Consider the following 143002-nt stretch of genomic DNA (forward strand, 5'->3'; position numbering starts at 1 on the left):
ATGATCTGAGGGTTGTTCCAAATGTATCACATGCATGTGTAGCAATGCCTGTAAACGTTCCAGAATCCACTGAGAGGGTTGTGCAGCAAGGATCCAGTGATACTGCTCCCTCCTCAGTTGCAGAGGGTGTCCAGAGGCCGCAGAGGCATGTGAAGCCGCCTGATAGATTAAATCTGTGAGAACCCAGTTGTTATAACAATGTAATGTTGAAAAGACGTAAAAAAGAAATGTTATTGTACTGTAAATGTACTGGGTTCGGATGTCAGGGGAGGAGTGTAGTGTATGGAGATACACACGAAAATAAATGTTTTTATTTGCAGTAATATGTATTTTATGTTTGACCTCTGACCCTCGACGTCTATTGGCTGTGTATGTTGTATAAATGTACGCGGCCTTGGAAGAAGACAGAGCAAGAGGATCACTCATGTGTTTTCGTGCCTGCTTATACCGCAGTCGTTTCGTAATGTTACTACGGCCTAGCAAATAAAAGAGGAAGACCAAGATACACCTTGATCGTTGTATAATTCAGTTATCATTTAGATACAAGACAATTGTTATTCAGCGATTCTGGCGTGTATACCCAGTGCTACACCGAAATAAAAGCTAACTTTACGGAGGAATAAATACACGGCGGGGCGGCAGTTCTGCTCCTACCGGAATCAACATAGAAACAGAAACTTTATTGACAGATGCACACTTTTATATACGCACAGACCACGTGTCAATCTCAGCGCATTTCATTGGCTGTTATCAGTGTCCATCATACAGTACCCGCATGTACTAATTAAGTTTGCCTATGTGTTAATACAAAAATATAGATTTACTTCTACAACTGAGAGCACACTTATTTCATATATGTCAACAAACACTCCGTCTCCGTTATTCATTCACCTCTTCTTTACACTGTGGACTTGTTAGTGAAACGGCCATACATTTGTTTTGGAACTGTCCTTACACTGTGACTTTTTGGAAAGATTTTGCTCAATATATTCGTTGTAACATTTCTGTCCAATTTTCATTACTCTACATGGATGTGCTGTTTGGTCTCTATGATGTATGCAATTCTGAGCAAAAACAATATTATTTCATAAATCTTTTTCATTATTCTAGCAAAATTTCACATTCACAAAAGATTTCACATTCGCAACATGACCGTAGACTGTGTGTAATTTATATTCCTTGCCATTGAATAGGCCAGATTGATTCTCATAGCTGTTGTCATAGTTTAGGTCAGATTGTTATTTACTGATGTTTCAGGTCAGTTTATTATTTATATTTATTGTTGCTGAATAGATGAAATCCATATTCATCATGTTGTTGTCATATAGGCCAGATTGCTATTTATATTCACTGCTTTAAATAGACCAGATTGTACTTATAACTTTTGCGGTTGGTTTTCTGATGTATTGTCATGTTTTTATTTTGTCTTGATTGTTCTTTGTCTGCCTGTTCAATAGTTTTTTTTATGTATTGTTATGTTTTTACTTCTGTATTAATTGTTGTTTGTTTGCCTGCCCAGGGACTGCAGATGCAAATTAGCTGCCGGCTAACTCTGGTGCAATTGTGAAATTGTGCGTTGTCCCTGTCAAATAAACAATAAACTAAACTAAACTAAACAAAAGTACATTTTCCGACAGAAAACTTTTATTCAAATTTTTTATAAATAAAATGCAACAATACATACAAACTATTCGGTAGTCTACAAACCCCAAAGCATTAAAACTCTTGACGTGTGTAAACTTTATAATTGTCTGAACTGCTGAAACTCTATTTTATTTACTTTTTTCTTTTTTTAATTATTTTTTCTTTAATTTTATATTCTATTTACCTCATAACCCCTGGCATATATATCTGTATATATTGGTGTTGCTTGTTTGATTTGATTGATGTTCCTTATTCTTTCCATTTATAAATAAATTTTGTAAAAAAAAAAAAGGAAAATACATACAAAGCCCTCCTTGAGTCATAAGCATGTCGCGGCATTTAAACGTCACTGACTGTGGTCAAATAAGACGAAAGATGGCGACTACGTACGAAAGCTTTAGTTTGTAAGTATTGTTAAACATTATAATTAATGGACGGGACACTCGTCTATGCTGATAAGGAAATGACTAATGCATGAATCAATTTCACACCCAAATTTAAGTTGTCGGGTGGACTTTGATTTCTGTGGCCATTACCTCTTTACACTGCAAAGCCTGAACACAATATTATCAGATGAGCTAAAGTAACGTTAGCTTTCCTAGCTCGTATCAAATGATATCTGCCAGAACTTTCGCAGCAAACAATAAGTTTAAACGCGCAAGAGATGAAGCTTACTTTAGCAATGACGTTACCGTAACTAGAGAGAAAGGCTCGTGTTCCCTTGAAAAACTCTGGCCACGGTGGGGGTGGGCAAACGAAATCGGAAGTTTGAGGAAAAAATACGAAAAATCAACGGCGCTGTCTTTTAACATTGTTTTATCATATTTCATATTCAACAATGTTGAACAGAAAATACCCTCTTTTGTTGCCGTAACGTCCTATCATCACATCAAAAATATACTTAATCTATCTGAGAAACAAGCTATTTAAATAATCAGTAGTCGCTTGCATTTTCCATTTGTCAGTTTATAAATGATCGGATTACTGTTTGTGGAGACATTGTCATTATCTGAATGGGGGCTCTTTGTTATTGCTTAAATTATTACCACCTTTCAAAGTGATGTCCCATGAACACGCAGACGTCACTTTGACAGAGGGACCCAAGTTGTCCATCCCTGGAGAAACCAGGCAGAGACACCACTGCTCTAGTCTTGTTGATCTAGCAAAGAAAGGCACCAAGCTTGTAGGAAAGGGACGGATTAAATAAAGTGTTACTTGCAAGTAGTACAAGGGATGTTCCTTGAAATTAGGTAGCGGAATTACAGCACCGTATTGTGAAGTGCACTGTGCTACTGCTAAATGTGTGCCGAGCTGAGCCGTTATTGATCCCAGCAGTATTTTAAGAATGTTTGTATATTAATGAGCAATTATCACGCTTTTGACAGTAATCACAAAAGCCACAGGCGGCAATAAAAATAACTTGATCATTATAGCCATCCTAATTAACAAATCAGAGGTGATTTTCGACTGTAGGCTAAATATGGAACAAATGAAAAGAATAACACTTTAAAACCGAACATGACTGCACTAAAAAATGTCGACGTTTCAAATTAAGTGTAGGCTACAAATGTAATGTAATACCTACTGTTTACTGACATAATTTCGAGCGGTTAACAGAATAACCTTTGCCGATTGATGTAATAAGCTATTACATTAACCGGTTTTTATAAATTACAGCTTTTTGGATGAATTATTTATTACTTCAACTGCTAATGTAATTATATGCCAAATTACCGTCTAAATGGTTGATTTCCTTTCTGATTAAAACAAAGTATCATGCCTGTGGTGTCCAAGGGTGGTCCAATAATGAAGGCCTCCCCCTTGTGGTGTATTGGATCGAGCACTCGGTGCTCGATTGTGTTGGACTGTCACCACTACTGAGTTCTGTAATACACTGGTCGAGCCTAGTAGTGTGTGATGTCTCCGTCAGTAAAGATCAGACTTGTGCCGCATCCTCGTCTCCGTGTACTTATATATAATAGTGATTAAGTTAGTAACCCACGAATAGTAACACTACAATAGTGTACATAAGAGAAGTCACAACACCCCTCAAATGCTTTGATTCTGGTTTGCTACACATTGACAAATCCCATCCCAATCACCTCCTACAATGTAAAAAATAATCTGAGTTCTAGATGTTGCCGCAGCTTTAAATAAACATTTGATCCAGCATAATGTATTAGAAAATTGCCTCAGCTTGTTAAAAGTTACTTCTACCCTGCCATATGGAATAGAAGAATGGAAGCAAGAGTCAGAGCCAGTGGTGTTTTTTTTTTTAATTATCTAACTATTTAGGCGCGAACTACACCGCACAGTGGTGAAAAACATTCCATGAAAGTGCTGATTAGTTTGCATTGCTGGATGTCTTTCACATTTAAGTGTTATTTAAGTCTTAATATCAAGCAGGCAAATAGAATTAAAGTGGTTATGTTTAGGTCAAGGTTCGTTGCTCTCATCGTGTTGATCAACGCTGAGGACTATGGAACAATTGTGGGGCATGGGTTGCACTTTTTGCGGAAGAAATGCAGCAAGCCAGCAAACTATTCCAAAATGCTCCATTCCATCGGTGAAGGTAATTTATGCGGCATTCCAGAAACAACATAGGCTAACGGGAAGGTACACAAAATTTGTAGATACGCATACTGGAGGTAGAACAAAGCACAACAATGTTTTTCATATTCTCTAAGGTCTGTCACATATGAAATGTGTTCTTGTATAAAAATATTTTACTGCAAATGTGATTAAATTGACAGATATTGTGATACACCCCATAAATTAAAAAAGTGTAAAATAAAGCCAAGGTGAATTGGAGATGATACACTTGAGCTCATCCATCCATCCATCCATCCATTATCCAAACTGCTTATCCTGCTGTCAGGGTCGCGGGGATGCTGGAGCCTATCCCAGCAGTCATTGGGTGGCAGGCAGGGAGACACCCTGGCCAGGCCGCCAGACCAATTTTATAGTGCAAGCTCTTATATTGAGTCCAAATTTAGTATGGCAATGGGCAAGGGGTTACTTTATATGTCTCAAAAAACAAAAACAGAATATGAATATCTTGATGCATTGAGGAAATGAAGTCCTACAAACCCAGACCCACAGTAAGCTAAAATATCAAATATGAAGGTCTATGGTGAATGTATACATTTACTTTTAGGCAGCTCTGGCTGGGATTGTCCCAGAAACACCAATCAAGGTTTGTTGGAAAGGTAAGACTGTTTAATCCAGCAATATGTGATTTGTAACTGTAGCAGGTGTGATCATTGATCTACACCATAATATGTATGACCTGTCCCAAACAAAATAAAATGGGGCGTAACTGGCATGTCTGCAATCAAGATTAAACAAATACAGTTAAATCAGGCAAAAATGTAAACAGACCACCTATTGAAAGTTGTATATCAACTTTAATTTAAAGGTTAAATAACAGTTATGGATGAAAAAATAATAATTTCTGGCAAAATACACTAAACTAAAAGCTGAACTTATAGGTCTACACACATAAAAACCCAAAATATTCCCTGGTCTATTTTTTCTTACCTTTTTTATGCAGAATGTCACCCATACACATTATCCTCAGTGACAAAATGTGCTATGTTTGGGCACCCAGGAAAGGGGCCCTAGCAAAACTCAGTGCATGTCAAGCCCACTGAAAGGCCCTGGAATTTTTTGTTGTCATTGCAGGTCCCATCACTGCAGTGTGTGATGTTTCTGAGCTCTTGTGGCACAGCTGGTTTTTGGAACGTTGTGGCCTCAACGGATCCATCTTTTCTGACTTTGCAGCCTTTTCCTATGGGATTTCAGAGAAGTTCCTTTGAAAGCTGGCTTTGGCGCCACACTGTTGTCTGATATATTGCTCTCAAAACATGTTGCTTAAAAGCATTTATAGTCGGGGGGGGGGGGGTGCCACTGATACATCAGTTGTAGATGCCGAGATGTATCTCAGCTCATTAAGCTTAGTGCATAGACTTCCCGTTCTCTTTTCTCTTTTGTCCGAACAGATGGAGGGCATATTTTCGTGCCACAGGCAATGCTTCTCCCAAACTGTCAGATCCAAAGTTTGACATTTCTTGTAAATTAGCAAGGTGGGTCTTCAGCTTTGCAAAGGCTGTTAGCTTCCCTTTCCTACACAAACTACTAGTGGTGTCACAGGCTATGAAGGCATGGTATGCTGGTAGGCGCTAACAGAATTGAACTCCAAGTTTCTATGAAATAGCACATATTGGAACAAATCTTTCCTTTGGGCCATGTCCAGAGTGCATCCAGACAGTAGATGATTCCAACATCCCGTTGCTTGCATAGTAGACATGTAAGACATTGTGTCATTGCAGTTGATGAAACAAGGTGTATTGCATGTAACACCAATGTGGTATCAGCCTCTTCTTGGTTACTGTGGAAGACCTTTTCTAAGCTTTCGACCCCTGACTGGCTGACCAATTTTTTTTGGAATAAGTTTATTTCTAGTTTTTCCCCTTATCCCACCCGATTAACCCAATGCCATATGGCCAGAACTCTTGTCGAATAACTCCCTTGGCTCATGTTTCCACAGGAAGGAGATAGTCGTAACACCAGCTCCCTTCAAACTCGTGTTGGCTGCTCTCGCTATTTTACACGCTGAAGCCTCACATGGATTGCATTACCCTCAGGCCGCAAAGGAGATGTAGGGAGAATGCTTTCAGTTGCTTGGCTGCAGGCGCCCGGATGGGCCCGAGGGGTCGCTGGAGAACAACGATTCCCTGAACACTATACCAACGTACACCCACTATCCCTCGGGTAAGGGTGGCCTAATGAATGCCTTATCCCGTGGATGCTTTGGCTGTGACCGGTTATGGCGAGTTTGGGATACGAACCTCCCAGCCACATGACGAGCAGATTGCAACAACGGTGGTTTATAATAATTTTCTTGGCAAGATCAGCCTTTATTGTTTCCTTCATGCTTCCATCATAGTTAAAGATGGGGTAGGGCTGGGCACGAATATTCAACTGTTTTGATATTTGCTCGTGGGTAGGAATTCGGGTTTCAGTTTTGGGATTCTGATATTCTTTTTGTTTTTGTTTTCTTTTTGCTGCATGTAGGTTATCAGTAAAGGCGAACTGCAAAATCCATTTTGTCAGCATATTCTTGTAGCATGTTTATACTTTTTGATTGAATTGCACTATTGAAATGTAGAAATATACTATACTATCTCAGCTTGAGCGCCTGACAGCCCTCTCACTCACTCACAGCAGTGAATGCCACGCTTCAGTTTACATTGGCCGTTAAAGAGAAAACAAAATGCCAAAGACCTCAGCTGTGTGGGAACATTTTAAATTGAGCAATGACAAGGCATTTTGTCGTATGTGTGTTTTTATCTTTGTTTGACTCTTGTTAGGTTCAGGTTGTAAAACGTTATAGACAGCTGACGGAATTTGGAACAGGAGTTGTCCCCCGGCTGCTGCCCTGTGGCTGCCCACTGTTCCTAGTGTATAGAAAGGGTTAAATGTAGAGGAAAACATTCGTTTCAATGTATGCAAGTATTGAGAAATGACAATAAAGAAATTATAAATAAATATAATTCTTATAAATCTCAAATCTTAAATTTGTTGGAGCTAGTATTCTGTTTCTGAACTTCTGTTTCACAGCACTTGTCGGGCTTTGTCTCAGATTCAGAGCCTACTATTATGAGCGTTTATGTAGGTCTATAATTTATAATAATAATAATTTCATATAGTTATATAGTGCTTTTCTAGACACCCATAGCACTTTACATCGAAGGGGGTAACTCATTTCAACCATCATCAGTGTGTATTACACATGTGACTTATACATGATAAGAAAAATTGTCACAAGTTGTTGTGTCACAAAAAGTGCATAGATAGGACCTCATTCAGCAAAAAACCTCGGGATTACAAATGTGCATAAAACACATCAAACCTTTTGGAATATATTTTTATTAATAACAATACAAACAACAATACTGTAGAACAACAGAATCCTTAAAAATTAATGCCTTTAATTAAACCGAAAGACGTGTTGCAGCGCTATGCCGTTCGTAATATAAAGCCAACAACTCCACCCTGACCTTTCCCCCTCGATTACTGGTTTGCTCCAGTGCTTGATCAGTAGCTACACAATTGTAACTTTGCTCCTCAGACTGTTGGACAACAAATCCTCCTTGTCCCATGAATGTATATGCATCTAGTTGTTTTTGTTCAAGGGCTTTCATTTCTGCTTCACACACTGCCATGTACTTTGCATAGTTTGCCCTTCTAGCAGCTTAGAATGAAGGGATGACTTCACACATGTAATTCAGCCAGAGTTAAAAGTCAGCTTCATGTTCAGCACAGAGAATCCACAGAAACAGATCAGAGCCTTTCAGGAAATTTAACAACTATGCTAAGGTTGCTGGTTGTTTAACTCCCTCATCTGATAACATCTGGATACTGTTCTGGATCATAGTAAGGTCAGTCTCCAGTTCATGGATGAGCTGTTTTGCGGTGGGCTTGCCATTAGCATGGAATACTTGCTGCACATCTCTCAGGAGTTGTTCTTGTGTTCCATTCGTTGGATGTTGGGCTTCTTTTTTTAAGCCATGATTGCATTGCTTTCCAGAAGAGCATGAACTTCAGACATTAGCTTAATTCTCCTTACTCCTCTTACCAGTTGTTTGTCATGAAGCATTTGACTACCAGCCCCATAGAGCTTGCCGATGCTTGACAGGTAAGCCCCGTTAATATGCATGCCTCCTAGTCTCATTGTTATCGTTCCTTGTAAAGAGGGTGGTTTGCTCCGTAAGATCTGTTGTGCTTTACTATAGATAGCAAGGTCTGCAATAACAAGATTATGGTGTTGTCCTAGTTCTTCTACAAACTTTACAAGCTGTATCATCGCTGTGTGTATGGTTATCCAAAGGAGTTGAATCAAGTGCAACTGGACTTGGTATATATCCGTGAAGACATTTTGCCTCTCATCCAAGAGGCTTCCTCAGTTCGTGCTTTTCTGACTAGACCAAGCTAGTCTGACTGGCTGATGATGAGACTCAGAATTTATCCTCTAGGAGTCGTTGTCAGAGCAATTGATATGCGTGGCTCTTTGTGTCCCGATGTTTAACAACGCCTGTCGCTAACAGAGCCATAGATATGCGTGGCTCTTTTGTGTATAGATGTTATGGCCGCGCCCGTCGTTATCGGAGCTATTGATATGCGTGGCTCTCCTGTGGGAGGAACACCGGTGTTCCTCACCTCCGAGCCACTGGTTCAGATATGTGGACGACACATGGGTCAAAATCCAAACACAAGCGGTGCAAGCGTTTACCAAACACATCAACTCAGTGGACAAGAACATTAAGTTCATAAGGGAAGATGTAAAGAACAACAGTTTGCCCTTCTTGGACTGTGACGTCCACATTGGGGAAGACAGGAGCCTCCACATTGGGGTTTACAGGAAACCTACACACACAGACCAATATCTGCTTTTCTACTCACACCACCCGCTGGAACACAAACTGAGCATCATCAGAACTTTGCAACACAGAGCTGACAATGTGCCCAGCAGCACTCAGGCCTAACGAGAAGAACACAAACACCTGAGGGCAGGTTTAAAAACCTGCGGCTACCCCAATTGGACCTTTGTGAAAACTGCAACACGTTCCAAAAAGACCAACCAGCTGAGCGACGAGGAGAAAAGGAACAGAAGGAATAGCACAGTCATCCCGTATGTTTCTGGGGTCTCCGAGAAACTCAGGAGAATTTTCAACAAACACCGCATCCCGGTATACTCCAAACCCAGCAACACACTCCGACAAAGACTGGTTCATCCCAAAGACCATGTACCACACACCCGGCAAAGCAATCTGGTGTATGCCGTACAATGCAATGAGGATTGCACTGACCTATACATAGGAGAAACCAAGCAACCACTACACAAACGGATGGCCCAACACAGAAGGCCAAACTCCTCAGGACAAGACTCAGTAGTCTATCTACACCTAAAGGAGAAGACACGCTCCTTCGAGGACAGCAACGTACACATTTTGGACAGAGAAGATAGATGGTTTGAAAGAGGGGTGAAGGAAGCCATCTATGCGAAACTGGAAAAACCATCCCTCAACAGAGGAGGAGGTCTGCAACACCACCTATCTCCCACTTACAATGCCGTCCTTTCATCTCTACCCAGGAGACTCAAGAAGCCTAGCCTCTAAGAACAAGTCGGTCACTAACGGCTCCAACGACTCTCATGACCACTGACTAATGAAGTCAAAACTAACACCCCCAACGACCGTTGCTGCTAAACAAATGCAAATCAATAGCTCCGATGGCGATGGGCCCCGCTGGACATCGGAGCACAGGAGAGCCACGCATATCAATAGCTCCGATAATGACGGGCGTGACCATAACATTTTTACACAAAAGAGCCACGCATATCTATGGCTCTGTTAGCGACGGGCGTTGTTAATCATCGGGACACAAAGAGCCACGCATATCAATAGCTCTGACAACGACTCCTAGAGGATAAATTCTGAGTCTCATCACCAGCCAGTCAGACTAGCTTGGTCTAATCAGAAAGGCACGAACTGAGGAAGCCTCTTGGATGAGAGGTGAAACGTCTTCACGGATATACACTCACTGGCCACTTTATTAGGTACACCTTGCTAGTACCGGGTTGGACCCCCTTTTGCCTTCAGAACTGCCTTAATCCTTCGTGGCATAGATTCAACAAGGTACTGGAAACATTCCTCAGAGAGTTTGGTCCATATTGACATGATAGCATCACGCAGTTGCTGCAGATTTGTCGGCTGCACATCCATGATGCGAATCTCCCGGTCCACCACATCCCAAAGGTGCTCTATTGGATTGAGATATGGTGACTGTGGAGGCCATTTGAGTACAGTGAACTCATTGTCATGTTCAAGAAACCAGTCTGAGATGATTCGAGCTTTATGACATGGCGCGTTATCCTGCTGGAAGTAGCCATCAGAAGATGGGAACACTGTGGTCATAAAGGGATGGACATGGTCAGCAACAATACTCAGGTAGGCTGTGGCATTGACACGATGCTCAATTGGTACTAAGGGGCCCAAATTACACCACCACCACCAGCCTGAACCGTTGATACAAGGCAGGATGGATCCATGCTTTCATGTTGTTGACGCCAAATTCTGACCCTACCATCCGAATGTTGCAGCAGAAATCGAGACTCATCAGACCAGGCAACGTTTTTCCAATCTTCTATTGTCCAATTTTGGTGAGCCTGTGCGAATTGTAGCCTCAGTTTCCTGTTCTTAGCTGACAGGAGTGGCACCCGGTGTGGTCTTCCGCTGCTGTAGCCCATCTGCCTCAAGGTTCGATGTGTTGTGCGTTCAGAGATGCTCTTCTGCATACCTCGGTTGTAATGAGTGGTTATTTGAGTTACTGTTGCCTTTCTGTCAGCTCGAACCAGTCTGGCCATTCTCCTCTGACCTCTGGCATCAACAAGGCATTTTCACCCACAGAACTGCCGCTCACTGGATATTTTCTCTTTTTCGGACCATTCTCTGTAAACCCTAGAGATGGTTGTGCGTGAAAATCCCAGCAGATCAGCAGTTTCTGAAATACTCAGACCAGCCCGTCTGGCACCAACAACCATGCCACGTTCAAAGTCACTTAAATCACTTTTCTTCCCCATTCTGATGCTGGGTTTGAACTGTAGCAGATCGTCTTGACCATGTCTACATGCCTAAACGCATTGAGTTGCTGCCATGTGATTGGCTGTGATTAGAAATTTGCGTTAACGAGCAGTTGGACAGGTGTGCCTAATAAAGTGGCCGGTGAGTGTATATACCAAGTCCAGTTGCACTTGATTCAACTCCTTTGGATAACCATGACCTGGATGAATGAGAACATTCACAGACGTGTGTATGGTGGACTGAGCTGAAGTTGATTCTCTTGTGAATGGCATGTAGACAACACTGACAAGAAGTATCTGAGCACAAGAAGAGCACAAGAAGTATCTGATATGAAGGCATTGAAAGCAGACCATGCTGGGACATTCTGTTGATTCTCGCTTTCATTTCATATAAGTTTCCATACCAGATATCTTCTGTCTGCTGCTATTGAGACTGCAGTGTTTGGTTTCAGCATATCAGGTTTGAGAAGTTCAGGTGGTTTTGGTCGCTTTGGAAGTTTGATGTACCTATAATCAACATTGAAATGAAGGAGTTGCTTAAAATCATGCTCATCACTTACAAAACACTTTGTCACAACATTCATCAAAAATTTCCTTTCAATAAACCATTACTATTACTTGTGATTAGAAACGTAGACTCACAATTCTAACAAATACACACTATAATATCTATAACAACACTTAATCAAATACCAAGAGAAAACACATTTACCTATGTAGTTTTTCTCCATTCAAGTCACAGATGAACACAGCGAGAGATTTCTGTGAAAACCTATGGTTTTCTCTTCTGTGGAGACATGGTGTCTTCAGTACACAACAGTTGCCAAAGCATGAGTTGTGTGCTTTCCGTCTAGAGTGTCTTCATTTTGGTCGAAGTTTTCGATGGCTGTATCAACAATCCCATGTTCAGACACATCAGATAGACCATTAGAGATGTAGACACTGCTTTCTGCACTTGACATCTGGTCTGCTGCCACTGATGTGAGAAAGTGTCTAACCTCATTATAAGAAACACAGTGGCCCATTGCACTGATCTTATTGAGTAGCATCTTGCTTCCAAACTCATGATGAATCAGAATGGCAAGTCCCAGTGTGATTGGCGTTTGAATGTGGTGGCACTAGGCAATGAGACAGTGGGAAATTGTGATTACACAAAGGTTTTCTTTCAGAGATGGTTTCTCAACACATTTGGTGGTGTCTATGAGCTCTTGAGTCAACACACCACTACACAAAGTCACAAAGAGGGTTGGGTACATATTTGCTGCATTGGAGATGAGAGAGCTGGTTACTGTTAACGTTGAACTGACGTTAATTTTCAACATTCTCCATACTTCTCCTCAATATGTCTGCAGCATTGTGTAAGATCTGGGTATCAGAAGGACTTTGACGTGTCTGTGGAAGGGTTGTCTCATAGTCATCATCCGTTGTATTTTCTCTGAGTTGGGCAGCCTCTTTTAATGCATGACCAATTCCCAGAGCATACTTTGAGTTGAACGGATACGAATTGACTTATATGAACAGGAAAAACAAGAACGGAGACAGAGCGTGGCTTTGTACATGAATAAAAGCTTCAATTGACTGGACAACAATTTTTTTCAAACGTTTTGCTTCCTGAAAATAATTGGAGATTTTGATAGACAATGTCAAGATGAACACAAAAATAATTTCATATTTGCTGTATCACGTGGGAATTTGGAGAAACATTAAAATAACTTTTATTGAATTTTAACATGTTTAATCGCATAATGATGCTGACCCATTGCATTAGTTCAACTGAGCTTAAAATGTTTTGCGGCTGATTTTGGTTGTGGAAGGGTTGTCTCATAGTCATCATCCGTTGTATTTTCTCTGAGTTGGGCAGCCTCTTTTAATGCATGACCAATTCCCAGAGCATACTTTGAGTTGAACGGATACGAATTGACTTATATGAACAGGAAAAACAAGAACGGAGACAGAGCGTGGCTTTGTACATGAATAAAAGCTTCAATTGACTGGACAACAATTTTTTTCAAACGTTTTGCTTCCTGAAAATAATTGGAGATTTTGATAGACAATGTCAAGATGAACACAAAAATAATTTCATATTTGCTGTATCACGTGGGAATTTGGAGAAACATTAAAATAACTTTTATTGAATTTTAACATGTTTAATCGCATAATGATGCTGACCCATTGCATTAGTTCAACTGAGCTTAAAATGTTTTGCGGCTGATTTTGGTTCGTACTCAACATCTGGTGCCTCTCATGTCAGTGCCCAACAATAGTCGGCCAGCATTGATGGATCCCGGTTGCCCTGATACCTCTTTTCCATGGGCACAATGTTCTGGTGAAACCTTTCACCAACTGCACCAAGATCAGCAGGGAAGAAATCCAAGTGTGATGCAGAAAATGAATTTTCAATGACATGTTGCACTTCATGATTTGTATGCTTTAAGCATGTTGTCAAGCAGCTCAGTAGTTTGGTGTTCTGTAGTTGCCAAGAAAATTCTCAACAACATCCTTAAATGCCTTCCATGCTATTTTCTCTGGCCCCACTAGCAGATCTTCTAACTCCCTGTCATTGATGACCTGTCTGATTTGTGGACCTACAAAAATGTCTTCCTTAATCTTGGCATCAGTTATTCTTGTCCTGTCTGTCTCAAATACCAAAATCCATCACCGTCTTTGTTCATTGCTTTCACATTTTTCATCAAGGAGGCAGAAATATCTTTATTGGGTCGACAAGTGGTATATGTGCCACACATTTCTGCCCTGTAATGAAATGCTTATGGAGCGGCCAGTTCTTTTTAATGTAATGTGACTCTTTAGCATGGCTATCCCATTCGCAAAAGAAACAACTGTACTTTGTATATCTGAGCTGTATTCCTAGTAGCGGTGCCAATACTTTTAGATCACCACAGATGTTTCAGTCATAATTGTTGTACTATATGTGTTTCAACAACAGTTCCCTGTTATTGTTGGTTTCTTTTATGTGTACTGCATAGCCAAAGGGTACTGAAGGTTGGACATTACCATTGTGTAACAGGACATCTTTCCGGCTTAACTTTGACGAATCTATAAAAAGACACAATTGTTGTGGGTCACGCACACAACCCAAAGCCATGAACAATCCATCAATGTCAGTGCAGAAACAGAGGTTGTCAACCTGCATAAAGAAGTTTGTCAAATGTTCTTGATGGTTTTGAAAGATAGAAATGGTTGTACCTGGGGACAGCAAACCCCATCCTTGCAATCTTGAACCAAGTAGTTCTGCTTTAGTTTTTGGCAAAGCTAAGTCCCTGACCAGGTCATTTAATTCTGGCTGTGTTATCAGATGAGGATAACCAGGCTTAAAGGGTTCAACATCTGGATCAGTGTCATTTTCCACATCTGGTTCATGTGTTGTGGCATCTTATTCTGCCATATCTAGGCTCCATGTCTCTGGTGGCTTCAGTACTGGCAAACTGTCATCATGTGGCACTGGTCTCATGGCTGAAGGCAGATTACTGGTTTTTTTTGTTTTTTGTTTTTGGCCCCCCCCCCAATTGTACTTGGCCAATTACCCCACTCTTCCGAGCCTTCCTGGTCACTGTTTCACCACCTCTGCCAATCCAGGGAGGGCTGCAGATTACCACATGCTTCCTCCGATACACGTGGAGTCGCCAGCCGCTTCTTTTCACCTGACAGTGAGGAGTTTCACCAGGGGGACGTAGCGCATGGGATGATCACGCTATTCCCCCCAGTTGCCCCTCCTCCCTGAACAGGCGCTCCGACTGTCCAGAGGAAGCACTACTGCAGCGGCCAGAACACATACCCACATCCGGCTTCCCACCCGTGGATATAGCCAATTATGTCTGTTGGGACGCCCGACCAAGCCAGAGGTAACACGGGGATTTGAACTAGTGATCCCTGTGTTGGTAGGCAACGAAATGGACCGCTACACTACCCGGACGCCCCCATAGATTTCTTATTTTTAGTAGAGAAGCCAGATACATTGGTCAGACAAGTAACCGTCTGTCACGTGATCCTTCTGTTCTCGCCATATCATTGGGACTGCAAATAGAATTGACTTCTGAGTACCTCTGAGCCAAGCTTTAACAAGCATCTAACCAAGCATCTAACTTGACTAAGCATGCCCAGGCATGCCTAAGACAACATTTCTATAGCACCTACACTGAGTGCATACCCAGGCATGCTTGGACTAACCAAAACAGCTTGCGTTGTGGGCAATATACTAGTAGACTTAAAATATGATGGGAAATCACAAAAATAGGTTATATCTACAAAACAGTATGTGATAGGAAAATTTTAAGATGTTTTTTTTTTTTTTTTTTTTTTTTGTGTGATCAGAAATCCAAAATCCATAAAATACACCCAAAAGTGTTCAGGAAGCAAAATCTTCATTGCCCAGTGATAAGGTGGTGGAAAGCATGACAACAGTGGTTGATGACATGCTAGAATGCATCACAATAGAAATCTATATGGAAAAAAAATGTAATTGTGAGCTGTATATATAGAGCACCAGGATCTAATATTGAAATATTCAAGGACTGGATGGAAGAAATGTTTGCCAAAACAATTTAGTCAAGTCAAGTAGGTTTTTATTTGTCCCCAGAGGGGCAATTGTTGTGTAGCAGCAGCAACATTCAAACACACAAACACTCCACAGAACACGTAAGGCAAATAAATACAAATAAATACAGCATGTAGCGAGGAGAACAAAGCCAACAAAAACCAATGCAACAATAAACAGTGTTAACTGTGTTTATCAAGGTGGAGCTGGTATTACCTCTTACTGTTGGAGTTTAGCAGTGAAATGGCTGAGGGAATGAAGGAATGTTAGTCTCTACTGGTTTTGACCACTGGGTATTTGAAGCAGAAACCAGAAAGCAAGGTCTGAAACTCGAGGTGTTGGGGGTGGGTGCTGTCAGACAGGATGGATTCTGCTTTCTTTAACATCTGTTTGTTATATAAGTCAGATAGACTTTTCTGTTGATAAAGCTTTATTGACAGCTGATGATTGCTTATGGCATGAAACAGGCTTGTACTGTCTCATAAAGAATTTACTTGACTCACTGGATTATTTATATATATACACTACCGTTCAAAAGTTTGGGATCACCCAAACAATTTTGTGTTTTCCATGAAAAGTCACACTTATTCACCACCATATGTTGTGAAATGAATAGAAAATAGAGTCAAGACATTGACAAGGTTAGAAATAATGATTTGTATTTGAAATAAGATTTTTTTTACATCAAACTTTGCTTTCGTCAAAGAATCCTCCATTTGCAGCAATTACAGCATTGCAGACCTTTGGCATTCTAGCTGTTAATTTGTTGAGGTAATCTGGAGAAATTGCACCCCACGCTTCCAGAAGCAGCTCCCACAAGTTGGATTGGTTGGATGGGCACTTCTTGCGTACCATACGGTCAAGCTGCTCCCACAACAGCTCAATGGGGTTCAGATCTGGTGACTGCGCTGGCCACTCCATTACCGATAGAATACCAGCTGCCTGCTTCTGCTCTAAATAGTTCTTGCACAATTTGGAGGTGTGTTTAGGGTCATTGTCCTGTTGTAGGATGAAATTGGCTCCAATCAAGCGCTGTCCACTGGGTATGGCATGGCGTTGCAAAATGGAGTGATAGCCTTCCTTATTCAGAATCCCTTTTACCCTGTACAAATCTCCCACCTTACCAGCACCAAAGCAACCCCAGACCATCACATTACCTCCACCATGCTTAACAGATGGCGTCAGGCATTCTTCCAGCATCTTTTCATTTGTTCTGCGTCTCACAAACGTTCTTCTTTGTGATCCAAACACCTCAAACTTGGATTCATCCGTCCACAACACTTTTTTCCAGTCTTCCTCTGTCCAATGTCTGTGTTCTTTTGCCCATCTTAATCTTTTTCTTTTATTGGTCAGTCTCAGATATGGCTTTTTCTTTGCCACTCTGCCCTGAAGCCCAGAATCCCGCAGCCGCCTCTTCACTGTAGATGTTGACACTGGTGTTTTGCGGGTACTATTTAATGAAGATGCCAGTTGGGGACCTGTGAGGCGTCTGTTTCTCAAACTAGAGACTCTAATGTACTTATCTTCTTGCTCAGTTGTGCAACGCGGCCTCCCACTTCTTTTTCTACTCTGGTTAGAGCCTGTTTGTGCTGTCCTCTGAAGGGAGTAGTACACACCGGTGTAGGAAATCTTCAATTTTTTAGCAATTTCTCGCATGGAATAGCCTTCATTTCTAAGAACAAGAATAGACTGTCGAGTTTCAGATGAAAGTTCTCTTTTTCTGGCCATTTTGAGCGTTTAATTGACCCCACAAATGTGATGCTCAAGAAACTCAATCTGCTCAAAGGAAGGTCAGTTTTGTAGCTTCTGTAACGAGCTAAACTGTTTTCGGATGTGTGAACATGATTGCACAAGGGTTTTCTAATCATCAATTAGCCTTCTGAGCCAATGAGCAAACACATTGTACCATTAGAACACTGGAGTGATAGTTGCTTGAAATGGGCCTCTATACACCTATGTAGATATTGCACCAAAAACCAGACATTTTCAGCTAGAATAGTCATTTACCACATTAGCAATGTATAGAGTGTATTTCTTTAAAGTTAAGACTAGTTTAAAGTTATCTTCATTGAACAGTACAGTGCTTTTCCTTCAAAAATATGGACATTTCAATGTGATCCCAAACTTTTGAACGGTAGTGTATGTATATATATATATATATATATATATATATATATATATATATATATATATATATATATATATATATATATATATATACACACTAGAAGAACCCCGCTACAATGTAGCGGTTTGGTTATCCACCCGTCTAAATCTCCCTCCTCTTCATCCTGCCAGCTAACCGCCTTCCCCCTTCCCCCTGTCCCTAAACCTCCCCCACTCCAACTCCCTCCCCCCAAATGCTCAGAATCATCTGAAATGCCGAGAAAAGTGGTTTTTAGCCATTTTTAGAAAATGCATATTTTGCATCATTATGCATAATTATTATAATTATTATAATTTTCTGCTATTTTTCTGGTCCTCTCTGGAAAAATACCTACCACCTCCAAAAAAAATTAGGATCATAAGTGCATTTTTGCAAAAATGCATATTTTGCATAATGCCAAAACATTTCTGTCCCAGAATTTTTTTTTTATATAGGTGAAAAAAATCAAAGATGCTCAGAATCATCTGAAATGCAGAGAAAAGTGGTTTTTAGCCATTTTTAGAAAAATGCATATTTTGCATATGTATGCATAATTTTAATTTTTCCCGTACTCTGGAACAATACCTACCACCTCCAAAAAGCATTAGGATCATAAGTGCTTTATCTACAGTAACACCACACACACACACACATTACGAAAATATATGAGTAGATATATACACTACCGTTCAAAAGTTTGGGATCACCCAAACAATTTCGTGTTTTCCATGAAAAGTCACACTTATTCACCACCATATGTTGTGAAATGAATAGAAAATAGAGTCAAGACATTGACAAGGTTAGAAATAATGATTTGTATTTGAAATAAGATTTTTTTTACATCAAACTTTGCTTTCGTCAAAGAATCCTCCATTTGCAGCAATTACAGCATTGCAGACCTTTGGCATTCTAGCTGTTAATTTGTTGAGGTAATCTGGAGAAATTGCACCCCACGCTTCCAGAAGCAGCTCCCACAAGTTGGATTGGTTGGATGGGCACTTCTTTGAGCAGATTGAGTTTCTGGAGCATCACATTTGTGGGGTCAATTAAACGCTCAAAATGGCCAGAAAAAGAGAACTTTCATCTGAAACTCGACAGTCTATTCTTGTTCTTAGAAATGAAGGCTATTCCATGCGAGAAATTGCTAAGAAATTGAAGATTTCCTACACCGGTGTGTACTACTCCCTTCAGAGGACAGCACAAACAGGCTCTAACAGGTACTATTTAATGAAGATGCCAGTTGGGGACCTGTGAGGCGTCTGTTTCTCAAACTAGAGACTCTAATGTACTTATCTTCTTGCTCAGTTGTGCAACGCGGCCTCCCACTTCTTTTTCTACTCTGGTTAGAGCCTGTTTGTGCTGTCCTCTGAAGGGAGTAGTACACACCGGTGTAGGAAATCTTCAATTTCTTAGCAATTTCTCGCATGGAATAGCCTTCATTTCTAAGAACAAGAATAGACTGTCGAGTTTCAGATGAAAGTTCTCTTTTTCTGGCCATTTTGAGCGTTTAATTGACCCCACAAATGTGATGCTCCAGAAACTCAATCTGCTCAAAGAAGTGCCCATCCAACCAATCCAACTTGTGGGAGCTGCTTCTGGAAGCGTGGGGTGCAATTTCTCCAGATTACCTCAACAAATTAACAGCTAGAATGCCAAGGGTCTGCAATGCTGTAATTGCTGCAAATGGAGGATTCTTTGACGAAAGCAAAGTTTGATGTAAAAAAAATCTTATTTCAAATACAAATCATTATTTCTAACCTTGTCAATGTCTTGACTCTATTTTCTATTCATTTCACAACATATGGTGGTGAATAAGTGTGACTTTTCATGGAAAACACGAAATTGTTTGGGTGATCCCAAACTTTTGAACGGTAGTGTATATATATATATATATATACACACACACACACACACACACACACACACACACACACACACACACACACACACACACACAGTTAGGTCCATAAGTATTTGGACAGTTACACAATAATCGTAGTTTTGCCCCTGTACACCACCACAGTGGATTTGACATGAAGTATTTGAGATGTAATTGAAGGGTAGACTTTCAGCTTTAATGTAAGGGGTTGGATAAAAATATGGCATTAACTGTTCAGGAATTACAGCCATGGATATACAGGGTCACCCCATTTTCAGAGGCTTAAAATTAAGTAATTGGACAAACAAACATAACTATGATTATAACAATCTATTCAATATTTGGAGGAAAATCCTTTGCAGTCAATGACTGTCTGAAATCTGGAACCCATCGACATCTTCAAATTCTGAGTTTCCTCTTTTGAAATGCTCTGCCAAGACTTAACGACAGCTTCCGTCAGTTGCTGGTTGTTTGTGGGTCTTTTGGCCATTAGTTTGATCTTCAGCAAGTGAAAATTGGGTTGAGGTCCGGCGACTGACTTGGTCACTGATGAGTATTCCACTTTTCTGCCTTGAGAGACTCTTGGGTTGCTTTCTCAGCTTTTTTGTGTCATCATCCATCTGCAGTGTGAAGCGCCATCCTCTCAGTTTTGTGACATTTGGCTAAATCTGAGCAAATGGTATATCCTTATAAACATCACAATCCATCCTGCTACTTCTGTCAGTAGTCACAGCATCAATAAACACCAATGACCAAATTCCATTGGCAACTATACATGCCCATTTCATAATACTACCTCCACTATGTTTGACAGATGATATGGTATGCTGTGAATCGTGAGCTGTTCCTTTTGTTCTCCACATGTTTCCTCTTCCCATTATTCTGGTACAAGTTAATCATTGCTTCATCTGTCCAAAGAACCTTGTTCCAGAACTGGGTAGGTTTTTATTTGTTTTTAAACACAGTCTAATCTGGCCTTCCTGTTTTTAAGTGACACCGGTGGTTTTCACTCGTAAACCCTCTGTATTTATTTTCATGCAGGCGTCTCTTGATTGTAGACTTGGACAATGATACCCCTACCTTTCAAGAGTGTTTTTGACTTCACTAGATGTTGTGAATGTGTTTGTCGTCACTAGGGAAAGAATTCTGCGATCATCCACTGTAGTTGTGTTCCGTGGTCTTCCAAGCCTTTTGGTGTTGCTGAGCTTGCCAGCGCATTCTTTCTTTTTAAGAATGTACTAAAATGTTGATTTGGCCACTACTGAAGTGTTTACTATCCATCTGATAGATTTCCTTTGCTTTTTCAGCCTAATGATGGCCTCTACCCCTTGTATTGACACCTCTATGGACTTCCATGTTGAGAGTTCCGATGAACAGCTACCAAGTGCAAATGTAAATACTTGGAATGAACTCCAGACCTTTTAGCTGCTTAATTTGTCATGGAATAATGATGGAAAAGGTCTTATTTGCCCATAAAACCACTTGTTAGTCAAGTATCCAATTATTTTTGATCCTCTGAAAATGGGGTGACCGTAATTCCTGAACAGTTAATGCAATACTTTTGTCCAACCCCTTAAATTAAAGCTGAAAGTCCACACTTCAATCAGATATTGGTTACTTCATTTCAAATCCACTGTGATGGTGTACAGGGGCAAAATTACAAATATTGTGTCACTGCCCAAATACTTATGGACCTAACTGTATATATATATATATATGTGTGTGTGTGTGTGTGTGTGTGTAATATAATATAATATAATATACCCAGTATCTCTCCTCTGCACATGTCTAAATGAACTCAATCGTGCCTCTCTTGCTTTGTCTCCAAACTGTCCCACCTGAGCTGTCCCTCTAATATACTACTACTACTTTTGGCTGCTCCCGTTAGGGGTCGCCACAGCAGATCATCCGTTTCCATTTCTTCCTGTCTTCTGCGTCTTCCTCTGTCACACCAGCCACCTGCATGTCTTCCCTCACCACATCCATAAACCTCCTCTTTGGCCTTCCTCTTCTACTCTTCCCTGGCAGCTCCATATTTAGCATCCTTCTCCCAATATACTCAGCATCTCTCCTCCACACATGTCCAAGCCATCTCAATCTTGCCTCTCTTGCTTTGTCTCCAAACCGTCCAACCTGAGCTGTCCCTCTAATATACTCGTTCCTAACCTTGTCCTTCTTCATTACTCCCAATGAAAATGTTAACATCTTCAACTCTGCCACCTCCAGCTCCATCTCCCCTGTCTTTTTGTCAGTGCCACCGTCTCCAAACCATACAACATATAGCTGGTCTCACTACCATCTTGTAAATCTTCCCTTTAACTCTTGTTGGTACCGTTCTGTTGCAAATCACTCCTGACACCCTTCTCCACCCACTCCATCTTGCCTGAGTTCTCTTCTTCACCTCTCTTCTGCACTCCCCGTTACTTTGGACAGTTGACCCCAAGTATTTAAACTCATACACCTAGGCCGCTCTGATGGCCGAGCGGAATAAACCGCCGTTCTTGCAATCCACTCGTCATGTGGCTGGGAGGTTTGTATCCCAGACTCGCCGTAACCAGTCACGGCCAGAGCGTCCACGGGGTAAGGCATTCATTAGGCCACTCTTACCTGAGGGATAGTGGGTGTAGATTGGTGTAGTGTTCAGGGACTTGTCGTTCTCCAGCGACCCCTCTGGTCCATCCGGGCTCCTGCAGCTAAGCAACCGAAAGCATTCTCCCTACGTCTCCTTCACGGCCTAAAGGTAATGCAATCCATGCGAGGCTTCAGCATGTAAAATAGCGAGAGCAGCCGACACGAGTTTGAAGGAAGCTGGTGTTACGACTATCTCCTTCCTGTGGAAACGTGAGCCAGGGGAGTTATTCGACAAGAGTTCCGGCCATATTCCATTGAGTTAATCGGATGGGATAAGAGGAAAAACTAGAAATAATTATAAAAAGAAAAAAGAAAGAAACTCGTACACCTTTGTCACCTCTACTCCTTCTCAATGTCCTCACCATTCTGCTGTCCTCCTTCATTCATGCATATGTATTCCGTCTTGCTCCTATTGACCTCCACCTCCAGGCTCTCCTCAACCTGCAACCTACTCTCGCTACAGATCGCAATGTTATCCGCAAATATCATAGTCCACAGACTCCTGCCTGATCTCGTCCATCAATCTGTCCATCACCGTTGCAAACAAGAAAGGTCTCAGAGCCAGTCCTTGATGTAATCCCACCTCCACCTTGAACCCATCTGTCTTTCCAACCACACACCCCATCTTGCGTTAGTATCATATTGTAAAATAAAAAAATTGTTTAAGCAGAATATCAAAGCGATTTATATTCTGGTATAAAACCTGTCAGTTTCTGACCTATTTTTTTCCCTGCCTTGCCATCCACATATGCCACATACTGGCCTACAGTCTAACTTGATTAACGGGATGGTTCATATCAATTTACAGTCACAATATTAACCCAAGTAAAATGGCCCTGGTTGCTGATATTATTACCATAACTAGCTTGCTAAAATAAGTTACTTTGGCTGTCTGAGGATATGACGAGTCTGCCTTGATTTAAAGCTAAAAACCTTGATGATAATAAATGACCAGGCACTGCACAATGCTGTGCAGCGCCCAGGGAGTCTGGGCACTGCATGGCAGCTGCCCACTGCTCCTAGCTACACAGCTAGGATGGGTTAAATGCAGAGGAAGAATTTCCTCACAGGGATCAATAAGTAGTAAAATAAAGTAAATAAAATAAAATTTTCTCCAGGGGTGCGTCTTCGCCGGGTCCTACATGAGTCACGCACGGCAGCCAGTGGATACGATCATCAGTTTGCCGCTGACTGATAAAGTAATGATGCAATGTTATTTTGAACTTGAAAAAACATGAATTGTTATTTGAATGGTCAGCATATAATATATTTTGTTCTTATAACAATAAAGGCAAAGTAAAAATGCATAAATAAATTAATTGTTGATGGAGGATTTTTTTTTAATTTAATTTTTTTTGTTTTTTTTTGCTGATGCTCAACTCCTCATGTTGTTTGAGATGCTAGTTGCACAGGGCTTATGAATGTAAGGTAATTTGTAAGAATTTTAGGAATGTGGCCTTGCCCAGCCAGCCCACAAATTCTTTTGTCCATTTACTCATTGTGGTCTGGCAAAGCTCAAAACTCAATAGGAATGTATTCGGGTTAGCTTTAATCAGCAAACTATGAAGAGGGTCTAGATGATGATGACCTGTGAGCGATGCTGTATTTGGAAAATAACAACAATGGCTGAAATGCTGACTTGTTATCATCTAAACTCTTCCCATAGTTCACTAATTTAAGATAAGAGATAAGATGTACTTTATTAATTCCCATGGGGAAATTCATCCTCTGCATTTAACCCATCCCAACACACACTGTAGGTAGGAGCTACAGCTAATTTGCCCACCCTTCAGCTACTGAGCACAATCAATTCTCAATGGATCCTTTCCAAACTTATATCTGCTCACGAATTGAGCCGAGCTTGCAAGAATTAGGCAAGCTACACAAGATCAAAATCGATAAGGTTATCATGAAGTCCTTATTTTCATGACCTGACCTGCCAACACAAATTCAGTATTTTTTTTTTAATTTTAATTTTCTTTTTTTACTTTAGACCCTTTGGGTGCTAGTATCCATAACTTTTTTGGCAACATAACAATATGATGAAATCAGTTTTCCTCTCAAGCGTTCAACAGCAAATTTGGCTTTCATAAGATAGTGAATAATATATTGTGAGATGCTTTGTAATGATCCCATTAGATTCGGTACTTTGTACTGTTGCTGTATGTTTGACTTGTCAAAGTGGGCAAGTTTCTTCAGCTGCTAGTCAGCTACCTAAATGAGGTAAAAAGTTACTTAATAGCGCTTTACCTGCCATCAGGGATGACATTTCCCTTTGTCAATTTCTAGCTATGCTGTTCCTTGCTTGCATACCGATTACCAACTCTCCAGTAGTATTGCAAGTAAGTTTTGCAATTTCTGTTAAGTCCTAATAGCTAGTTTTGATGCCTTTTTGTAACACCTTTTTGCTCACAATAGGTGCACTACACCAGAGAAGTTTTACATTGAGGCTTGTGATGATGGATCCGATGATGTCCTTGCCATTGACAGGGTGTCAAATGAAATGACCCTGACAGGTAAACTGATTATTTTTAAGGCCCTTTGCATGCAAGTTTATATACTAGAAACAGAATATGCTAAATACTGGCCAAAGTTTTGAGTTGATACCATACATTTCCCAGAGCTCTTTGAATATAGCTTTCACGTGCAAGCCAAATTAAAGGATCTGGAACCACATTGGTATCCAATCCTAAAAATTATTGGATCTCTCGGCTTTATATTTCCTCTCAGCAACTATCCTGCTGACACAAATACAAACGCACGTACACACAGACACACAAACACACACATGCAAAAGCTCAGAGACAAGGAGAGACGGCTGTTGTGAGTTTAAAGTCTGCTGCAAGTCATGGTTGCTTACATGTTGACTGAGGTGACTGATAGATTTGATTGACAGTGACAGTGTTCATGGCATGCATGTTTGTCTCAGATGACATGAAAAGAGCTGATCAATATATGTTCTGTATCATATACGTACATTAATCCAACTTCCCAGAAATCTTCTGAATTAGATTTCCCACAAACAAGAAAATATCTTCATCCTGAGAATCTCCTCTCCAAGGTAGCAGGGGTGGTAATGCTGATTATACCCTCTCACTGCTTTGCTTCTTAGTGAGGAAGGACATCCCTTTGTCCACTGAGAGTAAACCAATATATGGAATTATGGGCACTATTCGGATGGTAGCAGGTAAGTTCACTTATCTGAAGGAAGTTAATTCACATACCAAGCAGCTTACATATAGATAATAAAGGTTTACTAACCATAAATGGTTGAGTATACAATACCCAACCAGAAAATCTAAATAAACCCTTTTAGTTTGCAGCATTCCTTGTGGAGTAGAATTATGCTTAACCTTCTTGCATTTACATTGTTTTTTCAGGCATGTACCTGATTGTTATCACAAAGAAGAAAAAAGTGGGTGATCTTCTCGGCCATGCTGTGTGGAAGGCTCTAGACTTTGATGTAATCTCTTATAAGAAGACTATGTTACACCTGACAGACAACCAGGTAGGCCCAGGAGAGCAGTGGGTGCCTGCTTTCCATTTGGAACCATTATTTGAGTTAAGAATGCTTTTAGTAAATAGAGCTGAAACTGAAATTCATCCTTTTAACAACAGAGGTATGTGCAGTAAAAATCTGTAAGTTGGTGCATCCGGGTGGAATGGCGGTCTATTCTGATGCCTACCGACACGGGGATCGCTGTTTCGAATCCCCGTGTTGCCTCCGGCTTGGTCGGGTGTCCCTACAGTTCCCACTTCTGACACTAATGTAGCGAATTGGTGTCAAAGTGGTAGTATTGGTGTCAGAAGTGGGATGCGCACGGACCCGTATGTCCCCCATGGACGTATCTCCTCGTATCTGGCCGGTACCCCCCCCCCCCCCATGGGAGATACAGGTCAGAATTCGCTACATTGGTGTCAGAAGTGGGATGCGCGCGGACACGCTTCCCAAAGGAGGCGGGTAGTGTAACGTGCATGGATAAGTAGACGGCTAATGTTTCGGACCCTTTAGTCGAGCGGTAAGCGATGTCTCCCGCGGTGTGGGAGATACGGGTTCGCGTCCTGGCTGCGGCAGTTCCTGTGGTCGCCCCCCGAATTCGCTACATTAGGGACGCCCGAATTCGCTACGTTGGTGTGTCTGTGAGTGGGAAGCCGGATGTGGGTGTGTGTCCTAGCCACTACACTAGCGCCTCCTCTGGTCGGTCGGGGCTGTTCGGGGGGAAGGGGGAACTGGGGGGAATAGCGTGATCCTCCCACGTGCTACGTCCCCCTGGTGAAACTCCTCACTGTCAGGTGAAAAGAAGCAGCTGGCGACTCCACGTGCATTGGAGGGGGCATGTGGAAGTGTACAGCCCTCCCTGGATCAGCAGAAGGGGTGGAGCAGCGACCGGGATGGCTCGGAAGAGTGGGGTAATTGGTCAAGTACAATTGGGGAGAAAAAGGGGGGGGTCTGTACATTAACATACATAATTTTCACCTTGAAGGAAATGTACATCTTACCAGTTATTGTAAATGTAAGCATTTGGGGTAGTATTGTTGAAATGTCGATCATTTGGATAATTACTCTTTGCTTGTTGGTGTGGGTTGTCTGGGGTGGATATCATGTGGAAGTTGTTTCTTGCTGGTCTGCACAAAGTGTCTGGAGAGCAGAGGACACTTGAAAATAGAACAGAAGTGTTCAGCTACTCTTATGTGGCTAAGTTGTTGCAGTAACCCCTTTGTCTGGACCCTAATTTACAACTTTGCAAATAGATTTCAAAGCGCAACACTTTAGCTCAATATCAGATATAATAATCTTGTACTGTAAAATATAACCTCAATAATTTACACTAAATCACAGCCAGTGTGCCATTAATAGCATACACAGCCTATTTCCAGCTCATTTCAATTTAGCCTTTTAACGATTTCCAGGCCTTGGAAAAGTTATTGAATATTGTAACTTTATACAATTTTTGGAAAAGTTGTAGAAATCTGACTTAAGCAGCATCAGCTCTATTAAAGATTGATTGACCAATTAAAAAAAAAAAGTAACAGCTTTTGGGGCTTTAGAATTTTCTTTTTCCGTGTACTTACCAGTTTAGTCATCTCAGTAAACCAAGATGTGTTTCCACTGTCTAGGTTTTGGATCAGTTAGTTAGCTAACTTGTCAATAGTATGCACACAGTATGTACTGCACACAATAATATTTAACCCATGCACACAATGTTCGATAATCCAGAACATTCAGAGCAGTGTCAACCAACCTCCACTAGCATTACCGCGCCTGCTGCTCCCTACAACTCACCTGAAGTGCGAGGGCCCATTCATCGCTGCTAGCAGCTTTAATTTCAAATGTTATCAGCTATTTCAGCTTGTTCTTTGCAAATTATTTCTTTTTAAACAATTAACTAATGGGAAACATAACGATTCTTGTAGCTCTAAAGTTGCAACTGAACATTGCAAATGAAGATTTTGAAACATTCAAACATTGTTCTGGTACACTTTTCTCAAATATCTGGTTACCCATGCTTTATTTGTTTGACTATTCAAATCCTGAAACACATTTGGAATTAACCTGAACCCATGTATCTCCCAGGCCATTGGTGTGGTTTGAAAATTAATTATTTCACTTCTGTTTTAACCTTCTCTTTTCAGATGCAGGAAAACAAGGCCTTCCTGTCAATGATCCACAGTGTGCTTCACACAGATGGCTTCTATTTTGCTACAGACTATGACCTGACCCACACTCTGCAGCGCCTGGCTAACACCAGCCCAGAGTTCCAGGAGATGAGCTTGCTGGAGCGGGTAAGGGATAGGAAGGAGAATCACAAAAAGAACAGAAAAGAAAAAAATGCGTAACACTTATAAGTAGTGTAATAATAATACTAATAATCATTACATTACATTACAAGCGGCACAGTGGCCCAGTGGTTAGCGCTGTTGCCTCACAGCAAGAAGGTCCTGAGTTCGAACCCTGGGGTAATCCAATCTTGGGTGTCATCCCGGGTCGTCCTCTGTGTGGTGTTTGCATGTTCTCCCTGTGTCTGCGGTGGGTTTTCTCCGGGTGCTCCGGTTTCCTCCACCATCAAAAAGACATGCATGTTAGGGTTACTACTCTTGTTTGTGTCCCTGACTGAGGCAACTGAGTTGGTCCCTGGGTGCTGCACGGTGGCTGCCCACTGCGCCTAGCTGCACAGCTAGGATGGGTTAAATGCAGAGAAGAATTTCCCCACACGGATGAATATAGTATACCAAATCAGTGGTTAGCACGGTCGCCTCACAGTAAGAAGGTCCTGGGTTCGAACCCCGGGGTAATCCAATCTTGGGTGTCATCCCGGGTCGTCCTCTGTGTGGTGTTTGCATGTTCTCCCCGTGTCTGCGTGGGTTTCCTCCCACAGTCCAAAGACATGTAGGTCAGGTGAATCAGCCATACTAAATTGTCCCTAGCTGTGAATGTGTGTGCGCGTGTGTGTTGTGACAACCACGGGGGAATCGTAGCACCTGACTCAACAACGACACAGAGACCGTCGGCAGGTTGAGCCCGCTGTGGGCATTTATTCACAAGACAAACGGAAAAACACTCAACACGAGTACTGCTCCTCGTCTGAGCCGGCTGGCTCCCGTCTTCGTTGGCTCCTATGCTGGGAAGCCAACACAACTATAGCTTTCTCTCTCCCCCCCGGGCGGCTGTCTCTGGCTCCCTTTTATCCTGGGGCTCCTTATCAGCCCCCGATTGGGGCCAGGTGTTGCTCAATTTCCCTCTTGCGATTGGGGCCAGGTGCGTTTCTGGGCTGCGCTGGGTCGCTGGCCATGGTGCTGAAGCCGGGCTGACCCCGGGGTTGTCACAACTCCCCCTCCCACGAAGGAAGCCCGGGTCAGGGATCTCAGGCGGGCGGCCCGAGGGCTGGTAATGGTCAGGCGCGCGACCAGGACGCCGGAGGCAGAACATCTCCGGCGGGGGACCCAAGGGCTGGAACCGATCGGGAGGGCTTCAGAGGCGGTGGGATGGCCGCGGGACCTGAAGGCGGCCTGGCAGCCGCGGGGCTTGAAGGCGGCGTGGCAGCCGCGGGACTCGACGACGGCCTGGCAGCCGCGGAACTTGAAGGCGGCCTCACAGGCGGCGTGGTAGCCGCGGGGCTTGCGGACCTCAAAGGCGGCGTGGCAGCCACGGGGCTAGCGGACCTCAATGGTGGCGTGGCAGCCGCGGAGCTAGCGGACCTCACAGGCGGCGTGGCAGCCGCGGGGCTAGCGGACCTCACAGGCGGCGTGGCAGCCGCGGGGCTAGCGGACCTCACAGGCGGCATGGCAGCCGCGGGGCTAGCGGACCTCACAGGCGGCGTGGCAGCCGCGGGTCTAGCGGACCTCACAGGCGCCGTGGCAGCCGGGGGGCTAGCGGACCTCACAGGCGCCGTGGCAGCCGCGGGGCTAGCAGACCTCACAGGCGGCGTGGCAGCCGCGGGGCTAGTGGACCTCACAGGCGGTGTCTCGGGGACGCTGGGCATCCAAGCCCAACTGGTCAGGGGGAGGCCAGTGACGACAGCCATTATCTGCTTGAGAGTGGCCCTGCCCTCAGCCTGCCTGGCTTGGGCCTGGATCAGCAACTGCATTGCTGCCTCCATGCTCACGGTCTGCTTCACTGAATCGGGTGCGCTGGTAGTGGTTTCACGTTGCCCGCATCCTCCACCAACCTTGACAACCACGGGAAAATCTTAGCACCCGACTCAACAACGAAACAGAGACCGTCGGCAGGTTTAGCCCGCTGTGGGCATTTATTCACAAGACAAACGGAAAAACACTCAACACGAGTACTGCTCCTCGTCTGAGCCGGCTGGCTCCCGTCTTCGTTGGCTCCTACGCTGGGCAGCCAACACAACTATAGCTTTCTCTCTCCCCCCCGGGCGGCTGTCTCTGGCTCCCTTTTATCTTGGGGTTCCTCATCAGCCCCCGATTGGGGCCAGGTGTTGCTCAATTTCCCTCTTGCGATTGGGGCCAGGTGCGTTTCTGGGCTGCGCTGGGTCGCTGGCCATGGTGCTGAAGCCGGGCTGACCCCAGGGTTGTCATAGTGTGTGTCGGCTCTGTGATGGCTTGGCAGCTTGTCCAGGGTGTCTCCCCGCCTGCCGCCTAATGATTGCTGGGATAGTCTCCAGCATCCCCACGACCCTGAGTAAGGATAAGCGCCTTGAATAATGGATGGATGGATGGATTGTATTCATATACATTTTTATATATAATGGATGGATGGATTATATTTATATAGCGCTTTTCTAGATACCCAAAGCGCTTCACATTGAAGGGGGTAACTCACTTCAACCACTACCAGTGTAGTCAAGCTTCTTTAAAGGTAGAATCTTTAGTGGTGTGAGACAGCAGCCTCAGAGGTGTTTAATGAAGATTGCTTAAACATTTTTTGTTGTATGGTTGAATGACTGGGTGGATCTCCCTCACCATAGCCCCCCTCCAAAGCAAAAACTGTTTAAGTGCACCTGTTTTTACACTTTGAAACTTCCAATTTCCAGAGACGGGGACAGATTTGGTCTAATAGTTAGTTTTATGAGGATTAGCCACCAGCCTCTATCATAATATCAAGACAGTGTGATTTCACACATGTATGCTCACACACAGCCAAAAGAAACTTGAGAAATGCATTTGCAGAGATGTACTTTCTTGTGACCATATATTAAGAATATCCATCCATCCATCCATTATCCAAACCGCCTATCCTGCTCTCAGGGTCGCGGGGACGCTGGAGCCTATCCCATCAATCATTGGGCAGCAGGCGGGGGGACACCCTGGACAGGCCGCCAGGCCAGAATCAGAATCATGTTTATTGGCCATTTAGGTTTACACAAACATGGAATTTGACTCCAGTTTCATTTATTATTTTTCACGACCAGTAAGTACAAGACTTACATTCATTTTCATTTATTTTTTGGAATCTGAAATATTTCTTTGTCAGCAGATTACTAAAGTTGCAGTCATAGTGTTTAATTGGACTTGCATTATTCTCATGTGTCTTTACACATGTTTTGGTTCCATCGGTCTTGAGTTGGACTCCTCACCTCATAGTCTCAGACTTGATTTGGACCTGATAAGCTTCAGTTTCGAACTGGACTTGGATTTGCCCCCCTAAAGTTGTTATTTATTGCTATTGTTGCTGCAGTGTTGAGGAGCCGAAACACAAGAATTTTACTCTCTTGTACTTGTATAATGAGACGTAGCATATAAAGACTCTTGAATCTTGGATCTTTACTCTAAAGACCTTGTCTAAACTTGGTTTTGCCTCCGGTGGTCTTGACTACAAGGCTAATTGCTACTTTGTAAGAAAAGTTTAATCAATCTTGCGATAACTACCGTGATTAGTATTTGTGATTGTAGGTACAGTAATTATCAACACAGACTGTACAACTGTAATAGCTACGTTATTTGTTTGGCTGTTCCTAGGTCAATTGATAAGGGCAATCACACTTTTACAGTCAGAGCCCTAAGGCTAGGGATGGGCAATCTTATTTAAAAAGGGCCAGTGTGGGTGCAGGCTTTATTTCCATCCAAGCAATAACACCTTAGTCCACTCACTAACCAGTACAGTCTTTCTAAGGACCTTGATTGGTAGATTTAGGTGTTACTGCTTGCCTGCACCCACACCAGCCCTTTCTGGATAAGATTGCCCACTCTTGCCCTAGGCTTTGAAACAGTGTACCTGAAGAGCTTAGGTCAGTCAGCTCTGCAAGCACTTTTGAATATCTTTTAAAAAACAGTTTTTACAAGGCCCCATTTTTTTTTTTTATTCCGCCCCCCCTCCCCATTTCCCCCTCAGTTGTATTCAGCCAACTACCCCACTCTTCCGAGCCATCCCGGTCTCTGCTCCACCCCCTCTGCCAATCCGGGGAGGGTTGCAGACTACCACATGCTTCCCCCGATACATGTGGAGTCGCCAGCCACTTCTTTCCACCTAATAGTGAGGTGTGTCACCAGGGGAATGTAGCGCATGGGAGGATCACGCTGTTCCCCCCAGTTCCCCAACCCCCCCGAACAGGCGCCCCGACCGGCCAGAGAAGGCAGTAGTGCAGCGACCAGGACACATACACACATCCGGCTTCCCACCCGCAGACACGGCCAATTTTGTCTGTAGGGACGCCCGACCCAGCCAGGGGTAACACAGGGATTCGAACCGGCGAGCCCCGTGTTGGTAGGCAACGGAATAGACCACTACGCTACCCGGACACCCCTCACAAGGCCTCTTTTAAATGTCCTTATGTAGTCTGTTTGTTCAAATTTTATATAGTTTTAATGATTTTTATACCTTGTTCTCTTTTTATTTTGTCATGGTATTTTTGCCATTGTATATAATATTGTATTAAAAAGTACAATGCAAAGTATCATTATCATCAACTAACAACTCCTTTGATGGAGCATTATACAATTCTGAAATAGAAACCACATGGAACACACAATTCTGACCCTCCAGCACAGAAAAAGTGAGGCATAAAGGTGATCGCAACTCAGGTTTATCTACTAGCTACCCACCTAGCTAACTAACTCAGCCCTGAGCTTCACACAGTTACTCGCAACAGGTATATATATGCGCTGAAGCCCTGTGGTGACCATTGAAACGTTAAGTCTCACAAGCACCAAGATGGGCCTTCAAGACAATTTGCTACCAACTACAGTCACCGCAACACTATGGTTGTTATCTGACATGTCCCAAGAGGAAACACTGCTAAATGAAAAAACTCCAAATAAAACTTAAAGTGCTTCTAAGTAGGTCGAGTTTCTCTGTCAACTCCTGTTAGAATCTTAGCACAAAGTAGGCAATGCTCTCTCCCCAAAATGTCAAAATGAATGAAAAATGAAACATCAAAAAGATTCAAGATTCAAAGATTTGTCACAAACTTCACCTACAAGTATAGTGAGCAGTGAAATGTTTTTTTTTTCTTTTTGCAAACTCAAATACTGCAATTAGAATCATCTTTATTGGCCATGTAGGTTTGCACATATACATGGAATGTGACTCTGGTTTCGTGGCTCTCTCAGTGTATTTAACATAGAATAACAACACAGCAATCTTCAGATATATACACAAGGATTGACTATATACAGGTGAAATAAGAGGTGATAAAGTGCAGTGGTGCAGTACAGTATATACAAAGTGGTTTATTTTATTTGACAGTGTTAAGTGTTCCTTTGAATGACAGCCCGCAGAAAGAAACTGGTTTTATATCTGGTTGTTTTGGGGTACAGTGCTCTGTAGCGCCTACCAGAGGGGAGGAGTTGGAACAGGTTGCGTCCAGGGTGTGATGGGTCTGCAGTGATGTTGCCTGCCTGTTTCCTGACTCTGGAGATGTATCAGTCCTGAATGGAGGTTAAGTTGGCACCAATGATTTTCTCTGCAGACTTAACTGTCCGTTCTAGTCTGTCCCTGTCCTGTTTCGTGGCCGAACCAAACCAGACAGTGATGGATGTTTACAACTGAATCAACAGTTCCTTAGGCAGGTTGAACTCCTTGAGCTGGTGGAGAAAGTACATATTGAGCTCTTGTCTTTGTCGGTAAGACCCTTTTATCTCCCGAGGGAATTCGCCCAGGTGTTTGTCTCCGTTGTGTACATTCATCCCAAGGCCAACGTGGAAGTTGCGGTAGAAACCATCTTCAAAGTGGTATAGTCAATTCTCTCTGGATGCCCCCAATATTGTACTGGGAGACTTTAACCACTGTAACTTGAAGAAAACATTCAACAGCTTTTGTCAATATGTCAGCTGTCCTACACATCATAATAAAACTCTGGACCTCTGTTATGGCTCCATAAAGGGAGCGTACAAGTTGAAGGTAGGCCGCGCCCTTGGATCTTGTTTATAAGACTGTGCCTGTCTATAAGACTGTGTTGAGGAGAGAGAAAGTGCACATAAGGCAGGTGAAGGTCAGGAATGCTGACTCCTCTCTCACCCTGCAGGAGTGCTTCGACTGTACAGACTGGTCGGTGTTTCCTGAATCCTCAAGACAATATTGATGAGCTAATGGACGTTTGTGTAGCTGTATTTCCTTTTTGTACAAGTCAATTCAATTTTATTTGTATTGCCTAATATCACAAATTACAAATTTGCCTCAGTGGGCTTAACAGACAATGTGATTCCGACCAAGGCTGTCAAGATTTTCCCTAACAACAAACCATGGGCTTCATCAGCCCTTAAGGGTCTGATTCATAAAAGGAAAATGCTTTTAAAGAGGGCAGTGGTGTTGTAGTTAAGGAAACTAAAAAGGAGATCAGGTCAGAAATCAAAAAGGCTAAACTCAGGTACAGAGATAAAATAGAAGCTGAGCTGAGCAGTAACAATTTAAGGGTAGCCTGGAACTGTCTGAAATCTATGACTGGGTGTAAAGACAAAGGCAACAGGAACATTGCTGTGGCTGCTTTTAATTCAGATAAACAGTTGGCTGATGAGTTAAACAAATTTTACTTAAGATTTGATAATCATGACTTCAAGATCAATTGAATGCATTAAAGAACAGCACTAGAGCTCCACCAGCTTTTACTGTTAATATAAAAAGTGTGGAAAAACGCTTCAAATCACCAAGGCTATCTAAAGCCCTGGATCTGATAAGATCTGTGGCCAGGTTCTTAAAACCTGTGCTGAACAGTTGTGTGGAATCTTTCACACCATTTTCACACGATCCCTTCGGCAACAGAGGGTCCCTAAATTATGGAAACATTCCACAGTTGTACCAGTTGCCAAGACTAAAACCCCTGTGACATTAAATGACTATAGGCCAGTAGCGCTGATGTCTCTAATCATGAAGATATTTGAGAAGCTCATTAAAAACGGGGTTTTATCGCAGGTGGAGAAATTCCTTGATCCACTGCAATTTGCATACAGCCCCGATAGGGGTGTACAAGATGCCATGATAACACTTATGAATTTTCTGTACCGCCATCTTGAGGGGACAAATGCTCATGCCAGGCTGTTGTTTCGATTTCTCCTCAGCCTTTAACACGATCCAGCCACATCTGTTAGCAGGAAAGCTAATTCATCTTTTCAAACTGGATCTTAATCTAGTTGGCTGGATATTGGACTTCTTGACTGATAGGTCTCAGTGTGTGAGGGTTAATGGCTCCTTTTCCAATCAGCTGTACTCTTCAACCGGTTCCCCTCAGGGCGTTGCCTCTCCCCGTTACGCTACATCTTGTACACTAATGACTGTCGCAATAGCAACCATACCAATAGACACATATTTACATTTGCTTATGATTCAGTGATTGTAAGTCTTCTTGAAGGGGAGGAGGAACAACATGGACCTGTGGTCGATGACTTTGTGTCTTGGTGTGATGAGTCCTCATCTCATCTCATCTTCAACCGCTTTTCTGGGGTTGGGTCGTGGTGGCAGCAAGCTAAGTAGGACACTCCAGACGTCCCTCTCCCCAGCAACGCCCTCCAGCTCCTCCTGGGGAATCCCAAGGCGTTCCCAGGCCAGATTGGACATGTAGTCCCTCCAGCGAGTTCTGGGTCTACCCCGGGGTCTCCTCCCAGTTGGCCATGCCCGGTAAACCTCCAAAGGAAGGCGCCCAGGAGGCATCCTAATCAGATGCCCGAACCATCTCAACTGGCTCCTTTCAATGCAAAGGAGCAGCGGCTCTACTCCAAGCTCCCTCCGGATGTCCAAGCTCCTCACCCTATCTCTAAGGCTCAGCCCAGACATCCTACGGAGGAAACTCATTTCAGCCGCTTGTATCTGCGATCTCACCCTTTCAGTCACTACCCAAAGCTCATGACCATGACCATAGGTGAGGATTGGAACAAAGATTGTCTGGTAAATTGAGAGCTTTCCCTTCCATCTCAGTTCCTCAGACTTGGAGGTGCTGGCTCTCATCCCAGCCATTTCACACTCAGCTGCAAACCGCCCCAGTGTGCGCCGGAGGTCGCGTTCTGATGAAGCCAACAAAACCACATCATCTGCGAAAAGCAGAGATGCAATTCTGAGGTTCCCAAAATGGACACACTCTTCACCTTGGTTGCACCTGGAGATCCTGTCCATGAATATCCTGGACAGGATCTCATGATGAGTCCTTTCTCCACTTAATGTGTCTAAAACTAAATGATGATGACATGATGATCAGCTTTAGAAAGACTCCTCCTAGTCCTTTACCAACCAGCATTAAAGGTGCTGACATTGAGCTTGTGGACAGCTACAAATATCTGGGGGTTGTTCTCCACATCAAATTGTGCTTTGAAACTCATGTTGCTTCCACATCAAAGAAGGTCCAACAAAGACTTTTTTCCCTGAGGAAAATGTGTACATTTAATGTCTCCTCCCAGATGATGACTGTCTTTTATAGAAGTTTTATTGAAACAGTTTAATGTATTTTATTGTTGCTTGGTTTGGTAATTTGACTCTGACCAATAAAAAAAGGCTTGATAGACTCATCAAATGGGCTAGTAAGATTTCACAGAGAAGTCAAGCCCAGCTTCCTGACCTTTATAATAAGAAGGTGTTCAGAAAGGCTACTTCCCTTCTGGAGTGCCAAGGTCACCCCCTTCGGCCAGAGTTTGAGCCGTTACCCTCAGGTCATTGGTTGAGGATGCCCTGTATTAGGACTAAGAGATACAAGGCTTCCTTTGTCCCCACTGCTATTCAATTGTTAAATGGTAGATAGTATTCATCGGTTGTCTGCAGATCGCTTGTTTCCATGGTCTGTATATTTGAACTCCTTTGGTTCACCTTGCCCACTGTGCCCTATTGTCCATCAGTGAGGTGTCAGTTCTGCCTGGGTGTTGCATGTTTTGTTTTGTGTGAGACTTTTATATATACTGGTTGCAAACTAATTTCCCTGTAAGGGACAATAAAGATGCTTTGACTCTGCTGGTTCTTTTTGATGATTGTGTCTATGTTGGATGCCCACCTTAGGTCCTGGGAGATTGTGGAACCCAGAAATCTGTAGGTTTTCACCGCAAACACCGTGCTGTTTAGTATGGTGTGGAGGGGGGCAGTGTTGGGGACTCCTCCTGAAGTCCACTGTCATCTCCACTGTTTTGAGCATGTTCAGCTCCAGGTTGTTACGGCCATAGCAGAAGGTCAGCTGTTCAGCCTCCCATCTATATGCAGACTCATCAACATCTCGGATAAGGCCAATGATGGTTGTGTCATCTACAAACGTCAGGGGTTTAACAGACGGGTCACCTGAGGTGCAGTCATTTGTGTAGAGGGAGAAGAGTAGAAGGAAGCGCACATATCCCTGGGGGGTGCCAGTGTTGATTATCTGTGTGCTGGATGTGATTTTCCCCAGCCACCTCCTGTCTGTCAGGAAGTTTTTAATCCACTGGCAGATGGGAACTGGTACAGTGAGCTGGGTGAGTTTGGAGTGGAGGATATCTGGGACGATGGTGTTGAACGCTGAACTGAGCAAGCAATTATCCGACTGCACTTTGAACAGAGAAACAGGATCTTTGCTTGTGTCCCTGGGGAGTCGAGTTGTTTGAAAATGTAGTGCAATCCCATGTTGACTGCAATGCAGTCAACATAGGATTGCACTGTCACTTCATCCTTCACTGACCTGTTTGCTCAGTAAGCAGACTGCTGGGGGTCGAGCAGGGGGCCTGTGATCTCCTTCAGGTGGGCCAACACCACTCTGAAGGATTTCATGACCACAGATGTTAGGGCAATGGGCCTGTAGTCATTAATGCTGTAATATGAGGCTTCTTGGGGACCAGGATGATAGTGGAGCTCTTGAACTAGGAGGGGACTTCACACAGCTCCGGTGATCTGTTGAAGATCAATGTGAAAATGGGGGCTAGCTGGTCAGCACAGACTTTAAGACAGGATGGTGACATGCAATCGTGGCCTGGTGCCTTCCTGGTCTTCTATCTCTGGAGGAGTTGGTGAACATCCTCAACAAAGATCCTGAGTGCGGGTGGGGTTTGGTGGGGAGGGCTGAGTGGCTGGCAGGGAGTGCAGTTGGTTGTGTGTTGTGGCCAGAGAGGGTGAGGGGTGTGAAAGTTTGCTTATCAAACATGCAGTAAAACCCATTTAGATCTCAACCAGTTGACTGTGCCCTGCATTGTGGGGGGTAGAGCGAGGAGCAGAGGAACACTAGGTCCATATTAAATATTAATTTCACTACATAGGCTACCTGGATACTCCTTGCCTCTCTGAAAGGACTCTGCCAGTGAACTCTATCTCTGGGCCTGGGGGTCTGTCTGTCTGTCTGTGAGATTTCCCCTCCTCCTCCCTTCATTTCTTTTGAAGCTCTGCGTTCTCTTTCTCGTGGTTTTTCACGTTTATATAAATTGGTGGTGTTGCCACAGTAGTGAACAGCCTTCCTACACACAATGCAAATCACAAGGTTTTCATTTACATGTGTAAAGTAACTCCATACAATGCTCCTTTTTTTCTCTGCCATCACTGCATGTGTCGGATTGGCACCAGTAGTCAGGGTGCGTGCCGCTCCGCGTGCGGTGCGCACGACGTGTATGTTTGTGTGATGACACAACAACAGCAGTGGAGGAGAAGCAAAGTGCGTGTATGTGTTCACGACAATAGAACGTTGTTTGCACAGACAGTTGAAATGAGTGACTTATAAGAGAGAAACTGAAACTGGCATCAATCCCATCGCGCTAGAATCGATCTGGTATCTGTACCCAGGTGGTATCGATAGTATCGATATTTGGATCGACCCACCCACCCCTAATGGAAACGCTTTTGTCGAATAAATAATGATGCAGCAAATATTACGTGACAGACTGGCTATTTGGTCCTATTGCATTGTACAACAATTTCAAATTGAGTTTAAACAAACTAATCAGCAAAGCACTGTCTTTAAATGATCTGCAGCATAACTTTCCCAAGAGCTGTCCAGCTCACTACTTTACCTGTATAGGAGAGACTCTCCACTGTAAATGAAAGGACCCATTGGTTCATGCCTCAGAATGCTTAATTTTCCTTCAAATTTTGATGCTAACAGTTGATTATGAACTCTGATTATGCTAAAATGAGTGTGGTCAGCTCAAATACTCGCAGTCAGTCAATTACATAATAACTGTGACAGGCCGTTTCCATTTCCATCTCTTCCTGTCTTCTGCGTCTTCCTCTGTCACACCAGCCACCTGCATGTCTTCCCTCACCACATCCATAAACCTCCTCTTTGGCCTTCCTCTTTTCCTCTTTACTGGCAGCTCCATATTCAGCATCCTTCTGCCAATATACCCAGCATCTCTCCTCCACACACCAACTTGAGCAGTCCCTCTAATATAATCATTCCTAGTCCTGTCCTTCTTCATCACTCCCAGTAAAAATCTTAGCATCTTCAACTCTGCCACCTCCAGCTCCGCCTCCTGTCTTTTCGTCAGTTCCACTGTCTCCAAACCATATAACATAGCTGGTCTCACAACCATCCTGTAAACCTTCCCTTTAACTCTTGCTGGTACCCTTCTGCCGCAAATCACTCCTGACACTCTTCTCCACCCACTCCACCCTGCCTGTACTCTCTTCTTCACCTCTGTACTGCACTCCCCGTTACTTTGGACAGTTGACCCCAAGTATTTAAACTCATATGCCTTCGTCACCTCCACTCCTTGCATCCTGACCATTCCACTGGCCTCCCTCTCATTCACGCATAGGTATTCCGTCTTGCTCCTATTGACCGTCATTCTTCTTCTCTCCAGTGCATACCTCCACCTCTCCAGGCTCTCCTCAACCTGCACCCTACTCTTGCTACAGATCACAATTTCATCCGCGAACGTCATCGTCCATGGAGACCCCTGCCTGATCTTGTCTGTCAACCTGTCCATCACCATTGCAAACAAGAAAAGGCTCAGAGCCGATCCTTGATGTAATCCCACCTCCACCTTGAACCCATATGTCATTCCAACCGCACACCGCACCATTGTCACACTTCCCTCATACATATCTTGCACCACTCCTACATACCTCTCTGCAACTCCCGACTTCCTCATACAATACCACACCTCCTCTCTCGGCACCCTGTCATATGCTTTCTCTAAATCCACAAAGACACAATGTAACTCCTGGCCATCTCTATACTTCTCAATCAACATTCTCAAAGCAAACATCGCATCTGTGGTGCTCTTTCGTGGCATGAAACCATACTGCTGCTTGCTAATCATCACCTCTCCTCTTAACCTAGCTTCTATTACTCTTTCCCAAATCTTCATTCTGTGGCTGATCAACTTTATACCTCTGTAGTTGCTACAGTTCTTTACATCGCCCTTGTTCTTGAAAATCAGTACCAGTATGCTTCTTCTCCACTTCTCAGGCATCCTCTCACTTTCCAAGATTGTGTTAAACAATCTAGTTAAAAACCTCACTGCCATCTCTCCTAAACATCTCCATGCCTCCACAGGTGTGTCATCAGGACCAACTGCCTTTCCCCTCTTCATCCTCTTCATAGCTGCCCTCACTTCCTCCTTGCTAATCCACTGAACTTGAACCAGTGACATGAAAATGAACCACTGAAAATGAACCAGTGACTGAAAATGAACTCACTGAAAATGAACCAGTGACATGATCCATTACAGCAACAAGACACATTTCTTCAAAAAAAAGCAATATGTTATCAGGTTCAGTCCTAGTTGCTTAAAAACTTGTAATTCCAGTATTGGAGTGCATTTGAACACATTGAGTTAAGGCCATCTCAGCAGCCTGTTACCCAATTTAAGAGATATGACTACCTGCAGGTGAAGAAAGATCTCTTGAACCTTATGCCATTAAAACATTCTGCAAAGTAAGATCCTCTGCTCCATAATCACACTTTGAAGGGGATGAGCATTACGGATGAAACCTTCCACTGTTTTCAATAGTTTCTTATGCACACCTCCCTTAAGAGTGTCCAGTGGTAAGCATAAAATGGGGGTGGGCTTTCTTAATGAGCTTATTCAACCTCCCTGCCTTCCTTTTCTGGAGAGTCCCCTTCAAACACAGGCATAAGAATGGTGCTAGCAGCAACACTGATAAAATACAAATCACAGTATTGCAAACATTAAAATAGCCCAGTTTCTTAAGAAATATCTTTCACTATCCCTTTTTATAGAATATGTCTGCGTTAGTGGTCCAGTCCAGCTAACCATCTAGCTGTACTCCTAGAAACTTGAAGGAGAGGACATGCTCCAAGTCTGTCTTTATCTACTCATAATAGTGAATGATATTATTTGATATATCAGTAAAACAGTTTTTGATTACCAAAGTTGTTCGTTCATCATTACAACTACCAGCCACAGCCAGAATTGGCATGTTCCTTGTGGCTGGTGGTGTAATTTTTTTACTGACCACTGCAAATATAATTCATTTGAATTCTGCACATTCTGTTATGAACTGACATAAGCTAATTCTACTGCTTCTTCTAGGCAGATCAGCGCTTTGTCTGGAATGGTCATCTCCTGCGAGAATTCATCGCACAACCAGAGGTAAACTAAAGTCAATACATTGTAGGTGTCCGAACAGATTCAGATTCATTGTGACATGATAAAACCATTTATTTTGCTAAGTAATGGTGTCTTCTTACAGCTACACAAGTTTGCCTATCCCGTTGTTCATGGCTGTATCCTTTCCTGCTGGTATTGCCACTGTCCACATCATTCATCTCAAATGAATGTCTAGAGGTGGCAGAGTAGTTTGATCCCTGCTTTCTGATGCGTATATATATGATCCTACTGATTTGAGGTCAGTTCATATTGAAAATGCATTCAAAGTATAATTAAGGTGCATAAAAACATAATCCCCCATTGACACTGAATTAGATTAAATTGGTACAGAGCAGAAATGTAGAAATGAAAAAAATATTGCTGTAAATAAATTTAGCTTGCATGCATGCTTGTGGGAAGTGAACTATAAAAGTTTCCCCCATCCCACAGGCAAATAAGAACATCAAACCAAAAACAACCTGTTTTAGGTCTAACTTAATTCACCCTTACATATGCAAGTAAACCAACACACAAGTTTGATTCCTTCGGCCGTGTCCCACACAGCGCTGCACAGTACAGCCAGGTTATCAAAAATGCATTTGCGCAAATTAATGGCAGCATAGAAATAGGCCTACATACATGTTTTCAGGGAGAATTATGTATTTTTCTAGAAAATAATGTTTGGCTGTTCTTTATTATTTTGTCCATGAAATGCGACTTTATATCAAAATAAATCCATTTAGGGAAATGGCATGCTGTTGTCACACTGCCTGCTATTGAGTGAAACTAAATCTAGTTTTTAGTGTTTTCTTTTGCTATAAGTTTATTTACATTGGTCATATTTGTAAATGTTGGAGTAAAACATACCCATAATTAGGGGACCAAGCACTGTAGGTGCAAAGACACCTTGTTGTTTACTTTATTATTGTTATTATTAAGAGATGGAAATGGATGATTCGCTGTGGCCACCCCTAACGGGAGCAGCCGAAAGATGAATAATAACGATAATAATAATATGTCACTTTGAGCTCATTTTCATCAGGTTTTCATGCATGAAAACTTGAGTTTTTTTCAGCGTTGCTAGGATGGTGGGCACTTGGAGATAGCCCAAGGCCCAGGTCAATGCCAGCCTAGGTGGCGCTGGTAGTGGCATATCAGAATAATCAGAATCAGAATCATCAGAATCAGAATACTTTATTAATCTCCGAGGGGAAATTGGGTTCTATTACAGACACTCACGCTCTAGTTAAGAAAAAAATAAAAACTAACAAGTTTCAGACTGACGCAGTTGTCACTTCCCCATCCAGTGACCACGTTGTTTGAATATCAAATGTATTTGTGCCCATCTGAGCACCCATGGGCGTGTTGGTCTTAAAATGAGGTGTGGTCAGGCGCATTGAATGAATGAATGAATGCCTTTATTTGTCATTGCACAGCTGTACAACGAAATTAAGTGCAACTCCCTGGTGGTACAAAGAAGAAGAAGAAAAAAATATATATACACACACACACACACACACACACACACACAAATAGTCAAAATACAAATAGACACACATTTGCAGCACAATCAACATTTAATGTATGCGTAAGTGTAAAAATAAGTGTAATTTATCTAGTGTAATTACACTAGATAAATAGTCTGTGTATGGCACTAACCCAAGTCAGCATATTTTTTTGCACATGCCAAATGTACAGGTGTTATTGCACAGTTTCACGATATTAATGCAACCATAGAGTTTAACAGAATTCAGTTCTTTCATGGCACTTGGGTAGAAACTGTTCAAAAGCCTAGAAGTACGGGTCTTGAAAGACCTATAGCGCCTCCCAGAGGGCAGCAGAGTGAAATGGTGGTTGCCTGGTTGAGATGAGTCCTTGATTATGTTTGTGGTCCGACGTAGGCAGCGAGATCTGTATATGTCCTCAAGTGAAGGTAGCTGTGTGCCAGTGGTTTTCTGTGCTGATTTCATCACTCTCTGCAGAGCTTTCTTATGTGCCAACCGTGCAGCTGGCATACCACACTAAGATGCCATAAGTGAGGATGCTTTCTATGGAGCAGTGATAGAAGGACACCAGCAGTGGCTGGGACAAATGAGCTGTCCTCAGTGTCCTTAGAAAGTAAAGCCACTGCTGTGCCTTCTTAACTAGGGAAGTTGTATTGACAGTCCATGTGAGGTCCTGGGAGATGTGTGGGCCAAGGAATTTGAAGCTTGTCACCCTCTCCACCATGTCTCCGCTGATGTGTAAGGGAGCAGGTTCCTCTTCCTGTTTCCTAAATTGCTGTCTTAATGCAGCAGAAAGCGATTGCGCAATTGACCAACAAAAAACTGGTCTTAAGTCAGTGGCGCAGTAATTTACTGTTATTTTAAGGGCACATTGTTAAGGTAGTAATATGCACGCACCTACAGGCAGGTGCACAACATGTTATATTTTTGAAAAAATACTACATGGCAAATCCGCCATTATAATAGCAATCCACCTAGGTGCAAACACACCTGAATTTTAAAGGGAATGGGAGATGACACTGACTGGTTTATTTCATGTTACACCCGCCATGCGCCTTACTTTGCGGTCAGATTATCGGCCGCTACACTAGCAAAAGTGGTTTTAGACATGCCGTAAATGCACTTGCACTATGCCCTTTAGACCATGCACTTAGATCGCTAAAATACAGCCCTTTAGCTTATATCTGAGCCTGTTTCAAAAATTCAATTTTGTAGCATTCAATCACATTATGGACAGATGGTATACATGTTAGTTAAATCAACACAGATATCAATTGATTTTGTAATCCAGCCGCTGAAAAATGCAAGAACTCCATTCAACTTTCATGTCATAATTTAAGGTGTTATTGTTTACGAGCTATAGACTGTATTGTTGATGCAAGCATTTCCCCATAGACAGTCTGGGTGACCATGTTTTCAGGTTGGATCAACAGAACTTGGCAGCCAACTCATTTCAATGGGAGCTATTCAAGTCAAGTCACTCAAGACAGCTTTCTAATAGAGACATGTTGGAAAAGAACAGCACAGTAAACCATTAAAAACCAAAAACAATGATTTGATTGACCAAGTTGTTAATCATCAGTTCATATGTTCATAGTGCCACTATAAAACATGAACATGAGTGTAGTGCACATCAATCGGCAGTCTTGCACAAACTCGCAAGGGAGATTTAAGTTCCATATCACAGAATGTTGAATCAGTTCATCTGGACACAACGTTTATTGGAAGAGAAACGTTTCATCAACTCATCTAAGTGACCTCTTCAGTCTCAACTGACTGCAGGTATCCCCACCCTTATAAACAATACAGTGGCATAACGATCTGTTTCATATGCAAATATGGCAATAGTACACGTGGCTACTGTAACTCTAGTTAATGGTCACACATATTTGCATATGAAAATGGTCGTTGGTTTAGGTTGTTATGCCACTGTATTGTTTATAAGGGTGGGGATACCTGCATTCAGTTGCGATTGAAGATGTCACTTAGAAGATTGATGAAACGTATCTGTCAATAAACGTTGTATCCATATGAACTTTCACCTTTCTGTGATTTTCTTACCTGGATTATTGAGCATGCATCAAGACGTTTAAGTTCCACAGTTGTCAAGGCAGCTTGTGAGAGCGCGGCTTTTACCTTTTATTTTTTTAGAGTTACTTTAAGCAACAGTTTTTTTTTGTTTTTGTTGCTGTACTTACTTATTTCTAACGGGCTTGCATACATCATATTTTATTGACGCTAGATGGAACCACCTCGATCCACCACAGTTACTCAGGTAAAATCTGTTTTATATTGGATGTTTTCACGTAGACTTCCAGGTTAGAATATTCCAGCGTTGTTTAACTCTCATCATGAAATCAGTGGTTTTGAGCAAGCTGTTAGTCGTGACACATCATGATGAATACAAACTTGTCTTTCTCTGAGTCCGGTTCTTTGACTTCATCATAATTAACTCAGTTTCAAACGGATTTTCTCAGTATGAAATTCACCTGAGCTGCATCAAAACAAAGATCGTGTTGGTTGTTTTGGTAAGAGCATTTCCCAGGACAACGCCGGCTACCTCTGCTAGTATTGTAGCGAATTCAGGGGGCAGTCGGGGAACCGTCGCCACAGCCGGGACGCAAACCCGTATCTCTCGCACCGCGGCAACGTTAACCAGTCGTTCTAAAGGGTTTGACCCGTTTAACGTGTCTACTTATCCATGCTCTTTACACTACCCCCCTCTTTCGGGAAGCGCGTCCCCACGCTTCAGCATATCAGCTCCCTCACGCGTCTGGGCACACGCGCTTCCGATGACCTCACGGTCTCACCATCCCACTTCTGATGCCAATATAGCGAATTCAGGGGGCAGTTCGGGGAGCGATATTATGAACCCTACATAGCCCTCGCCAAAATCCCGTACCCTGTCCCAAATCTCGCGAACGGACGCCGGATTTCCGCTGCGTTGCTAAGGAAACAATCAACTATCAACTCGGTGCGAAGCAAAGCTAACGTTAGCTACCTTCAATTTTGTAATTTTGTATTTTTCGCAATTTTGGACAGCTGGCTGCTTTTGTAATTTTGGACTGCTGGCTGTCAACAACAGAACGGAGGTAAGTAACGTTAGTTGTCTGAACATGAACATATATCTAATAAATAGACTTTCTCACATTTAAGAAAGCTGATCAGTAAGTTGTTACCTGTGTATAAATGTAAAAGTCATATTACTACAATATAGGAGCTCGTTTTGTTTGTAGTCATGATAAGGGGTGAAGTATCCTATGCTCAAACGTGGAGCAAGCAAAGATTGAGTTAAAAACGTTAATGTTGATTGTGGATAACTTAGACAGGTTAAATTGTGGGTGTACAGCGTTTCCTTGATGAGCGCTAACCCCATAACAACATATTTTCGCGTTGCTACGGTGGCGCACACGTGACAAAGCCAGAAACGGGATTTTGGCGAGGCCTATGTAGGGTTCATAATATCGCGTTCGGGGAACCGTCGCCATACCCGGGACGCGAACCAGTCGTTCTAAAGGGTCCGACCTGTAAGCCAAGGGCTAACACGTCTACTTATCCATGCACGTTATATATATATATATATATATATATATATATATATATATATATATATATATAATTTAGTTTATTTTGCTTGCGCTGCTTGTTCTTTTGCTCCCTTACAGCAGTCCCTCTCCGCCATCCATCGCGGCACAGTGCCCCCGAGTGGCGATGGAGTGTAGTGTCCACAAACAAAACATCCCCTCCATTACTCATGGAAATACTACTATGTCATTATGACTGAACTTAGCCTAAGCGGCTTTAAACATTTCCATCTGGAGAAGCGAGCAAAAGGAAGAAAAAAAAGTGACCTCCAGATGGACCACATACAACTTAAAAAAAAAAAACCAAACAAACAAAAAAATGAAATTGAAATACTGGAGCACAATTTGGTGGGTTTGTAAAATAACAGGTTAGGCTTCTTAGACTGAAATTGCAATTGGTCATGGGGGACAATTGATTGTTGATGTTTACCATAAACCAACACAGACTTTTAAAACAATTGGAGTAAATATTTCTGCTCCATGTTTCTCACACGGCCAGTTGTATGTACAAATCCCAATTCCAATGAAGTTGGGACGTTGTGTAAAATGTAAATAAAAACAGAATACAATCCTTTTCGACCTATATTCAATTGAATACACTACAAAGACAAGATATTTAATGTTCAAACTGATAAACTTTATTGTTTTTTTGAGAATATTCACTCATTTTGAATTTGATGCCTGCAAACACGTTCCAAAGAAGCTGGGACAGGGGCATGTTCACCACTGTGTTACATCACCTTTCCTTTTAACAACACTCAATAAGCGTTTGGGAACTGAGGACACTAATTGTTGAAGCTTTGTAGGTGGAATTCTTTCCCATTCTTGCTTGATGTACGACTTCAGTTGCTCAACAGTCCGTGGTCTCCGTTGTCGTATTTTGTGCTTCATAATGCGCCACACATTTTCAATGGGAGACAGGTCTGGACTGCAGGCAGGCCAGTCCAGTACCCACACTCTTTTACTACGAAGCCACGCTGTTGTAACACGTGCAGAATGTGGCTTGGCATTGTCTTTCTGAAATAAGCAGGGACGTCCCTGAAAAAGACGTCGCTTGGATGGCAGCATATGTTGCTCCAAAACCTGTATGTACCTTTCAGCATTAATGGTGCCTTCACAGATGTGCAAGCTACCCATGATACCATGGGCACTAACACACCCCCATACCATCACAGACGGTGGCTTTTGAACTTTGCGCTGATAACAATCTGGATGGTCCTTTTCATCTTTAGCCCGGAGGACACGACGCCCATGATTTCCAAAAACAATTTGAAATGTGGACTCATCAGATCACAGCACACTTTTCCACTTTACGTCAGTCCATCTCAGATGAGCTCGGGCCCAGAGAAGCTGGCGGTGTTTCTGGGTGGTGTTGATATATGGCTTTCGCTTTGCCTGGTAGTTTTAACTTGCACTTGTAGATGTAGCGATGAACTGTGTTAACTGACAATTGTTTTCCGAAGTGTTCCTGAGCCCACGTGGTAATATCCTTTACAGAATGATGTCAGTTTTTAATGCAGTACCGCCTGAGGGATCGAAGGTCATGGGCATTCAGTGTTGGTTTTCGGCCTTGCCGCTTACATGCAAAGATTTCTCCGGATTCTCTGAATCTTTTGATGATATTATGGACTGTCGATGACGAAATCCCTAAATTTCCTTGCAATTGTACGTTGAGAAACGTTGTTCTTAAACGGTCGGACTATTTGCTCACGCAGTTGTTCACAAAGTGGTGAACCTCGCCCCATCCTTGCTTGTGAATGACTGAGCCTTTCGGGGATGCTCCTTTTATACACTCATGACACTCACCTGTTTCCAATTAACCTGTTCACCTGTGGAATGTTCCAAACAGGTGTTTTTTGAGCATTCCTCAACTTTCCCAGTCTTATGTTGCCCCTGTCCCAGCTTCTTTGGAACGTGTTGCAGGCATCAAATTCAAAATGAGTGAATATTTTCAAAAAACAATAAAGTTTATCAGTTTGAACATTAAATATCTTGTCTTTGTAATGTATTCAATTGAATGTAAGTCGAAAAGGATTTGCAAATCATTGTATTCTGTTTTTCTTATTGTTTTACACAACGTCCCAACTTCACTGGATTTGCGGTTTGTAGCTGCCTCCGGAACTGGAAGTGCAGAAAAGCTTTTTATCCTAGCGCCAAATAGTAACACATGCAACGTGGTTTACCCTGAGGTGCTTGAGCTCTGAGCAACACATTGCAAAGAAGCTTGATGAATGGATTGAAAATTATGACATTTGATAATTTTCATTAATAACATTCGTTTATTCGACATTCGTTTATCACATTTATCATATCATAAATTATCCTATATTTCATCATCATTATATTGTAAAGATCAGATCGTGTTGGTTGTTTTGGTGAGAACATTTTCCCCAGGCAACGCCGGGTACCTCTGCTATCTCTCTCTCTCTCTCTCTCTCTCTCTCTCTCTCTCTCTCTCTCTCTCTCTCTCTCTCTCTCTCTCTCTCTCTATATATATATATAAAGCAAGAGTGTATGATTGTATGTTCGCTTAAAATTCCAGAAATACTCACTGTAGAACAAAAAGCAAGGTATCTTTAGAATCAGCATTTTCCCAGTATTGCACTGTTTGAAAAATATTTCAAAAACCAAGTAAAAATTTTGATTTATTTGTGAAATTGATTTTATTTTGTGGCAAGCGCTAGCTCTTTCTTTCCAGTCATCTAAGACTCTCTGTTCTTCTCTCTCGATTACCCCGGTGTACTATAACTCATGAACCACAGCCACACATACAGGTCGATGATATATATGTATATATCAGAATCAGATCTTTCATATTTATATTACCTTTCTACATACACTACCGTTCAAAAGTTTGGGATCACCCAAACAATTTCGTGTTTTCCATGAAAAGTCACACTTATTCACCACCATATGTTGTGAAATGAATAGAAAATAGAGTCAAGACATTGACAAGGTTAGAAATAATGATTTGTATTTGAAATAAGATTTTTTTTACATCAAACTTTGCTTTCGTCAAAGAATCCTCCATTTGCAGCAATTACAGCATTGCAGACCTTTGGCATTCTAGCTGTTAATTTGTTGAGGTAATCTGGAGAAATTGCACCCCACACTTCCAGAAGCAGCTCCCACAAGTTGGATTGGTTGGATGGGCACTTCTTTGAGCAGATTGAGTTTCTGGAGCATCACATTTGTGGGGTCAATTAAACGCTCAAAATGGCCAGAAAAAGAGAACTTTCATCTGAAACTCGACAGTCTATTCTTGTTCTTAGAAATGAAGGCTATTCCATGCGAGAAATTGCTAAGAAATTGAAGATTTCCTACACCGGTGTGTACTACTCCCTTCAGAGGACAGCACAAACAGGCTCTGTGCCACTCTGCCCTGAAGCCCAGAATCCCGCAGCCGCCTCTTCACTGTAGATGTTGACACTGGTGTTTTGCGGGTACTATTTAATGAAGATGCCAGTTGGGGACCTGTGAGGCGTCTGTTTCTCAAACTAGAGACTCTAATGTACTTATCTTCTTGCTCAGTTGTGCAACGCGGCCTCCCACTTCTTTTTCTACTCTGGTTAGAGCCTGTTTGTGCTGTCCTCTGAAGGGAGTAGTACACACCGGTGTAGGAAATCTTCAATTTCTTAGCAATTTCTCGCATGGAATAGCCTTCATTTCTAAGAACAAGAATAGACTGTCGAGTTTCAGATGAAAGTTCTCTTTTTCTGGCCATTTTGAGCGTTTAATTGACCCCACAAATGTGATGCTCCAGAAACTCAATCTGCTCAAAGAAGTGCCCATCCAACCAATCCAACTTGTGGGAGCTGCTTCTGGAAGCGTGGGGTGCAATTTCTCCAGATTACCTCAACAAATTAACAGCTAGAATGCCAAAGGTCTGCAATGCTGTAATTGCTGCAAATGGAGGATTCTTTGACGAAAGCAAAGTTTGATGTAAAAAAAATCTTATTTCAAATACAAATCATTATTTCTAACCTTGTCAATGTCTTGACTCTATTTTCTATTCATTTCACAACATATGGTGGTGAATAAGTGTGACTTTTCATGGAAAACACAAAATTGTTTGGGTGATCCCAAACTTTTGAACGGTAGTGTATATAAAGCTAGAGTTTATGTTTGTATGTTCGCTTAAAACTCCAGAAATACTCATTGTAGAACAAAAAGAAAGGTAGTTTTATATATATATATATATATATATAAAGCAAGAGTGTATGTTTGTATGTTTGCTCAAAACTCCAGAAATACTAATTGTAGAACAAAAAGAAAGGTATCTTTAGAATCAGCACTTTCCAAGGATTGTACAGTTCGAAAAGAATTTAAAAAACAAGATAAAAATTTGATTTATTTGCGAAATTTAGTTTATTTTGTGGCAAAATGTGGCATCTTTTTTATATTTGATGCCATACATTGTTACGTCATCTAAATCAAAGGAATTTTCAGCCTCGATGCCAGGGTTATTAGTGCAGATCATCACCCTGGATTCGAGGCTGCAAGAGTGAGAGTGGCGAGCTTACTTATCACAAAGCACGTGACAATTTTTTGTTGCCACAAGACACGCAATGTGGTTTACCCTGAAGTACTTGAGCACTGAGCGATTAATACACACATTGGCAAAGAAGCTTGATGAATGGATTGAAAATTATGACATTTGATAATTTTCATTAATAAGATTTGTTTATTCGACATTCGTTTATCACATATATCATAAATTATCCTATATTTCATCATCGATTATATCGTAACGATCAGATCGTGTTGGTTGTTTTGGTGAAAACATTTTCCCTGGGCAACGCCGGGTACCTCTTCTAGTAATCATATTTAATGGATAGAAACTGCACCAAGGAATCCCTCTCTGTAGAAACCCCAACCAATTATACATTTTACTTAGAATAGTGTTTGTTTGTTTGTTTGCGACATCGCGACAGTCATGGGTGCAAGTCCATGAATACTGGGATGGCATCCAACGCTTTACCTGTGTCCCCGTCCATAGGGTTAGTGGTTGTGTCTGGAAGGGCATCCGACGTAAAATTTTGTCAGAAAAGTATGCCGATTGACTCCACTATACTGGATAAGTCGAGGCCCCAGGTTAACAACGGCCGCCATTGGTGCTGTGCCCTCACATTGTACCAATGGAAACTATATAATCTACTGTGGTAACCCCTGAGAAACAGGGAACAAGCTGAAAGAAGAAGTGTTTGGTAGAATGATAACATGATATGAGGAGGCCCCACAGGCAAAGGACCACATACGTATATCTACCGGTTATTGTTGACAGTATGTCTATTTGCACCGTTATATCATTTGTGTATTGATTAAGACTGTGTGCACAGTTAAATCCGAAACATCACATGGAATGTAGCCAGCAAAAAATGAATGATAAACAACTAAAATATGCCACTAAATTTCTCTGCAATTAAACAATCCATTTACTTGTACTGAGCAGTTAAAACTAAGGGACCACTGTGCATTCTGTAAGATTTGTACTTCCTGTATAAGGATGGCAGTGTCAAAGGTTTAACTGTGTCCCAACACACACACAAAATTCCACCGAACTATATCAATTTATATATATATATGTAAAATCACATCTTTCTCATGTAAGCTCTTTACTACTTTCTAATTGTACAACAACTACTTTACTAGTGAATTTACTGATTGAAGATTTCTCATTTCATTATCACAATTTGAAACCTTGACTTGGATGTAAACCAGTCATCATGATGAAGTCATGTTGCATTAATGGAAAAGTCTTTGAATGGAATATTATCTCTAGGAGGAGTTGTTTCAGAGCTGGTGTCCGCTACTACGTCCGAGGTAATTCTGCTGTCTAGCCTACAAGCAGTGTTTTCGCTACTGGACAACTTGTTGCTTTTCATTTCAGAGACTAACGGTGTATTTTTTAGGCTGAAATCTGATGTAGTGATACGTGTTTGTGTCTTAAGGCATTGATTCAGAGGGCCACGCTGCAAATTTTGTGGAAACAGAGCAGATTGTGCAGTATAATGGGGGCAAGGCTTCATTTGTACAGGTGAGCGTGTGTGGTTATGAGAGCAGAACTTGGATCTTCTGGTGTCATATCACATTTCCCTCTTAAGACAGTAGTCATCTCATCCCATGTCCTGAGCATTCTGTCAACATTTAATGCCCTTCTTTTAGTGTGGGTGTTGTTTCAAACACCTTTACTGCTGGTAGATTTCCATAACACTCCCAAAGTCCTCTTCTGAAAATCTGCTAGTGTTTCTGGTAGGTGTGTTGGGAAATTTAGGCAATATAATATAGTTAATGGATGAATACGTGCATGAAGGACAGATTTATGCATGTTGTCAGAACCAATTCATTGGGTTGACACTTTCTTTGTTCACAGACCCGAGGTTCTATCCCCTTCTACTGGTCCCAAAGACCTAATCTCAAGTACAAACCAAAGCCTCAGATAAGCAAAACAGTCAACCATGTAAGCTGTTTGTGTACTTATTTAAGGAAAATCAAGTCCTTTATTCATTCATTTTTAACTTCTGCACACAATTTTCCTCTTCTTGATTTGTATAGATCGATGGATTCCAGAGACATTTTGAATCCCAGATTATTCTTTATGGAAGACAAGTGATTTTGAATTTGGTAAGACTAAAAGCAGTCTTTAACATTCAATGGAAGAGAATTTGTGGAGTTCATTACTTCTGTGTAAGGGGGCCATGTAAATACTGATATGTACTATTACATGTACAGTGCATCCGGAAAGTATTCACACCCCTTCACTTTCCCCACATTTTTTTATGTTACAGCCTTATTCCAAAATGGATTAAATTCCTTTTTTTCCCTCATCAATCTACATACAATACCCCATAATGACAAAGTGAAAAAGGTTTTGTAGAAATTTTTGGAAATTTATTAAAAATAAAAAACTGAAATATTGCATGTACATAAGTATTCACACCCTTTGCTATGACACTCAAAATTGAGCTCAGGTTCATCCTGTTTCCACTGATCATCCTTGAGATGTTTCTACATCTTGATTGGAGTACACCTGTAGTAAATTAAATTGATCGAACATGATTTGGAAAGGCACACACCTGTCTATATAAGGTCCCACTGTTGACAGTGCATGTCAGAGCAGAAACCAAGCCATAAAGTCAAAGGAATTGTCTGTGGACCTCTGAGACAGGATTGTATCGAGGCACAGATCTGGGGAAGGGTACAAAAACATTTCTACAGCTTTGAAGGTCCCGAAGAGCACAGTGGTCTCCATCATTCGTAAATGGAAGAAGTTTGGATCCACCAGGGCTCTTCCTAGACCTGGCCGCCCAGCCAGACGGAGAAGGGCCTTGGTCAGGGAGGTGACCAAGAACCCGATGGTCACTCTGACAGAGCTCCAGCGTTCCTCTGTGGAGATGGGAGAACCTTCCAGAAGGACAACCATCTCTGCAGCACTCCACCAGTCACGCCTTTATGGTAGAATGGCCAGACGGAAGCCTCTGCTCAGTAAAAGGCACATGACAGCCCGCTTGGAGTTTGCCAGAAGGCACCTAAAGGACTCTCAGACCATGAGAAACAAGATTCTCTGGTCTGATGAAACCAAGATTGAACTCCTTGGCCTGAATGCCAAACGTCATGTCTGGAGGAAACCAGGCACCTCTCATCACCTTGCTAATACCATCCCTACAGTGAAGCACGATGGTGGCAGCATCATGCTGTGGGGATGTTTTTCAGCGGCAGGAACTGGGAGACTAGTCAGGATCGAGGGAAAGAAGAATGGAGCAAAGTACAGAGAGATCCTTGATGAAAACCTGCTCCAGAGCGCTCAGGACCTCAGACTGGGGTGAAGGTTTACCTTTCAATACGACAACGACCCTAAGCACACAGCCAATACAACGAAGGAGTGGCTTCAGGACAAGTCTGTGAATGTCCTTGAGTGGCCCAGCCAGAGCCCAGACTTGAACCCCATTGAACATCTCTGGAAAGACCTAAAAATAGCTGTGCAGTGACGCTCCCCATCTAACCTTACAGAGCTCGAGAGGATCTGCAGAGAAGAATGGGAGAAATACCCCAAATATAGGTGTGCCAAGCTTGTAGCTTCATACCCAAGAAGACTTGAGGCTGTAATCGCTGCCAAGGGTGCCTCAACCAAGTACTGAGTAAAGGGTGTGAATACTTACGTACATGCAATATTTAAGTTTTTTATTTTTAATAAATTTGCAAAAATTTCTACAAAACCTTTTTCACTTTGTCATTATGGGGTATTATATGTAGATTGATGAGAAAAAAAGGAATTTAATCCATTTTGGAATAAGGCTGTAACATAACAAAATGTGGGGAAAGTGAAGGGGTGTGAATACTTTCCGGATGCACTGTAAATACTGACACGTACTAGTACATGCAAATACTGATATGTACTAGTACAGTTTGCTGGGCATGCTAGAATTTTGGTTTTACTCGGTGAAGTTGGCTCTCTATTTATAAATATAACTTGCCAGATAGCTTATTTTCTGGCACCACAGTATTGAAAAGATTTGTCACCATCAATCCCAACCAATGAAAAATATAAACCATTATCTCTTGACTTTAGAAAGCAATTTCAGAAATAGATTTAAAGCCAGCAAAAGAATCTGTGTTTCTTGCTTTTATGATGCTGTGGAGTGGACTGTTACATGGTCAATTCAGGTGTGAAATATTCTTAAACGTCATGGTTGTTAAGTTGTTGTGTGTATGCAGATGTGTGAGACTATTTTTTTTATTCAAGTTTATTCTTTTCACCCTTTATCACAGATAAATCAAAAAGGCTCAGAGAAGCCACTGGAGCTGGTGTTTGACAAGATGGTGACCAGTTTAGCAAACAGCATGATCAAGTAAGGCCAACAGCTGCTCTCTTAACCCTGGCTGAGTATATCTCACACTTAACTAACTTCATTGGCGTTTTGACAACATTTCTCACTTTCTTCCCAGGTACATAGCATTTGACTTTCATAAGGAATGTAGTCGAATGAGGTGGCACCGCTTGCAGATCTTGGTGGATATGGTCGCTGAAATACAGGATGAATTTGGGTAATGTGCATTTATCAGGATTTTCCACTGCCTCTCAATATTTTGCAATTTTTGATTGATGGTGTGCTCAAGCCTGTGTATTGCATGTGTACTGTTATTCAGATACTTCCTGGTGGATGCAGATGGTAAAGTGCTGATGCAGCAAGAGGGGACATTCCGTAGCAACTGCATGGACTGTCTAGATCGAACAAATGTCGTCCAAAGTCTGTTGGCCCGACGTTCACTGCAGTCGCAATTGCAGGTGGGAGGCTACTGATATACATATTCAAATTATTTATGCTGCACACTTCTTGTACTATATTTGTTTAACAGTGTATAGACAAAATCAATTTCGATGTGCATCTCATGCAGCTATCACATACTTTAGGCTATCAGAGATGCCCCTAATGTATTTCAATGCAAGACTGAGTCAAGTCTTCGAGCTGGAGCCCAAAGTCAAGTCTGAAGTGCTTGAGCTAGATTCCAAGACAAGCATCAAATTTATCGAAGTGTATTCTTAAATATGTTCACTTGTAATGCAATCCCAAATTGCATCTACATTTTTCACATTAGTGTGCAATTTTTTAAACAAATATAAATGATATATTTCTATTAGCATTTGCACTTTTAAGTAAAGGATTTCGATATTTAATTTTCAAAGATGTGCCACATGTAATCGTGAGCAAAATTGAAATGCAGTTTACTATTGCATTAACATCCCAGTTTCAAGATTCAAGATTTTTTATTTGTTACGTCTCATTATACAAGAGAGTAAAATTCTCGTGTTTTGGCTCTTCAACACTGCAGCAACAATAGTAATAAAATAACAAAACAGAACAGAACCAAAAAAGCAGTAATAATAATAAATAGTGTGCAATGTATGTAAGGTGCTGTGTGTGTGTGTGTGTGTGTGTGCAGTTGTTTACATATTTGTGTGTGTTTGTGTATGACAAGCTACATCTCTGTGTGTGTGTGTGTGTGTGTGTGTGTGTGTGTGTGTGTGTGTGTGTGTGTGTGTGTGTGTGTGTGTGTGTGTGTGTGTGTGTGTGTAAGCTGATGATCCGCTGAAGACCATAGGTCAGTACCAGTCAGTACAGCACCGGTCTTAGTGTCTTTAATGTTCTTTGTTCAAAAGCCTGGTTGCTTGGTGGAAAAAGCTGTTCTGGAGCCTACTGGTCCGGGCTTTGAGGCTGCGGTACTGCTTGCCTGATGGTAGCGGCTGGAACAGTCCATAGCTGGGGTGGCTGGGGTCTTTGATAATGCTATGGGCTTTGCTGACACAACGTCCATTGTATATTGTGGAAGCAAGATGTTCTGGTCTTGATACTGTGGAGTCTTTTACCCAAAGGGAGATGACTGAAGAGAGGGTTGGCCAGGTTTGAGGAGTCCTTTAAAATTTCAAAACCTTTCTGCTGAATGTGAATGTTGTATGTTTCAGAACTGGTAGGGAGTTCGCAGCTGTGCACATGACTCTATCTAACAGTTTTTTCTCATGGGCTGTAGAATTGCCATACCATACAGTTATTGAGAAAGTGAGCACACCTTCTATTACATCTCTGTAGAACTGTAACATTGCAACCCTTGACGCTCCAAATTTCCCAAGCTGCCTTCAAACGAATGGTCTTTGTTGAGCGTTCCGCTGGGTGGTCCTGAAGTTGTCTTCCCATTTTAGGCAGGAGAAGATTCTAGCCGCAAGGAATTTGAAATGATCCACTCTGTCTATCACCTGGTTGTTAATGGCCAGCGGTAGTACCGCTCCCTGATTTTTATGGAAGTCAACCACAACTTCTTTAGTTTTGTTGATGTTCAGTTCCAGATTGTTATTGCTACACCAGTCAATAAGAGAAGAGACCTCCTTAGCACATGCAAGGAACAGGTAATATGACCAGAACTTCCCATTAGTCCAACATGTCATGAAATCTCCCAGGACATGTTGGGCAGCACCAAATTTTCCTAGCTAATTTTCAAAAGTTAAAACTGTGACAATTTGCCATTGACAAAATACAGTAATGGCTAAATCTCAGTCACTCACAATCACTTTATCACTTGTTCCTCTGGAAATTGATCATGGGATAAGAGGCTAGCATCATAGTCTACCAATACGACAAGGAGCTTCTCGCTGATGTGACAGCACTGATTGTGAAATGGATCACATGTTTTGATTCTGAAGCATCTCAAAAGTCACCTGGTATAAGTGTTAACATTAAATTGCAGAAAAAGCTTTTTGAATGAGCAGCATAATACAACTTAAACAGTAAAAATGCAAACCCAACGTATGCAAAAGAGCTTTCATTACATTAGCAGAGGTGCTAAATTTGACATGCTAACATCAACGGCAACTGCTGACCTAAACTTTTGGTGAAGCAACTCTCCACCTCTCACCGGAAAACCCACACAGGAATGTTTTTTGGGGTGGCATACATTTTTGGTTGAAATATATCACCCATTGAGTCTTTATATTTGTGTACACAGCCATTTCAGACATCATTTAGCATGTAAATGCCACATATATGGATGAAACAACATGACATTGACATGACAATATTGTTTGTTGTACACATTTGTATTTGACAAAATTGAAAAAAGAACAAAATTTCAAGTATTTCTTGGTCAAATGGAGAATGGTCTTGCTAGATTTCTTGACTGCAGGGAATTGACGCGATCACTGGCCAGAGGATCAGCAGCCAACAGGTGACATTTCCCTATCGGCCTGTAATCAGCCAGTATGAGTGGCACCTGCGTACTGGTTGGCCTGTGATTAGGTGCACCTGTCATGGTCTGTGATCTGGGCTCTCCCATCTCTTGATTGGTGCTTTGGTGCACCTGCGCCCAGTCTCCTTGATTGGCCTGTGATTAGGTGCACCTGTGCTGGGGACTATTTGACTGGGTGCTTTGCAGACATACGTGGTCGAGTCTTTGGAGAGGCTTCGCGTTGGTCTGTGGAAGCCCGTGTCTCCTGAACCCTCATCTGCCTCCGCTGTGTGAGAGTGTTCCCTTTGTTTAGTATTTTATGTTCATTCTGTTTTGCATTTTTGCCTGCCCTGTTTGGCAGTGTTTTTGTTTTTGTTTTTTGTTATTGTGTTTTTGCTTAAGTCCAGTAAAACGACTTAGTACTTACCAACTGCCTCTGCCTCTTCTCTGCAATTGGGTCCAAACAAACTGCATTACAGGAATTATCTGACAGGAAGGAGGAGAGAGGAGGGCTCAGGTGGTCTTTTGGGACTGTTAAGAGTGAGGAAGCTGGAATATGCTGAAAATGACTATTTACCACTCACAACTACAGTACTGTGAAAAAGTATTTGTCCCCCTTTCTAATTTCCTCTAGTTTTTGAATATTTGTCACATTGAAGGGTTTCTGATCTTCATATAAAATGTAATATAAGACAAGGAGAACGTGAGTTAACACAAAACACAGTTTGAACGTTGATCATTTCATTGTTGAAGGAAAAAAGTTATCCATTACCCATGTGAAAAAGTAATCGACTCCTGAACTCATTAACTGGTTGTGCCACCTTTAGCAGCACCAACTGCAACCAAATGCTTACTACGCTTGGGAGGAATTTTTGCCCACTCTTTTTCGCATAATTGCTGTAATTCAGCGACATTGGAGGGTTTTGAACATGAACTGCTCATTTAAGGTCCTGCTACAGCATTGAGGTTCAAGTCAGGACTTTGACTAGTGCCCTAGCAAATACCACAATTTGCCTCACTGACATTAAATCCAGGATGTCCGAAAATTTTCTCAAATTTAATGATAAGTCTGAGGTCATTCTGTTCGGTCCTGAAAAGTCCATTAGCTTTTTCATCGTTTTTGTTTTGTTTTGTTTTGTTTGTGGTCTGTCAGGCAGTCTTAAGCAGGCTGCTATGAATCTTGGGGTAATATTTGATACTAACCTCAGTTTTAATAATCAAATCAAACATGTTCAGTCATGCTTTCTCCAGCTCAAGCTAATCTCCAAAATTGGCTTGACTATTGTAATGCACTTTATTCTGGTATCAGCAAGGGCTCCCTCCACCATCTGCGGTACAAAATGCCGCTGCTCAGCTCATCACTCATCGCTCCTGTGCTTGCCTCCCTACACTGCCTCCCTGTTATATCTCAAACTGATTTTAAAATTATATTGCTCACTTTTAAGGCTTTAAATGGTCTTGCTCCTTCATACAAAGAAGTGGGATGGTCAGAGAGATGACAAAAGTAGACAGGAGTACAAGGAGATGCAGCATAAAGTGAAGAGAGAGGTGGCAAAGGAAAAAGCGTATGGTGAGTTGTATGACAGGTTAGACACTAAAAGGAAGAAGAAAAGGACTTTTACCGATTGGCTAAACAGAGGGACCGAGCTGCGATGGATGTGCAGCAAGTTAGGGCGATCAAGGATAGAGATGGAAATGTGATGACAAGCGAGGAGAGTGTGCTGAGAAGGTGAAAGGAGTACTTTGAGGGGCTGATGAATGAGGAAAATGAGAGAGCGAGAAGGTTGGATGATGTAGGGATAGTGAATCAGGAAGTGCAGTGGATTAGCAAGGAGGAAGTGAGGGCAGCTATGAAGAGGATGAAGAGTGGAAAGGCATTTGGTCCTGATGACATACCCGTGGAGGCATGGAGATGTTTAGGAGAGATGGCAGTGGGGTTTTTAACTATACTTGGCACAAATAGTAAGGAAATTGGTGTTTGGTAGATTATTTCTTTGTTGTAACAATACTTCTTGGCAATAAATCTTATACCGTTGGAAGGCCTGTTTATTTCCCTTTTAAATGGTGCCACATTTGTAAGGAACATGCATTTGTTGGATGAGCAGCAGAGCTGAGTATGTGGGTTGCGCCCATGAAAAATTTGCCAAATCTTCTCTGCCAATGCCAAACAGTTTATTTTTCTGTTGCTATTGACTCTTGTTTTGAGCTTCAGGTACCCCAGGTGTTGACAATCAGGTGCCTGATATAAGGTTTATTGCCAAGAAGCATTGTTACAACAAAGAAATAATTTACCAAACACAAATTTCCTTACTTTTTGTGCTAAGTTTGATTGTTTAACACAATCTTGGAAAGTGAGAGGAGGCCTGAGGAGTGGAGAAGAAGCATACTGGTACTGATTTTCAAGAACAAGGGCCATGTGCGGAACTGTAGCAACTACAGAGGTATAAAGTTGATCAGCCACAGCATGAAGATTTGGGAAAGAGTAATAGAAGCTAGGTTAAGAGGAGAGGCGATGATTAGTGAGCAGTAGTATGGTTTCATGCCACAAAAGAGCACCACAGATGCAATGTTTGCTTTGAGAATGTTGATTGAGAAGTATAAGAAGGCCAGAAGGAGTTGCATTGTGTCTTTGTAGATTTAGAGAAAGCATATGACAGGGTGCCGAGAGAGGAGGTGTGGTATTGTATGAGGAAGACGGGAGTTGCAGAGAGGTATGTAGGAGTGGTGCAAGATATGTATGAGGGAAGTGTGACAATGGTGCGGTGTGCGGTTGGAATGACATATGGGTTCAGTGTGGAGGTGGGATTACATCAAGGATCGGCTCTGAGCCCTTTCTTGTTTGCAATGGTAATGGACAAGATCAGGCAGGGGTCTCCATGGACGATGATGTTCGCGGATGACATTGTGATCTGTAGCGAGAATAGGGTGCAGGTTGAGGAGAGCCTGGAGAGATGGAGGTATGCACTGGAGAGAAAAAAGAATGAAAGTCAGTAGGAGCGAGACGGAATACCTATGTGTGAATGAGAGGGAGGACAGTGGAATGGTCCCCTATCTCTAAGGCTGAGCCCAGACACCCTACGGAGGAAACTCATTTCAGGTGCTTGTGTCCACGATCTCACCCTTTCAGTCACTACCCAAAGCTCATGACCATAGGTGAGGGTTGGAACGAAGATTGACTGGTAAATTGAAAGCTTTGCCTTCCGGTTCAGCTCCTTCTTCACCACAACGGTCTGGTACAACGTCCGCATCACTGCTGATGCTGCACCAATCTGCCTGTCAATCTCCCGCTCCATCCTACCTTCACTCGTGAACAAGACCCCGAGATACTTGAACTCCTTCACTTGAGGCAAGAATTCATCCCCAACCCGGAGGGAGCAATCCACCGTTTTTCGGTGGAGAACCATGGCCTCAGACTTGGGGGTGCTGACTCTCATCCCAGCTATTTCACACTCAACTGCAAACCGCCCCAGTGCGCGCTGGAGGTCACGTTCTGATGAAGCCAACAAAACCACATCATCTGAGAAGAGCAGAGATGCAATTCTGAGGTTAGGCATAAGTTAACATTTGGAATTGGGCCATTGAAGAAAATAAGATTAAAAATAGTGGTGGCTGATATGGAAAATATCAATATAATCATCAAGAATTTTACACAGTGTTGATCTTCATTACAGTATCTGCTTACATGTGGGAAAATACCATGGGAAAATAGAACCAAACTGAGTTTCATCATATTAGTATGCAAGAATGAATGATCAAATACTGATCAGGAGTATTAGCCCCTCCCACTTGGTATGAATTCAAAGTGTAACATGATATTTTCCAATTTATATACTTTATAAGCGAGAACTGTTGTGTCTCTGAACTTCCATTTTTAACTAATGTATTTCATGCAATTGGTCAATACAACCTTTGAATTACCAACTTTGAGTGGAACAAACCATGATGTTCTGAGTGAATCAGTTTTCAAGAACTGACTACGACAACTAAGTATGCCAATGACTTTCCCTTTGTTTGCAACTGTGGAGTTTTAATTTGGGTGCTTTTGTTGAGTCATATGACTTGGGTCATAAAATGTCACGTTTTTATGGTCTTGCCAAGGGTACCATACATTTTCCCAGGTAAATATGCACGTCTTCTGCCAGTCCTTTTGTTTCAGAACAATAAATGAATAAATAACTATAAATATTTGTGTAGGGAATTAAAAGTCTTGCTAGATTTATACTTACAAACCCCAATTCCAATGAAGTTAGGACATTGTGTAAAACGTAAATAAAAACAGAATACAATGATTTGCATGAGTGAGTGAATATTTGCAAAAAACTAAAGTTTATCAGTTTGAACATTAAATATCTTGTCTTTGTAGTGTATTCAATTGAATATAGGTCGAAAAGGATTTGCAAATCATTGTATTCTGTTTTTCTTAATGTTTTACACAACGTCCCAACTTCATTGGAATTGGGGTTTGTAATATTCTAACAGAAATGAAGCAGTAAGACTTTATATGACATGCAGTGTCAATAGTTGGTTGAAATTTCCTCTGCATGGTCATGGTGAAAACTACTTTTAATAGTGAACCAGTAAGTGTTGGTTTGGTGACACAGCTTCTCAGTAGATCTCTCATGTCTGCCTGCAGAGGTTGGGAGTCCTTCACGTTGGCCAGCAGATTGAAGACCAGGCAGACTTTGAGAAGATATACAAGAATGGTAGGGTCTTCCTCACACAGCAGTGGCCTTTGTAATTTTCACTTGATTTTTTTTCCACTTTTTTTTCTTTGTAATTTTCACTTGATTTTTTTTCCACTTTTTTTTCTTTGTAATTTTCACTTGATTATTTACACAAATCTGCTATTTGCATCACTGAGGTTTATATTGTTGTTGCCTTTATCACTTTTCATATTTTATTTTCTGTCTCAACTTCTTTCTGACTTTATATCTTATATAACAAACCCTTTCTGCCTTTCATATATACATATAGCATGGGCAGACAATGCAAATGCATGTGCCAAGCAGTATGCTGGAACAGGAGCGTTGAAGACAGACTTTACAAGGTACGTGTTGACTACAGCCAACACACCAAACCAATGCTTCTTAAGCTCATGTGTCATGACAACCTATTAAAGAAAGTGATTGTATATTCTTTATTGAAAACAATGAAAAAAGATACATAAAACACAAAAACTGCCAAAGTGTCTTGTACATATCACCTTTTGTTGATGATAGAGAGATGTATGAAATGCATGTTCAGATGAAGAGGCATGTGTTTAAAGTGATGATGGTCATGAATCAGAAGGCTGTATGACTGATAGTAAACATCTCTCAGAATGGGAAAGAGGACTCAGTGGGGCATCCTGATGGACGGCTGGAACTCTGCCATCAGATACTATAAGAACAACTTCTCTGACGGCTTCAGACAGGTGTGTATTTGTACTTCTGCATACATTTACACTTGAATGTATATTACCATGAAAAAGTATTTGACCTCTTCTTGGTGTCCTCATTTATTCCATAGTTTTATTGCTGAATAGTTTCAGATCTTTAGACAAAATGCTCGAAAACATACCAGCGTGTCTGAATTAAAGCAGTTCTGCCAACAACAGTAGGCTGAAATTCCTCCACAGCGATGTGAAAGGCTGAGATCACATTATAGGAAGTGTTTGCTTGCAGTTACTAATGCTAATAAAACTGCTGCAGCCACATGAAGTTTAAGAGGGCAATTACTTGTTCACATGGGTAATATGAATGCTGATTACCTTTTTCAGTGAATAAATGAGGTAATTCAAAAAACGCCTTTTGTGTTTACTCACTTTCACTTTGTCTATATTACATTTGGTCTAAACGCCTGAAAACATTCAATATGACAAATATCCAATAATCAAGGAAGGAGGCAAATGTTTTTTCACAGCACTGAAGTGTTTGCTCATCTCTATTAAGTCATAATGGCTAGATGTCAGCATGCTACACTGATACAAACTTATCTCCTTTGGTGCAGGACTCCATTGATCTGTTCCTAGGAAACTATGCTATTGATGAGGCTGATATGACCATGCCTCTCCATGAACCCAAAGACTGGAAGTTCCTCACGGTAAAGAGTGACAAGGAAAATTCATCATATCATTTAAATTCTCATTATGTACATTCCTATGATGATGTATGTAATGTGATCCTTGTGCTCTTCCTTCCAGTTGCCTATCATCATGGTGGTTGCATTCTCTATGTGTATCATTTGCCTGCTAATGGCTGGTAGGAGACCCCTGACTGCTGCACATGATAAAGCATACATGCGGTATAAACTCCCTACAACTTGCCATGACACTATAACAATTTCCCTCTTAGGTGACACATGGACAGAGACCCTGGCCTATGTCCTGTTCTGGGGCACAGCCAGTGTGGTGACCGCCGGCCTCATCCTGTTCAATGGTCAGGACTTCGTAGATGCACCCAAGCTGGTGCAGAAAGAAAAGATGGACTGAATGTGCGCGTGTGGAAAGCAGCTGGGCCCCGCAGACCTTTCTTTCTCCATCTTATCCTCCACTACATCATCACTTTACCGCCAGCATCAGAAGGCCTGGAACCTGTACTGAGCAGAGGAGGGACTATGGAACATATTGTGTGCGGGGCAGGAGGAAGGTCCAGTTTAAAACACTATTCTAAAGCAACTGTAAGGTTCAAAGACTGCTTATACACTGGGCTGCTGCTGTCCACACTGTTGGCTCATGTTTTCGATTGGACGGCCCTGTCCTTATGTTTTACTGTATATACTAAACCTCTTGGGGTCCTGTGATAGCTTATTATGTCCCCATTTCAAGGAAAATCTATTAGATAGGACAAGGGCATTGCAGAACTTCTGCTGTGTTGCCATGCCACAGGCAAACTTTAACAATGCAATGGGTTTTTAAAATGTCGTCTTTTTGTTTACTGTTATGTGCGCTGTTCACTTCTCTCTCTCTCTCTCTCTCTGCTGTGTCTTACAGGGCAGCTGTTTCATGTGATGCTAGCGTAAGTTAGCCATGATATGAAAAGAATCAGCTATCCAGTGTTTGAAAACAATAGAAAAAAATTACCTGTTTGATTTGTCACTCAAATTGTGTACCACCTCCACAAGCCCTCGCTATATAGTGCCATGTTGTTTTCAACACTCACTATGTGCATAGATCAAGATTTAGGTTGCCACAAAGATGTCTTTAGTTCATTTCAGTAAGTCATGGATAGATTTTAAAATAACCATGGAGAAATAAATGTGTAGATCAGAGTTTTTGATGTCCTTCCAGAGGATTGCTCTTGAAATGTTCATTGTGTGACGCTATCTTTGGTGCTTGATTGTATCTAAAACGCTTCATCCTTTGGCTGCCAATAGAGTTTTGTGTCTGTGCTGTAGTCTTCCAAACTACCATATGAAAGGCTCAAAATTTGCAAAAAGGAAAGTCAGAACAATCGTTAGAACAACAATGAATACAATCTGGACTAATTTTAGCCTCTAATCAGTTTAAATCTGAAGAGGGCAAAACTGTGCAATTCTTAATCATTAGATGAAGGGTCCATGTTGACTTACACTGAGCAGGACCAAAGTCCCGTTGTTAAATAAAGATGACCTTTCAAGGAGAGAGGCGCTGCTGAGTTATTTCAGTGTTCACCAGATGGACCACCATGTAATCAGGGTTTTTTTTTTAATCATAGCGTGGGGTCTCAGGGATGGTTTTCACCCATCTACTCTTTCATTCCACCCCAGCCCATGTTTTCTGTCATTGCCCCGCTCTAACATCTGGTCTCTCTAGCGTTTATTTGGCTTTACTGAGGTCAGCTGCTGCTGTGAGCTGGTTGAGGGAAAGGCAGGCCGTTTGTACATAGAAAACATCAACTACTATCACAGGACATCTCTATGGCACCTCTTAACTGTCAGACTAGCATTTGCCATTCTTGTAAACAAAATAATGTTTTATTGATATTATTTCTCTAGCTGATGTTTATTTCCACTCTGATTTTCCATATTGGGAGTGACATTTCTTTCACTTCAATTGTAGTGGTCCAATAATAAACAAGGCAGATTATCATTACACCAGTGTGCTAGCATTATTTTTATTTAAAGTTACTCATTTAGCAGAGCCATTTATCCAAAGCAACTTGCAGGAGTTATCAAATCATCTCATAAAATCAGTCTCAAAAATGTATTAACCATTAATTTTGGTGTTGTGGAAATTGCAGGAAAGTAGAGACAGACAATTTCTCATTGACTACACGAACGTGTGTCATTTATTCTTCCATACAAAAAAACACAATCCAGCTACAAGGCGGCGCTCCCACAATCCTCTTCCTAGCTCCACCCTGTCAATCCAGAAACCCTTTCTTAAAGGGCCCGTGTCTACCTAACCCAGCACGTCAACCGATTATGGTGAATTCTACCTATATAGTCCACTACATACATCCCCCCAGAATTCAACATAAAAAAAAGTCAACATAGAGGGGGGCGGATGGCCTGGCCACAACGGCTTCGCTGAACATGTGCAGAGGCCAGATTGCCTACAGGAGCAACCTTAAGGACTCTGCGGCGACATGGGGATAGGGCAGGGGGTGGAGGAACCTTAGGGGCCTTGTTGGGGGTTGGTCCAAGTCCAGGTGAGCCGGTTTGAGGCGATCTACCGAAATGCGCTCTGGCTTGTTGCCGACCTGCTAGTCTTCCCCACTCCCCACCGCGAGGTCACCCTCCTACCCTGCCCCCACCCCCCAACAAGGCCCCTAAGTTTCCCCCACCCCCTGACCTACCCCCACGCCGCCACAGGGTCCTTAAGGCCCCTGCTGTAGGCACCCTGGCCTCCGTACCTTTTCGGCGAAGCTGTTGCAGCCGGGCCATCCGCCCCCCTCCACGTTGACTTTTTTTTTTATTATGGTGAATCCTTGGGTACGTACGTAGCGGGATATATGGGCAGAATTCACAATAATTGGCTGACATTCTGTGTTAGGTAGACAGCTAAGAGGAGGATTGTGGGAGCAGCGTCTTGTGGCTCGGATTGTGTTTTTTGTACAGACAGTGTTGCAGCTGCCATCAGGACTGTGTAGGTAACATATAGCTAGCAGAAAGCACTATTAACGGGGACAAACTGATACACGGTAGCCATCGGATCTCTGGTCTCACCGGAATGCCAAACAAGGGCAACCGGCCGTTTATTGAAAAGCATAATTGGCAGCACCTGTAGAGTAATCACCCGCCCCCCCTCTGCACAGTGACGTCAGCATAAGGGCATTCAAGACAGACAGTGTTCATCGGTGTTCAACACCCCCACTTGCTCTTAGGCTGATTACAGTATGCAGTTGTCAGGTACATCTAGCAAAGAAAATAAAAACATCTTACATACCAAAAACAAAAGAAACAAACTTGTCAAGCAGAGCTTTAGTTACAGGTTTAGTCAAAATACCTGCAATCATGTCTGATGTGGGGCAATACTCAATAGTTATCCTTCCATCACTAAGTGCAGACCGAACAAAATGATATTTGATGTCAACAGGTTTACACCTTTGACGACATACAGGATTCTTGGACAGAGCAATGGCACCCTGGTTATCCTCATGGATAGTCACTGGTGTATAATCACACCCCATATCCATCCCATTCAACAGTTGAACAAGATACATACTCTCCTGTGTAGTAGCCGCCAAAGCCATGTACTCGGCTTCACATGTGGATAAAGCAACAGTGGGTTGTTTCTTAGACTTCCAAGAGATAACAGGACCCGTTTCAGAGAGGCAAAAACAATAACCAGTAATACTTCTTCTGTCATTCTGGTCTGCGGCCCAGTCAGCATCACTGAATGCAATAAGGTTAAGGTTCACATCACTTCTTTTGTAACACAATTCATGGTTAACAGTTCCCTTCAAATATCTGAGCACATGCTTTGCAGCTACCCAATGCTGCTCTCTTGGGTCAGACAGGTGTTGTGACAGTTTACTTACAATGAAGCTAAGGTCTGGTCTAGTACTTGTCATTACATAGATCAAACTGCCAACCATTTCTCGGTACCTCCTCGAATCAACAGGGTTACCTTCATCATCAAATTTCAGTTTGTTCTCACATGGGGTCGATCTTGGTCTACAGTGAGTCATGTCAAACCTCTCTAGGATTTTTGTGATGTACCTCTTTTGGTTCATCTTTATTTCACCATCTCCCTGTGTAAAGTCAATACCAAGGAAATGTTTTAGTTTACCAAGATCTTTCATCTTGAATTGGTCTCCCAATAGCTCTTTCACATTCCTGAGGGTTTGACTGTCACTTGCTGCAATAAGAAGATCATCGACCCAGATAATCAAAATGATTCTCTCACTCCCAGTTTGTTTGCTGTAAACACAGTGGTCAGCTGGGTTCTGAACAAAACCATTTTGGCAAAGGAAATCATGCAGCATTTTATTCCAGTTTCGTCGTGACTGTTTCAGGCCATAGAGTGACTTGTTGAGCCTACAGACTAGTCTCTCACCAGTTTGAGACTTAACCTCAAAACCTTCTGGCTGTTCCATGTATAGCTCACAGTCAATGGGAGCATGTAAATATGCAGTTTTTACATCCATTTGGTGCAGCTCCAAACCATATTGTGCAGCAACCTGCATTAAACTGCGTACAAAGGTCATATCAGCGGTTGGGGAAAAGGTCTCACTATAGTCTATCCCTTCAATTTGACTATAGCCTTTAGCTACATATCTTGCTTTATATGTGGTTTCAATTGGGTTTTCCTTAACGCTGTAAACCCATCTGCCCCCCACTGCATGTTTACCTTCTGGCAATGTTGTTAGGGTAAAAGTGTCATTTTCCCTCAGGGAACTCATCTCATCCTGCATAGCTTTAGCCCATAGTGAGGACTCTGGTGAGCCTAGGGCTTGTTTCAGGGTTTGGGGTACATCACAAATAACCCTGTAACAGTAGTCAATGCTGGTTAAAACCTGGTCATCACACCATAATCATCTAGATACGGGGGAGGTCTCCGGTCTGTCCTTGGAGAACTACCTTCCACCCTCATGTTGGTGTCTGACTCACATTGCTCTACATCTTGTGTACTCTGACTCGTCATCTCGATTTGTGGTTGGGTCTTAGCGCCCTCTCTAGGCAGAACACATTCACTGGCTTCCTGGTCTGACATTCAGTAGCGCTCTTTGTAATGAACTTCACCAACCTGTTCTTAAACACTTTCCCTGTGTCTGGATAGTATACCAAGTATGCAGGACTGTTCTTGTCATAACCAACAAAAATACCCTTTTCACATCGGGGATCAAGCTTTTTCTTATTTTGTTTGTATGCATAGCACGCAGAGCCAAAAATATAAATTTTGGAAAGATCAGGCTTCTTCCCGGTCAACATGTAGTATGGAGTCTGCCCTACACGCCCATTATAACATCTGTTACGGATAACCGCAGCAGTCTGAACTGCATATGTCCACAGTTCTTTCGGTAGGCCACTCTCAAGCAACATACATCTAGACATTTCAAGCAATGTTCTCCAGCTTCTCTCGGATGTCCCATTTTGATGAGGCGAGTAAGGGGCCGAGGTCTCGTGTCTAATGACATTTTTGCTAAGCAGTGACTGAAAATCTCTCGACATAAATTCTGTACCATTATCCGATCTGATACATTTGACTTTGCCATAAGGTGCAACGTCAGCAAAGAACTCTTCTGTGCCCTTCACTGTGTCGCTCTTGGATTTCAAAAAATAAGTAAACATTGCTCCTGAATAATCATCAGTGAATCCCAAAATGTACTTGAATCCATCTTTGGCTGTTTGCTCTATAGGGCCAGCTAAATCTGTGTGCACCAGTTCAAGTGCGACTTCAGCTTTTACATCTGCCTCTCTATTTCTGCTTTGGGCAAATTTACCTTGAATGCATATTTCACATGGCACCAAGTTACATTCAGTTTTGCCTTTAACACTCGTTCCCTTAGTGACACTTTCCAATTTTAACACATCATCATAATTGCAGTGACCAAGGATTTCGTGCCAAGTCTGTACATAATAGCATGCATGACATTCATCATTCTCGAGTTCATGCTCACCATTGTCGTAGGTGTTCAGGTAGTAGAGCCTGTTGCGCTCGCTGATGTCGAACCTGGTACCGTCCTTACGGACGAGCTGGTCTCTGCCTTGTTGAAAGGTCACTGAGGCACCGTTTGCAGTCGCTGTCTTCACGGAGAAGATGTCCTGTGGGTAGGAGGGAATGTGCAGCGCTCCCCTCAACGTCGCTTTCACCCGTCGGCCGTTGGTGTCCTCCAGAATCACCTCCGCGTCTCCTCTTTTGGTGGCAACACCCGTTGTCCTGGTCCCGTCAGCCAGCTCCAGGGTGTGTTTCGCTGGCTGGAACGTTGAGTCGAAGCTCTTAAACTTGCGTTGGTCGGTGATGATGTGGGATGTCGCTCCTGTGTCCACCATCAGGCCACCTTCGGAGCCCTCCCGCTGTCCGTCGCTGACCCGGAATGCGAAATCGTGCTCCTCTTCGTCGGCGGCAAGTATGGTGGCGCGCTTCACGTCATCCCTCCTCCTCCGTCTGCATGCGGCGTCGCTGTGTGTTGTGCTCCTGCAGAGAGTGCACCACTGCCTGGGCCACTGCCCCCCCTGGTCGTTTTGCTGACAGGCCCGGGCAATGTGACCCCTCTCCCCGCAGGAAAAACAGGTAACGTTCGCTCTCCCGCCCGCCCCGGGAATAGCAGTCACCTTCATCACTCCGTCATCAGGTTGCGTGTTCAGCTTCTCAGTGTTCTCAATGCTTCTCAACTTAGCTCGGAACTCGGAAAAAGTCATGTTGTCATCAGCTTGGGTGGTGATATGAACAGCAAATGGCTTAAACGACTCGGGAAGTCCTTTCAATAGCATAGCGATTAGCAGCCCGTCGCTCGGAATCTCGCCTGCGTTTCTAAATGCTGTTATCGCCGTTTCGGCTCTGATGACATAGTAACAGTCTCGTTTGCTGTCTTCTGCAGCGTGGTTAATTCGACGTACAAGCTTATCACACGAGGCTTTCCTTTACCTGCGTAGTGTTCTCGGAGCAATTTTAATGCCTTTCGGCCATCATCTGCCGCTTCCCTCATAATCAGAGAGAGACTAGTGTCATCCAAAAATTGGATCAATTCAGCGAACGCTTCCTCATTTCTGCTCTGCTCGCTCTCGTCATAATCCGCGTGAGTTGTGTCGGGCTCGTAAAGGATGCAGTCCTTCAAGCCTTGAAGGCGCAAATGTCCCAGAAACCTCGTTTCCCACAACTCATATTTCTTTTCGTCCCCGTCAAAAAACAATCTGCTCCAACGCGTTCCCACGTCCCTCCTGGGCCCATAACCTGTTGCAACTAACACCAGGACTGTGTAGGTAACATATAGCTAGCAGAAAGCACTATTAACGGGGACAAACTGATACACGGTAGCCATCGGATCTCTGGTCTCATGGGAATGCCAAACAAGGGCAACCGGCCGTGTATTTATTGAAAAGCATAATTAGCACCGCCCCCCCTCTGCACAGTGACGTCAGCATAAGGGCATTCAAGACAGACAGTGTTCATCGGTGTTCAACAGACAGTTTCTCATTGACTACACGAATGCGTGTCATTTATTCTTCCGTACAAAGAACACAATTCAAGCTACAAGGCGCTGCTCCCACAGTCCTCCTCCTAGCTCCACCCTGTGTCAACCCGGAAACCTTTTCTTAACGGACCCGTGTCTATTCTACGTAACCCAGAACGTCAACCGATTATGGAGAATTCTGCCCATATATTCTGCTACATACGTCCCCCCAAAATTCCCATCATCATCATAATAATAATAATAATAAAGGGTCCGCGGTGGTGTAGCGGTCTAAGCGTCGGCTTTGTGTCGATGCAGTTGCCCACTGGGGGCTGGGGTTCGCGCCCCGGTCTCGTCAGATCCGACTATGGCCGGACTTGATGAGCCAGCAATAATTGGCAACGCTGTCTTCGGGAGGGGGGCGGAGTCGGCTTGTGTTCGTCATATGAATGCGTCTCTGTGTGTGTCGGAAAAAGCAGTGGTTCGGCCTGGAGTCGCCTTGTCACGGAAGTGGGGAGGCATCTCCTTCGAGACTGCCGGCCGGAGAGATGCAGTTGGCGAACGTATGCAGTACGAGGGTGGGTGTTTGAACTAAAATGGGGATCGATTGGCCACTAAATTGGGAGAAAAAGGGATAAATCAGAAATAAATAAATAAATAAATAAATAAACAACGTGGAGGGAGGCGGATGGCCCGGCTGCAACGGCTCGCCGAGCAGGTACAGAGGCCAGGGTGCCTACCGGAGGGGCCTTAAAGGCCCTGTGGCGGCGTGGGGGTAGGGCAGGGGGTGGAGGAACCTTAGGGGCCTTGTTGGGGGGTGGGGGCAGGGTAGGAGGGCGCCCCCGCCGTGGGGGCTGGGCAAGTCCGCGCCGAGGAGGGGGACGCCCAATTTTGCCGTGACAAGTCCCAACCGAACCGCTGTCCTCAGAAACACAGCTCCACATACCTAGTGCCACAAGTGCGGATGGGGCTGCCGTTGGCGGCTTCCATGGGGGGGCCATATCCGCAGGACAGGATGTCTACTCTCGCAGCGGGCAGGATGCTCCTCTGCGCGCCCGTGTCGCACAGGAACTGCCGTCCAGAAATGGTATCGTGGATGAAGAGCAGCCTGCCAGTTCGGCCGACGCACATTGCCACCACTGAGCGCTGGCCCCGGCGTTTCCCGCCGCGTTGAAACTGCGTGGAGATCGTCACCGCTTGGCCTTGGGTCCTTAAAGTCATCTAGATACGTCCCCCCATGGAAGCCGCTAACGGCAGCCCCATCCGCACTTATGGCACTAGGTACGTAACGTGGAGCTGTGTTTCGGAGGACAGCGGTTCGGTTGGGACTTTGTCACGGCGAAAGTGGCCGTCCCCCTCCTCGGCGCGAATTTCCTATGCGCCTATGGGCGCTGGTGGATGTGGAAAAACCACCGCTTGATCGACGCTGTCACTGTCTGCCCATATAGACGGGTTTCCTGTTTAAAAACATTACTGGGTGCATGCGCAGCCAGAGGGCAAAACCGCTTTGGTAGCTACCAAAGCAGTTCAAAAATGAAAATGTTCAACATTTTCCACCCATCCTTTTGGCTATTTGTGCAGTTGCACAACAACTGCGCGTCATCTCTGCTGTATTTGAGCTCCATCTTGGTTAAAATCTCTGCGCTGTAGCTGCGTTCTGCCCCCTAGTTGCGCACGCATCTCTGTGATGACGTTGCACGGAAACCCTCCTATAGTCCGTTAAAGTGTTAATTTTATAATTAATCTACTAAAATTGATGGAATAATCAAATCAGTCTCAAAAAATTATTAACCATTAATTTTGGTGTTCTATACTTCATTATTCAACCATTCAAGTAGATGGAATAATAATGTTGCACCACCTGCAGTACTGTACGTGGCAGAAGCTGCTCCAGTAAATACTATCACCAAGTAGGCAGGACGTCTTACTTAAAAGAAAACAATTTATTAGAACAATCAATTAAAAAAATTACTAAAACTAATCAGTTACTACCAATTGAGCAGCAATTGTAACGCTGTGTGTTTGGACCCAATTGCAGAGAAGAGGCAGTTTGTAAAGTAACAAGTCTTTTACTGGACTTCAAAAACAACACAAAATAACAAAAGACCACTGCACAGCAAGGCAGGCAATAACGCGAACTAGAATAAACATAGAAAACTAAACGACGCAAAAACACTCTCTCGCACAGAGGAGGCAAAGGAAACACTCTCACACAGAGGAGGCAGACGAGGGTTCAGGAGACACGGGCTTCCGCAAACCAACGTGAAGCTTTTCCAAGACTCGACCCCGTATGTCTGCAAAGCACCCAGTCAAATAGTCCCCAGCACAGGTGCACCTAATCACAGGCCAGCCAGTACGCAGGTGCCACTCATACTGGCTGATTACAGGCTGATAGGGAAATGTCACCTGTTGGCTGCTGATCCTCTGGCCAGTGATCGTGTCAGTACCCGCCTCCCAGGGACGGATTCCAAATGTCCCCAAACCAAAGGACCCAGCAGAACGGGCAGAGGTGCCCAGGGGGAGGACGAATGGGGCCAGGGATCCCAGGCGGGCGGCCCGAGGGCTGGGACCGATCGGGAGGGCGACCAGAATGCAGGAGGCAGAGCATCTCCGGCGGGCGACCCGAGGGCTGGGACCGATCGGGAGGGCGACCAGGGCGCAGGAGGCAGAGCCTCTCCGGCGGGCGGGCAGATGGACGACGCCGATAGCACGATCATGGCTGGAGGGCAGCTGGACGACCGGACGTTTGAGGCGGCGGGACGGCCGCTGGGCAACCGGACTTCGAAGGCGACGGGACGGCCGCGGGGCAAACTGAACTAGCAGGCGGCGGAACGGCCGCGGGGCAGACGGACCTCGGAGGAGGCGTGGCAGCCGCGGGGGAGACGGACGCCGCAGGCTGCGAGGCAGCCGCGGGGGAAACGGACCCCGGAGGCGCCGTGGCAGCCACGGGGCAGACGGACCTCGGAGGCGGTGTGGCAGCCACGGGGCAAGCGGAACTCGGAGGCGGCCCGGCAGCCACTCGTGGAGCGGGTTTTGGAGGCACCCCAGGAACGCTGGGCAGCTGAGGCTCAGGGACGCTGGGCATCCAAGCCCAACTGGTCAGCGGGAGTGGCCAGCTGAACAGGAACCTGTAGACGGAGACAGCTGGTGTGGCCGGCGACTGGTAGTCGGACAGGACGTCGGCCGGCTGCCAAGGAACATGGGACTGGCGGTGACTCCAGGGACCTCCCCTGCAGGCGGGTTTCCCAGAATGGTTCCTGGGCTGGAGCCGGCTCGACACCACCCCTCCATCAGCGGTTTACTGGGCGGTAGGCAGGACGGCGGCTAGCAGGTTCAAGGCCAGCAGACCGGGAGGCAGGCTGCTGGTTATCCAACCGAACAACCCCTCACTGGAGGCTATTCACCTCAGACACTGGGCTCGGCCTACATTGTCTCTGGTACGCTGACCCCTCTACTGGGTCCATACTGGTCGAGGTGGGCGTTTTTGACACAGGTGGCACTGTCTGTGGAGGTTGTAGCTGCTGGAGAGTGGTGGAGAGGCTGGTGATGGCGGCCATCATCTGTTACTGCTGAGACTGGACCTGCTGCAGCTGGGAGCGATTCGCTGTCAGCTGCTGAAGCATGGGGTGGATCACTCCAACAGACCTAGAGATGGAGCGGACGCTCGCCTCCAGCGACTGCAGCTTGGTGTGCTCTTTGCCCAGAGCTGCATCTTGGGTGGTAACGGCGATGCGCAACTGCTCTAACTCTGCTCGGTCCACTCATACTGCCACTCATACTGGCTGATTGCAGGCCGATAGGGAAATGTCACCTGTTGGCTGCTGATCTTCTGGCCAGTGATTGTGTCAGCAATATGTGTTACACTTCTCGAATGAAGACCAGAGACCAGTGTAGCGAAACCCAAAGGCAGATGGACACAGAGTACAAAGAAACCAGAAGGCAATTTTAATGTAGGAAAAAAAAAACCAAACAAACTGCCACAAAATAATAACAGGGGAATCTAAGGTGGGGGTGTTGTGATGATGTGCGTGCACCTGGCTATCAAAGTCCAAATCCGTTGAGCGAGGGGTTGTCCGAGGCGGTCCGAGTCCATGATCCAGGAAGTCAAGTCCGAAGCGAGGGGTCTAGGGAGAGAGACGTGGAGGGAGATCGCTGGAGGGGGTCCAGGGAAACGTGATGGTCGCTGAGGACGTGGAGCAAGGGAGACGCGGGGAGCCGTGGAAGTCGCGGAGGGAGGGTCGCAGGTTTCAGTACGTCGAAGCACAGGAAGGCGTTCTGGGAGACTTCTTGTCGAGGGCTGCCTCATTGCCACAGGTGTGCCTGATGGATGATGGCAAACACCTGGTGCAGCGCAGCGCTCGTCTCCTCAGAGCCCGAACCGAGTGCTCGGATGTTCCTGGCGCGTCTGAGCTGGAGGAGTGGCTTGAACGTGCCAGTGAGGCAGCTTGGGGCGGTGAAACCACAACAGGACTCCCCCTCCTATGAGAGACAACGGGCAACTGTCCGATGGCGTCGGGGTGGGCCCGATAGAACTCCTCCAGGAGTGCGGGATTGGCCAGGTAGGATTGGGGCACCCAGCTGCGGTCCTCGGGCCCGTAACCAACCCAATCCACCAGGTATTGGTAACCCCGGCCCTGGCGGCAAATGGCAAGCAGTTGGTTGATGTCCCAGACCAAATCGCCACTGTCAAGGAACCTGGGAGGCGGAGGAGCTTGGACAGGGGGAGACAGGGGGTTGGAGGCTACTGGTTTGAGGTGAGAGACATAAAACACAGGATGGATCTTGAGTGAGGCAGGGAGGAGGAGACGTACTGCGGAGGGGTTGATGATGCGGTCAATGGTGTAGGGACCGACGTAGCGAGGTGACCGACGTAGTCGGGATGCGCAGGTCCCGGGCCAGTAACCACACCCTCTGGCCAGGACGATAGGCTGGGGCTGGCACTCTCCGCCGGTTGATGCCGCGCTGGGACCACTCTGTGGCACGCAATAGAGCGGCCCGGGCGGTCCTCCAGATGTGACGGCACCAGCGGAGATGGGCCCTGGTAGACGGGACCGCCACCTCTAACTCTTGATGGGAAACAGAGAGGGTTGGTAACCGAGGGAACACTCAAAGGGGGACAAACCGGTAGCAGACCTCTCCATGTTGTTCAGGGAATACTCCACCCAGGGTAAGTGCTGGATCCAGGAGGCGGGGTTGCTGGTGGTGATGCAATGCAAGGCCGCCTCCAGGGCCGGTTGGCCCGCTCCGCCTGCCCATTGGTCTGGGAGTGGTAGCCGGAAGAGAGACTGACCGTGGCCCCAATCCCCTTACAGAAGGCCTGCCACATCTTAGAAGTGAACTGGGGACCACGGTCAGAGACAATGTCCTGAGGGATCCCATGGAGACGGATAAAATGGAAGACGAGGAGGTCCGCCATCTCAGCCGCAGAGGGGAGCTTGGGAAGGGCGACAAAATGGACGGCCTTAGAGAACCGGTCAACAATGGTCAAGATAGTATCATTACCTTGGGACACGGGGAGGCCAGTCACGAAGTCCAAGGCAATGTATGACCAAGGGCGACTGGGGACAGGAAGGGGGTGCAGGAGACCCGCCAGCGGGCGATGGGTAGCCTTATTGCGGGCACAGGTGGCGCAGGCAGCCACGAACTCTTTCGTGTCTGCCTCCATAGTGTGCCACCACAAGCGCCTGCGGATGAAGGCCACCATCCGGTGGACACCGGGATGACAGGTTGCAACCGAGTCTCACCCGTTTTCGTTAAATACATACGAATTTAATCAAATACATTTCGTGACTATATACGAAAAGAACGTATAAATATATAACGGGCGTCGACTTCCTGGTTCCCGGTTTACGTTGTCCGGCTATAGTTTTCCGGTGGAAACAAACACATGTTTTATTTGGAGGAAATAAAATAAAATAGAGCAAAACTTACATTTATTTGGTCCAACCGAGTAACGTTACGGAGAAACGGTGGTTAATGGTAGCCGTCAGTACGTGAATGACTTTATTTCGCGAATAGTGGGGACGAGCGGGCAGTCTGTGTATTATTGATATAATGGGAATTCTTACTTAATGTCGTAAACTGTTTATTTATTTAATTTGCCTCGGCGAACTTAACATAGCAGTGATGTATGTGGCAACACATGTTGAATTGCTGGTAGCCCACATTTTACATAGTAGTTAAAAGGTACCGTATAAACTTGTGTGCGCGCATCTACTGCATTCTAGAACGGCAACACAAAACTTGCACTTTAATAATGATAATAATAATAATAATAATAATAATAATAATAAGCAGTATCTTTAGGAAGGGATCGAGCGACCAAGGGAACAACGAAGGAAGGACACGTTGTTATTGGAACTACACTTTCGCGCGCCAACCACAATGTCCCACGCGCACAACGGCGCTACGCTCATTGCGACGTTGACTTTTTCTCTGGTAAGTTGAGGACATATCCATCAGGCTTTATCTTACGCATATAGTAGCATGTGCAGTTCTGTTTGAGGGCGTTTTGGCTACAATACACACGTTTCTGCCATGTTACTCATTTGTTTGTCAAAGTATGGCCTAAACGTTTGGTCCAAATAGTTAATGAGAGTGGAATTAGATCGCTAATAATGTCAGCTAGCTAGCATGCTAGCAAGCATGTTAGCTAGCTAGCATAGTCCGCAGAGCTAATACGTTGCAAAGTGGGGAAGGGGGTTGCTATTTTTTGGAGAATGGAGAGCCTCACAAATGACTTTTTCTGGCTAACACAACAATTTCGTGTAACTGACTTGCTAACCTAGTTGACTAACAGTCCTTATAGCTTGTACATAGCAATAGCATGACATGAGCCCATGTTTCGCCACGAGTTGCTAGCTCAAAGCTGCATTAGCCAACTCGGATCACCGCTATACTGTAGCTCAACCGGTCGGAGAAGATGAGGGTTTCTCTAACCTCCAAAAAAAGACAACATTGGATGAGTATTACTGTATGTGGGAATATAGTATTCAGCCCTCTTTTCCTTGTCATTGCAGCTCCAGTCATTGTTTTTGCCCCACCCTTGGATCACTCAATATTATTAAACCCAAAGGCTCTTTTAATAGCCAACCTCTGTCTGTCATTCTGTCTGTCCGTCCACCCGCCCACCCATCCATCCATCCGTCTCTCTCTCACTCTTTTGTCTATCCGTCCCTCTCTCACACTCTTGTATTTCCAACATCTGTCCATCTGTTCGTCTCTACCCTGTCTGTCTGTCTGTGTCTGTCTATCCATCTGTCTGTTTGTCTGTCTGCCTCCCTCTCTCGTTCTCTCACTCTTTGTTGGTCTGTCAAAAATGAGTGTTCCCACAAAAAAAGGTTCCAACAAAAAGACTTGCACTTTCTGCAAGGGTGTCTTGTTTTGTGCAGCAAAAGTGTGTTGCCACTGCAAGAGGGACCAGCCTAAAAAGCAGCGGCTGCAGAAAAAGCTACAGAATTTTGATGCCAAGCGGGAGGACTGGCTAAGTCGCCTACAGAAAAATCACAATACCGCATCCTTAAAGGATGAAGCCATGTTGTTGGTATGTAGGTTATTTGGATAAATATTTCATTGAGTTGAACTTAATCTGACAAAGGATGGACACTGCATCATTCTCATAATTTTCCAAATCTGCACAGCCCTTTAGAACCTTTGTATGAGCTATTGCAGTATAAATGACTTGCAACCTAAACATACACAGCCTCAGCGTTGTGGCTGTCAATGAGAGAGACAAATATTATTGAAAGAAGGGCTGATAGTCAGTGATTATTTTGGATGATCATATTTTAGATGTAGTTCTGCTACTACATGTCCTGCAACCTTGACAGTAGAAGTAGCCTAAAAGGCCTTCTGGTATTCAATTAATTCAATCATACAATTTACATTTCCCTCTGTCCAGCTACATTTTTGTTTTGTTTTGACTATTGTGCCTATGATCGCGGCACAGCCATTCTGATATTCATCTTATTATAGAATGGCTTCGAGTGTGCTATTGCATATTGTATTGACTATATTAACCGTCATACTGGATCCTTAATGTCATTCCAGCTTGAGAAACTCCAGGCTGTGGGGTACAGACCCACTCTTCTCCTCGGCAAGCCAAGCAAAAAGAAGCTTTTTGACTGTGATATCCTACTTCCCCGTTCCAGGCTCACAATTAATGCTCAAGCAATGGTCAAAAAATTTGAGGGGATGTATGACATGGTCTGTGAAGGTAAGATCAATTTATTTTGAAGTCATAATTCAAAAATAATGTATCATTTTTCTGTGACTAATACGAATACTTGTTCACCTTCTTTTTGCACAGGCTGGGTCCCTGGTTGCAGTGATGAACATAGCTTAATTGAGGAGGTCTGTTTGGATATTCTCTGTTTGCATTGTACATATAGCCTTGGGGGTGGCTGTGGCTCAGGAGGTAGAGCAGGTTGTCCAATGATTGGAGGGTTGGGTTTGGATAAAAGTGCTATATAAGCGCTATTTATCATATATATAAAATTCCAAACATCACTGTACATACATTTGCACTGTATCGCTGTAATTTGCACTGTTATGACATGTCAATGTATTGTTTTCTGAATGCACTAATTGACCAAGTAAATTCCTCTTAGGTGAAAGCCTACGTGGCAACAATAAAACTCATTCTGATTTTCACAGACATCAGAACTTGTGACCCTGAATCTGACAGCTGTAGACCCAGAGGAACCCATGGTCCACGCCACACCCATGGAGGCACTTGAGGATCCCATGGTCCACGCCACACCCACGGAGGCACTTGAGGATCCCATGGTCCACGCCACACCCACGGAGGCACTTGAGGATCCCATGGTCCACGCCACACCAACGGATACACTAAAACCTGTTGAATCGGGAGAAGAAGGTACCAGAGAGTGTTGACATTTCTATAATGCCTATGAATACCTACAGGATGTTTTTGTTTACAACCTCATCATCTCTTTTTTTTATTCAGTCGTCACAAACTCACTGGGAGACCTCACTGATCACTACAGTAATTATTTGTCTCACTTTGCCTTCATTTTATCTGGAATCTAGAGAGGCCAGGCTGAGGCCAGGCTGATTAGGAGTGAAGCATGTGAGTTTCCAAGAGTATGCTGGTTTAATGGGGTACACAGCTAAACTTCACAGGAACCGTCCAGCTGTGATGACCAGTTTAATATGATAAATGAAATATTAAGAGCACTTTATCTTTCTCAAACCCACAGCTATCTCCACCAGATGCTCCTCAGCCTCAAGGAGGGGGGAGAAGAGGACAGGTATGTACAGAATGTTAAGACTGTGAGTAGATATTTCTCTGAGAAATCTGAGAAAATGTATACATTCTCTAGTCAAGGCCAATCCCCAGGGCACCTGGAGTGACATAAGAACTGATCTCAGTGTACCATAGAAGAATTATGAGTTTCCTGGGACACCGAAGTGAGAAATAAAGTCTTGGAAATCTGTGTCCGTATGCCTTATAGAGCCTGTAGTTTCAGAGTGAAGAGGTTGCCATCTGATAATTGCAAATCTGATTTAAATTTGAATGCTTGTGCCATTTTAAAAATATTGAAGCATCTCCTGTAAATACAAAATCTCACCCACAGTTGTCTGTAGGCCAAGGGAGGCTAAAAAGCCAACAAATGTTAGGTTTTCACTATGTCTACTGCATAATCATCGCTCAAGGTATTACCAGATTTTTCAGCCTTTGATCATAACTCTTACGTGTTTCGTTGACCTCTCACCTACTGTATAGTCTGTTTGCCTAGTTGCAATCAACGTGAGTTGATTCTGCTGATTCCTATAGACCCTTTTCCTAGTATCCATTTAAACATGTCATACCAAGGTAAACACGAATGGCCCTGTTCTATTTAGGGTAATTCATACAATCATTCTGAATCCTAAGACTTGAGTGTCACCTTTCAAATGAGCCCAACATCATGACTGTAGCCTAAAAGTATGAGGTATTATGGGTATGTCGTTTCAGGAAAAAACATTAGAAAGGGGTGATTGTTAATCAGTTACACCTACCCTACTATCACACGTCAAAATGGCTGCTGGGGAAAGGGTCCATTGTCGTTCAATAGGGTTGGTTGTCTTAATAAGCATCCACAATAATCTGAGTAAAAATAAACATTCAGAACTATTAGAAAACCCAGTTCAAAAACGTCTCATTTTGCTGTTCAGACAATTTCTCAAGACTAGGTGGGCGTGGGCGTGGCCGATTACATTTTGATTGACAGCTCCCTGTTCCAATGGTTACGTACAACAATGGCAGCAGCTACTTTTCATGTTGGCCAGCCCTATAGAGACAGAGCGCATTGAAGTCCTGCTCCCACCGTAGGGTAAAACAGTATTATCGTTCCATTGATTCTGTATTGCGTGAGGTGCCTCCCTTCGCTTCCATCTGCTAGAAAGCAACATCACATTGTCTAAAAGTTTAAGTGTATATAAACTAGCCTATACCAAGAGGGTAACGAACCCGCCACTAAGTTTGTATAATCCGCCAAACCGAAAAACTGCCTTTCAAAAAGACAAAAGTGGATCCACCACCAGGCACAGTGCAACGCTGAGGAACAACGGCTTTGCCAATCTTGTAGCCTAGATGTGTTGTCAAAACGCGTAGCCTAAATGTGTTGTCAAAACGTGTAGCCTAAATGTGTTGTCAAAACGCTTAGCCTAAATGTGTTGTTGAAACGCAGCCATTTGGCAAACCCCATGTGTTTTTGGCTGAAGTGTTGGAAGTGGTCTTGAGGGAAATGTGCGCTGCATATGCGGCTGCTGTTCCTGACAACACCACCGCGGCTCACCAGACACGTGGTCCACTGTTTCTCCACCAGTTGGGGAATAAAAGAATGACACGTTGTCACCGATAGATGTGCACCCGGGGACAGCACAGAGAGGCATGACGGGGAGCGGGAGATAGATAGAAAAGGTTAGAAAGACTCAGACTCATCACTGTTTTTCAAGCAACAAGCCAGACAGTGTTGGGGGTGGGACAACTGTCGTGAATTTGTTCATGATTGGTAGGATTTATGACGCCATAAACTGTGACCATAACCCCGCCCATTTCAACCCTACTGAAACAAACATTACAAAATCAAAAATGACAATATTACGGATTCGGATTTAAACGAATTTCTAATACTTCGAGATGCTTATTTTTATGTACATAGGACCCTCAATTACGTAATTAGAAGGACATTGTGGATCTGGGTTGCCAGGGGCTTTAAATTCTAGGATACCACATTCTGTTAACAAAACCATTTGGCATCTCTTTCACCCATTGGCCGAGCTACCGCTTCATTTTTCAATGAAATCTTTCTTAATTAATCACTAAACGCTTCAGCACTTCACTTCGAAGTGGCCAGAGACCACACAGGAGTATAAGCAGACCAGTGTGTGGTTGTTTGTTGCATAGTCTGGTATGATTGAGGTGTTCTCATCTCTCAAAACATACCATGGTGATGTTGAATGCCATCCAGTGTTCAAACAGACTATATGTGAAAGCTGTTGAACATTTGTAATTTCACCTCTCCATTTAGTCATCACAACTCCACGCTTTACTAATGTATGCTTTTGCTATTTTCAGAGTGCTCCTATCACAGTGGGCTGGAGGTTTTCCCTATCAGGAGTGTGAGCACTACCAGAGTGAGAAAGGTTAGAAAGACATAAGATAAGATGCAAGACCTTTAAATTATATTATCCTCGCTGTGACACTACGTAGCATTGTTAATGCGAACTATTAGGCTTTTTAAGCATAGACATAGCATGTTTTGTATCAATTCTGGAAATAATTAATCATACACCAACATTGCACCAATGTTCCTTACTCAATTGGTAACTCATTCTTTATTTTTCTCTCTCCCCTCAATAGGGCAAAGCAGAGATTTTTGTGGACTGGCAGCCCTGCCCAGTATGGTATGTACCCCTGTATTTTTTTGAAACCGTTATCACCTGGACTTGTCAGAGTAGGAGGAAGGAATGCAGCACTCAACTTAAACATCACACTCAGACTCAGGGCTGTACAAAGATGTTCCACCAAGTCTGTGGTGGTGCCAACAAGAGCGGGAATTAGCCTGTTAAGTTACAAAACAAGCAGGACAGTACTGAATTTGGCACAACACACAGATGATACCACATTGATATTATCTGTTGTTATTATTATTATTGATATTATTTTGTTTGTTTTCAGTGGAGAGGAATGGCCCCCTTCCTGGCAGCCGAAAGAGAACATCGAGATGACTCGAATAAATGAATGAAAATGAGACATTGGACTTTGAGTTCCTCCTTGCTTTTGCTATTATGAATAGTGTGTTTGTTGTGGATAGGTGGTATTTTTTCAACATGGTAACTGGTGCCATCAAGAGAAGGCGGACAAAATGCAACAATTGAGTCCGAAAAGCTATATATTTATTCTGTCAGTGTACATTGCACATAAACAGATCTCGAAGGGATAGATAGGTAGAATGACCCAAAAAACATCATTTAGTAAAGCCGATATGTCAGTACAGGGATTGTGTTCTACACAATACCTGCACTCTTCATATGTCAACAAAGGTAAGGAAACTATTTGTAACCGGTAGTAGATCTGATCAAATAAAACAAATAGTGTTGCCTGAGCCAATATGACCAAGCAAAGAATGTACATTTTGTTGGTCAATTTCAAATTTCGCAGTAACTATAATGGTTTCAAGAGACACTATTTGGAAGTGGAAACAATGAACCCTAACCCAAGAAGACGGATTGGATGACACGACTACAATGCATGAACAGCGTTGACGAGTTCAGAGAAGGCGGAAGTATTATCTGACAACTGGACGAAACATCACATTTGCAGAGGCCTGTCATTTCCAAATCATTGACCACTTGACTTTTTCAATAATTGTAATACACAATTTCAAGCGACAACATTAGATTTTAAATTATAACAATAATTAATATTTAGAAAGAACTTACAGGACCATGGAGAGACTAACAAGGTACAGCCCCGACACATATGGAGGTAAATGTGCCATCACATGCAGTTGTGAAGTGATCTGCCCTTGAAAGGGATGAGTTGCTTAGCCGAAGGTTTACCTGCGTTCTACCAAAGCCACGTGACCGGAAGTTGCTTTCAACTTCGCTAACTCTCAGTTAAACTGCCCAAATCCCACTCCCCGCCAGAATCTCGCTCCCCCTCACGGAAGTGGTTGTAGCTACGGCTGTGGGGGTGCTGGAGACATGAGCCAATATACTTCTATATACGCCAGAGTCTCCTGAACACGGAGAGACCAACCCCAAGTCGATCGGCGCTTTCTCGGCCGAGCTATAGCTTCTTTTCCGCACCTACTTCCACACCGGCAAATGCCTCCATTTTGCGTCTTGCCTACCCAGGCTAGGTGGTTAGGGGTCGGTGCAGAAAAGTGACCATAACTCGGTCGATAAAGCTCCGATCGACTTAGGGTTGGTTTCTATGTGTTCATGGGACTCATGCGTATAAAAACGTGTCGGGCTCATGTCTCTATCACCCCCACAACCGGAGCTACAACCGCTTATGTGAAGGGGAGTGCGATTCTGTCGGGGAGTGGGATTTGGGCACAACACCGGCGCTCAGGGCGTACCCTTCTCCGGTTACAGAGGGCGCCGATGATCGGTACCTCTCGCGGCACCCTACCGCCGTGGGCTGCATAGCTACATGTCAAATTGTTGCTGGTGACACACATTACATAGATAAATTGACAGACAGCTGTATTGTGTTGAGAATCACCTTCGTGGTCCTCGTCCCCGGGTCCGTTGATGTGAAGAAAACAGCCACCACGTTTTAGGAGATTAAAATAATTTTATTGAGCACAGATCTGGAGACACTGCCAATCCGTCGTGTGTGTCTGACTTCTTTGTGTGTCCTGGTGGGTTATATAGACCCCCCTGCTTCTCCTTTACGACACCTCTGGTCTTGATTATCCTATCAATAGAACCTTTTGGTGGTTGAGCTTTAAGAAGTGCTCATCCTGTTCTACCCTACTGAGTTTAGCAGGGGGTCCTCCTCGTACCAGACACGGTGTCTCTCCCAAGGCCCCAGGGGAGGGCAACCCCCTCCCCTACCTTCATTCTTGTGGGAGACCTGCAATATATTTGTCTACATGAATGTGCCTTCTTCACCCTCTGTTCTGGTTACATACATTGGTTATGTAAGGTAGTAATGTAAATCCGCCACAGGGTGGCACTGTTACGCTGTATGTTCCCCTGGGAATGCCGCAAATGGCGATGTTTGTCCCTCTTGCAACACCGTACCCCTAATTCTTGTCCCGGGCAAAAGGCTACGTTGATCAAATGTTTTTGGTTTGTCTGCCGGAAGCTGTGAGTATGATGAGGCCAGCGGCCAGCTGATTGATGAGAGGTGAAGTGTAAGCGAGTGCCATTTAAGGGAGACGACCGTCGTCTCCCTACACGCCCTGGGACTCTGCGTTGTGTTTGTTGTAGTATGATGTTTGCGTGGAAAAGGAAGGAGGCGGAGGCTTGGGATCGTGGCTGAGACCTGGACACTTTACTGGCACTCGCTTACACTTCACCTCTCATCAATCAGCTGGCCGCTGGCCTCATCATACTCACAGCTTCCGGCAGACAAACCAAAAACATTTGATCAACGTAGCCTTTTGCCCGGGACAAGAACTAGGGGTAGGGTGTTGCAAGAGGGACAAACATCGCCATTTGCGGCATTCCCAGGGGAACATACAGCGTAACAGTGCCAGCGGCCAGCTGATTGATGAGAGGTGAAGTGTAAGCGAGTGCCATTTAAGGGAGACGACCGTCGTCTCCCTACACGCCCTGGGACTCTGCGTTGTGTTTGTTGTAGTATGATGTTTGCGTGGAAAAAGAAAGGAGGCGGAGGCTTGGGATCGTGGCTGAGACCTGGACACTTTACTGGCACTCGCTTACACTTCACCTCTCATCAATCAGCTGGCCGCTGGCCTCATCATACTCACAGCTTCCGGCAGACAAACCAAAAACATTTGATCAACGTAGCCTTTTGCCCGGGACAAGAACTAGGGGTAGGGTGTTGCAAGAGGGACAAACATCGCCATTTGCGGCATTCCCAGGGGAACATACAGCGTAACAGTGCCACCCTGTGGCGGATTTACATTACTACCTTACAGTTACATACATTGATTACATACATTGGTTACATACAGAGTAATACAAAATACACTCGGATTATATTTAATATCAATCAACAATTGATAGACAGCTAAATAGATATTTTAATGACCCCCGCTATAGCAAAGAACAGTGAAGATCCGCAGCAGCCTGCTAGCCCGTTGAAGCTCGATGTAGCCTATCTTGTAAGGCATGCTTCGTCAAGAGACTTCAGTGTGTTTCTGTCATTAGGATACTGTATGTCACAATGACATGCATATAATCTAAATATTGAGTAAGCAACCTCAAAGAGGTTCTTTCATTAGAGACCAAACATATGTTTGTAGGTGAAGAGGTTATAAATTATAAGCCTTCTATCTTCAATATGCTGGTGTCCAAGTGTTCCTCCATCCATCCATCCATCCATCCATCCATCCATCCATCCATCCATCCATCCATCCATCCATCCATCCTTCCACTCATCCATCCATCCTTCCACCCATCCATCCATCCATCCATCCATCCATCCATCCATCCATCCATCCATCCATCCATCCACCCATCCATCCATCCTCTATGGGGTTTTCATTGTTTACTTCACCTTTTGACCTCAGCAAGATAAGGGTTGTGGCTATGGCTTAGTTGTGTCTGTGTGGGTGACAGGACAGTGGAGGGTCTGGGTGGAAGTTTTGCTATCAATCAATAGACAAGAACTGACGAGACTTCCACTGAGAGCAAATGTTTATCATCGATAGATTAGTGACAATGTGTTCCCTGGGAAGGAGACTCTGAGGCCATATCTCTGGAAGGCAGCGTGTTAGACACATAAGCCCAGACTCAAGATAAGCAGAATCGCTGGCTCCATTGAATATGTTATCTGTAGTATTTCATGCAAGATTACATACACTGTACTCCAATAACACCATGTGAGAGGCAAATTAACATTGAAGTCTATGGGGGGGGGGTATAACGTCAAAACACTATTTCTCTGAAATACAGCACACTAACTAAGTCTAACATATATGTTTAGATATATGTTAGATCTTTCCAAAAATGTGTTTGGTTGTGTTCTACAACAAAAAATTCCAACCCTGTGACTTGACAGTTCAACTTGCCATGGAACTTATGGCCTTATAGACCATGCATGGTTTTTGGCTAGGGTTTGGAAATTGAGCTTCCTTTATGCTAGAGCCAAACCAAAGATATTTTCAGAAAGGCCTTTGCTTCCAGAAGAAAGCCTGCAAATATGAAAGATTTGAGTTGACCCTAGGCTCAGATATTGACCTTTGAACACTGACCAGAGGTCACATTTGAAAACGCATATCTCTGTAATTAAAATAGCCATCAAAATAAAGTAAACTCTTTTGGACAGCTCCGGATATGTACTTTCACAGGGGTGGAAGTGGGGAACTGCAAAAATAATTTTAGCTACTTAAAATGGCCTAAAATCAAATTCTGGGCTTTGCAAGTGATGTAAACTCACACAGCGCAATTATGTTGTATATATTGGTAGAAAGAACATATCTTGAGATTCCCACCTAAAATAGATTTATAACTTAGAAGATAATGCTATGTTTTATTAATAAACTACATCACCCATAAGAATTTCAATACAAACATGCAACATGGCGCCCATATTTGTAGTTCAGTGAGATGCTGAGCAGGGTTACGGTATATTAGGGTTACAATCTGAATGAATTATCGTTTCACTCTATACGTTTCTAAGATCAGAAGGTGCATTACTGTCCACAGAATGTGGGACGGGCGCCGTTTCAACAGTAGAAGCCCTCTGAGTGACGTTAAAAGCATAAAACATGCAGAACTATGTGAACAATTCTGGCCAATTGGCTTTCCTCCACGTGGGGTGCCAGAACGCCGCGAACAATCTCAGCCAATCAGTAGTGTTGACCTTCCAAGCCTCGCGCGTGTTGCTAAGCAACATCGTTCTGCGTAATGCGGGATTGTCCATTGATTCATATCTTCTCCGTAGGCCCACTCAACATTCTTTGTGACCTACGTCATTTCATGTTTTTAAGTAGCCTACACAGGAATGGAAACGCTCATTCACGTCGTCAAAGGCAACGTCTTCATAATAACATCTAAGTAAACATTATGCACTGAACAGCGTGTTATAATTATAATATCTTCATTTCGTTAACTACATTTCCAAATGAGTGGGAGGTGTCGCTTCTACATCCTCCAGCTCATAGCTTATATCACAGCCTTAACTTTAATCAATGTTATCCCCTAATAAATCGTAAAAACTGTTCCACTACTGCTAAAATCATATTTATATGTATATGGGATATATAGCCTATATCCCATCCCTTGGTCCTTTCTGTGTGGAGTTTGCAGGTTTTCCCCGTGCTTGTGTGGGTTTCCGCCGGGTTCTCCGGTTTTCTCCTGCCATTAAAGACATGCATGCTAGGGTGCAATTCAGCATGCAACACATCACAGAATTTCTCCAAGAGGATTAATAAAGGGTTCTTCTTCTTCTTCTTCTTCTATTTTCAAACTTAATGTTGCCAATTACATATGTAACCCATGGAATTAGATACCACACAGGACACAATTACTTCCGGGGTTCTTGTAGCTTTAATTTTATTGTTTGAACCTTTGAATGCAGATCGTTTTACTGAGTGCATAAATTCCTGTGTCTTTCGAGCAAACAGCTCATAAATGTTCACAGATGTGGCAAGTTTAACAGAAAAGATTTTAAAAGGAAAATAAATACAACATACAACATACGGTGCAAAATACGGCAGTGGACTATGTATGTTAAACAGGGTTTAACAAAGACATGTGGAACTTCCTGAAGATCGCGCAACTTCTCACTCTGTCAGTTACCTTGTCATGCCTACAATGGCGAACAGTGGTCGACGGCTCGCGCCCAAAATCACCGAACATCAACTCCAGTAGCGTCCTTACTTACTGCGGAGTCAGAGCACCGTCACACCGCAATCTTCAGGTGCTCCACACAAGAAAAAAAGAAAGAATACCCAAGATGCACTTGGATAACTTGCACGGAGTTACAATAAAAGTCCGCAACACTGCCACTTACTGGTCAAAACATGCAATGACAACCAAAACTATAAAAATACACTCACAATCTGCTTCACAATTTAACTACATCAAATGACATTTTACATGGCTTGACAGTGTAACAATTACATATATTAACAGTTAAACTATACTAAATTTAAGTGGAAAATCATTTAACATATTTAACAGATTTACCACCCGGCTACATACTCCCCTGCAAATATAGTCAACGTCCTCGGTGACTACGAAACATGAACTGACTCAAATACTCCCTGCAAGGCCTTTTCAAAGAGAGCAGCACCCAGGCTTGTCAAAACCTTAGAGACCATGTCTGTGCTGACTGAGACTGCATTACAGGCTGACTTTGGCAGATGAAATGGGTTTGAATGAGATCCAGCCATTTCCCGCTTGCTTTTCCTAATGGCAGGTTTAGGTGCATAGGTTCTACGTCCTGCTCCACCAGCATCATCTGTTAGCGCGGGCCTGTCCCTGTTTTCAATAATGGGCAAGTCACTGTCGCTAACGTCTGGATGCACATCATTAACACATTCTGTTTCTGTGCCACAATTTCTCATATCTGAATAACCTTCCTCAGGTCCTTCACCGTCACTCTCATCTGTGGGTGCTGTCACATGTAAACTAACACTTTCTGCTGCAAGAGGCAGGTTAGGTACTTGCACAAGCCGGCGAGGGATGACTTCCTCAACAATAACAAAATCAGCCTCAGGTGACTCAGGCTCATCCTCAGCTACAGGCTGTGTAGTGGTCTGTAACCTAGTTCTAGTTCTTGGTTTGGGAACTGGTTTTGCACAAGGTCGCAACTCTGACCTATGAACTCTTTTAATGGGACCTCCCTCAAAAGGTTCAACAGTGTGTGTGGTACCCTGGATGTCAACTACCTTGTAGACTGTTGAGGTCCATGTGTCCTGAATCTTATGTCTACCTGGGGGTCTGTGACGTAGGAAAACCAACTGACCAATGTCCACAGGAGGACAATACACCTTCTCATTTTGCAGTGAGATCCTCTCAGCTGCCTTCTGCTCTGAGTACTCTCTGGCTCTCTCATGTGCCTGTCGGAGTCTCTCCTGATGAACAGACAACCAATCCTGTTTCCTGTCTGACACACACTCACGCCCTAATAAAGCATCTACTGGGAGATGTGGCTGTACCCCGAAAAGCAAATAATAAGGCGAGTACCCTGTGGTGGAATGAGGAGTGACATTATAGGCATATACTACTTCAGACAGATGCTCTGGCCAACGCTTTTTTTTCTCTGGTGGGAGTGTCCTTAACAAGTCATGGAGTGTGCGATTGTATCTTTCACACTGACCGTTTCCCTGTGGCCTGTAGGGAGTTGTCCGTGTCTTTTTAACCCCATAGAGTTTGCACAGCTCTGCTATAATTTCACTCTCGAAATTTCGACCTTGGTCTGAGTGCAGTCTCTCTGGGACCCCCTATTTCATGAACCACTCCCTGAGCAAAACTTTAGCTGTAGTGTCAGCCTTCTGGTCTTTGGTAGCATACGCTTGTGTGAACTTTGTAAACACATCGGTCACAACAAGGACATTTTCACGGCCATCTGAAGCTGCCTCCAACACTGTAAAATCAACAGCCACCACTTCTAGAGGTCGGGAGGCCAGGAATGCCTGAACTGGAGCATGGATTTTTGGCTGAGGCATCTTGGTCAAAATGCACCGCTCGCAGTTTTTAACCCAGCTTTCAACATCCTCGCATAGCCCTACCCAAAAACACCTCCCTCTTAGCAAGTTTACAGTGCGCTCTATGCCCTGATGTCCCATGTTGTTATGTACATTTTCTAGAACTTGGTCCCTCAAACAACTAGGCACGAGTAACTGCCACACTTCTCCATGACGTGGGTCTGTGATAACCCTGTACAACAACCCTTCTCGTTGTTGTATGCATCTCCATTGTTTCAACAATCTTTTCACTTGACTAGACAGGGCTGCTCTCTCTCTGGGACATGGCCTCCTCCCCCGATCCCAAAATGCCCTAAACTCTTTTAGGGTGGGGTCACCGGCCTGAAAACCTACCAGCTCCTCTCTGGTATAACCTGGCAGTGTGGGGGTGTTGCCCTGTTTAGTACCTGTCTCACCAGACCTCGACTCCCCAGCACGGATCTGTCTCAATTTGTAACACTCCAGACCTCTAGAGACAAGACCAGGATCCAGGACTGTTCCTCGCTCAATCAGGTTACACACAGTGATACAGTCGTCAAAATCCGAGTCAGGGTCTGTTTCAGGCTCCCCTGCAAACTCCTGCCTAGAGAGAGCATCTGCGGCGGCATTACTGCAACCAGGACGGTACTTAACCTCGAAATAAAAAACAGACAGTTGCGCTACCCACCTCTGCTCTATAGCACCTAACTTGCCTGTCTTGAGGTGGCAGAGGGGATTGTTATCAGTCAGGACAACAAACTTTGAACCAAGCAAATAACCCCTGAATTTTTCAGCAACTGCCCATTTTAAGGCAAGCAACTCCAACTTCATGCTACTATAATTTCGGTCATTCTTCTCAGCCTGGCGTAGTCTGCGGCTAGCATATGCTAGGACACGTCTGGTGTCACCTTGCTGCTGACACAATACAGCGCCTAATCCATGCTGACTAGCATCTGTCTCAACTACAAATGGTTGTGTGAAATCGGCAAAACCCAAAATGGGAGCAGAGGTAAGTTTTTCCTTTAACTGCTCAAAGGAAGAGTCACACTCTGGTGTCCACATATTACAAAACTGGTGACCTACTTTCCCTGTTTTTTTCACACCTGAACATTTGTTGACTAGGTCATGCAGTGGCCCGGCAATCTGTGAGAAGCCTCGAATGAATCTCCTGTAGTAACTACAGAAACCCAAGAACGACTGCAGCTCTTTGGCAGTGGTTGGGACCTTCCAGTTCTTAACAGCAGAGACCTTGGAGGGGTCAGTTCCTATACCTTCTGCTGACACCTGATGACCCAAAAACTTTACTGACTGTTGTAGAAAAGCACACTTCTGCAACTTCACCTTAAGGCCCGTCTCTGCCAGTCTCTTAAACACAGTCTCAAGTCTCTCCAAATGCTGCTCAAATGTCTCTGAAAAAACCAAGATGTCATCTAGGTAGACCAGGAGTATCTGAAAAATGAGATCATTCATAGTAACTTGCATAAGTCTCTGAAATGTAGCTGGACCGTTATAAACACCAAAAGGCATTCTCACGTACTCATACAGACCAAACGGTGTAGTAAATGCAGTCTTAGTCCGATCTCTCTCATGCATAGCTACCTGGTGGTATCCGCTCGCCAGATCTATGGTCGAAAAGAACTTTGCCCCTCTCAGCGCATCAAAACTCTCATCAATTCTCGGGAGCGGGAATGCATCACGTCTTGTCTTTGAGTTGAGTTTCCTGTAATCGACACATAGCCTCAGACTACCATCTGCCTTTCTCACTAGTACTATGGGCGAAGCATAAGCACTAGAGCTTTCTTGAATGACCCATTTTTTAAGCAGCTTGCCAATATGTTCCCTGACTTCACTGTACTGTGTGGGTGGGATTCGTCTGTATGGCTGTGTTACAGGTATGTCATCTGTCAGATGGATCTCATGTTGTACTTTGTCAGTGTGGCCTAGATCTTCATCTTCTGTTGCAAACACAAAAGAGTACTTCTCCAGTAACAAAGTCAGCTGTGCTTGCTGTTCTGGGCTACCACAAAAATTGAGCTTGCCGAGAATTTCCTGCACATCTGTCGGTGTTTCGGGGTGTTCACTGATACTCACTTGTTCAGTGTCTGCTGAGATTCTCTGGAACTGTACCTCACAAAGCTCATCACTTTTCACACAGTCTACCTGAGTCAAAACCCCTAGCCTAGTCCGTGGCCCTAGCCAGATATCTTCATCAGACATGTTCATGACTCGGACTGGAAAAATGTGATTGCCCGATGAAACCAAAGTAGGCACAACAACCAAACCTCCAGGAACGGGGACACCCACAGACTCCAGCAACAAAAAAGAACCATCCTCACTCACGGTCCTGAGTCCCCTAGCCATAACTGTAGCAGCAGATGAAGCAGGTATATGGACTACATCCTTACCAGCTACCCTAGCGAAAGAGAGTCTGTCTGTTGCATGTACTGCATGAAGATGATTAAAAGCCTCTCTCCAGTTTGAGTCAAACCTCTCCTGCAGTGTGGTGTCAAACTCAGTGTGTACTAGCTCTCTGCATTTTTTGACAATGTTCATCCCTATTAGACCTGGAACAGAGGAAGAGTGTTCAGAATCTTTAACTATCAGAAAACCTCGCTCTGGGATAGTCAGACCCATGGCTTCTACATCAAGCTCCACATAGCCCATATAGGGTATGTCTAATCCATTAGCTGCAGTGATCTTTAACCACTCAAATGCCGGGTGAATGTCTTCGCCTTTCACTGACAGGTGTTCCCTGAAAAAACTCTCAGAAATTGTACTGACCTGGCTACCAATGTCAAGTAAGCAGGACACTGTAACACCTCGTAGTTTCACCTCAACAGTTTTACATTCTCCGACTGCACGCTCTAAGATCCTGCTTCTGTCTGGAGTCTCTTTTGGTGAGCCAGCTTCCTCCCCTCGAGTTGTGTGGCTCATGACAACTGAGGGTGCGAGTTTTCCTGCACTACATAAGAACTAGGTGTTGCGTCCCCTTGACCCCCTCTGGCCTGTGAGCATTTTCTTGCAATGTGACCTATGCCTCTACACATGAAACAGATAGGCTGACCATCTGGTGTGAACTTTGGCTGGGGTCTAGGTCGTGGCTTGGGCTCTAGGAATGTCTGTTGAGTGCTGCGCTTACTCAGTTCACCTACAGCAAAGGCTAGATCAGCAAGTGTTTTGCCTAACTCTGCTAGCTGTTTTTCCTGATGGGCTACTGCTCTCCGAACATCATTTAATGCAATACCTTGGTCATTGTTTGTTTTAATAATAGAGCACTGGGTTTCCGGAACCTCTGATGTAACTTGGTTGCTCTTTATGACCCTGGGACGATGAGACCTGCTGTCCTCCATCTCCCACAGGAGGGCCTCGTTCCTCACATCTAGAAGACTGCTCTCTGGTTTGTCCCTAACCATTTTCCTGAGTTCACGCCTGAGTGCTGCTTCTCTTAAACCCTCAATAAACCGGTCTCTGATCACAGTTTTCTCATTAGGTATTCCATCTGTGGACTGTTTCACTACAGAGCTCAAAATCTGGGATAGTGCATGGGAGTAGTCACGGAGGTCTTCTCCATCAGTTTGGTTACGGTTGTAAAAGGTCTGCAAAAGCTGTGTGGAACTGCGCTTTCCCCCAAATGCATTGCTCAGGTAAGAGTATAAATCACTGGGCCCCACTGACTGACCCCTAATGCATAGTCGCACCTCTTCCAATGCAGGGCCACGCAATAGAGATAGTATATAGTCACATTGTTCTTCTGTTGTTTGCTCTCTGTATCTTAAAACCCTTTCAACCTCTTCAATAAACTCTTCGACAGATCTCCTGTCTGTACCACACTCCCCACTAAATGCTTGGATCTGGCGTTGTCTTGGAACGTAGATGTATGAACGTGTGGGTGCACTGTTATCACTTGCTCTCTGAGCCCTTGCTTCACCATTTAACCTGGTGAGCTCATCTCGCAGTCTGGCGAGCTCTTGCATGGTGGTCTGCATTTCTTTTGTAGCACCTTCACCTATACCCGTTATGCCACCTGAGGTGTGGCCATTATCATTACGTGAACTCCCTTCATCACCAGAATCACTAGACATAATGATATATTAATCTTTACTCAGTCCAGTATAAATGAGGATATTTAGTTCAAAACCTGGTTCAAGGATACTACAAGGACAGTCTTTAACTTGGAGCCTTGCTGAATCTTGGTCTTTGTAGCTGAAGTTAGCGCTGGAGTCCTCTGCGCTGGTACGGCTGAGTCGTGTGACACAGGAAGCACCAGAACCTCGTAGAGCCCCTCACGTCGTCTCTCGCTGGTCACCACCTCCACAGCAGGATGGCTTCAGACTCAACACCAACGGACGTCACCAGCAATCTTCACCACTGCCGTATTTTTTTTAAGTATAAATAAGCCACTCTGTTGCCAATTTGAAAAAAATGTTTTAGCTACGCCCCACTCCTGGTACCAAAATTATGTAGCCCGTGGAATTAGATACCACACAGGACACACTTACTTCCGGGGTTCTTGTAGCTTTAATTTTATTGTTTGAACCTTTGAATGCAGATCGTTTTACTGAGTGCATAAATTCCTGTGTCTTTCGAGCAAACAGCTCATAAATGTTCACAGATGTGGCAAGTTTAACAGAAAAGATTTTAAAAGGAAAATAAATACAACATACAACATACGGTGCAAAATACGGCAGTGGACTATGTATGTTAAACAGGGTTTAACAAAGACATGTGGAACTTCCTGAAGATCGCGCAACTTCTCACTCTGTCAGTTACCTTGTCATGCCTGCAATGGCGAACAGTGGTCGACGGCTCGCGCCCAAAATCACCGAACATCAACTCCAGTAGCGTCCTTACTTACTGCGGAGTCAGAGCACCGTCACACCGCAATCTTCAGGTGCTCCACACAAGAAAAAAAGAAAGAATACCCAAGATGCACTTGGATAACTTGCACGGAGTTACAATAAAAGTCCGCAACACTGCCACTTACTGGTCAAAACATGCAATGACAACCAAAACTATAAAAATACACTCACAATCTGCTTCACAATTTAACTACATCAAATGACATTTTACATGGCTTGACAGTGTAACAATTACATATATTAACAGTTAAACTATACTAAATTTAAGTGGAAAATCATTTAACATATTTAACAGATTTACCACCCGGCTACACATATATCACATATATCAGTGACAATCAAACAAGGAAATGATAACAATCGGTAGGACCTGAGTGAGAAACAAGTAAGGTAAGCATGGTAAGCTCTACACCCTTTAAATAGATTTTCTCTGTTTATAACCACAGGGCACAATATTGTAAGAAAAAAATCAAATAAAAAAGTGATCACAGTATTTTCAATATCTTTATTTCACAATTAACAGGCACATACAGGTGTTACCAGCTCACTCTGCGTGGTGTTATGGTCATTGAGCAGTCTGGAGACCGATGTACTGCATCCACCATTTATTGAGCCCATCTGCGTAGAGTAATCACAGAGCAAAAAGATTTGATAGCAGGGCTCTTTCCCAGCTTAGCATTATTGGCCAGCTAGCTTCAGCTTCAACAACATAAATCGTCGTCGTCGTCACTCTCATTGCTTAAACTATTCGTAAAAAAATGACATTTTCACTACACAATCATACCTATAATACACATGCCAATTTAGAGATATTTAAATCAAACATTATGGACATTCAAACATTCTAGCTTCTCATAAAAAGGATGTACATAGAGCTCCTGGCATTACTAACCTCTGCCCACAACAGCCAGACCCGGGAAAGAGACAGAGACCTAAGAGTTCACGACCCCGCCAATGTCCCAGCTCATAGCCCATCAGTAATCAGGATATTAAATGTAGCCAATCAATAATCACGATATTAAAATAAAGTAAATAAATCAATAAAATGAAAAATTAAACAAGACAGGCGATCACAGAAACAGAAAAACAAATAAACAATAGCAAATTAGACATAAAAATCTAGTGAAACATACAAACAAAATGAATCCTGTTACACAGGCAAACAACCATGCATACCCCAGGAGGATACCTAATAATAATATTAATAACTCAAGATTTCTATAGCGCCTTTCAAAAAACCGAAGGTCAGGTAAGGGGTCGGGAGGGGCAGCAGCAAAAAAGGGGAAAATTAACCTAACTAAACTAAACTAACTAATGGGGAAAAGCCTTGGTAAAAAGGTGTGTTTTGAGGGCTGTTTTAAAAGTGTCCAGGGTTGGGGCACCCTGGATGTCAGGAGGGAGAGAGTTCCAGAGGGTAGGGGCCGCCACACTGAAGGCTCTGTCACCAAAAGTCTGCAGCTTAGTATGGGTGTGGAGAACAGACCCAGGTCAGAGGACCGTAGGTTCCGGGATGGAGTGTACTGGTGGAGGAGGTCAGACAAGTATTGGGGGGCGAGGGCATGGAGGGATTTGTAGGTGAGGAGGAGTTTGTAGGAGATACGGCTCTTGACTGGGAGCCAGTGGAGATGGATGAGGGTGGGGGATGATGTGCTGCCAGGGCTACCTAGGTTGCCTCCTCTTCAGCCTCCTCCTCACTCTCTTCCCGAACTGCTAGGTTCACTTTCCTCTTCATCATCCAAGCCTCCAAGGAGAGATGCATGTGGCCCCAAAGCAGCCTGGTAGTGGTGTAGGACCAACCGCAAACAACCTTCCACTTCAGAAAGTCTTCGAATAAGAAGACATCGTAGTCCTTCACTTCCCTCTGCTGACATTCAAAACAAGACAATACACAAACCTATAGTAAGGATTCTGATAGCATGTAACATCTAATCAAATGCCTGCTGATTTTGTGTTGCAAAACATTTTTTTTGGTGGGATGGCAGTAACATGAATGGAAAACAAAGTTTTTTTTTTTCAACATACCCTCACTTATAATCTTGGTCCTGAGAGCCAAGGCCAGGTTTCGCAACGAAGTGCAGTGTTGGGCCATCTCCAAAACCAGGATGCTCCTCTCCTCTTGCAGGCGTGTGGTCAGCATCTGCTGGTCATGCACTCGTCTCTTGGTGCTGATGTTCACTGATGATCCTGTAAGTTATACAAAAGATCCCCTATTGACTTGCTAAATGTCACTTTATGATGCATGATCAGGGCATAGTTCCGTAACTTATATTCTATATAATTATACCCTGGGTCTCAAAACACACACATTTGAGCATCTCAAAAGGCACGTACCACTGCTGTGCACCTCCCATGGCCATATGTGTGACACAGTGTGTCAAGCCAGCGACCTCTCGACCACTGCCACATTGATTTGCATCTCTGACACCAGCCTGTTGTATTCGGCAATCTGTTCGAAGAGACGCCGCTTGTCTTTCGCCAAATTTTTGCGCAGGCGGTGACGAAGCTTGTTGCTGTCTAACAAGACAAAAGTAGCACAAAAACAACTGACAATGTAGTGAATGGGTAAGTGATCATGTACATGTATTGTCCATTACATATGATACAAATAAATACTTAAAATTTTACCATACCATTTTGATGGTAGAGGCTCTGTTTTCTGGGGTGAAGGCTCAGATGAAGCCCCTCAATGGACTGTTGTTGCAGGGATCGTTGATCACTGGCGGCATCTGTTGTCTCTAAAGAATTGGGAAATAGTAAAGGAATACCAGATATAGATATTTAATCTAACAAAATCATTTAATCGCACACCTACTTCACAGTTTGTATATGTATTGCACTACTTTTTCAGCATTCAATAACAGCTACTTCTGAAAGTACAGATATAAATGCAAAAAAAGGACAAAAAGAGATGGGAGAGATATGATTTCCTGTCATCCTTACCCCCAGCCCATTCCTGAACATCCATAACCCACTGCAGTGCCATCTCCTCTGAGCAATGGACCTCTTCTCTGAGCTCTAGAAGTCTTGCTGTCTCCTCCACAGCTCTTTGACAAGTCTGAAAGACAGAAATATTTTCAGCATCAATTTCAAGTCAGGTACAGTCACCCAAATCTGCTTCACGCATGTGGGTTTAACCAGATACACAAACACATAATGATACAACAAACATGAATACAGGACATACCTTCACATATCTTGTGGAGAGGGCCTTGTGGAGATTGTCTCCCTTGTGCCTGTTCCATTCCATTGCATGGACAGTCAGCATGTCCACACGGGCTGTTGGAAGTAGAGGATGTCATTATGGACCTCAAATTATAGAACAATGTGAGAAGATGACACACTGCAGGATAGATACAATGCCACTTTTTTAACAGAAAATTAGAAAACGAAGTGAGAGTGAGTACAGTAAGGTACAGTTGAAGAGAGTAGAGTTGAGATGAGTAGGGATTGGGTGCTGGAAAAGTGCTGAAAGTGACCAACCTGCTTTAGACATATATTTTGTTGTCAGAGCACAACGGGAGAGGTAGCTGTTCACCTGCTCAACCTCTTCACCAGCCGTTGTGCCCGCTCCCTCCTGATTCCTGCCACTCCATTTAAGCTGTTAAAGGAGACAATGAATGTAGTCAGGAAGCTGGATTGATCAAAAGTACCAGTGGCCCTGCCTTTGATCACGAAACACCCGGAGAACCCTGCCCTTGCCACTGACAATGGACTGAACACTGATATTAGCAGCAGTGCATGAAAATTGACATGGAATCTTGAGCTGAATCTCAATATTGTTTCTTTATAAAACAATACATAATAAATTGAAAAAATGAAAATATACCTCACACTTTGTGGCATGAGCCCTGGCATGCATGATGCTGAGGAATGGCCTGGTGGAAGGGCAGCCACTACCTTTTGGAGGTATGGCCAGTACTTGCAGGTGACATCCATGGCAAAGAATTTGACATTTGCTGTGGCCTGAATTTCTCTCTGGAGATACAGAGGGTAGGCAAAAATTTCACCCCGGTACATATTTAGGCCTTTCAAGAGGTAGCCATGGCGACACACGGCTACCTCAACGCCCTCCTCATCGAGTTTACTGGCCGTGAGGTTTCCCTGGCTGCTGCCCACTGCGAAGCACCTCATGTTGCTTTGCCTTGCGTCTGTGAGAACAGTGCATTAACAGAAACATTTGAAACACAGGTACTACAGCATCATTAACATTCCTTTCACTTAATACCCATTGGTATCGGGAGTAGCTGAATAGCCCACTAGTATGTGGTGAGTACATACAGTAACAACATGATTAATGTATACTTGGCTGGTGTAAGACTTACGCTTTTCCCTGCAGTCCTAATGGTGTCAACAAAAGCTGACACCTTACTGTCCTTGGCAAGAAACAGCCCTTCAAAAAATGCAGTGTTTTCGAAGCTAATGAAAAAAAAAACCATAACATCAGTAAACCATTCCCGTTGTCCTAAAGACCAAATTCAACAAAAAGACCACAACCAAAAGACACACCCGCTGGATCGTTTAAAGCGGTAAAGCTTCCGGTTTCCATCAGCTGCTACAGCCACCATTTCTGGGGTACAGGCGGGGCAGGTGAACGGGGTCGCACAGCAGAGCTGGTCCTCCTCAAACGAGCAATAGCTGAACTCCAGGAAGCTCCACTTAAGTGCATCCCCATTGATTTGCCCTGACTGAAGTGTACATAATTATGAACATATGGGTATTGTCTATTTAACAATATAATAATAATTATGAAGACATTTGTTCTATTACACTTACTCTTCCAGCACGCCGAGTGCGATGTTCCAGCAACTTTGCAAAAGCTTGCCTGGAAAAGCCAGGTGAAATGACCTTCAGGTCTTGGAATGAGTGGAAGAGGTCAATAGTGTACAGGGTCTGGGAATGTGAAGAGGCTGGCCAGTAACCACTCTTGATTAGATCTTTAAGACCCGGGGTCCAGTGTTGCAGGCAGATATTGCACACATGAACAGGCATGTGCAAGTCGAACCGTCCTGGTGATATATTTAAACAATTTAGACAATGACATGTCACTATGCTAACAGATATGAAGTATAAAAGGACAACTCTTTACCGTTTATGGTGATAAGGATGACTTCTCTGCCTGGAGACATAGTGACGTCAGCAACTTCACATGAGCATAGCTGTGGTGCGCGCACTGTGGGTAAAATGGAAGCTGACAGAAAATAAAATAGAAACATGTTATTTGCATAACAGACAGAATAGAAACATGTATATTTTAATGTCATACACTCTCACAGAAATAACTACCAATCAAAAATTTGAGAACATAAAATAATGCCTTAATAGTGAGTGAGTAAAAACACATAGAATATGTACCTTGCTTGTGTGAGATGTAGTGTCCAGTTTCCCCTTTAGTATAGCATGTGGATGGTGGGATGGCCTTGAGGAAGCCATCCACCACGCTGTTTCTGTTGTGGAGTGGCCATCTTTTATGGTGCAACACATCACAGGCCTCACACAACCACTCCTCGGGAAGGCAGTCTCTGCACCTATGCAAAGAAAAACAGATAATTATTTCATAAGCAAATAAGACGTGCCATATATTTTCAACTTTGCATTTGGTTGGAATAATTGGAGTAAGATTGAGCCATGTCCTTTTGTTAGGACATGTCCTTCCGTATTTATTCAGCCTATGATAACAGTGTGTAAACTAAACTATTTACAAAAACTGAAGAGTGCTGCAGACATCTGACTCCAACCTTATAACAGCAGCCTGATGGCAGATAGAGCACAACTCCTGGCCAACAGCCTCAGTTGCCAGTAGATATTGCAGGTGGTCTGGCCGAGCTTCCTTCCACTGTTCTTGGGTTGTCAGCTGACGCAAGGACCAAGACGAGGAGCTTTGCAGAGGCACAGCAGGCACATCAGTATGGAATGACCCAGAAGTCATTGACAGCCTCTCCATGTTTCGGTCTATGAAGGAAATGCAAAAGCATGTTGAATATGTTAAAGGTGCAATAGAGAACTTGTAATCTCTACTTCCATTTGAGTGCTCAAAAGCCATAAAGGGTCGTTGAAAATCTAACAGTACCATGCCTGTATATGAATAATCACGTCTGATCAGTTGCAAATTACTAAACATCTAAACTAAGGATTACTTGGATCAACAGGGTGAATGACAAAAATTTTATCTGTAGATGCAGTATTACAGACCAAGTGAAACATGTCTATGGTGCAATGAATGAATGGTGGCAGGGTGCTTTAATGAGATATAACCCCAAATAGTATAGCGTCCTATACCATGGCCAACTGATACCCTGTGTGGCATCTTTAAGATTTCAGGATGATGCGATCTATGTGTACAATCTTACCAAATTCTTCTTGAGCAAACACTCTTGGCTGGGAATTCCCTGCAGTAGTCGTGGCCTGGGAGTCCTCCGTACCAGGGCATGTGACTGTAAAACAAGACATGCAAGAATAGAAAGAGATTAGGAGAACCCTAACATGTTTTGAAGGTTAAGGCAAAATAGCAACAATCTATTCACATGTTCATTACACTACAAATGACGACGCTCAACAACAGCTTGACAACACTGTTAGTCCCATCCTTGGCGTTGATTGGCTAATCATTAGAACCCGCAGGGTTTCCCACACATAGTAAATACTTTGCAGGCCGCCCAAGTATATTCATGGCTGCCAACGTATCGAAAAGTATCAAATCTAGCAATAGCAGAGTCTGATCATACCCCACCCCTGCTACCACCACAAGTATATTTCAATCATGAGGGAAACGCTGATCCTGTGATCACTTTGTAGTCAGAGAAGCAGTGACATGAATGATTAGTTACATAGTAAATCAATGAGACTTAATGAATTTCAAATTTGTTTAGGAGTTACCAGCAGTTGAGGCTCGACGCCGTCCTCCACATCTCCCTCTTGGCTTGCCTCGTCCTGCATGGTTCCTTTTTATCGGTTGAGGGACCTTTCTTTGCGCATTCTGTGTGTGACAATTCTTGTAAGACTGAAATTTAAAAATAATGATGAAGGCACTGTTTTGAAACTGAAAATGTAAATCCACACAAATTGCTATTAAAACACTAACCCTGGCTTCAGTTGGGACAGCATCGTGCTTCACATGGAGTGCTATGACCCTCCCCTCCTGGTAGGCCTCGTCCAGTAAGTGCTCATCCACGTCTTCAGCATAATCAATTTCATGCCGCAGAGCAAGTGCAATGCGCCTCCCCTCCTGATAGGCCTGGTCCAACATGTCTCCAGTCAAGACAGCTTCATTGTTGAAAGCATGTCCAATGCGCATTCCATAAGTGTGGTCGCGGATGTGGTCCATGTTGGAAGCCATGGATGAAATAGACAAGAGCGTGAGAGATGGATAGCAAGAGTGTGAGAGACTGACAGACAGACAAGAGAGTGAGAGACTGACAGAAAACGAGAGTGAGAGACTGACAGATAGGCAGGAGTATGAAAGAGAAGGATGGATGGGTGGGCGGAAGGATGGACAGACAGAATGACAGACAGAGGTTGGCTCTTAAAAGAGCCTTTGGGTTTAATAATATTGAGTGATCCAAGGGTGGGGCAAAAACAATGACTGGAGCTGCAATGACAAGGAAAAGAGGGCTGAATACTATATTGCCACATACAGTAATACTCATCCAATGTTGTCTTTTTTTGGAGGTTAGAGAAACCCTAATCTTCTCCGACCGGTTGAGCTCCAGTATAGCGGTGATCCGAGTTGGCTAATGCAGCTATGAGCTAGCAACTCGTGGCGAAACATGGGCTCATGTCATGCTATTGCTATGTACAAGCTATAAGGACTGTTAGTCAACTAGGTTAGCAAGTCAGTTACACGAAATTGTTGTGTTAGCCAGAAAAAGTCATTTGTGAGGCTCTCCATTCTCCAAAAAATAGCAACCCCCTTCCCCACTTTGCAACGCATTAGCTCTGCGGACTATGCTAGCTAGCTAACATGCTTGCTAGCATGCTAGCTAGCTGACATTATTAGCGATCTAATTCCACTCTCATTAACTATTTGGACCAAACGTTTAGGCCATACTTTGACAAACAAATGAGTAACATGGCAGAAACGTGTGTATTGTAGCCAAAACGCTCTCAAACAGAACTGCACATGCTACTATATGCGTAAGATAAAGCCTGATGGATATGTCTTCAACTTACCAGAGAAAAAGTCGACGTCGCAATGAGCGTAGCGCCGTTGTGCGCGTGGGACATTGTGGTTGGCGCGCGAAGGTGTAGTTCCAATAACAACGTGTCCTTCCTTCGTTGTTCCCTTGGTCGCTCGATCCCTTCCTAAAGATACTGCTTATTATTATTATTATTATTATTATTATTATTATTATTATTATTATTATTATTATTAAAGTGCACGTTTTGTGTTGCCGTTCTAGAATGCAGTAGATGCGCGCACACAAGTCTATACGGTACCTTTTAACTACTATGTAAAATGTGGGCTACCAGCAATTCAACCTGTGTTGCCACATACATGGCTGCTATGTTAAGTTCGCAGAGGCAAATTAAATAAATAAACAGTTTACGACATTAAGTAAGAATTCACATTATATCAATAATACACAGACCGCCCGCTCGTCCCCACTATTCGCGAAATAACGTCATTCACGTACTAACGGCTACCATTAACCACCGTTTCTCCGTAACGTTACTCGGTTGGACTAAATAAATGTAAGTTTTGCTCTATTTTATTTTATTTCCTCCAAATAAAACATGTGTTTGTTTCCACCGGAAAACTATAGCCGGACAACGTAAACCGGGAACCAGGAAGTCGACGCCCGTTATATTTATACGTTCTTTTCGTATATAGTCACGAAATGTATTTGATTAGATTCGTATGTATTAACGAAAACTGGTGAGACTCGGTTGGTAACGTAGTCGCTTGCGGTGTGGGAGCCACAGGTTGGCGTCCCGGCTGTGGCGGTTCCCGACTGCCCCCTGAATTCGCTGCATTGGTGTCAGAAGTGGGATACTGAGACCGCGAGGTCATCGGAAGCGCGTGCGCCCAGAGGCGTGAGGGAGCTGATATGCTGAAGCGCGCGCTTCCCGAAAGGGGGGTAATGTAACGATCACGGATGAATAGGCTCGGTAGCCCTTGGCTAACGAGTCGGACCCTTTAGTTGAAGGATTAGTGACGTCGCCCGTGATGCGAAATACACGAGTTCGCGCCCCGGCTGTGACGGTCCGGTCGGGGACGCCCTTCCGGAATGAAGGGGGCGATGTAACGATCACGGAAGAATAGGGTCGGTAGCCTTTGGCTAACGGGTCGGACCCTTTAGTCGATTGGTTAACGTTGTCGCTCGTGATGCGGAAGCCCCAGGTTCGCGTCCTGGCTGTGGCAGTTCGCGGGGACGCGAATCTTGAAGGAAGGGAGCAATGTAACGATCACGGATGAATGGCTCGGTAGCCCTTATCTAACGGGTTGGACCCTTTAGTCGACTGGTTAACATAGTCGCCCGTGGTGCGGGAAAGCGGTGTTCGCGTCCCGGCTGTGGCGGTTCCCTCCATCGGATGCGCTTCCCGAAGGAGGGGGGTAGTATACGAATAAGTAGACACGTTAGCTAATGGGTCGGACCCTTTAGTCGACTGGTTAACGTAGTTGCGTCCCGGCTGTGGCGGTTCCCGACTGCCCCCTGAATTTGCTGCAACTACTGTCATAATCCTGGTCTCGCTTTATACAAATTCTTTCCCACTCTATTCTATTACATTTAGAATTATATATATATTATATGGGGAAATTATCTAAATATATATATATTAGATAATTTTCCCATCTCAAAAGCACTCGTATACTTGGGATGCACAAAGGCATTGGTTATGCAACTATTGACTGGAGTCACATTATTCTTTATTTGCATTTTCTTTTTTGGGGTATTTGACATGATTGATAGTTGTGCACCTTTTTTGCATTGCTGCTGTCACAACTTTATTCACATTCCTAAATTCAATACATTACCGGTTTATATAAAGAGGTTGTCTGGTCCAGTTATTTCATTCTGAATAATAAGTTGAGTTCATTAAGCATAATTTTGCTTGGTATAGTTAACTCTTATTCAGAATAGTATTTGTATACGAACCCATAGCCCCATCTTCCTAGTTTATTCCCTTTCACGGCGTCTATAGACACAGAGTAGGGGGTGGGCGCTACATAACAATAGTAGCATAACTCATTTCTCCTCTCACCAGAATGTTGTGCTTAGATGTGTTATTTAGCCCCGTTAAACACATTTTTTCCAAACATATATATTTTAATATACTGTAATTTGTAATACAAAAACCCGCCCAACTCATGGAAAACCAGCCCAAATTATATCCACCAGCCCAAGCTGTTGCATTGTTCATATTTATGTCACGGATGTCTAGCTACATACTTGTTTGGTATGTTAATATACTTTTGTAGAGTTAGACTGCAGGAGCAAACATTAGACGTCCAGTCGTACTTGGTGGGGCAGGAAGAGAACTTTATTGCACATGCGCAGAAGTCATACACACACACACACACACACACACACACACACACACACACACACACACACACACACACACACACACACACACACACACACACACACACACACATATGGATACCCGCAAGGACCAAAATAGCTGCTTATAGCGCAGTAAATAATACAGTGGCTGACTGGCTGTATATGTGAGACTGCACATTATGTTCAACACCCTCACTCAGGCTCACCTTTACAGACTTACATGAAAAGAAAAACAGGTCTTCCTTAAAACATAAATTACCTATGCCGGTAATTAACATAACATAACATAACATAACATAACATAACATAACGGTAACATTATTCCTTGAATAACAACTCAGGAAAGCCCCAACTTTATTGTTGTTTGATACTTCTGGGTTATCTATGTTTCCCCAAACAAATAACATCTTAACTTCTCAAACTTTGCTTTTGTCAGTGGTTTGGTCAACACGTCGGCCATCATGTTTTCTGTGGGACAGTATTCAATGGATATTTTACCATCAATATGTGCGGCTCGCACAAAATGATATTTAATATCAACATGTTTGCTCCGTTGCCTACATACTGGATTTTTGGACAGAGCAATCGTCCCCTGATTGTCTTCGAATATTCTCACTGGTGTGTGCTGCCTATCCTTATTCATCCCTTGAAGTAATTGAACAAGATATAGGCTCTCTTGGGCAGTGGCTGCTAGAGCCATGTACTCCGCCTCGCATGTTGACAAAGCCACTGTTGGTTGTTTCCTAGTCTTCCAGGATACAACTGGACCCTCTTTGACCAAGCTAAAACAGTACCCAGTAGTACTCCTCCTGTCATTTTGGTCTGACGCCCAGTCGACATCACTATAACCCTCTAGTTTAAGGTCTTTGTCACTGCTTTTGTAACATAGCTCATATTCAATTGTGCCCTTCAAGTAACGTAGCACCTGTTTAGCTGTTACCCAGTGTTGTTGTTTTGGCTGTGCTAAGTGTTGTGACAACTTGCTGACCACCCAGCTTAGGTCTGGTCTAGTAGAGGTCATTATGTAGATCAGACTGCCAACTATCTCTCTGTAACCTGTGGCATCTACAACCTCACCCTCCTCATCAAAATTTAGCTTTTGCTCACAGGGTGTTGACCTCGGTTTACAGTCGGACATGCCAAACCTCTGTAGCACCTTTGCAATGTGTCTTGCCTGACTCATCTTGATTTCTCCCTTTTTCTGTGTGAAATCAATACCCAAGAAATGTTTAAGCTCCCCTAGATCCTTCATTTTGAACTTCATTTTCAACATTTCCTTTACCTCACTGATCAAGTCGTTGTTGTTGGCTGCAATTATTAAATCGTCCACCCAAATAATCAGGATCACCTTCTCATTTTCAGATTGTTTATCATATACACAATTGTCGGCCGCATTCTGGATAAATCCGTTTTCTACTAGGTGATCATGTAGGAGTTTGTTTCAGTTGCGCCCTGATTGTTTCAGGCCATACAACGACTTGTTCAGCTTACAAACCAAACGATCATCAGTGTTGGACTCAACTATGAATCCCTCGGGCTGTTCTATATACACCTCACAGTCCATCGGGGCATGTAGGTACGCCGTTTTCACGTCCATCTGATGGAGCACTAGGTCGTCTTGTGCCGCCATCTGCATCAGAATTCTCACTGACGTCATGTTAGCAGTTTGGGAGAATGTCTCTTTATAATCTATCCCCTCTATCTGGCTATAGCCCTTAGCTTCATATCTAGCTTTGTATGTTTCAGATTCATCATGGTTCTCTTTAATCGTAAAGACCCAGCGACCTCCCACAACAGTTTTCCCTTTAGGAAGTGTGGTCAATGTGAACGTTTCGTTCTCTTTTAAAGAGTTAATCTCTTCTTCCATTGCGTTAGCCCACTTCTGAGACTTATTAGAGCTCATGGCCTCCTTGAATGTGTTTGGTACCCCAAATACAGCTCTATAAAAATAATCCACATCTTGCTCGTCAGTATATTCTGCTTTACACTGGTATTCTTCAAGATATTTTGGGGTCTTCCTCTCTCTAGTTGGGTAGCGGTTTCTGCCCTCACTATCCCCCTGGTTATTAGAAAGTGTACCACTTTCACCTCCTGTACCTGTAATCTGGGGCTGCTCATCAGTCCTAACTGGTACTACATCAGGCTCGTATGAGTCTATATCCTCATAGCTGTCTCCATCGTTGTGTGGACCTGTTTGTGTCTGGCAGTCTCTGTTGCTCTTCTGTATGAACTTAACTAATCTATGCTTTGACACTTTTCCTGTTTTTGGATAATATACATTGTATGCAGGGCTGTATTTATCATATCCTATGAAAATGCCCTTCTCGCACCTTGGATCCAGTTTCTTTTTGTCTTGTCTATAGGCATAGCACTCAGTGCCAAAAACCATCATATGGGAAATATTTGGTGTTTTCCCTGTGAAAGCACTGTATGGGGTTTGCTTTAATCGCTTACAATAGCACCTGTTGCGTATCTGTGCAGCTGTCTGCACCGCAAACCTCCATAGCTGTTTTGGCATCTTACTTTCTAGCAGCATACATCGTGCCATGTCAAATAATGTTCTCCAGTTTCGTTCTGCCGTGCCGTTCTGATGTGGCGAGTAGGGGGCACTAGTTTGGTGACTAATTTTATTTTCTCTCAGCAGATCTTGGAAACATCCTCCAGTGAACTCGGTACCATTGTCAGACCTAATGGTTTTCACCTGCCCAAAGGAGGCAGTGTCAGCTAAGAATTTTTCGGTAGCCTTAGCTGTATCACTCTTTGACATCATGAAATATGTCCATGTCATACTGCTATAGTCATCTGTGAAAGCTATGGTGTATTTATACCCATCTTTATCAGTAGGCTCGATCGGGCCGCACAGATCTGTATGGACTAGTTCAAGTATTCCTTTAGCTTTGCTATCAGCCTGTCTATTTCTAGACTCCACAAATTTTCCTTGTGTACATGTTTCACAGTTGAAGTTAGATTTGTCATTTTCCCCCTTAATCATCATTCCTTCAACTACACCTTCTAGTCTTGAAACATCATCTAAGTTACAATGACCAAGGATTCTGTGCCACGTTTCAATATCATGACATCCTTTGTATCCGTCAACATTATCATCAGTATTATTAGCTGTAGACAAATAATACAGTTTCCCAAATACTTCAATGTTAAACTTGGTACCCTCGTTTTTATACCCCATCCAATTTTCACCTTCCTTGAAGTGGATTTCTGCTCCGTTACTTGAGGCTGCTTTAACGGAAAAAATGTCCTGAGGAAACGTCGGGATATACAGGGCCCTCTTCAGTCGTGCTGTCACCTTTCTTCCTTCGCTGTCAATTAAGGTGACTTCAGCTTCTCCTCTGGCCTTGGCAACTCCGGTAGCCTTTGTCCCGTCTGCAAGTTCAATCACGTGACTCTTGGGCTTAAAGCCTTTATCGACTGTTTTGAACTTTGTAAAGTCATTTATCATGTGTGACGTCGCGCCACAGTCGACCATCAAACCTCTGTTGTTGACAGTCCGCCTCACCGGCCTGGTGTCCTCTTTCATCTTGAAGCAATATGACCTACCTTCCCGGTCATCGGCGTCCGCCTCTATTTCTCGGTGGGTGCCGTCTGTCTCTCGGTGCGCTCCCCAGCGTCCGTCCTGGTCCCCCGCTGCACCCTGCTCTGCTCCGGTCACTCCCGCGATGGCGTCTCGCTGCTTCCCCCGGCCTCGCGCGTCTCTCCTTTGTTCCGCTCTTCTTGGTTCAGGCATGCTCGTACATGTTCGAGACATATGCCCTTTTTTGTGGCAGCTGAAGCACTCAATTTCGGCCATGCTCTTTCTCTCTCTACCTCTTCCACGAGAGGTGGTGGCTGCTGTGGCAGCTCTTATCACACTGTCCCCGTCATCACCATTACTCGGCTTGTACCTTTCTGTGTCTTCAAAGCTCCTTAGTTTTGCCTTAAATTCACTGAATGTCAGGCTGTCACTACTCTGAGTAATATGAACCACGAACGGTTTGAAAGAGTCCGGCAGTCCTTTCACTACCATTCCCACTTGCAACCCGTCACTTATGTTCTCGTCGGCTCCTTTCAACGACGAGAATATTGTTTCTGCACGAACAATATACTCCGTGACGGTCTCGTTGCTTTCCATGCGAAGAGCTGAGAGTTCACAATATAAACTCACCACGCGCGGTTTCCCTTTGCCCGCGTAATGTTGCCGAAGTATCTTCAATGCCGCCCTACCGTCGGCTGCTGCATCCCGCATAATTAGTGACAAGCTCTTGTTGTCTAAAACTTGCACCAGCTCCGCGTACGCTTCTCTGTTTTTCTTGACGTCTGCTTCTCTCAACTGGACAGCATTTTCGCCCGCAGCGATAACTGGCACGTTCAGTAGAGTCTCGCTGAGTCCTCTCAACTCCATGTGGGCTAGGAAGCGAGTTTCCCATAACTCGTATCCTCTCTCGTCGCCGTCGAACAAAAGTCTATTAAATCGCTGAATAGACATGGCACTGGGCCCATAACCTGTTGCATTGTTCATAATTATGTAGCCCGTGGAATTAGATACCACACAGGACACAATTACTTCCGGGGTTCTTGTAGCTTTAATTTTATTGTTTGAACCTTCGAATGCAGATCGTTTTACTGAGTGCATACATTCCTGTGTCTTTCGAGCAAACAGCTCATAAATGTTCACAGATGTGGCAAGTTTAACAGAAAAGATTTTAAAAAGGGAAATAATAAATACAAAATACGGTGCAAAATACGGCAGTGGACTATGTACGTTAAACAGGGTTTAACAAAGACATGTGGAACTTCCTGAAGATCGCGCAACTTCTCACTCTGTCAGTTACCTTTAAACAGAATTAAAATGCATATAAAACCTTTACATCCCAAATACAATGGCATGGTGTGGCTTTATTCACGCCAACATTACCTTGTCATGCCTGCAATGGCGAACAGCGGTCGACGGCTCGCGCCCAAAATCACCGAACATCAACTCCAGTAGCGTCTAAATCAAACCATCTTGTCAAATTACCGACATACAATATTGTTTGGAATAATGTTACAGGTATATTTCACAAGATATTTACCCTTACTTACTACGGAGTCAGAGCCTCGTCACACCGCAATCTTCAGGCGCTCCACACAAGAAAAAAAGAAAGAATACCCAAGATGCACTTGGATAACTTGCACGGAGTTACAATAAAAGTCCGCCACTGCCACTTACTGGTCAAAACATGCAATGACAACCAAAACTATAAAAATACACTCACAATCTGCCTCACAATTTAAATACATCAAATGACATTTTACATGGCTTGACAGTGTAACAATTACATATATTAACAGTTAAACTATACTAAATTTAAGTGGAAAATCATTTAACATATTTAACAGATTTACCACCCGGCTACATACTCCCCTGCAAATATAGTCAACGTCCTCGGTGACTACGAAACATGAACTGACTCAAATACTCCCTGCAAGGCCTTTTCAAAGAGAGCAGCACCCAAGCTTGTCAAAACCGTAGAGACCATGTCTGTGCTGACTGAGACTGCATTACAGGCTGACTTTGGCAGATGAAATGGGTTTGAATGAGATCCAGCCATTTCCCGCTTGCTTTTCCTAATGGCAGGTTTAGGTGCATAGGTTCTACGTCCTGCTCCACCAGCATCCTCTGTTAGTGCGGGCCTGTCCCTGTTTTCAATATTGGGCAAGTCACTGTCGCTAACGTTTGGATGCACATCATTAACACATTCTGTTTCTGTGCCACAATTTCTCATATCTGAATAACCTTCCTCAGGTCCTTCACCGTCACTCTCATCTGTGGGTGCTGTCACAGGTAAACTAACACTTTCTGCTGCAAGAGGCAGGTTAGGTACTTGCACAAGCCGGCGAGGGATGACTTCCTCAACAATAACAAAATCAGCCTCAGGTGACTCAGGCTCATCCTCAGCTACAGGCTGTGTAGTGGTCTGTAACCTAGTTCTAGTTCTTGGTTTGGGAACTGGTTTCGCACAAGGTCGCAACTCTGACCTATGAACTCTTTTAATGGGACCTCCCTCAAAAGGTTCAACAGTGTGTGTGGTACCCTGGATGTCAACTACCTTGTAGACTGTTGAGGTCCATGTGTCCTGAATCTTATGTCTACCTGGGGGTCTGTGACGTAGGAAAACCAACTGACCAATGTCCACAGGAGGACAATACACCTTCTCATTTTGCAGTGAGATCCTCTCAGCTGCCTTCTGCTCTGAGTACTCTCTGGCTCTCTCATGTGCCTGTCGGAGTCTCTCCTGATGAACAGACAACCAATCCTGTTTCCTGTCTGACACACACTCACGCCCTAATAAAGCATCTACTGGGAGATGTGGCTGTACCCCGAAAAGCAAATAATAAGGCGAGTACCCTGTGGTGGAATGAGGAGTGACATTATAGGCATATACTACTTCAGACAGATGCTCTGGCCAACGCTTTTTTTTCTCTGGTGGGAGTGTCCTTAACAAGTCATGGAGTGTGCGATTGTATCTTTCACACTGACCGTTTCCCTGTGGCCTGTAGGGAGTTGTCCGTGTCTTTTTAACCCCATAGAGTTTGCACAGCTCTGCTATAATTTCACTCTCGAAATTTCGACCTTGGTCTGAGTGCAGTCTCTCTGGGACCCCATATTTCATGAACCACTCCCTGAGCAAAACTTTAGCTGTAGTGTCAGCCTTCTGGTCTTTGGTAGCATACGCTTGTGTGAACTTTGTAAACACATCGGTCACAACAAGGACATTTTCACGGCCATCTGAAGCTGCCTCCAACACTGTAAAATCAACAGCCACCACTTCTAGAGGTCGGGAGGCCAGGAATGCCTGAACTGGAGCATGGATTTTTGGCTGAGGCATCTTGGTCAAAATGCACCGCTCGCAGTTTTTAACCCAGCTTTCAACATCCTCGCATAGCCCTACCCAAAAACACCTCCCTCTTAGCAAGTTTACAGTGCGCTCTATGCCCTGATGTCCCATGTTGTTATGTACATTTTCTAGAACTTGGTCCCTCAAACAACTAGGCACAAGTAACTGCCACACTTCTCCATGACGTGGGTCTGTGATAACCCTGTACAACAACCCTTCTCGTTGTTGTATGCATCTCCATTGTTTCAACAATCTTTTCACTTGACTAGACAGGGCTGCTCTCTCTCTGGGACATGGCCTCCTCCCCCGATCCCAAAATGCCCTAAACTCTTTTAGGGTGGGGTCACCGGCCTGAAAACCTACCAGCTCCTCTCTGGTATAACCTGGCAGTGTGGGGGTGTTGCCCTGTTTAGTACCTGTCTCACCAGACCTCGACTCCCCAGCACGGATCTGTCTCACTTTGTAACACTCCAGACCTCTAGAGACAAGACCAGGATCCAGAACTGTTCCTCGCTCAATCAGGTTACACACAGTGATACAGTCGTCAAAATCCGAGTCAGGGTCTGTTTCAGGCTCCCCTGCAAACTCCTGCCTAGAGAGAGCATCTGCGGCGGCATTACTGCAACCAGGACGGTACTTAACCTCGAAATCAAAAACAGACAGTTGCGCTACCCACCTCTGCTCTATAGCACCTAACTTGGCTGTCTTGAGGTGGCAGAGGGGATTGTTATCAGTCAGGACAACAAACTTTGAACCAAGCAAGTAACCCCTGAATTTTTCAGCAACTGCCCATTTTAAGGCAAGCAACTCCAACTTCATGCTACTATAATTTCGGTCATTCTTCTCAGCCTGGCGTAGTCTGCGGCTAGCATATGCTAGGACACGTCTGGTGTCACCTTGCTGCTGACACAATACAGCGCCTAATCCATGCTGACTAGCATCTGTCTCAACTACAAATGGTTGTGTGAAATCGGCAAAACCCAAAATGGGAGCAGAGGTAAGTTTTTCCTTTAACTGCTCAAAGGAAGAGTCACACTCTGGTGTCCACATATTACAAAACTGGTGACCTACTTTCCCTGTTTTTTTCACACCTGAACATTTGTTGACTAGGTCATGCAGTGGCCCGGCAATCTGTGAGAAGCCTCGAATGAATCTCCTGTAGTAACTACAGAAACCCAAGAACGACTGCAGCTCTTTGGCAGTGGTTGGGACCTTCCAGTTCTTAACAGCAGAGACCTTGGAGGGGTCAGTTCCTATACCTTCTGCTGACACCTGATGACCCAAAAACTTTACTGACTGTTGTAGAAAAGCACACTTCTGCAACTTCACCTTAAGGCCCGTCTCTGCCAGTCTCTTAAACACAGTCTCAAGTCTCTCCAAATGCTGCTCAAATGTCTCTGAAAAAACCAAGATGTCATCTAGGTAGACCAGGAGTATCTGAAAAATGAGATCATTCATAGTAACTTGCATAAGTCTCTGAAATGTAGCTGGACCGTTACAAACACCAAAAGGCATTCTCACGTACTCATACAGACCAAACGGTGTAGTAAATGCAGTCTTAGTCCGATCCCTCTCATGCATAGCTACCTGGTGGTATCCGCTCGCCAGATCTATGGTCGAAAAGAACTTTGCCCCTCTCAGCGCATCAAAACTCTCATCAATTCTCGGGAGCGGGAATGCATCACGTCTTGTCTTTGAGTTGAGTTTCCTGTAATCAACACATAGCCTCAGACTACCATCTGCCTTTCTCACTAGTACTATGGGCGAAGCATAAGCACTAGAGCTTTCTTGAATGACCCCTTTTTTAAGCAGCTTGCCAATATGTTCCCTGACTTCACTGTACTGTGTGGGTGGGATTCGTCTGTATGGCTGTGTTACAGGTATGTCATCTGTCAGATGGATCTCATGTTGTACTTTGTCAGTGTGGCCTAGATCTTCATCTTCTGTTGCAAACACAAAAGAGTACTTCTCCAGTAACAAAGTCAGCTGTGCTTGCTGTTCTGGGCTACCACAAAAATTGAGCTTGCCGAGAATTTCCTGCACATCTGTCGGTGTTTCGGGGTGTTCACTGATACTCACTTGTTCAGTGTCCGCTGAGATTCTCTGGAACTGTACCTCACAAAGCTCATCACTTTTCACACAGTCTACCTGAGTCAAAACCCCTAGCCTAGTCCGTGGCCCTAGCCAGATATCTTCATCAGACATGTTCATGACTCGGACTGGAAAAATGTGATTGCCCGATGAAACCAAAGTAGGCACAACAACCAAACCTCCAGGAACGGGGACACCCACAGACTCCAGCAACAAAAAAGAACCATCCTCACTCACGGTCCTGAGTCCCCTGGCCATAACTGTAGCAGCAGATGAAGCAGGTACATGGACTACATCCTTACCAGCTACCCTAGCGAAAGAGAGTCTGTCTGTTGCATGTACTGCATGAAGATGATTAAAAGCCTCTCTCCAGTTTGAGTCAAACCTCTCCTGCAGTGTGGTGTCAAACTCAGTGTGTACTAGCTCTCTGCATTTTTTGACAATGTTCATCCCTATTAGACCTGGAACAGAGGAAGAGTGTTCAGAATCTTTAACTATCAGAAAACCTCGCTCTGGGATAGTCAGACCCATGGCTTCTACATCAAGCTCCACATAGCCCATATAGGGTATGTCTAATCCATTAGCTGCAGTGATCTTTAACCACTCAAATGCCGGGTGAATGTCTTCACCTTTCACTGACAGGTGTTCCCTGAAAAAACTCTCAGAAATTGTACTGACCTGGCTACCAGTGTCAAGTAAGCAGGACACTGTAACACCTCGTAGTTTCACCTCAACAGTTTTACATTCTCCGACTGCACGCTCTAAGATCCTGCTTCTGTCTGGAGTCTCTTTTGGTGAGCCAGCTTCCTCCCCTCGAGTTGTGTGGCTCATGACAACTGAGGGTGCGAGTTTTCCTGCACTACATAAGAACTAGGTGTTGCGTCCCCTTGACCCCCTCTGGCCTGTGAGCATTTTCTTGCAATGTGACCTATGCCTCTACACTTGAAACAGATAGGCTGACCATCTGGTGTGAACTTTGGCTGGGGTCTAGGTCGTGGCTTGGGCTCTAGGAATGTCTGTTGAGTGCTGCGCTTACTCAGTTCACCTACAGCAAAGGCTAGATCAGCGAGTGTTTTGCCTAACTCTGCTAGCTGTTTTTCTTGATGGGCTACTGCTCTCCGAACATCATTTAATGCAATACCTTGGTCATTGTTTGTTTTAATAATAGAGCACTGGGTTTCCGGAACCTCTAATGTAACTTGGTTGCTCTTTATGACCCTGGGACGATGAGACCTGCTGTCCTCCATCTCCCACAGGAGGGCCTCGTTCCTCACATCTAGAAGACTGCTCTCTGGTTTGTCCCTAACCATTTTCCTGAGTTCACGCCTGAGTGCTGCTTCTCTTAAACCCTCAATAAACCGGTCTCTGAGCACAGTTTTCTCATTAGGTATTACATCTGTGGACTGTTTCACTACAGAGCTCAAAATCTGGGATAGTGCATGGGAGTAGTCACGGAGGTCTTCTCCATCAGTTTGGTTACGGTTGTAAAAGGTCTGCAAAAGCTGTGTGGAACTGCGCTTTTCCCCAAATGCATTGCTCAGGTAAGAGTATAAATCACTGGGCCCCACTGACTGACCCCTCATGCATAGTCGCACCTCTTCCAATGCAGGGCCATGCAATAGAGATAGTATATAGTCACATTGTTCCTCTGTTGTTTGCTCTCTGTATCTTAAAACCCTTTCAACCTCTTCAATAAACTCTTCGACAGATCTCCTGTCTGTACCACACTCCCCACTAAATGCTTGGATCTGGCGTTCTCTTGGAACGTAGATGTATGAACGTGTGGGTGCACTGTTATCACTTGCTCTCTGAGCCCTTGCTTCACCATTTAACCTGGTGAGCTCATCTCGCAGTCTGGCAAGCTCTTGCATGGTGGTCTGCATTTCTTTTGTAGCACCTTCACCTATACCCATTATGCCACCTGAGGTGTGGCCATTATCATTACGTGAACTCCCTTCATCACCAGAATCACTAGACATAATGATATATTAATCTTTACTCAGTCCAGTATAAATGAGGATATTTAGTTCAAAACCTGGTTCAAGGATACTACAAGGACAGTCTTTAACTTGGAGCCTTGCTGGATCTTGGTCTTTGTAGCTGAAGTTAGCGCTGGAGTCCTCTGCGCTGGTACGGCTGAGTCGTGTGAAACAGGAAGCACCAGAACCTCTTAGATGCCCTCACGTCGTCTCTCGCTGGTCACCACCTCCACAGCAGGATGGCTTCAGACTCAACACCAACGGACGTCACCAGCAATCTTCACCACTGCCGTATTTTTTTTTTTTTAAGTAAAAATAAGCCACTCTGTTGCCAATTTTAAAAAAAATGTTTTAGCTACACCCCACTCCTGGTACCAAAATTATGTAGCCCGTGGAATTAGATACCACACAGGACACAATTACTTCCGGGGTTCTTGTAGCTTTAATTTTATTGTTTGAACCTTCGAATGCAGATCGTTTTACTGAGTGCATACATTCCTGTGTCTTTCGAGCAAACAGCTCATAAATGTTCACAGATGTGGCAAGTTTAACAGAAAAGATTTTAAAAAGGGAAATAATAAATACAAAATACGGTGCAAAATACGGCAGTGGACTATGTACGTTAAACAGGGTTTAACAAAGACATGTGGAACTTCCTGAAGATCGCGCAACTTCTCACTCTGTCAGTTACCTTTAAACAGAATTAAAATGCATATAAAACCTTTACATCCCAAATACAATGGCATGGTGTGGCTTTATTCACGCCAACATTACCTTGTCATGCCTGCAATGGCGAACAGCGGTCGACGGCTCGCGCCCAAAATCACCGAACATCAACTCCAGTAGCGTCTAAATCAAACCATCTTGTCAAATTACCGACATACAATATTGTTTGGAATAATGTTACAGGTATATTTCACAAGATATTTACCCTTACTTACTACGGAGTCAGAGCCTCGTCACACCGCAATCTTCAGGCGCTCCACACAAGAAAAAAAGAAAGAATACCCAAGATGCACTTGGATAACTTGCACGGAGTTACAATAAAAGTCCGCCACTGCCACTTACTGGTCAAAACATGCAATGACAACCAAAACTATAAAAATACACTCACAATCTGCCTCACAATTTAAATACATCAAATGACATTTTACATGGCTTGACAGTGTAACAATTACATATATTAACAGTTAAACTATACTAAATTTAAGTGGAAAATCATTTAACATATTTAACAGATTTACCACCCGGCTACATTTATGTCACGGATGTCTAGCTACATACTTGTTTGGTATGTTAATATACTTTTGTAGAGTTAGACTGCAGGAGCAAACATTAGACGTCCAGTCGTACTTGGTGGGGCAGGAAGAGAACTTTATTGCACATGCGCAGAAGTCATACACATACACACACATATGGATACCTGCAAAAATAGCTGCTTATAGCGCAGTAAATAATACAGTGGCTGACTGGCTGTATATGTGAGACTGCACATTATGTTCAACACAAGCCCATTTTAACCAGCACAGTTCAACCAAAAACCGCCCAATTGGGCAGAAAACCGCCCAATCTGGCAACACTGGTTGGTGTCCCTCGGGCCGACGAACCGCCTAAAACGCGCAGTGTTTTGAGCGTCACGCAAAGTAGTCCGTCCGTTCGTTATACGAACCACTGTGGGTAACTCGTTTTTTTTCTCCCCTTTTCTCCCCAATTGTGTCCAACCAATTGCCCCTCTCTTCTGAGACGTCCCGGTCACGCTACACCCCCTCTGCCGATCCAGGGAGGGCTGCAGACTACTACATGTCTCCTTTGATACATGTGGAGTGACTAAGCCGCTTCTTTTCACCTAACAGTGAGGAGTTTCACCAGGAAGACGTAGCGCGTGGGAGGATCACGCTATTCCCCCCAGTCCCCCCCCCTTGAACAGGCGACCCGGCCGACCAGAGGAGGCGCTAGTGCAGAGACCAGGACACATATCCCCCATCCGGCTTTTTTAAAGTGAAAAAGGCTTTACGGTGGTCGGTTCATAAGTGCAGGTGTTCGTAAATTGGGCATTCGTAACCCGGGGACTCCCTGTACTCTTCCTCCCCTAGCCTCCCACATATGGTCTTGTGAAGACCGAGTGACCCACTGCCCTAAATCCTTCCACTGAATGTCACGTTTTGGCTAGAGACATATGTGGTGTTGATACTCCCAGTCGAGCTGGGCTATGGCAGGGGTCGGCACAGCCATCATCATCACACATATCATCATCCCAATACATCCAGTCACTAGTCATAAGACCACTTTCTTTCCTTTGCCTGAACCAAACTTTCTCAAACTCATCAACTCCTTCACTTATATTGGCTGTAACATGCAAATCAGATTCTTCGCAATTCTTCGCAGTCAGATTCTTGGCAATTATTTAATTCCACTCTGACATTAAATGAGGAGCGACACAAAAGTCTCTTACAGTATTGTCACACTTTAATATAATATGTTTATAAACATGATGCACAAGCCTGGATGCTTGAATGTGCGCCCCGATCTCAGAGCACACTCCCTGTATACCATGCAGCATGAACTATGCCCATTGTTTTGATTATAATGATGTGTGCTCAGAGTTCCTCCCTCATAATGAGAAAGTAGGTTCGACCACAATGGTGTGTACCCAGAGTCTCTCCCTCATCCTGTTTTGGAGGAGATAGCTTATCTTGATGGACTGTCATCCTAATGGATAACAGAACTTGCATATTGTTCAAAAGAGTTCATAGGTCAGGTCTCCCCTCATCCTCATCTTCTGACAGGACTGTCCAGGACCATTTCTTGTGACACACAGGTTGAATCAAAGTTGAATCCATAGTAAGTATAAGATCATTTACCACTCTGGTAAGAGCAGTTTCAGTGGAGTGACAGGCCCTGAAAGCCGACTGAAAGGTTCATATAGATGGTTTCCTTCTATATGTGTGGAAAGGTGTTGATACACAACCCTCTCTAGTACTTTAGAAAAGCATGGAAGATTAGAGACTAGTTGATAAGAGACCCTGGATCGGGGTAGGATTTTTTTTTTAAGTAGAGGTTTGACCACAGCTGTCTTAAAACTATGGGAACAATGCCAGAAGTGAATGATAAATTAACAATGTCTAGCATTGTAGGTCCCAGAAAAGGCCAGAAGTCTTTAAAAAGTTTTGCTGGTAAAAGATCATGTAGGCAAGTACACTGCTCAAAAAAATAAAGGGAACACCTAAAAACACAATATAGACCTTGATGAATAAATATTTCAGCTGAAAATCTTTATTTATTAGACAGATGAATGTGTTTAGAGCAAAATAACCTAAGAATGATCAATGGAAATCAAAATCATTAGCCCATTAAGGTCTGGATTCAGAATCATACCCAAAATCAAAGTGGAAAATGAGAACATAGGCTGATCCAACTTCTGTGGAAATTCTTCAAGACGATTCAAAATGAGGCTCAGTGGTGTGTGTGGCCTCCACGTGCCTGTATGCACTCCTTACAACGTCTGGGCATGCTCCTGATGAGACGACGGATGGTCCCCTGAGGGATCTCCTCCCAGACCTGGATCAGGGCATCGGTCAACTCCTGGACAGTCTGTGGTGCGACATCGCGTTGGCGGATGGTACGAGACATGATGTCCCAGAGGTGCTCGATTGGATTCAGGTCTGGGGAATGTGCAGGCCAGTCCATAGCATCAATGCCCTCGACATACAGGAACTGCTGACACACTCTGGCCACATGAGGACGAGCATTGTCATGCATGAGCAGGAACCCAGGGCCCACTGCACCAGCATATGGTCTGACAATGGGTCTGAGGATCTCATCCCGGTACCTAATGGCAGTCATGGTACCTCTGGCTAGCACGTAGAGGTCTGTGCGGCCCTCCAAGGATATGCCTCCCCAGACCATCACTGACCCACCGCCAAACCGGTCATGCTGGAGGATGTTGCAGGCAGCAGAACGTTCTCCACAGCGTCTCCAGACTCTCTCACATCTGTCACATGTGTTCAGTGTGAACCTGCTCTCATCTGTGAAGAGCACAGGGCGCCAATGGCGAATCTGCCAACCAAGATGTTCTCTGGCAAAGGTCAATCGGGCTGCACGGTGTTGGGCTGTGAGCACAGGCCCCAATTGTGGATGTCGGGCCCTCATACCATCCTCATGCATTCTGTTTCTCACTGTTTGAGCAGAAACCTGCACATTAGTGGCCTGTTGAAGGTCGTTTTGTAGGGCTCCGGCAGTGCTCCTCCTGTTCCTCCTTGCACAAAGGACCAGATAGCGGTCCTGCTGTGGGGTTGTTGTCCTCCTGCGGCCCCCTCCACGTCTCCTGGTGTACTGGCCTGTCTCCTGGTACCTCCTCCATGCTCTGGACACTGTGCTGGGAGACACATCAAATCTTCTTGCCACAGCACGCATTGATGTGCCATCCTGGATGAGCTGCACTACCTGAGCAACTTCTGTAGGTTGCAGATACCGCCTCATGCCACCTCTAGTGGTGAGGGCACTAGCAAAATGAAAAACTAACCAAAGATCGGCCAGAAAAGATGAGGACAGGCAAATGTTCTGTGGCCACCACAGACCATTTGATCGTCTGTGGCCACCACCTGCAAATCCATTCCTTTTATAGGGGTTGTCTTGCAAATTGTCTAATTTCTACCTGGTGGAAATTAGACAATTTACCAACAGGTGAAATTTGATTCACAAATCAGTGTTGCTTCCTAACTGGACAGGTTGATATCTCAAAAGTGTGATTGACTTGAAGCTACATTGCATTGCTTATGTGTTCCCTTTATTTTTTTGAGCAGTGTAGATGAAACTGGTGTGACGACTGTGTAGAAACCAGACTGATTGGTGGCCAGGCATGGGTTTAAACAGGTAGGGTCACTGACATCTGGTGAAGGGGGTACCCTAGTGACGCTAACATGTGCAGTCTCAGCAACAGGGAAGAATATTCCCCCCTACTTCACATCTTCAGACTGAAGATGTCACTTAGTTGAGTGAGGAAATGTATCTGTCAATAAACATATCCAGATGAACTGATTCAACCTTCTTCGAGACTCAGCCACGAACTGCCAAAATACAGACAGCATGTTAAATGTCTCACCAGGGACAAAAACACTCTGGATCATTGCTACACAATATTGAAGGATGCCTATCACTGTCCCCTGTGCAGCCCTGGGCCTCTCTGATCACTCTCTGATTCATCTTATCCAAACCTACAGGCATAAACTAAAATCTGCAAACCCAGTTGGTAAAGCTGTGAGGAAATGGACCAATGAGTCAAAACTGGAGCTCCAGGCCTGCCTTGGCCGCATTGACTGGGGTGTTTTTGAGGCTGCATCTACAGACCTGGACGAACTTACTGACAATGGCATCTTATATCAGCTTTTGTGAGGACGTGTGTGCCCACCAAAACTTTCTGTACTTTCAACAACAATAAGCTCTGGTTCACAGCAAAATGTAGGCAGCTTCATCAGACCAAAGAGGAAGCCTACAGAAGTGGCGATAGGATCTGGTACAAAGCCAGAAATACACTCACAAAGGAGATCAGAGTGGCATAAAGGTGCTACTCTGAAAAGCTGAAAACAGGTTTTCTGCCAATGACTCAGCATCAGTTTGGAATGGTTTGAAATTACCAACTACTGGAGACCATCCCCCCACACTGCAGGAAACCATCAAGTAGCTGACGATCTAAATGGGTTTTACTGCTGGTTTGAAAAACAAACTTTCACACCTCTCACCCTCTCCAGCCACAACACACAACCAACTGCACTCCCTGCCAGCCACTCTCCCCTCCCCACCAGACCCCCAAATCAACACATCCTCAACACACCAGTAGTTGTGTTGACACAGTCTTCAACACAGCTCCTGGTGTGTTGAGGACGTGTGCCAGCTCTTCCAGATACAGAAGACCAAGAAAGCACTGGGCCTGGATGGGGTGTGTCTGACACAGTCTCCTGTCTGAAAGTCTGTGCTGACCAGCTGGCCCCCATTTTCACACTGATCTTCAACAGATCACTGGAGCTGTGTGAAGTCCCCTCTTGCTTCAAGCACTCCAGTATCCCAGTCCCTGAGAAATCCCATATCACAAGATTAAAGCACTACAGGCCCATTGCCCTAACGTCTGTGGTCATGAAATCTTTCGAGAGACTGGTGTTGGCCCACCTGAAGGAAATCAACCTTCTCCAACCCCCTTCAGTTTGCCTACCGAGCAAACAGGTCAGTGGAGGATGCAGTCAATATGGGATTGCACTACATCTTCCAACACCTCGACTCCCCAGGGACATACACAAGGGTCCTGTCTGTGGACTTCAGCTCAGCGTTCAACACCATTGTTCCAGATGTCCTCCACTCCAAACTGACTCAGCTCACTGTACCAGCCCCCATCTACCAGTGGATTAAAAACTTCCGGACAGTCAGGAGGCAGCTGGTGAGGCTGAGGAAAATCACATCCAGCACCTGGACATTCAACACTGGTGCCCCCCAGGGAAGTTTGCTCTCCCCGCTACTCTTCTTGTTCTGCACCTCAGGTGACCCATCTGTTAAACCCCAGAAGTTTGCGGACAACACAACCATCATTGGCCTTATTACATTACATTTACATTACATTACAGTCATTTAGCCGACAATTTTATCCAAAGCAACTTACAATAAGTGCATTTAACGTAGGAAATCAGGAGAACTACTAGTCCTCAAAGGTCATAAGTGCATCTAAACAAGTATCTAAGAGCAAAACCAGTGCTAAAGTAAAAGCGCAAGAAGGATTTTTTTATGAGTGAATACAATAAGTGCTAAGAACAAGTAACAGGGTAGTAGTTCTTGAAGAGGTGAGTTTTCAACCTGCGCCGAAAGATGGGCAGCGACTCTGCTGTCCTGACATCAGTGGGGAGTTCATTCCACCACTGTGGGGCCAGGACAGAAAATAGCCTTGACCGATCAGCAGCTGGGGCCTCTGAGCGACGGGGCAACCAGGCGTCCCGAGGCAGAAGAGCGAAGTGGGCGGGCAGGGGTGTAGGGCTTGACCATGGTCTGGAGATAGGAAGGAACTGTTCCTTTCACTGCCCTGTAGGCTAGCACCAGAGTCTTAAACTGGATGCGAGCAGCTACTGGAAGCCAGTGTAGGGACATGAGAAGGGATGTTGTGTGGGAGAACTTAGGGCGGTTGAACACCAGATGAGCTGCAGCTTTCTGAACAAGCTCCAGAGGTCTTATGGCCGACGCCGGGTCGCCAGAAAGGAGGGAGTTGCCGTAGTCCAGCTGGGAGATGACCAGAGCCTGGATGAGCACCTGTGCCATCTCGTCGGTGAGGAATGAGTGACTCTCGAGGAGAAATCTGCACGAGCGAGACACCGATGCAACGTTTGCAGCAAACGACAGTTGGTCGTTCAGGATCACACCCAGATTCCTCGCAGTCTGAGTTGGCCTCACCACGGTGTTATCAATGGTGATGGCCAGGTCTCGGTGCGGGCAACCTTTCCCTGGGAGGAACATCAGCTCTGTCTTGTCCAGATTGAGCTTCAGGTGGTGTGTCGCCATCCACTCCGAGATGTCAGTCAAGCACGCAGCAATACGTGTCTCTACTTGTGTATCGGAGGGAGGAAAGGAGAAGATCAGCTGGGTGTCATTGGCATAACAATGGTAAGAGAAGTCATGCGAGCGAATAACAGAACCCAGGGATGTCGTGTACAGGGAGAAAATGAGAGGACCCAGAACCGAGCCCTGTGGAACACCTGTAGTCAGTCTGCAAGGCTCCGACACAGATCCCCTCCATGTCACCTGGTAGGAGCGACCCATCAGGTAGGATGCAAACATTGAGAGTGCAGAGCCTGTGACACCCAGCCCCACGAGGGTAGAGAGGAGGATCTCGTGGTTTACTGTGTTGAACGCAGCTGACAGGTCCAGGAGTATCAGGACAGAGGAGAGAGTTTGCTCTCGCAGAGTGCAGAGATTCTGTCACTGCAAGGAGGGCCGTCCCTGTCGAGTGACCCACCCTGAATTTATGTGTGTTGTTTGAATCAGAGAGTACTGCTGGCATCGTGTGTGGCTGCCGCTTCTCCCACCGTCTTGTCTTTCCCCTCTCTGTCCCCGTTTTTTTGGCGATCTGTGCTAGCCGCCCTAACTGGCTAACTGGCTAACCACCACTTGGCTAACGTTAATTTTACGTGAGCTCTGACCTCCTGGCTCTCCACGCTAGTTTGCGGATCTGGCTCCGTGCCCCAACCCCCGCTGGATTATTCATTTTATTTTCCCTCTGCAGTGGACACTATCCCTCTTTGGACCATTATCAACTGGGACTAGCATATGTGGACATCACCATCCCTTTTCTTTTTTTTCTCCCGGCCCACCGTGCTAGCTGCAACTGGCTAACCACCACTCGGCTAACGTTACCGTTACGTGAGCGCTGACCTCCTGGTTCTGCATGCTAGTTTGCGGATCTGGCTCCGTCCCCCAACCCCCGCTGGATTATTTTCTTTATATTCCCTCGGCAGTTGACACTATCCCTCTTTGGGCCATCATCAACTGGGACTAGCGTAATCTGGACATCACCATCCCTGGCGGCACTCCCCTTCATATCGTGAGTAGCTAGCCTCATCCCATCCGTGCATCCCACCCATCTCATGGAACCAACACTCTGCCCTCTTCTATTTTTACTTACGTTACCCCCCTTATTACGACTACATAGAATACCCTGGTTTCCCTTTTTATTTTCTCCCCTGTTTAGTTTCCCTCCTCCTCCCTTACACTACTCTCCTGATGAACTCCTGTCCCTCAACAAAAACTACCGACTATCCTCTGTTGCACGCACCTCCGCTCTGTCTGCTGGCATCCTCCGCTGCCGCCGTTATCTTCATCGTGGCCCCAGACACTCCCGTCATCTACATCGTTCCACTAACCCCGATACGATATCCCACATCCAAACCGTATGCTCCCAGCGCCCCCCCTCCACTGCACCCCCGCTCTACTAAACTGGACAACCTCAGACCTCTCCAGCATGTCCCCACTACGTTGCCCTCTCAGTCCATCAACCTTGCCCTCCTTAACACCCGATCACTAAATAACAAAGCTCTTATCCTACATGAAATAATTACTGATAATTCATTTGACTTTCTCCTGCTCACTGAAACCTGGCAACAACCTAGCGAATTTTTCTCCCTCAACGAATCATCCCCCCCTGAATTGGCTACATCTGCAGACCCCGTCCCTCCCGTCATGGAGGTGGTCTTGCTGCCTTATTCAATCAGCACTTCGGGACCTCTGAGCTCTCACTCCCCGCCATCTCATCATTTGAATTCCTCGCTTTTAAAACCTGCTCAATGGCTTCTCATCTAACGGCCACCCACACCAAATCCATCTTTCCTGTCTGACCTCTCTGAACTCCTCACAATAGCCTTATCTCTCTCCTCACACTTACGACTGCTTGGTGATTTTAACATCCACATTGATTTATCCACCTGTAAGTTTCCATCAGAATTCATCACTCTATTGGACAATTTCAAGCTCACCCAGCACGTCACTTTCCCCACCCATGTCAAAGGCCATATCCTTGACCTGGTCTGCTCTGTCAATCTACCGGTACACAACATCCATCAATCCCCATTTCCTCTGTCAGACCATAATCTCATCTAGTTCACTATTCCATCCCCATCTTCTCGGCCACACCTCCTCAGAGAAATAACATTCCGCAATACTAAATCTATTGACCCCCTCCAACTCTCTGATCTGCTGTCCTCTGCTCTCCCCCTGGAACCAGCCTCTACCTTACCTGATGATCTCACCAATCACCTCAACGCCACCCTGTCTGCCTCCCTCAACACACTGGCCCCTCTCAAAACAAAAACAGTCTCCTTCAACACCTCTGCACCCTGGTTCACACCTGAGCTCCGCACAATGAAACAGACTACCCGCCAACTGGAACGACTTGCCAAGAAAACATCTCTCACTGTACACCAAGAAGCCCACAACCTTCACCTCTCTGCCTACAAAGATGCCCTCACCGCCGCAAAGTCTGCCTATTTTTCCACCATCGTTAATGATTCCAACCACAACCCCCGTACCCTTTTCACCACTGTAAACAACATCCTCAAGCCCCGTGCCGATGCCCTCTCCAACTCCACTGCTGAACAATGCAACTCATTTCTCCAATTTTTTGCAGACAAAATCGCCGCTATCAACAAATCACTGTCACCTGCATCTGACTCAGCAGCACCTACTCCGGCCCCTCTTCTCCCCATTCCTCTTGACCTCCATACCCCTCCCCCTGATACCCGTCTCTCCCGGTTTGTTCCAGTTGCCCCTACCACTATCTCTGAACTCATCAGCTCATCAAAATCCACAACCTGCTCCCTTGATCCCCTCCCCACCCCCCTACTGAAGAAATGCCTCCCTGCCATATGCCCCTACCTCACCAAACTTTTCAATTCCTCACTGTCCCATGGAATTGTCCCCTCTTCCTACAAAACTGCAGCTGTCACCCCAATTCTCAAGAAACCTGGTCTTGATCCATCCTGCCTCAACCACTACCAGCCAATTTCCAATCTCCTCTTCCTCTCTAAAACCCTGGAACGCATTGTCGCCACACAACTCCGAACCTACCTACACACCAACAACCTACTTGAACCCCTCGAGTCTGGTTTTCACCCACTCCACAGCACTGAAACTGCACTCCCTAAAGAACTTAATGACCTCCTCATCTCTGCTGATACTGGAGCCCTTAACATCCTCATCCTCCTCGACCTGAGTTCAGCGTTCGATACTGTGAGCCACAACTTCCTGCTCACCAGATTGAAAGATGTCGGTATTGAAGGCAACGTACTCAGCTGGCTCCAATCTTACCTCTCCAACAGGTCACACTTCATCTCACTTCACAACCACTCCTCTGTTCCATCCTCAGTCACACAAGGTGTTCCTCAAGGTTCTGTACTCGGCCCACTCCTTTTCATCATCTACATCGTCCCTCGGTCAGATTCTCCGCCATTTCAACTTGGACTTCCACTGTTATGCTGATGACACCCAGATATACCTCAGCACCAAATCCTCTCACAATCCACCCCTCTCTCACATCGACTCCTGTCTGTCTGCAGTTAAAGTCTGGATGCAGCAAAACCTCCTCAAACTTAACAGTGACAAAACTAAACTCCTCTTCATTGGCTCCAAGTCCACTCTCAGCCAAATCAACAACCTTGCACTCACCATCGATGGCACTACTGTCTCCCCTTCCCCCCAGGCACGCAACCTTGGTGTGATCCTTGATCCCACCCTCTCCCTTGAGCCACATATCCACCAAATGGTCAAATCCTCCTTCTACCACCTTCGCAACATTGCAAAATTAAGATTCTCTCTCACTCGCACTGCTGCTGAGATACTGATTCATGCCTTCATCTCCTCCCGCCTTGATTACTGCAACTCACTCCTCTATGGCATCAGTGCTAGCTGTATCAAGAGACTCCAATTGGTCCAGAACGCATCCGCCCGACTTTTAACTTTCACCTAATCCTGGCACCACATCACCCCAGTCCTAAAATACCTCCACTTGCTACCCATCTCCCACTGGATCAATTACAAACTCCTGGTTCTTACATATAAAGCCCTTCACAAATTGGCTCCCCCATACCTCACCAATCTCCTCTTCCCCTAACAACCCTCTCGGTCCCTCAGATCCACCTCAGCCTCCCTTCTCTCTACCCCCAGGTCCAAACTCCACGGCTTTGGTGACCGAGCCTTCCCTAGAGCAGCTCCCAGGCTCTGGAACTCACTTCCCCAAATCATTAGAGACTCAGAATCCCTCTCACTCTTCCAATCCTATCTCAAGACACACCTTTTCTCCATTGCCTTCTCGTGCCCCCCTGTCCGCTCATACACCCCTGGTCTGGGGCAGGCTGGAGACTGAGCGCTTGACCTGCATCTGTGATTTATGTGATTTATGATGTTTGTTTTTCTTTCCCTTTATATCTGTCCAAGTCGGAGAGTACTGCTGGCGTCGTCTGTGGCTGCTGCTTCTCCCTCTCGTAGCCCCCCTTCCCATCCACCCCTGTATGACTTTGTTATGTTCATCTGTCATCTTGTTTCACTCCATTTATTGTAAAGCGACTTTGAGTACTTGAAAAGCGCTATATAAGGTTTATTTATTATTATTATTATTATTATTATTATTATTATTATTAAAGACAACACGTTCGAAAGTTTTGGATAGAAAGGGTAGAAGGGAAACCAGTCTATAGTTTTTGACGTCAGAGGGGTTAAGTGATGGTTTCTTGAGAAGGGGGGTGACTCTAGCAGTCTTGAAGGCAGATGGAAAGCATTCTGCCTGGAGGGAGGTGTTGATGAGGTGGGTTAGAAAGGGAAGGACTTCAGGTGCTATAGACTGAAGAAAAGGGGAGGGGACCGGGTCAAGGGAGCATGTGGTGGAGCGACTGGATGTGATGAGGTTTATGACCTCGTCGGGGGAGAGGGGAGTGAGGTGGGATAGGGTGAGATGTGGAGAGGTGAGGGAGGGTGCAGAGGGTGGGATAGTGCAAGCAGCACTAACCGGGTGGTGAGAAAAGGAGGATCTGATGTCGTTTACCTTCTTGTCAAAGAAGTTGGCAAAGTCATCAGGAAGAAGGGAGGAAGTAGTAGGAGGATGTGGTTGGTTGAAGAAGTGTAGAGAAGGTTTCAAAGTGTTTCTTAGGATTAGAAGCCGAGGATAGGATTTTAGAGTGATAGAGGGCAGCTTTAGCAGCAGAAAGGGAGGAGGAGAAAGTGGAAAGAAGAGATTGGAAATAGAGAAGGTCCTCTGGGTCATTTGCCTTTTCTCCATTTGCGCTCTTCCACTCTCAGGCTCTATCCGTCAGTACGTACTGAGTCAGTAAACCAAGGGGCAGGTGGAGTTAGGCGTGCAGGCCTGGAGGTGAGGGGACAGAGATTGTCCAGAGAAGAGGAGAGGGTAGAGAGAAGAAGATCAGCAGCAGTGCCAGGGAATAGGAGAGAGAAAGATTCAGGTGTAGGGAGGATAGAGGTAACAGGGGAAGAAAGATCAGTGGCGGAGAGAGAGCAGAGGTGTCCACGGATGGAGACCATGTGGGTAGGGGAAGGGGCTGAGGGGGGTGAAGAGAGGGAGAGAGAGAAGTACATGAAATAGTGGTCAGAGAGATGGAGGGGAGTAACAGAGAGATTGGAAATAGGACAGTGTCTTGTAAAGATAAGGTACAGCTGGTTTGCCGGCCTTGTGGGTAGGAGGAGAGGGTGAGAGGTGAAGGTCAAAGGAGGAGAGGAAAGAGAGAAGAGGATCTAGCTAGTTAGCGTGGATGTTGAAGTCACCGAGAAGGATAAATGCAGAGTCATCAACAGGGAAGTGCGAGACAAGTGTGTCAAGCTCCTCCAGAAACTCACCAAGGGGGCCTGGTGGGCAGTACACAACCACGATGGTGAGTTTGACTGGGTAAGAGACAGTAACAGCGTGAAATTCAAAAGAGGGCGGAGAAAATTGTGGAATGGAAACAAGAGAGTATTTCCATTTCAAGGAGATTAGCAGGCCAGTGCCACCACCCCGCTTCCCAGCACTGGGAGTGTGAGAAAAAGAGTACACATCAGACACAGCTGCGGGTGTGGTGGTGTTTTCTGGCATGATCCAGGTCTCAGTTAGAGCAAGAAAGTTGAGGGAGAGCAAGGATGCATAGTCTGAGATAAACTCAGCTTTCGGCACCGCAGACTTGCAATTCCAGAGCCCTGCCATCACCACTTGCTCAACGTGAGTGGAGGGTCACAGTGCCTTGGAGTGACCCAACGTTTATGCCAGCCCCGGGAAGAGGAAAGGTCAGCAATGCGAAAGAAACACATAGTCTATACTAGGTACACAAAATACAGATGACTGACTGGATCTAAAAAGAGCAGTCCGTGCTTGACGAAGTCTTGCCTTTGTTCACTCCAGTCTTTGTTCAACCTAGACTTGTTTGCCCTTGGCTTGTTTGCCTGACGCTTTCGAGTAGCAGCAGTGATTTAAAGAAAACTAATTGCTAATTGTCTGCCAAGAGTGCAGGACACACCCTGGCCACTTAACACCGGTTTTTGCCAAAGAGGACACTTGAAAATAGGCCTATTGCCCAGAAACTGGACACTTATGTAAAACTCTGTCAAACCTCACACAATACTATTAAAACTGCAAACAGCAAGTTACCAAGGAGTATATTTTTAGCTAAAAGGATAACTAAGTCAAAGCAGCTAGGCAGCAAGAAATATTTAAGGACACACTAGGTGAAAAACAGCTATAGCTAGAATAAGTAAATAAGACAAGTAAGTAAATAGAATAAGACAGCTACAGCTAGAATAAGATCCCACTAGGAACCAGCAGCAGATGTATAGAGAAAAGGACTAATACTCAAGCAGCTGGAATAAGACTAATAGCAACTTTTTAAGCAAAAAAGATGATACTTACTCTATTCTAGATGAACCAGCAATTCAACATCACTCCAGAAGTTAAAATGCAAACTGGATTGAAACTGAATCAGGCCAGACTTGTAAATCCCTGTGATGTTCTGGCCACACCCTGGCCACTTAACACCCAGTTGGCCAAAGAGGTACACTGAAAATAGACTTATTGCCCAGAAACTGGACACTTATGTAAAACACTATCAAACCTCATACAATACTATTAAAACTGCAAACAGCAAGTTACCAAGGAATATATTTATAAGCTAAAAGGATAACTAAGTCAAAGCAGCTAGGCAACAAGAAATATTTAAGAACACACTAGGTGAAAAACAGCTACAGCTAGAATAAGTAAACAAGACAAGTAAGTAAATAGAATAAGACAGCTACAGCTAGAATAAGATCTCACTAGGAACCAGCAGCAGATGTATAGAGAAAAGGACTAATACTCAAGCAGCTGGAATAAGACTAATAGCAACTTTTTAAGCAAGAAAGATGATACTTACTCTATTCTAGATGAACCAGCAATTTAGCATCACTCCAGAAGTTAAAATGCAAACTGAATCAGGACAGAATTATAAATCCCTGTGATGTTCTGGCCACACTCTGGCCACTTAACACCCAATTGGCCAAAGAGGTACACTGAAAATAGGGTTATTGCCCAGAAACTGGACACTTATGTAAAACTCTATCAAACCTCACACAATACTATTAAAACTGCAAACAGCAAGTTACCAAGGAATATATTTATAAGCTAAAAGGATAACTAAGTCAAAACAGCTAGGCAACAAGAAATATTTAAGAACACACTAGGTGAAAAACAGCTACAGCTAGAATAAGTAAATAAGACAAGTAAATAAATAGAATAAGACAGCTACAGCTAGAATAAGATCCCACTAGCAACCAGCAGCAGATGTATAGAGAAAAGGACTAATACTCAAGCAGCTGGAATAAGACTAATAGCAACTTGTTAAGCAAGACAGATGATACTTACTCTATTCTAGATGAACCAGCAATTCAGAATCACTCCAGAAGTTAAAATGGAACTTATCTTGGATAGTTATGAGTCTGCATTTGGATGGGAGATTGATCAGCTGGTGCAGCCATACCAACCTGGAGCTGAACACGCTCAAAACAGTGGTGATGACAGTGGGCTTCAGGGGGAGCCCCACAATACTGCACCCCCTGTCAGGGTTCCTAGTGTTTTCCTCCTTGATGTTTGTGCTGCTGGTCCCTCCCCCTTCTTACTGTCTGGAGGTTGGGCGGGGCTGGAGCTAATCACCTGCACACCTGTCTTCTATCAAGCCTCATCAGCCACCTACTCTGCTGGTCCATAAAACCTGGTTCATTCTCCCACTCGTCACCAGATCGTCTGCTTACCTTTGTGATATAGTTGCATTGGCTCTTTGTTTGCGTTTATCTCTGTGCCAGCCGTGTGCGCTTCGTACTCCCTTTCTGTGTTGTGACCATCAGCTCCAGCTTCCATTCCTGCTCCTGCTCTGTCTCCAGCCGTCCTGACCCAAGACCCAGCTCTGCCCTGCTCGACCAGCTTCCCATCCCCCTGCCTCGTCCTACCTGGTGTCTCTCCAACTCCCAGCCTCCATCTTGGATTTCCACACGCCAGTGCGACCATTCAGACAGGCAAGACCAGCGTCCACTATTAAAGCTTTTTCTTCACACTATCTGGGAGTTCTTTGTCTGTGTCTATCAGTGGGTGCCCAGAGAAGATATTGGTTATTATGATAGAACAATCTGGCCACAAAATGGACACCTCAGACACAGATAACGAACCTGCTTTTCTCCGTCAGACAGTTTCCCAGCAAGGGATCCTGCTTGGTCAACATGAACAATGCATAAGGACTCTTTTTGACCACAACCAAAACCTAAGCCAACAATTATCACAACTTACCTCACAAATTTCATCTCTACTCTCCGTCCAGACAGCCACCCTCACTGTAGCTCTGGCTGCCTCAGCTCCAGCGGACCCTGAGCTCAAGGACTCCAGAGCCCCGGACCCAGAACCCTACTCATACCAGCCTAATCAGTGTAGAGGTTTTCTTTTTCAATGCTCCACTGTCTTCCAGTCAAAACCTGTCTCGTTTGCATCTGGTGTCTCCAAGATTCGGTATATTTGTGGTTTTTTTTAAGAGGACAGGCCTTAGCCTGGGCCGAGGCCTGGTTCTCCGGTTGTTCGTTCCAGGACACAGATTATGACGAGTTCTTAAAGGAGTTTAAGGGGGTCTTTGATCACCCTGATTGTAAGTATGATGCTTCCATGAGGTTAATGGCCTTGTCCCAGGGCTCCAGGCCAGTATCTGATTACACCATCCAATTTTGGACACTGGCTTCAGAGGTGAATTGGTCGGAGGATGCTTTAAGAGCAGCGTTTATAAAGGGACTCAGTGAACAAATGAAGGATGAACTGGTTTCAAGAGATGAGCCTGTTGAATTGGACTCTCTGGTTTCATTAGCTAACAGGATAGATAACAGGCTTCGTTCTCGCCTTCAGGAGAAGACTTCTGCTTCCAGACCCAGGAGCCCCATGCCTCCGCCAACCTTCAATCCTGCCCGTGCTGCTGTTCCGGCCCCTCCTCCATTTCCTCCTGAGGAACCCATGCAGTTGGGCCGGGCCCGCCTTTCTCCAGAGGAGATACTTCGGAGGTGTCGGGCTGGTGAGTGCATTTACTGTGGGAAGAGTGGACACTTTATTGCCGCCTGACCGGTGTGGCCAAAAGACCAGGCCCACCAGTAACTATGGGGGCTCTGGTGGGCCAGACCAAACCCGCCCCTAAGGCACAAAACCAGTTTCAATTGCCTGCCTCCCTCTGTTGTAACTCTTTCTCCCTGCCCTTGCTGGCTTTGGTGGACTCTGGGGCCGAAGAGAACTTCCTCGATCATTAGGTGGCAGAACAAGTAGGCCTCACCCTTGAACCCCTGGAGGAACCTCGTACTGCTCTGGCTGTTGATGGGAGAGTATTGGCACAGGTTACACACCACACTCTGCCCCTCACTGTGATTCTTTCCGGTAACCATAGAGAATCCATTTGTCTACATATAATTTCCGCTCCAAGCACACCTGTCATTCTTGGTCACCCATGGTTAAGACTTCATAACCCCAATATCGATTGTTCTAATGGAAAGGTCTTGGGTTGGAGCCCCTTTTGTCATCAAAACTGCTTGCAGTCTGCCTTTTGCCCAACAGGTGGTGTAGATTCTTCCCCTGAATCTCCAGACCTTTCTGGGGTCCCGGTGGTGTACCATGATCTGCAACAGGTTTTTAGCAAATCCAATGCCCTCTCTTTGCCTCCCCATTGACCCTATGATTGTTCGATTGACCTGCTCCCTGGTGCTCCTCTCCCCTCCACCCGCCTCTACAGACTCTTCAAAGCTGAACATGAAGCTATGGAGAGGTACATTCAGGACTCCTTGGCTGCAGGCATCATCCGGCCCTCCTCTTCCCCCTTGGGAGCCAAATTCTTTTTTGTGCCCAAGAAGGATTCTACGTTAAGGCATTGCATTGATTTCAGGGGATTAAACAACATCACCATAAGAAATAAGTACCCTCTACCTCTCATTGATTCGGCCTTTACACCACTCCAAGGAGCTACAGTTTTCTCTAAGCTAGACCTACATAACACATATCATCTGGTGAGAATAAGGGAGGGAGATGAATGGAAGACTGCATTTAACACGCCTGTAGGGCATTTTGAGTATTTAGTGATGCCTTTTGGCCTTACTAATGCCCCTGCCGTTTTCCAGGGATTAATAAATGACGTACTCAGAGACTTCCTGAACAAATTTGTCTTTGTCTACCTGGATGACATTCTCATCTTTTCCCAGACCTTAGAAGAGCACCAGGATCATGTGAGTCAGGTTCTCCAATGCCAGCTGGAAAACAAGCTTTACATGAAGGCTGAGAAATGTCAGTTCCACGCAGAGAGGGTCAGTTTTTTGGGGGTTTATTATTGAGAAGGGTCAAGTGAAGACAGATCCAGAAAAGGTGAGAGAGGTAGCAGAGTGGCCTGTTACTGCGAATCGAAAACAGCTGCAAAGATTCCTTGGTTTCGCTAACTTCTATCGAAGGTTCATTAGGAATTTCAGTACTGGGGTTGCACCTCTCACAGGCCTTACCTCGCCTGTAGTCTTGTTCCGGTGGTCCCCAGAGGCTGATTCCACTTTCCTCCGTTTGAAGCATCTTTTCACCACAGCCCTGGTCCTCCTTCACCCCAACCCATCTCTGCAGTTCGTTGTGGAGGTGGATGCATCTGAAGTTGGAGTGGGAGCTGTCCTCTCTCAATCCAAGTGATTGTCACAAGCTGAGCAGAACTATGATGTAGGCAACAGAGAATTGCTGGCTGTTAAGATGGCTCTTGAGGAGTGGCGACACTGGCTGGAGGGCTCTAAACAGCAATTTATAGTATGGACCAACCATAAGAACTTGGCATACATTCAATCTGCTAAAAGGTTAAACTCTCGGCAAGCCAGATGGGCTTTATTCTTTAGCAGATTCAACTTCACACTAAACTATCGTCCTGCATCACGCAACATTAAACCTGATGCCCTGTCTCGCCAGTTTAGCCAGAAGGAGGCCCCCACCGAACCTGATCACATCGTCCCTGCCTCCTGTGTTGTCGCCCCCGTCTCCTGGGAAATTGAGTCATGCATCACAAAGGCTCTCCGCTCTCAACCCGACCCAGGTACAGGCCCTCCTGATCGACAGTTTGTCCTCAAGGCAGCTCGGGCGCGTGTATTGCAGTGGATTCACTGAAGCAAATTATCCTGCCACCCTGGAGTTAATAGAACCATGTCCCTCCTCAAACGTTACTTTTGGTGGCCCTCCATGGACCAAGACACTGCTCCTATGTGCTGGCGTGCCCTGTCTGTGCTCGAGGGAAGTCCTCTTGTTCACCCCCCTCTGGTCTCCTTCAGTCCCTACCTGTTCCTGGCCGGCCGTGGTCCCACATAGCTTTGGATTTCGTCACCGGACTTCCGCCATCTCTAGGTAACACTACCATCCTTTCCACAGTAGACCGCTTCTCTAAAGCAGTTCATTTCATTGCCATACCCAAACTACCATCTGCCATGGAAACTGTTGATTTACTTACCAATCATGTCGTTCGCCTACACGACATTCTAGTGGATATTGTATCGGACAGGGGACCGCAGTTTGTGTCACAGGTTTGGCAAGCCTTCTGTCTGGGAATCGGGGCCACGGCCAGTCTATCGTCAGTGTTCCATCCCCAGTCTAATGGACAGACGGAGAGGGCTAACCAGGAACTACAGACATCCCTACGTTGCATGGTGGGGGCTAACCCCGTTTCTTGGAGTACTTACCTTCCCTGGGCCGAATATTCCCACAACTCCCTGATCTCTTCTGCCTCAGGCATGTCTCCATTTGAAGCTTATTTGGGTTATTAGCCCCCTCCGTTTCCCTCTCAGGAGAAGGAGCTTGCGGTGCCCTCCATCCAGCAGCATCTCCAGCGCTGCCAGAAGGTCTGGGAGAAGGCCTGTCCTTCGCTCCTCTGCCCAGAACAAGCAAGCTGCAGGCCGCCGTCGGATTCCTGCCCCACAGTATCAAGTAGGTCAGTCAGTTTAGTTGTCCTCCAAGAACATACCTCTGAAGACTTCACCCCGTTACCTTGATCCCTTCAAAATTCTCAAGATCATTAACCCTACTGCTGTTCGTCTGGAACTCCCCAAGTCTCTCAGGATCCATCCTACTTTTCATGTATCCCAGTTAAAACCTGTTCGTCACAGTGAGCTTTGCCCACCAGCCGAAACCCCACCACCCCCCCGGCTCATTGATGACCACCCTGCATTTACGGTGCGCTGCCTGCTTGATGTTCGACGGCGGGACCGTGGTCTCCAGTACTTGATTGATTGGGAGGGTTTAGGGCCAGAGGAGCGCTCCTGGGTGCCACGTTCCTTCATCCTGGATGCTGACATGGTGAGGGAGTTCCATTTGGCCCATCCTGGTAAACCCCGGCGACCCATTGAGGGGGGGAGGGGGTACTGTCGGGGTTCCTAGTGTTTTACTACTTGTTGTTTGTGCTGCTGGTCCCTACCCCCTCTGTCTGTCTGGAGGTTGGGCAGGGCTGGAGCTAATCGCCTGCACACCTGTCTTCTATCAAGCCTCATCAGTCACCTACTCTCCTGGTCCATAAAACCTGGTTCACTCTCCCACTCATCGCCAGATCATCTGCTTACCTTTGTGGTATAGTTGCATTGGCTCTTTGTTTGCGTTTATCTCTGTGCCAGCCGTGTGCTCTTCGTACTCCCTTTCTGTGTTGTGACCATCAGCTTCCATTCCTGCTCTGTCTCTAGCCGTCCTGACCCTGCTCGACCAGCCTCCCGTCCCCCTGCCTCGTCCTACCTGGTGTCTCTCCAACTCCCAGCCTCCATCTTAGATTTCCATATGCCAGTGAGACCATTCAGACCAGCATCCACTATTAAACCTTTTTCTTCACACTATCTGGGAGTTCTTTGTCTGTGTCTGTATCAGTGGGTGCCCAGAGAAGATATTGGTTATTATGACACACCCCTCCCCCGCCCCATCATACTCAACAGCATGTCGTCTACTGTGAAAGCCTACAGATTTCTGGGTTCCACAATCTCCCAGGACCTAAGGTGGGCATACAACATAACACAATCATCAAAATGCCCAGCAGAGGATGTACTTTCTCCACCAGCTCAAGACGTTCAAACAACCTTCCCCAGGAACTGCTGATTCAGTTCTAGACTGCAATAATCCAGTCTGTCCTCTGCACATCCATCACTATTTGGTTTGGCCACTAAACAGGACAGGGACAGACTACCAATGGACAGTTAAGTCTGCAGAAAAAATAATTGGTGCCAACCTGCCCTCCATTCAGGACTTATACACCTCCAGAATCAGGAAACGGGCAGGCAACATCACTGCAGACCCATCACACCCTGGTCACAACGTGTTCCATCTCCTCCCCTCTGGTAGGCGCTACAGAGCACTGTACCTCAAAACAACCAGATACTATAAAAATGGTTTCTTTCTGCGGGCTGTCATTCAAATGAATGCTTAACACTGTCAATAAACCATTTTGTATATACTGTATTGTACATATACAGGTGCACTCTGTCATGTCCATCTACCTCAGGCATGTATGTAAGTAACCTGCTAACATTTATTTCAGCATCTCTGATATATTCTCTGTACCATTGGACGTTATCACCTTATTCCACCTGTATATAGTTAATCCTCGTGTATATATCTGAAGATTGTTGTGTTGTTATTCAATGTTAAGTACACTGAGAGAGCCATGAAACCTGAGTAAAATTCCATGTAGTGCAAACCTACATGGCCAATAAACACGATTCTGACTCTGATGAGTCAAAACTGACGTTAAGCTGATTTCCATTCTCTCTCTTCTCTCCAGTCGGCCTTCCTGCTCTGTTGACTGACAGCAGCTTCCTCGCAAGTGGTCAGAGTTTGGAGGGACTTCTGGACACCGCTGATCTTTGGCTGCCTTCCCAGTCATGCCACGCCATGTTTCACCATGCTTGTTGCAGGCATTGGAGGTGGCTTCTCAGACAGGCATTGGGTACAATGTACCAAGACTGTAGTGGGGCAGTTGTTCTTATCTATCCTTTTTTCTGTGCTGGTTATTTAGTAAATGTTATTTATCTTCTAAGTAGGCCACTGACTGTGAAATAGTAGTCTGTTATTTACTTTGGGGGGATGGAGGAGTGTGAGAGATGCCATTAGATGTCGCCTAGTACCAGGTCAGTGGATGTTTGACATGTATGTGTGTTATGGGATTTATGATCACTTGTGTATTGGTTGGTACATGGATTTTGCTGTAGACCCTTAGCTTCTTTTCAAATTAGTCATGAAGGATTTTGCGTAGTTGCTGTGTTGCAGTAATATACTATGCTTCTTGGTAGTGGTCTATCTATGCTAACTATTTATTCTAAACCCCCCCCTCCAGCTGAGTTAGGGATCCCTGCTAGCTGATAACCACCTTCCCTTACACAGACTTTACTTACAATTAAGTGTTGTGTTACATATGCACCTCTGTGATCTGTTGGGGATAAGAAAGTATGAGCTCTGCAGCAGAGGCCTTGAAGGCACCTTTTGGTACCACTATGTAGCCTACCTATTATTGACAATAGCACAGTGTTGGCGTGAGTCAGAACATCTACACAATGTTTTTACACCACAGAGTTAATGTTGTATAAAGCTGCCTTCCTCTGTTGCCACGTAACATAACATGGCACAATAGATATTTGTTGATCTAGTGTGTACTAATATGTTCCCATAAACACATATTTTGGGATATTATCAAACCATCTTAATCCCCCACATTGCTGACAGGCTTTTCTGGCCTCAGCATTTCATCTAAATTGCCTCATTAGCAACACTGTTAGCCTATTGACAGCCTTTCTTAATGCAAAAATTTCATAAATCCTTGTTTGCTTGTTTGTTGGCTTTGGGATCAGATTGATCAGAAAAAAAAGAACAAGCTTAAAATGCCATTTCAGATTAGCCTACATCGGTAGGCAAACATGGGGAGTAAGACCTGATGGCTGAGCACAAGCAGTTTTCCCTTGTCCAGTCAAGGCCAATTCCATTTTATATGGGCTTGCTGAGGTGGCACAGTGGTGTAGTGGTTAGCACGGTCACCTCACAGCAAGAAAGTTCTGGGTTCAAGTCCCGGGATAGTCCAACTTTGGGGGTTGTCCTCTGTGTGGAGTTTTGCATCTTCTCCCCGTGTCTGCGTGGGTTTCTTCTGGGTGCTCGGGTTTCCTCCGACAGTCCAAGACATGTAGATCAGGTGAATCGGCCATACTAAATTGTCCCTAGGTGTGAATGTATGTGTTTGTGTGTCTGCTCTGTGTGATGGCCTGAAGGCCTGTCCAGGGTGTCTCCCCACATGCCGCCCAATGATTGCTGGGATAGGCTCCAGCATCCCCTGGGCCCTGAGAGTAGGATAAGCAGCTCGGGTAATGGATGGTTGGATAGGATAAGATTGGTTATGAAGGGTTGTTCCTGTCTCTCTTATGTAATTACATGTTGTTCTTAAAGAATAAATGTGAAATGATAAAATTATTTATCTGCATTACTATTACTTTCGGCTGCTCACATTAGGGGTCGCCATAGCAGATCATCAGTTTCCATTTCTTCCTGTCCTCTGCATCTTCCTCTGTCACACCAGCCACCTGAATGTCCTGTCTCACCACATCCTTAAACCTCCTCTTTGGCCTTCCTCATTTCCTCTTCCCTGGCAGCTCCATATTCAGCATCCTCCTCCCAATATACCCAGCATCTCTCCTCTACACATGTCCAAGCCATCTCAGTCTTGCCTCTCTTGCTTTGTCTCCAAACTGTCCAACCTGAGCGGTCCCTGTAATATAATCGTTCCTAATCCTGTCCTTCTTTGTCACTCCCAATGCAAAATCTTAGCATCTTCAACTCTGCCACCTCCTGTCTTTTCGTCAGTGCCACTTCTCCAAACCGTATAACAAAGCTGGTCTCACAACCATCTTGTAAACCTTCCCTTTAACTCTTGCTGGTACCCTTCTGTCACAAATCTCCTGACACTCTTCTCCACCCTGCCTGCACTCTCTTCTTCACCACTCTTCTGCACTCCCCGTTACTTTGGACAGTTGACCCCAAGTATTTAAACTCATATGCCTTCGTCACCTCTACTCCTTGCATCCTCACCATTCCACTGTCCTCCCTCTCATTCACACATAGGTATTCTGTCTTGTGCCTACTTACTTTCACTCCTCTTCTCTCCAGTGCATATCGCCACCTCTCCAGGCTCTCCTCAACCTGCATCCTACTCTCGCTACAGAGCACAATGTCATCCGCAAACATCATAGTCCATACAGACTCCTGCCTGATCTTGTCCGTCAACCTGTCCATCACCATTGCAAACAAGAAAGGTCTCGGAGCCGATCCTTGATGTAATCCCACCTCCATCTTGAACCCATCTGTCATTCCAACCACAGACCTCAAAATTGTCACACTTCCCTCATACATATCCTGCGCCACTCCTACATACTTCTCTGCAATTCCCGACTTCCTCATACAATACCACACCTCCTCTCTCGGCATCCTGTCATATGCTTTCTCTAAATCCACAAAGGCACAATGTAACTCCTTCTGGCCTTTTCTATACTTCTCAATTCAATATTCTCAAAGCAAACATCGCATCTGTGGTGCTCTTTTGTGGCATGAAACCATATTGCTGCTCGCTATTCATCACCTCTCCTCTTGACCTAGCTTTTATTACTCT

At 44.4% G+C, this 143002-nt stretch overlaps 2 protein-coding genes and 1 long non-coding RNA gene across 3 annotated transcripts; 2 read left to right on the plus strand and 1 right to left on the minus strand.

Annotated features, from left to right (window-relative positions):
* The first annotated feature begins 2019 nt into the window (after window positions 1–2019).
* sacm1lb (SAC1 like phosphatidylinositide phosphatase b) lies at window positions 2020–66720 on the plus strand. Its single transcript, XM_056286035.1, has 20 exons — window positions 2020–2048; window positions 24914–25011; window positions 25608–25682; window positions 25876–26003; window positions 28130–28279; window positions 41819–41878; window positions 41979–42012; window positions 52686–52787; window positions 52916–53001; window positions 53338–53424; window positions 53520–53588; window positions 55734–55813; window positions 55911–56009; window positions 56112–56250; window positions 63313–63382; window positions 63654–63726; window positions 63999–64092; window positions 64668–64760; window positions 64861–64918; window positions 65012–66720. The coding sequence occupies exons 1-20, from the start codon at window positions 2020–2022 to the stop codon at window positions 65146–65148; spliced, it is 1761 nt and encodes a 586-aa protein (XP_056142010.1). The 3' UTR covers window positions 65149–66720.
* A 17068-nt stretch (window positions 66721–83788) lies between these two features.
* On the plus strand, window positions 83789–84458 carry LOC130117488 (uncharacterized). Its single transcript, XR_008810682.1, has 3 exons — window positions 83789–83848; window positions 84066–84109; window positions 84384–84458. It is a non-coding gene; the product is annotated as an uncharacterized LOC130117488 (long non-coding RNA).
* A 14797-nt stretch (window positions 84459–99255) lies between these two features.
* On the minus strand, window positions 99256–100740 carry LOC130118546 (uncharacterized). Its single transcript, XM_056286991.1, has 6 exons — window positions 100708–100740; window positions 100362–100479; window positions 100066–100157; window positions 99822–99936; window positions 99512–99616; window positions 99256–99395 (listed from the first exon to the last, which is right to left on the minus strand). The coding sequence occupies exons 1-6, from the start codon at window positions 100738–100740 to the stop codon at window positions 99256–99258; spliced, it is 603 nt and encodes a 200-aa protein (XP_056142966.1).
* Between the last annotated feature and the right edge of the window lie 42262 nt (window positions 100741–143002).

This window comes from Lampris incognitus, chromosome 9, assembly GCF_029633865.1.
Source record: "Lampris incognitus isolate fLamInc1 chromosome 9, fLamInc1.hap2, whole genome shotgun sequence".
Classification (NCBI taxonomy): Eukaryota; Metazoa; Chordata; class Actinopteri; order Lampriformes; family Lampridae; genus Lampris; species Lampris incognitus.

Coding starts and splice junctions, on each gene's coding strand:
- sacm1lb (XM_056286035.1), top strand. CDS start 2,020: ATGGCGACTACGTACGAAAGCTTTAGTTT. Junction 53,425..53,519: donor TAAGCAAAACAGTCAACCAT/GTAAGCTGTTTG, acceptor TGATTTGTATAG/ATCGATGGATTCCAGAGACA. Junction 64,093..64,667: donor TCTCTGACGGCTTCAGACAG/GTGTGTATTTGT, acceptor CCTTTGGTGCAG/GACTCCATTGATCTGTTCCT.
- LOC130118546 (XM_056286991.1), bottom strand. CDS start 100,740: ATGCATGCCAGGGCTCATGCCACAAAGTGTGAG. Junction 100,158..100,361: donor AAAATATATGTCTAAAGCAG/GTTGGTCACTTT, acceptor TACTTCCAACAG/CCCGTGTGGACATGCTGACT. Junction 99,937..100,065: donor TCTCCACAAGATATGTGAAG/GTATGTCCTGTA, acceptor TCTGTCTTTCAG/ACTTGTCAAAGAGCTGTGGA.